The sequence below is a fragment of the Gopherus evgoodei genome, chromosome 13 (genome assembly GCF_007399415.2).
Source record: "Gopherus evgoodei ecotype Sinaloan lineage chromosome 13, rGopEvg1_v1.p, whole genome shotgun sequence".
In the NCBI taxonomy this organism is placed as follows: Eukaryota; Metazoa; Chordata; order Testudines; family Testudinidae; genus Gopherus; species Gopherus evgoodei.
This window is the reverse complement of record NC_044334.1, coordinates 18999225-19143403: the sequence shown is the minus strand read 5'-3', so window position 1 is coordinate 19143403 and position 144179 is coordinate 18999225. Positions and strand designations below refer to the sequence as shown.

Below are 144179 nucleotides of genomic sequence, written 5' to 3'. Positions count from 1 at the left end.
ATGCTGATCAGTCGTGGGTGCAGTGCATCAGCCACAACACGGCTGAGAATCCAGGCCGTGCACAGGGATCTGAGGGCTGCCTTGTCCTTCCGGCAAAGCCCTGTTTCCTGCCAGCCAGGCTCCTTTCTGGAATAACCCAACCAACATTTAGGAAGTGATTCGAATGAAATGTTGAACAGAGAGCTCTGAGAGGAGGGGGAAGCGGATGAGTGAAGTGAAGGGGAACCAACAATCAGCCACGCGGGGTCCGGTGGCCTTCATGTTCTATCACTTTTCCTTCCCTCAGCTTTGAACATGAGCATCACTCACTTGGACTTCCCCAGTCCAACCACTCGTCCTGCTGCAACACTTCATTTCCTGGCCTCTGAGGAACCCACTGGGTTGGAGTCTCAAGGTTTTATTAGTGTTTGGCATGAGGCCACCATCCCATGACAAGCCACAGGCCAGGCAGGGCATGAGGGTGATGCTGCTATGTCATGTTGTTTATGGGCTTTCCTAGCCCTTCACAGACATGCCCGAAATGAACCTCACAACCTCCTGCTTTCTGCCACATGCCTGGCTAACGCTGCCCTTCCAGCTCTACGTAGCTGTTCATAGAGCCAGGGAAGCAGCTTTATATCAGGGGCATCTTCCCAGCTTGAGACATTGCTGTTGCTTGAGACATTTAAAACTAGAAAGGACAAAGCCATAGAAAATACATTGTATAGGGCTAGATGATCTAACAGGAGGGCAGGATGGGTGAAAACTGGTGGGTTTCTTCCATAGGATCCTAGTCTACTTGAAGGTGTGTACAAGTCTGAGTGTTTTAGCTACATAATTAAACCAGAAATCAGCCACATTTCTATTCTATAGAAGTGCTTATCCCATATCCCTCGCCATGGTACCTGAGTGCCTTCCAGCAATGAATTCAGCCATGTGACTGCTATGTGGTCTTACCTGGCTCTTGGTTTCGATGCACCAACCTCTCGCAGCCTCGCTAAGAGTCCTTTGCTGTCTCTGATGCTGTGCTAGCCAGGAGCTTTCTGAGGAGGGAGCCTTGTTGGTACAGAAAGGAACCAGAACAGCACCAGCACATCAAAGGGGCGCTGTGGAGAGAGCCTCAGAACTCATCGATTTCATAGCAGCTCGACTGCTTACTCCCTGGGACGTGCGGGGTGGGGGGAAGGAGAGGAGAACCAGGGGGCTGAAATTCGATGAACAGGTGGCCTTCAAACGCCCTATCCTTCCCTCAGAACGGAACAAGGGAATCACCAGGCCGGTCTCGTCCAAACCAGCTCTGGGCAGCTGCTCCAGCCGGCTGGCCTCCTTCGGGGCCATTAGTTTATCACCCTCGCAGGAGGCACTTTGCTTGGGTTGGGTTTATTTTTCTAGTCTTTTCCCTCCAGTTGCTGCCTGGGGCAGCGGTTGCCAGAACACTTCCCTGCTAGTGTGGCTCCTGTGGAGCTAGACTGTGGCGGGGCGGGGGGCAGGGCTGAGGCTGAAGCACCAGGCCTCTGCATGAGTGACCCTGGTCTCCCATTGATCCCCCAGGATCCACAGTGTGTGGGGCAGGTCCCACAGCCTCCTCCTTGCTGGGGGCAAACCCTGACCCCCAGCAGAAGATTTCCTCCCCGGGAGAGAGCAGTGTGACCCATGGTTTGATCCTCTTACAGCGTTCACTCCTGGGATGCTGGAAAGGGTTTGAAATGTTTCTGCCCCATGAGCTTGCTACAGCCATAAATAATACACCAAGCCCTGAAGGCCTTGCCCAGTCCTTATGGAAACAAAAACCACAGTGACTCCACAAAGAGCTTGGCTGAGGGAAAGCCAAAGGGCTCAGGGCATGGAATAATAATGCTATAATATGCTGCACCCCCAAATAACCCACTGCAGCCAAATATCTCAAAGCACTGCACAACGGAGAGCAACACTTTACAGATGGGGAAACTGAGGCACAGAGGCTGGCGGCCTCCTCCATGTCCCAGCCTCATTCAGGCACTTGTAAGTCATCCAGCTGCATCAGGTGGCTGGGATGAGATGGTGACATGGGGCCCAATTTTAAGTGCTCAGCATCCAATTCTTGGAAATCCAGCCACTTATTTTGATGTGTAAATGAAGCTGGGCTCGTCTGAATCTGGCCTATACAACTGGGTATCATCAATATGCTGAAGGCCCCCAGCCCATCCGGCCTCATATATACATTGAACAGCAAGCGTGACAAGACAGGACCTTGTGGTACCCCAAAGCTGGCAGGGTACCTGAGCAGCTACCAAGTGTTAGCTTCTGGGACCCCTCACAAGGAATGTTTTGCACCTTTGCACAATGGAGGGGACACAGTTTCCTCTCATCTGACTAGAAATAACAGGTGTGTCCACGCAGGGCCAGCTCCAGGCACCAGCTTAGCAAGCAGGTGCTTGGGGCGGCCACTCCAGACCGGGGTGGCACGTTCAGGTATTCGGCGGAGGGTCCCTCACTCCCGCTCGGAGTGAAGGACCTCTGTCACAGAGTGTGGGGAGTCCGGCCCTGCACCCCTCTTCCTGGGACCCACAGTGACTCTTAGCCAGCCAGTAAAGCAGAAGGTTTATTGGACAACAGGAACACAGGTTACAGACGAGCTTGCAGGCACAGTCAGGACCCCTCCACCGAGTCCTTCTGGGCTTTCAGGGTGCTTGGATCCTAGCTAGGATACCCTGAATTCCACTCACACAGCCCCAAGCCCAAACTCAAACTGCTTCCCTCCTGCCACTCCCTTCCTTTGTTCCCCTTCCCGGGCAAAGGTATTGACCTTTCCCCTCCCTTACCTAGCTCAGGTTACAGGCTCCAATATCGTCCATCCCCTAAAGTCCTCCCCTGCTGTCCCATTCCCCACACAGACAGCCCCTACTCCATCACAACCTCCCATTGAATTGCCGCAGATCACAATCGTGGCTTTTTATTTTTTTTTTTTGGTCGGCTTGGGGCAGCAAAACCCTTAGAGCCAGCCCTGTGTCCACGCTCCCTCAGGATCAATGGTTTTGAAGGCAGCTGATGGATCTAAACTAATCCACAGGTCCCTCAACTCTGCAGACTTGGCCCAGAGAGAGTCCTTAATGAGGGCAATGTTGAGCAGTGCTTTGTTAACCGAGTGCAGGAAAGCGCTACAATTCCCCAGTAAGCTAACATGAGGCATTCTAGCTTTTCCCTCTCACGCTTCACCTTCTGCACCATGCTGTTGCTGCTACCTCGTCCTCCCCCCCCAGAAACTGCTTTTATTTCTTTGATTCCTTGTTAATCAAAAGCCAATTCCCCAGCCACATTCAGGAGGCCTAGTGACTACAGCACTTGGCATTCACCTCTGGGGAGTCAGGTTCAGATCCTGAGTGTCAGGAGCTTGATGAATCTCACAGAAATAAAAACCTCGACCACACGCAGCTCAGCACACCTATCAGCCTCGGCCTTGGGAGAGGCACAAAAATTAGCTGATCCGGAGACTAAGGGGCAAATTGAGCCTTGGTGTCAGCAAGTATGGACTTCAGTGTAGCCTCACCCATTTGAACAGGGGCTGAAATTGGCCTTTAGGACTTTTCAGCACTTAGAGAAGTGGGTCCATCAGGTGAGGTTTACACAGCAAAGGGAACCCCCCTGACCTGTGCATGAACAGAAATTACCTCAGTTACAGGGGTAGCTGGACCTGCAGCCTTCCCGGGCACAAGCGAACTCTGTGTTTCCTGAAGGAAGAATGTAAAGAACCAGAGACTAATGAATGAGCCATTCTTTGGCCCCTTCGGCATCTGTCAGGGATTTAATCTCGCTGTAGCCAATGGATTATCTGTCTAGCCAATAGACTGACTGTTGTCTGGGCTCTCTGCTGTCTCCTGGGCCACCTCCTCTTCCTCACCAGCCTGCTGGGATGTTTTGCGCTTTTGCACGAGGGATGGGGCCAGCTGTGTGTGGTGTGGCTGAGCTGAGAGCTGATGTGCCACAGGCAACCTTCCACCCATCAAGAGGAAGAGGCAACATCAGCGAGCAAATCCACAGAGCCCTCCAGGCCCACTGCTGCTTCCATTGAAGCCAATGGGCAATTGGACACTGATTTCAGTGGGATCCCAGTAAGAGCGTGTCTCTCTCTCTCTCTTCTCCTTCTAGCTTCTCCCCTCCCCCTGCTCTCCCTGGCTTCTCCAGCCCCTGCTGCTTCTGATCCTCATCTCGCTCTGGGCAGTGCCTTGTTATTCCACTAACAGGCCAGTGAATGTGGTTACTGATTCATAGTGATGTATCCCTCTGTTAGGCTGCACGTATTTTATTAGAGAGACTCATTTTAATTAGGACTAGGCTGAGACTACAGCGTCTATCTTAATTAACACTCTAGGGGAGCAGTATTACCGGCATAGCTGCAAGTTATCTCTAGCAGCGAGTGACTCAGCAGGAGCCTGCATTCTGGCTGTCAGAGGGGAGACGGGGCCCTGGTGCCTCCCACGCTGCTTGGCTGATGGTCCCTGATGGAACTTTTTCTCCTTGGCCTTTGCCAGCCTCGGGGTCAGAGGAGCGAAGCAGGGTGTCATCAGGATACTGAAGGACTTGTTCACCTGTGAAACAGCCGGGCTGACACCACAGAGCCTTGTGTATTATTCGGTTTCACTGCCTCCTCAATGTTTTCCTCTCCCTTTCAATTCCCCAGGGCTGGAAGCTGCTGGCAACTCACCTGACTTTGCTAACGTGGCAGGGCTGCTCTTCCCAGGCCCCACAACAAAACAAGTGCCACTGGTGTTTCCCAGCCGCCTCTGCCTTCTCCTGTTTCTCTCCGAAGTTTCATCAGCTTCAGTATCTTGGGGCACTGGCCTGGAACCAAGCTCCAGGCAAACACAAACCTGGTGAGAAAGGTAAGAGCTCTGGCCCCTGCACTACTCCCCAATCAATGGCTCTGAGGTAGAAGGTCACACTGCCTCTGCCAAGTTTTTCAGGAGCTCGTAGGAGGAACTTGATAAAAGCCCTTTTAGAGTCATAGGTTTTGACGTCAGTGCTGGCCAGCAATGCAAGGTTATCATTGTATTAGGGTGAAATTCACCCCCTGTGCAGAGAGTCTGCACCACTTAATCCCTCAAAATAGGTTTTAAGTGAGACTTATATGGTGCACAGACCTTTTACTGGCCCTTTGCATAGGGTTGAATTTCCTCCACTACTGAATCTTAGTGATAGCACCATTCCTCTTGCCTGTGAACAATCTGCAAAGAGATTAAACACTGCAGCTGGGGCAGTTCGGCATAGCTCCATCCCAGGCAATGAAACCACACCGATCTGCAGCAGCCGAGGAGCCAGCCCAAGAACTAGGATGACAGAACTTTTAACGGGCACCATAGGAGCATTTCAGCAGCACAAGGTGTCAGAATCATAGCGTAACTGGCAGTCCAGATCCTCTGAGTCTCAGGCCTAACAACTGCTGGAGGAGGACAAGGCATATTCTTCTAGCCCCTCCAAATGAGAGGATAAAACACACAAAAAAAGAAGAAACAAAAGAAATGCTGCTGGCCCATCTGAAGGACCATGTCCAGCTGATGGAAGCAAAGCTCTAACACCATCTGGCATAGTCTAGGGAATCACAATCCGTCTCAAACAGGGGTCATTATTAAAGAAAATAATTGCAAACTATAGATACAAACAAAAAGACCTCCACACAGCTTGAGTTCCAGCTTTGTCTCCCTTCTTCACCAGGTCCACCAAGTCACCTTGTCTGAGGGACCTCTACAGCTTACCTAGTGGCTGAATATATGTTGCAAGTATATATATTGCACTGCCAATGGCTGTGGGAACCTGAGAAAAACTGTTATAATACTGAGTAACAACCTAAGTCCCCTCTCCCACCCTACGACCTGAACAAGTTATTCAAGGGTGCAAAGAAGAAACAACAAGGGCGAACAAACTTGCCACTGTTGCTCCACCATCTAATCACTGCCTGAGCAATCGGCCATTTGACTAGGGAGAAGGGAAGAGAATCTGTTGATCAGAGTCCAGAGAAAATGGGTGTGAGAGTAAAGCACTGATCCTGTCATGGTGGAGAATCCCACTCATGCACCCTCTCTGTACAGAATCCCTCCCTGCTTAAAATGTCTTGCAGATGCTGGTTCACCCTCCAGTCTGGAGACATGCACATGCTGTGGCTGATCCATTGGAAGGATAAGGTCATTAATGGCTGCATGGTGACTTACAAAACAGCATTTCAAAAGCAAGTGACAAATCTGCTGAGCTGGCAGCCCCGTATTGCAAGCGGTCTCCGTGCCGCAGCGTCCCAGGAATCATGGCACCCAGGGAGAAGAGCCCAGCCTGCCATAGTACGTGTGCTGCCTCCTCTCATCCAATCTGCACATTGCTGTGGCTACTTGGGGGCTCTAATTGCTCTGGTAGCTCAGAGAGAATTTGCTATTGCTGGTCAGAGCTGTATAATCAGTCTTTACCTGCTGGATGTTTCCTTCACACTCAGCCAGGGACTGTGGGGAGAAGTGAGAGTCCAATAGGACAGATGAAAAAAAGGGCAGCTCCTTCCTTCTCAGGAGTCTTGCTGACATGGATGTCAAATGCTGCATTTGGGACACAACTCACTGCTCTCCTGTGGCCTGGGAGGGGATGAGCAGACATTCTCCAGCCCCTGTTCAGCATCTGATCTGGAGTCTGGCTCTTGTACTACAGGGGAAACGGGAATTTGAGGCATATTCCCAATGCCAGAGAACTCTAGGGTTACTCTAGGCCTGGAGCGGGGGCTCAATGGTTGGTATTTATTTGTATGGGCTGTGGCAATGCTCAGGCCCTGAGGGAATTCGCCGAGGGACCCTTAATGAACCTGTGGTAGCCGGGCAAGGAGTGAAAACAGCACCAGGGCTCCCAATTAATGGCCCTGCACCTGAAGTGCAAACAACAGATTGAGTGGGTAATAATTTTGTGATCAGTCGCAGCAGGGGCTGTAATTCAGCAGGGCCTTGCTCTGCCCAGGGCCTGGAGAGGTCCCCTCAGGGTCTCCTGGAGCAGTGAGAGTCTGGCTCAGGCCTTTCTGATGGCCTCACATACCAGACTGCTCAGCCCCTGCGAGGAGATTTGGTAGGTTATACAGTGAGCCCTGCAAGTGAAAATGAACTGGGTCATCTCAGCCCAACTTCTCACAGCAGCATCTGTTGCCACCTTGGGGACTTAGGGGGACTGGGGGAGAGGCTGGGACTGGTCTGCATGTGATATCGCCTGGCGTGGAACTGCGAAGCCACCAGCATGGCAGACATCAGGCCCTCAGTGTTGTTTTGCTGATAGCAACCGGCACAAACAAACAAGGGAACCCAATGCAAAGGCAAACAGGAGAACTGCCAGCCACTGCCGTGACCACTCCCCGGCTTCCACACCTCTCCCCACGGGCCGGAAAGCCCACTCCAGCGGCCATAGATGTCAAGTGCAGGCAGGGGAGGTTGCACACAGCGGTGGCTCCAGGCACCAATGCAGCAAGCACGTGCCTGGGGTGGCAAACTGCAGGGGGCGCCCTGCCGGTCCCTGCGAGGGCGGCAGTCAGGCTGCCTTCGGCAGGTTGCCTGTGGGAGGTCCCCAGTCCCATGGATTTAGTGGCCATTCGGTGGCGGTAAGCCAAAGCCACAGGACCGGAGACCTCCCGCAGGCGTGCCACCGAATCTTCGGGACTGGGGACCTCCCGCAGGCGTGCCACCGAATCTGTGGGACTGGGGACCTCCCGCAGGCATGCCGCCAAAGGCTGCCTAACTGCCGTGCTTGGGGCAGCAAAAAAGCAAGAGGCGACCCTGGTTGCACACAAGACTTTAGCCCTGCCAGCTGGCGAGACACTGAGCAGTTTGGCAGGTGGCCCACAATGCCTTTCCCCAGCCCCGCACACAGGGTACCAGAGCAGCACATTCCCGCACCCCAGAGGGGAAATCCCATTGTCCCACTGCCTACCCTCCGCCTGATCCGGGCTGTGTGGATTCAGCACCCTGTGCTGAGGGGATGGGACTGAGCCCCTCCCTCAGGCATTGGCTGATGCCCCTGGGGATCTGGAGGGGCCAGAGAGCACTTCTGCTTAGTTGGAAGAGTCCCTTTGAAAATCAGGCCACCGTTACTCAGATGCCTCATTAAGGACTTCAGTGTCCCACTTTACGAACCATCTGGGCTGAACTTCACTACGTTTATAATTCCCGGACCCAGAATACCTCTCATGTACGGCCAGCACTGCTTTTCCAGGATGGTCTGCACCACAGGTAGCTTCTTCCCAGGAGATCCCATCGTTAGCCCTTTGTACCCAATGTTACTATTTTTTCACTACTGTCGCTGCCATGCGTTCCCTGCTGGAGAGATGTTGGGTTTTGTGCAGAGGATTGCAGCCTAGGGGTGAGGGGGTTATTTCCACTCCCTGTTTCTAAAATCTCGGCTTCCCGTCTGGGTTGGTTGAAAAGCCTAGGCCTAAGAGCGAGGTGAGAAAACAGGAACAGGAATTCCCTGCACCAGCAACTCAGCTGTTCTGTGTTCCTAAGCTGGCAGTTGTTAAGGTTCCACTTACCAGTAGCTATAGCAGTGGTTTTCTGGCACCTTCCCAGTCTCCTCCTTCTCCCTTTGGGATCCCCCAGGTCTCAGCTCAGGGTTAGTCAACACTAACGATCTGCTACACACTCTCAAACACTCAGTCAGCTGTGCACAGGCTGAGCTGCAATTCGGAGGGCCGGAACATGGCCTCCAAACCTAACAAAACTTGGAACAATGTGCGTCTGCTTCATTCCATCACCGATGGCCTGCGGAGGGAGGGGGACCCTGCTTTCTCCTCTGCTCTGAACACGGCATCTGCTCACAACAAAGAGAGGAAGCAGCAGAGGAGAACAAATAATTCAGTGAGCCCAGACACAGGCGAAGCCCAGGGTACTGGAGACGAACGGCAGGAGGAGACCCCTACCCCGCGAGACCACAAGAGAGAGAGCCTAGACGAAGAGCGAATGGCTCAGCTCCGAAGCCAGCTGCGAGCCCAGGTGTCCATCAGGGAGCCGCAAAAGAACCCCAGCCCAGGTAGCCGGGTGATGGAGCTGGTAGAGAAATTCACTCACGGGGAGGCGGATGATGGAGGAGCTCTGTCTCCAAACAGCAGCACAGGCCCAGAGGGCACAACAGACAGCGGCTGTGCAGTGTGTGGGCAGCACAGAGACCCTGCTGGCTACGCCTGGGAGCTCCCTGCAGAGGTGGAGAAGAAGCTGCATAAGGAGCTGGCAGCACTGAGAGGGGAGGTGACTGCCAGCATTGAGGCTGTGAGAAAGGATGTGACCAAGGAGCTGAACAGCCTGCGTGAGACCCTGCAAGCTCATGGCGAGCATCACGCTCCGCTGCCCTCAGAGCTGAGCCCACTGGAAGAGCAGGATGAGGCCACGTTTGACCCACTGAAAGGCACTTACCACAGGGCTGGACAGAGAGAAAAGCCGGGGGGCAGGATCCCATCAACCTTGGAGGAGCAGTTCAAGGCTCGCTCCGTGCCCTCCCTCTGCCCACTGCCAGGCCCCAACAGAAACCAAGTCCTGCTCCGAGCCATGACCCTCGTCACAGCCCAAAAAGCCCTGACTGGTAAACTGGGGCCCCGATCCAACTCAGACCCTGTGGATCCATTGCAGGTGAAAAGCACCTTTCTACCCCCTGCAAACCCCCTGAAACCCACTGGCAAGAAGCAGCCTAAAAAGATAATGGAACCTCCAGCTGCCAGGGGCTACCAGGAGACAGGAAATTATGGCCACAAAATGGCCAGCAGAACGGTGATACCTCACCCACCATATGACAGCACCGTGTGACAGCCCACTGAGTGAGCCAGGCATGGGAGCAGACGGGCAATGGGCTTTTGTTCTGCCTACTGAGCAACGTCCACCTCACCCTCCGCCCCAATCCTATCTGAATGGAGATGGTGGGAGAGGGAACTAACCAAGCACTGTGTAAAATACTGAGTCACCAGCATCGAATTCGTGGGCAGCAGAGATCACTGCAGAGCACGGATCCTGTAGCCGGCCCGATCGCCAGGCAATTTGCACACTGTGGTGCCCTGCAGGGAAGGAACGCACAGAGTCTGGCCACAGCTGCACTCTCTGCATGGAAGCCTAGGTGTCCCCCAGATGGGTGTACCGCAGCTAGCGCAGAAATGCAGTCTCTGATTCCTTCCAGGGCTACTCTCTGTGGAGCGACAGTGAGCAATGACTGGCCATACTGTTGTTCCAAGCCAGAGCAGTGGCTTTTAAGCTCCTCTTTATGGGCAGGCTGATGCATAATCTGTATAGTCTTTAATTCTTTTAATTAGCATCTGGTTGTTAATGTGACAGACACTTAAAAACCCCCAACAACCTTGCAGTAAAGAAAGACTGATGCAATGACAGGTATTTAATGCTAAGTAACAATATAGCACTTTGCTAGGAGGTGTTCCGGTGACAGCACAGAGTTGGTACAGCTGCAAATTGCTAAATTACAACAGTAGCTTTTAGTCTTCTCCTTGAGTGGAGATTCCTGAAAGGTGAGGGCTCCCATGTGTCATTTACGATCTACAGAGCCGATTGCGCTATGTAACTCAACCAAAAGGCTGTGTCAATGATGTGCAACTTACCTAGTAACTCCTCAAGGCTGCAGCAGTTGAAGGGGAAATGTTATGCTGAAATGAGAGATGGTAAACGTAGAAGTATAATCCTTAAATCACAATGCTTATGGTTCACTGGGGATGTGCTATTACTACCTAGTGAAAGGTTTCGGGGGGACAGGGCTTGAGATAACTGAACTGGAGGAATATAGACTACAGGTGGGCTCAGACCAAAACTTTGGAACCTTAACCTATGTTTGAAACCCAGGGCAGGATCCAGACCAAACCCCTAGATTGGTCAAACTCAGTAATGAGCCAAACCAAAATAGTGCTTAGATGATAGGCACCCGAGAAACAGCTAGAAAGACAGTTCTGAATACTCCCCACCTTTGGAATGTTTGAAATCCAGATCTGGGTTCAAATCTCGTGGCCTAGCCCATCCCTAGTATATATTATTATCCGTGTGCATGTGGGGAGGGGTGGGCAGCTCAGCAGTGCTGCTCATGCATTCATAACCTGCCCAGGGAATTGCTTGATTTAAGAGGTGTTGAGTAAGAGCACCACAGAATACAAGGTATTTTGGTAGCTGCAGATCAGGCAGCAGATGCACCGAACGCAGAGTTAGATAGGAGCTCAATAGATTGCTAGTGACATGCCTGAAAATGAAATAGGGGTGAGGACATGTCCATTTCAATAATAGTAGGAGAATCAAACCTTCCTCCTTCCTTAATTCTAAACCACTCCATGTGTCCCTTTTGCCCAGATCCTCCAAGATACGTACGTGCCCAACTCCCATTGATTCAATTGGAGATAAGCGCCTAAATATCTTGGAGGTTCTGGGCCTTTTGAACCAGCATCTACATCATGCTCTGAAACAATATCATTAAGGGGCTTGCATTGGGTGTGATCTGATCCTACACACAGGCCTTCCTCTGTACTTATAGCGTGAGTTGTGACGGTATTTTCCTCTCATTCCTCTCATCGCAGATGTCATTTTAAACCTACTCCCCTCTGCTATTTTAATGAAATGCTGGGATGACTTTTTCAATTACTGGACAACGGGAGCCCTCGTTTGATGCCATGTACAGCTATTGCCCCATAACAAGAGATAAACCCCCTGGCTTGCCTTACCAGTGGCTGAGGGTTACCAGCAGGGATCCTAGTTTTCCGTGATAAAAAAAAAAATTTCTGATTACAAAAATATAAAAATCTATGTTTCTCCACGATTGAAATGAAAGGCTGAACTTTACTTTCCCTAGCCATAAGATATATATATAGGTATTGATTGAACGCAATGTTTTATTGATATACAGTGGGACCCTGTTTATCCAATCTAATTGGAGCCTGGACTATATCAGATAATGACAAATTTGGATAATCCAGAGAATGGGTAAAAGGCATCAGGCTTCAGGATGTCAGCCCTGGTTTGGTTAACATGGAGAGCTGGGTAATGGAGGCTCTGATGAACAGGGTTCTACTGCAGCTAATATCTGGTTTTATTTTTTCCACAAAATGTAAAAATTAAGATTCTCTGTAAAAACACAAACTCTGCATTTTTCTGCATCTTCCCCTGGCAAACCGATTTCTGGGATCCCTGGGTATCAGTCCAACTGCAGGGCAGGGAGAAGTAGCAGCTGCCGGAACATTTCACGTTTTTGCTGGGTCTCTGAGATGCTTTAGCACTGGGCAGTGCAGGTGGAGACCAAGCCAACCTGCTGGCTTAGTAGAGGGGGCATGGTCATGAGGTCATCACTGGGCAGGACCAATCTATGTCCAACCTAGATCCAAGGCAGCGGTTCTCAAACACCATTGCACCATGACCCCCTTCTGACAACAAAAATGCCAACCTGACCCCATGAGGGGAGCCCGAAGCCTGAACCCACCTGAGCCCTGTTGCCCTGGGGGGTGGAGGGGGACCCAACGCCCAAGGTCTTCAATCCTTGGCAGGGGGCCTGTAGCCCGATACCCACCACCCAGGGCTGAAGTCAAAGCCCGAGCCCTGCTACCCAGGGCTGAAGCAGTTCAGGCTTTGACCTCAGGCCCCAGTCCATCTAACACCAGTCCTGGTGACCACTTTAAAACAGGTTCCCGACCCACATTTTGAGAACCGCTGATCTATGGGATCTGGACACCAGCTTCTCAAACAGAAAGGCAGAGAGACTGTATTCAAAGCCCTAAGTGACAGAAGCATGGGGCATCCACAGCTCCCAGCACTTTTATTTGGAATAATGGGTACTTGGCATCTCTGACAGCCAGGTGCCCAGGCCCCACTGTGTGTTATAGCTACTGCCTGTGAACAGGCGAAGGGAGATAAACAAACGCTGAGATGCACAGTAGCGATTCTAAGCAATTTAGAAAAGCTCTATTCAGGCCTGACCCGTCCTGCCACCCTGCAGGGCGCTGAGCCTGCCAGCTCCAGCTGCCACAGGTGATGGCTCTTTTTCTACACACCCACTGGCACTGGTGCCATGTGCAGATTAGCCTTGCCCTGCTGGGCCTGCTATAGAAACAGGGTTTGACCCAAAGCTCACTGAAATCAGGGGGAGGCTGTTCCAGTGGCTTCAGTCAGCTTTGGAGCAGGCACATAGCAAGGAAATCCTGCTGGTGTGCTCTGATTGCAAAACCCTTTCTCTTGAGTCCAGTGATCGTCAGTGTAACTGCTTGAGGAGGACGACCCTACTCAGGTGAAGTAAGAAGGCCAGAATCTGGCCCCTGGGGAACGGCTCTCTTTTCCAGGCGCTGTTCATACATCTCGCGTGTGGCATGAGCTAGGAAATCGACAAGTTGTTTAAATTCTGCAGTCCTTGTACAAAGCATTTAATTATTTTTCTCCGTCAGCGTCAATATGTTGCTATTACATCGGTGAGCGCATATGAGCGCTGTTTGGTGAATAATTGATCACGGGGGAATTTCTGCCATCCTTGATGGAGCACCTTGTGCAGCCCAGTAAATCAGCCCGGCTGTCTAAGCATGGAATCCCATTGGTTCAAACTCTCTTCATGCTGCGCTTCCATTATGTGAACTAATATTTCTATCCGTTCTCTCGCTCACTGGGCTGTGGATCTGGGATGTGTCAGTATCTTGAAAGTACAATTTTCTAAAATGCAATATCCCTCCGTCTACCCATTTCATTATTTCCTAAGCAAAGCAGTGATATTTGAACCAAGATACTTACTGCACCTTTCATTCTCGCTTCCCCTGAGAGGAAGAAGTGCAGCCAGACAAAGGAGAACTGGTTGCAGCTTTGTCACTGGAGTCGGAGGGAAGTTGTATGCGCACCATAAAGATCAGAAATTGGACTTTCATTGAGGCACCCAGTTTAAAAACCCAGACCGCAGTTTTCAAAGTGACCAGTGAATTTGGGCCTCTCCCTCTGCTAGTGTCCAGTTTGAGACCCCATAAAGGGGCCTAACTTCAAGAAAGTGCTCAGCCTGGGAAAATCAGAGCCCTTTGAGGTGTCTCACTCAAAATTACTCGTCACTTTTGAAAGGCTTATGCCCACGGTCCTGCTCAGTTACTCATTTGGTTCCTGTCCCCTTTCTACCCTTTTCCCCGGGGAGGATGGACATTCATACTATTGAATCATACGTGTTAGCCTTGACTGGATGCAACATCCACTTAGGTAATGACTTCAGTGGGGTTCGGATCAGCCTGCTAGAGAGCTGCCACCGTCCTCTGCCAGGTTGAGCAGTGAGAACCCAAATCTGGAACCTGAACCTGATACCAGCAGAGCTGAGCAAATCCAGCAAAAATTGCTCTTTAATGTTCATTCAAATAAAGGTGTTGAATTCTCAGTTACTATATTTACGCTTCTGTGTGTTTTCCCTTTACACTGCTATTCTACTGCATGCTTCCAAAGGCAGACATGCTTGCCGAAAGACGCAAGCATTAAGTGAATACTGGAGAATATTTCCAGAAAGCAAATTTCTAGCTCAGACTTGGGGCATTTGCACTGGAATCCTAAACCTAAGCGTTAAACTCATCCAATCAGGGTAGAGAAATAATATCATGTGTCCTACACATCCAATCAAAATGAGCCAATGCCCCTTGAATTTTGGATATTTGCAATGAATGACTCAAAAACAATCTATGGAACAGAATTCAATGGTTCAGTCCAAAAACTGAACACCACAAGCTGTTTGTGGACACTTTCCAGGAAAAAGGCATGATATCTCCAGTAGATTAGTCATTGCGGATTGATTGCTCTGCTCCAGTAGAATCCAGACTACTGCATAAAATGCTACCCCTAGACACCTAGGCTGGGCCTATGCATCTGTGTTGCAATGATGATTTCAAAGCTGTAACTAACTCTGAAGAGATGCCCTTAACAGCATACACTACATATTTTATGGCATCGTTTGTGGCCAGAAATAAATGATAAAATCAAAAATTATAACAAGAAATACTGAAATACAGTCACAGCAACTTTTATGGCAACAACCACATGAAACTAACCCAGCTTTGGCCGATTCAGCAGGGCACTGACGCATATGCATAACTTTAAGCATATGAATAAGTATAAGCTTGATTTAATGGGACTACTTACAAGTTCCAGATCCTTGCTGATTCAGGGCCTACAAAATTAAATCTTTATATTTACTACGATAAGCCAGTGGTTCTCAACCAGGGGTACACGTACCCCTGGGGTACACAGAGGTCTTCCACAGGGTACAGCAACTCGTCTAGATATTTGTCTAGTTTTACAACAGGCTACAGAAAAAGCAATAGCAAAGTCAGTATAAACTAAAATTTCATACAGACAATGACTTGTTTATACTGCTCTATATACCACAAACTGCAATGTAAGTACAATGTTTATATTCCAATCAATTAATTTTATAATTGCATGGTAAAATGAGAAAGTCAGCAATTTTTCAGTACTAGTGTTCTGTGGCACTTTTGTCTTCTCATGTCTGATTTTGTAAGCAACTAGTTTTAAAGTGAGGTGAAACTTGGGGATACACAAGACAAATCGGACTCCTGAAAGGGTACAGTGGTCTGGAAAGGTTGAGAGCCACTGCCCTAATCCATTGACTGTCGTCTGACGGCTATTTATTTTGAAGTTATTAAATCATAGTTATTGATTTAGCATAGTGCCATAAGTCATATGTCCTACATATGTAGAAGAAGAGTATTTTGCCTTACAGGCTATTGAAATCAGAGTTCTGCTAGAGTATTTATTTACTTTAAATATTATTTCAATTGTTTAAAAATGGGAGAAAAAGAGAAGGTAGAATTTGCTAATGTGCTCATGTCACAGAAGATTTTCCAGATGCCCTTTAACAAACACTATTTTAAAAAATAACCTTTTCTTTTACAATAAAAATCCTGTAGTTATGAGCTAATGGCAGAAGACCAGAGAGCCACAAAGCAAAGGCTCCTGGTGCCAGACAAAAGTCTGTGATCACAACGTTCCACTCCCTCGTACCAAAAGATTTACGATGTGGGTGTAATGGTTCACAGATGGATTCTGGGGAGTGCAGTTGCTCAGTGTTCTCTGCCATTATTGATCTGCTGTGTTTCCCTCATTTACTTATAGAAGAGACTTATTCTGTGTTTTAAACAATCCGAACCAAATGTAGGTCCTGTGCCTGGAGTGGGGGTAGATCCAAGTCCGTACCCAGAATACGACCTGCAGTTCCCAACACAAACTGACATTGGTGCAGACACCTTATAGGTTTAATCCATCTCTGCCCTCACTAACTAAGGTCCTGCTCCTGCAAGATGTCTGGTCCATGCAGAAGAACCCCAGCGCACAGGGCAATGCAGCATTCAGCGGTTCCCATATACGGAGCCACTTGAAGGAGGAGGGCCTGGTTTGTCTCACCGTTCGCTAGATGTAATTGTGACATACTATGCTTCAGGGGAGCACCTTGTAACCCTCCTATTCCACCTCTATATATAATTGTGATATTGCATTTAAAGCAAGCCATTTGAGGTATCAGGGGAAAGGTTATGATCTGCTGAAAGCCATTGTTCTATCTCATCAATGCATATGAAGTTATAAGAATTGTGTTGTATAGTTTTCACTAAAATATGCTGTGGGTTTGGGAAGCACCCAGATCCTAGCTCTCCAGAGACAATGACAAGGGAAGAGGTAACCAGTGCCCAGGTGGGTACTGAACAGACATCACCAGCCATTGTCCAACAAGGGAGTTAAAAGTCAAGGACTCGCCTGCACAAGGCCAGCCCAGGGGAATTGCTTAACCTTTCCTGGGGACTCAGCAATGCCCCCTAGACATGCCTGGACGTGTGTTCTCCAAGCACATGGACTAAAGGTATAAAAAAGAACACAGTGGCCACCTGCTGGGCCTTTCTCCTTCCCCCACCTTTGCTGCAAGCAACAAGGACAATCAGAAGACTGAAGACTCCAAGAGAGGGGACTGGCTCAGGTTTCAAGGATGAAACCTGTGTACTCTGAACTACGGTATCTAGTGGGGTGAGAAAAATTGCTTAATCTAGATGCTACCCAGTCTAATCGGGTTGAGAATTTAGACTGCATGCTTACATTTTATTTTAGTTTGGTAACTACCTCTGACTTTTTGCCTATCACTTATAATCACTTAAAATCTACCTTTTGTTGTCAATAAATGTGTTTAACTGTTTATCTTTACCAGTGAGTTTGCCTGAAGTGTTTGGTAAGGGTGTTTGCTCAGGTTTACAAAGGCTAGGGTATATCCAACTTTCCATCCATGAAGTGGTGAAGCAATTAATAAATTTGCACTGCTTGTCCTTATATTCCTGAGGTACAAGGCTGGGAACTGTGGGAATTTGGCTGGTGCCTTTATGTGTGTGATTCATGAGTGGCTCTGGGAGCATTCCATGCAATCTAGCTGGGTGTGGAGCTCCACATACCATTGTGCTGATAACAGCACCTGGAGGGGCTTGCTGCTTGTCATTAGCAAAGCATTGTGGGAGACAGCCCAGGTTGGGGAGTTAAGGGGGCACAGCAGTCCCACAGTCCCCGGCTGCACCCCGGGGATCCCATCACAGTAATTACTAAGAAGAACTTCCTGGAATGTTGTAGACAATAGTGAATTTCTCCCGCTGTCGCACAATGACCGCTCTTTGAAATGTCACAGCACCCTCACTAAATCTAATCTATGTTTTTCCTAAGACAACTGACACCTTCAGTGACAAAGGCAGGTGGAGGTGCTCAGAAAAAGTTCCTTGGCTATGGCATTTTTATAATTCTTAGTAAACGTCATGTATGTCACAGGAATGTTCAGATATATTTATCAGTCTTTGCACATATGAAACTCAGGGGGGTGGGGAGAGAGGACACCTACTGCAAAATATTCCACTATCAGCCAAATACAGGGTTCTGTCTTTGGTCCCCTTCTCTTATGTCTCTGGGCTTATTTCTGGGTAATTTCATCCTCAAACACAGATTAAACTGCTATCTGTATGCTGAAGACTTATGGATCTTCCTCTCTATTTCAGACCTGTCACCTCCTGTCCAAACTAAAATCTTGGCTGGTCTCTGACATCTCCTTGTACATGTCTAGCCATCAACTCAAGCTCGATATGGCTGAAGAGAACTCTCCATCTCCCTACTCTTCCAAGTCTTCCCTGCTACCTCCTTTCTGAATTGCTAAAGACACCATCACCATCCTGCTTCTCACTCAGGCCTGTAACCTGGGTTCATCTTCGACTTGGACCTCTCTCTAGGTCCAGGCTATGTCCAAACCTTGCTGATTCTCTCTGAACAACATTTATAAGATACAGCCTTTATTATCCATCCAGACAGTCAAAATTCTCATCCAAGCTCTCATCATCTCACATCTCAACTACTGCAACATTCTTCTCTCTGCCTTTGACAAATACAATCATCTTCAAAACAGCATGGCAAAGATCATTTTCATAGCCCATCACTGTGATTGTGTCATCCCTCTCTTTGCATCCCTCCCTAGGTTTCCCCTTCTCTAGCACATGAAACATAAGCGACTTGGCTTCCCTCCTACTTTCAAGCCCTTCACAGTCCCCACCCTCCCCACCAGCTTTCATTCCTTGTCAAGATGTCCCTCACCTCTGATCAGCCCTTGGTGCCATCCTCAATTAGCTACTTGTTACGTTTTCAAACAAGCACCTTTGTGCTTTCTCCCACGCTGCTCCTCACAGTTGGAAGGGGCTCCCCATAAACACCCACCAAGCTGTCACATTATCTTCCATCAACTCCTTCCACAAAACTCTCCTTTGCCACGATGCCTACAAAAAACTTGATAAGCGTTAGGCCACTGGTGTTCAGCGACCACTGCCTATCACGAATATTGTCTCATCATTTCCACGTACCCCCATGTCTATTTCTCTGTCTGTCTTATGCTTAGATCAAGGAGTAAGCAGCCATGGCAAAATGAATTCCTATCTTCACCCTACTTTTACCAAAGCCTGCCTAGGGTAGGGGATCTTTGAAGGGGCAGCCCTCTCATTCTTCTAGATAATCTGATTTTAACCAATGTAGAAACAGTGGTCCCCATTTTGAAAGTTGGGCAACTAACGTTAAGATGCAGAAATCCATATTTAAGCCCCTCAAGAAGGGGCCTGATTTTCAGAAGGACCCAGCAGCTGCTATTGAAGTCCCTGGTGCCATGGGTGCTCAGCACCAATGAAAAATCAAGCAATTTATTACATGTCTTAATATGGATGTAGTTGCCTAACTTTAGTCGTCAGCTTAGGAAATCTCACCCTTTTGATTGTTAATATTTTGCACTTCTCTAGCACCTTCCTTTGGAAGATCTCCAAGCGCTGCATGTATATCCATTAGTTAATAAACCCACACAGCACTGTTGTGACTTTTTTGCAGCTGGCAGATGAGTGTCCACTAAGCTCAGAAGAGACGTCTAGACTCATTCTATCCAGGACCTAAGCCAGGTTTGGAACTCAGACCTTAAAAAGCAAAGAAAGGAAGCTTATCTGGGCTGGACCTATCAGCCTCAGCTCTAGAGGGCTCTAATTTATGCATTCAATCTATGAAGCATCTCTCTGAAAACGGGCATTTTTAGAGCCGACTGCTGCCCCTCCATAAATACCGGAGCTCTCTGAACAGTGAAAACCAATGATGGGCGGGGAGTGAAGGAGAAAGCCCTTTCCCAGGGAAAAGGCTCAATTGAAAGGACTGTGTGGGTGCAGAGGACTGGGTTATATGAACTAAAATTGACTGACCTTTTCCAGAGCTAACTTTAGACTCTATTCATTTTTCTCCAGTTCTAAATTTAAAGCTGCAATTACTGAGAATAAAAGGAAAAGTTCAGGCTCCTGAGATCGGGTTCGCTCTTTGCAAAACAGCCAGGTATCTCAGCCCTCTGTGTGTTAACCCAAGGAGGTCAGGCAATTTTTATCTCAATAGGCTTTTCCTGCACAGGGAGTGCACAGTAAGGGGCTATTAGAGAGACCTGGGGATGCAGATAATCTTATAATAATAACAATAATAATGGAGCTACCCTATCTCCTAGAACTGGAAGGGACCCCAAAGGGTCATTGAGTCCAGCTCCCTGCCTTCACCAGCAGGACCAAATACTGATTTTGCCCCAGATCCCTAAGTGACCACTTAGGGGTCTGGGGCAAAGGATTGAGCCTACAACCCTGGGTTTATCAAGAAAAATGTTTAAACCACTGAGCTATCCCTCCCCCAGGATAGCCCAAATCCCATTGGAAGTCAGTGGGCTCCCTTAGGCTGCTAGGAAAATCCCAGCCATTGTACCTGTCACTCTGAAGGATCCCCCAAACATGTTTGCAAATCTAACATACGAGATTTCCTTCACCACTAAAATACAGCCAGCTCTGGGGTGAAAGCAGCAGCTGCTACGGCCTGACAGTGCTTGTTAGGACAGGAAATTAAAAAATTAACCGAATTTCTATTCGTTCATTCCCACCCATTCTTTCCTCTCTTAGAAGATGATCTGGGTTATTATTTCCGGAATTCAGGAAGGGACAAGACACAAGTCTGAAATTTCAGCACATAAATGATGAACATCCCAATTCCCTTCCCCACAGTGCCCCTAGCCCCTGTCCTCAGCAATGAAGGGCAGCAGGGACCAGAAGAGCAGATCTGGCAGCCAGAGCTATCTTGGCAGGTACATTTTCATTGCATTTCAGTCATTTTAGCCTTAACAGTTTTCTCTAGAGGGTGACCAGCTGTGTTCCCCTGCCAGAGCAGAGGATTCACCATGTGGAGACATCGCTCTTGACTGACATAAAAAACAGGGTGAAGGCTGGTATGGACAATTTGAGTTATACCCTCAGCAGTGCCTTAATGGGAGACTGAAAGGCTGGATTTCCCTCTCACTGACAGTGTGAATCAGGAGTGACCCCAATTAAGTCAATAGATTTGTTGTAAACAAGAGGAGGAATCGGGCCCTTCAACTGAAAGTCTCATGTCTCCACCTGCAGGGAACACTTAGCCAATGGGGAACACCCTGCGGGAGCGTTCAAAAGCTACAAACCATCCATGGATGGTGTCCCCCATGCTTCCTCCTTGATGTATGCGTCTACACCTGAACTCAGCTGCTTTGCAGTTCCATGTCTCCAACGAGAGAATACTCAGACACCATCTAACCCTCTGGCCTGTGCTTTGAAACGAAGGTTAAAAAATCCAGCTCTATTTATGGCAAGGTTGGGGGATGACAAATTCCTAGTGCTCTAGATACCAGGGGCCTAGATAAGGCCACCAAGCCTTCCAGGAAGGGAACCTGAATTTTCATGGGGGAAAAACAAAACAAAAAAAAACATTTTGATAAAAATCTCCCAGGCTTTTTTTATCCATCAAAGGGGGGAGGGGACCATAAGCCCCTGTTAGGTTGAAAGGTGCTAAAGGGCGAGTCTTTGATCTAAAGATTATCCCAGGCCCACGTAAAGTTAATGGATGTCCCATGCACTCTTACAGACTCAAAGGAGGGGGGCAATTAAACCTGTTTATGTAGAAGAGACACCTACAAAAAATGGAGGGACTGCCCAAGGCACATGGCAGGACGGTGCTAAACTGTGTGGGCTGAGGGGTTTCCCTGGTTGCAAACCCAGAGAACAGAATGTTGGTTTGGTTGCCTGTGTATGGTAGAGGCAGGAAGCCTGGTAAAGCAATTCTGAGCCTGACCCTGGGCAGAGACAGGACTTCTTGAGCACAGAGGTCACTGTGAGGAGGGGGAGAGCAGACTTGGGGATTTCTGACTAAGAATTTCTGCTGCTGTTTGTTTCTACTGTGTTCAGGGGGAAAGACTTTGTGCACATTTTTTGTCACTGAAGAAGATCATGCCCAAGAATAAACCTGACTCATATAATTGATTTCGCCTCCTAACGGAAACATCCCCTGCAAGACCTTGAACACTGACTATCCACTAGACCCAAATGGAGCAACTCCCCCTGTGCAGGATGCCGTGGAGATGCACAAAGTTTCAAATGGAAACAAACAAAAAGCCAAGTGATTCCGACCAGAGATGTAAGAACTCTAGATTTATTACAATTGCATTCTGACATCATTTAAAAATTTCTTCTCATTCAACAGAAAGCACTGTGTGTGTGTCACATCATCAGTCACTCCATCATAGCGCAGCTGGCAAAACCAAAGGGGTCACATTTGTAAATATGCCCTTACTGGATGTGAGGGTCCAGTGGTCCAGTCCTGCAACGCCAGTGCTTAACTTTAAGCAGGTGAGGAATGGGAGAGCTCAATAGGAGTTCTCATGTGCTTAAAGTTACATGAAAGTCTTGGCAGAATCAAGGTCTTAGTTATTGATTTTTTAAACTAGCAACGAACACTCCTTTTCCTTTGATCCCTCACCATTGGCTCTTAAGCAAAGTAGCCAGTCATGGGATAAGAGAGAAGGTCCTCTTGTGAATCAGGAACTGGTTAAAAGATAGGAAACAAACAGTAGGAATAAACCATCAGTTTTCACAGTGGAGAAAGGTAAATAGCAGGGTCCCCCCAAGAATCTGTGCCGGGACATGTGCTGTTCAACATATTCATAAATGATCTGGAAAAAGAGGTAAACAGTGACGTGGCAAAATTTGCAGACAATACAAAACTATTCAAGATAGTTAAGCCCATAGCAGACTGTGATGAGTTGTAAAAGCGATCTCACAAAACCCAGTAACTGGGCAACAAAATGGCAGATGACGTTCAATGTTGAGAAATGCAAAGTAATGCACATTGGAAAACATAATCCCGACTATACAGACAAAACAATGGGGTGTAAATTAGTTGTTACCCCTCAAGAAGGAGCTCTTGGCATCATTGTGGATAGTTCTCTGAACGTATCTGCTCAATGTACAGTGGCAGTCAAAAAAAGCTAACAGAATGTTAGGAATCATTAGGAAAGGGATAGATGATAATACAGAAAATATCATAATGCCACTTTATAAATCAATGGTATGTCCACACCTGGAAAACTGCATGCAGATCTGGTCACCTCATCTCAAAAATGATTTATTAGAATTGGAAAAGGTACAGATAACATTCAGGGGTATAGAAAAATCATCAGGGGTATGGAACAGCTTCCATATGAGGAGGTATAAAAAGACAGACTGTTCAGCTTAGAAAAGAGACAACAAAGGCGGGATATGAGAGAGGTCTATAAAATTATGACTTGGTGTGGAGAAAGTGAAGAAGAAATTGTTATTTATCCCTTCACAACACAAGAACCAGGGGTCACCCAATCAAATTAATAGGCAGCCGGTTTAAAACAAACATTAAGTATTTCTTCAAACAACGCATAGTCAACCTGTGGAATTCGTTGACAGGGGATGTTGTGAAGGCCAAAAGGATAACTGGGCTCAAAAAAGAATTAGAGACATTCATGGAGAATAGGTCAATCAATGGTTATAAGTAAAAATGGTCAGGGATGCAACCCCTCTGCTCTGGGTGTCCCTAAGGCTCTGACTGCCAGAACCTGGGACAGGACCACAGGGGATGGGTCACTGGAGAATTGCCATGTTCTGTTCATTCTCTCTGAGGCATCTGGCATTGGCCACTGTCAGAAGACAGGATACTGGGCTAGATGGACCTTTGGTCTGGCCCAGTACCCCCGGCCAATCTGCTTTCATTTCATTCATCGCTTTCAGTCCTGTGGCTAGAAAATGATCACAGTGTGGAATCACTGATATGAAGACATCATAAAATAATCACAAATCATTCATGAAAAAGAAGGGAGGGAGTCAGGGGAGGGGCCTTTAGGAGGGACCTGAGAAGTGGACAATCTGGAAAACCAAGAGCAGAGGAAGGAGAGGGAGGCTGACACTGGGCATGGCACTGCAGCTGATTGTGGCATCTCTGGACGCATAGACTTTTCGGTTCTTGAGAGGCTGTGGCGGTCGAAAGTTGTTGGTCATTTTCGCCAAAGAGGTGCCGATGCCATTGGCCGGGAAGTGAACTGTGTTGACAAATGCGTTCAGCTGCAGATGTGAGAGACAGAGAGAGATTTCAAGCCATTTCATTATGTTCAGGCAAAATACTTTGCAGGCCCCTGATTCAGCAAAGATTTTAAGCACATGCTCATCTTTAAATACATGTTTAAGTACTTTCTTGAACAGGGATGGACTTAAACACATGTTTCATGTTAAACACGTGCTTAACTGCTTTGCTAAACTGGGGCCTAGGCAGACATCAGAATCCATCCCCATGCTTCCCTGTGACTCAGGGTTGCTCACTCTTGGACAAGGCTCCTGATACTAGGCATTTTTCTTAAAGACTCAGCTCCTGGAGTCAAGTGATGCCACGACAATCTCTGCTTTCAATTTAAAAAAAAAAGTTGTATCTAGCTCTCATAGCTATGGAGAAACCCTTGAAAACAGGACTCGAGTGCACCCAGCAGCTTAGAAACCAGCAGGCCAATGCAATGAACCCCAGATTATTATTTTTGGAAAATCTCATGATTTTTGAGGCCCCACGGATGGCTTTGGAATGCACATGGCTGACCAGGCTGCACCTGCCTCAAGGAAGCTGGGTTTGCAGAGCAGCCACTGAGCCAGGAGAGGAGGACGTTCCACCAGTCTGTCTGTTCCTCTTGGAATCAGGAAAAGGAACCAGCATGTTATCTTGGGGCACCACTGCCCATACAGCCTTTGTCCAGCGGTCCTTAGAGGGAACATGCCAGCACAGCAGGGCAACGCACATGGAGCACTGCTGATTGTAACACACTTTTGGGAATTGCCAGCTACCTGATCCCCACTTTATTCGGCAGGGTTTTAGTGGGGAGGTTGCAAAGATGTTTCTGGAGAGTCTGGGGGTGGAGAGCAGCTTTTCTGTTGCTTTGATTTACTGTCTAGCTTAGTTAATTTGTTCCCATTCCTGGTTGCTGATTGCCGCTGGCAGGCAATGTACGCTATCCAGACAGATATGACTTTTTAATGTTGCCTAGGGGTCATGATTAAGTTGCTAGAAAACTAGCTAGTTGTCAGGGCCCTAGAACTTCTTGTGCAAGTAATTTATTATTGTTTCAATCTAAAGAAATAAAAGGAAAAGTGGCTATATAAGTCACATGATATTGCTGCAGTCATCCAATCAAGGAGAAAAAACAACTGTATTCACTTTCCGGCACAAAATAGTGAAAATGACATGTGACCTCCAGAGCTTGAAGCAAGAGTTAAACAATGGAGAGCTGCAACAGGCTGCCATCTTTTGTGGACACAACACGCACACTGACGATTTGGTACACTGGCAACTGCCCAATACTCACTGAAGAATGAATAATATTACATTACTAATTACAGCAGCAGGGACTCCAGGCTTTTATTTTCAAAGATAATGAGACAGTGCGTGGGGGCGGCAGGCGGGTGAGGGGTTGATTCCCCACGGGTTGCCCAGCTCTGACACAGAATAGTGCAGAGTACTGTCCCCAGGAGGAGATGCACCAGGTCAGAACTGCAAAGCCCATGTTGCCTGGATGCATTTCCCTTGGGAGCACATGTACTTGAAATTGCTATTTGTGCCCACCTGGAACGGGTTTCAAGTCCAGCACCTGCAGCAGATGGTCCTGTGTGGCATTTCAGTGGGCAGGGATGGTAAGAGGAGACAACCCGAGCAGGATCTCTGCTCCCTGAACTGCTGCCCACGAGCTGGGATTGGGAAGGACCTCTGCATACTGAAGACCCTCTGCAGGATTCACCAGAGCAGTAGCTACAACAGAGCTGTCAGGGCCGGCTTTAGGCCTATTCCACCAATTCCCCCGAATTCGGCCCCGCGCCTAAGAGGGCCACACGCCCAGTGAGAATCCCTTCTCTGGCTAGAGGCGCCTTTTTAATTTTTACTCACCTGGTGGCGCTTCGGGTCTTCAGCGGCACTTCGGTGATGGGTCCTTCAGTGCCGCTGAAGACCTGGAGCGAGTGAAGGACCCACCGCTGAAGTGCCACCGAAGACTCGGAGCACCACCCGGTGAGTACAAGCCCCACATGTTGTTTTACATGTGTGTGGGTTTTGTTTTTTTTTTAAGTCATCCCTGCCGAGGCCCCGTCGAAACTGTTCGAATTGGGCCCCGCACTTCCTAAAGCCAGCCCTGAGAGCTATGACGCGCTTTTACCTGAGACTGGCTGATAGGGATGGGTTCCTCAAAGAGCGTCCAGACGACAACCTCCGCGCAGTCTGGGGTGGTCAGGGAGCCCTGATAGCGGTAGTACTTGGACAGCTTGGCCATGCTGGGAAGAAGGTTGTTCAAGCAAAATGTGGATGCTAAATCCACCAAATCCCCTTGAGAGAGAGAGAGAGAGAGAATGAAAAGCCAACATCATAAAAGCCCATCCTGGGGATGAATGGCTTGGAAGAGCTGACATTTCTAAAGCTACAGCAGGCACCATTCAACCCTGCCTCACACCTTGCATCCTTCGCCACCGCAGATGCTGCTAGACCACTAGGTGCAACAGCAGCATCTTGGCTCTGCTTGCCAGACCCTGGGGAGGCTGCCCTCATTGCACCTCCACAAGTCAGTCAACAGGTAACACTGTGAGCCCATGGCAGGAGGGCATCAGGCACGGCTGACAGGCTTTGCTCCTCCCCTGGCACAGAATGAGAACCCAACATGGCATCAGCAAGTCATTGGCTCAGACAGCCCCAAACTGGCCCTGGTTTCCAGGCTTTCCACACCATGCATGGGCCCCAGGAAGCCCAGTGCCACTGATTCTCAAAAGGGGCTGTTCACAGCAGAGCGTCCTTGAATTAGACAACAGGCAGGCCATGTAGATTGATGGCAGTGACACACCTGTGCCCACATTGTGTTAACCCACCAGGAACTACCCACTTGCACAGTGGCATGGAAATGAGTCAAGGGTCCTTGAAACCAGTGACTGGTGCCCCTACCTATCCCCTTCCCTCCTGCTTCCGGGTTCCTCTCATCCTCTATTCTGCCTGCTCTGGAGTGGAGACGACAGAGGAGCAGGAGGACTCACCTTGACGGGAAATGTTCTTCAGGCCAGCTACAATCGTGTTGTAATTGGAGTTATCAACATCCGACACCTGCGAAGCATTACAGGGGAAGAATGAACGACCAGCCCAGAGCAGCTCTCGAGGATTCTATTCACAAAGGGGAGTCCAAATGGTTCCAGACAAAAACTGGGTCCCCCAGAGCCCAAGTGCGTTTGCAGCTCTTGTGGAGAGTGATGGGTGCCTGGACACCTATGCTTGTGCTGTGCTTCCCCAGCTTGGACTACGATGGCGATTCGACAGCACCTGCTAATCTCAAAGGATCCAACGTGCTTACAAAGTAACATGAACTACACACTTGGCTCACGTCCACCTTCACTAAAACTCAGCCACCTGCGAGACATGCGCAATCACTACTCAGCAACACGCAGCGACTCTACCCAGCAACGAATAACGGCGTCCTACAGACACTGCAGCAATTCTAAGAAGGCTGATGTCAGTACCAAGGGGGAATTGGGCCCCGGCACTGGAGTTAACACTCACCTCTTATGAAACATGCCGTGGGATCTTTAATGGCATTTCCCACATGAGGATGCTCTGAAACTTCCTTTACAGGCCTATTGTAGATCTCACTGCTGCTCCCTAAGCCATGCCCACAGGGAGCTGCTATTCTGCAAGGGGAAGCGATACAATAGAAAGCTGGGATGTCAACGTCAGTTCTTAAACAGGAGTTTAATGCTGTCTGCTCAAGCTGTCTGTCAAAACTGCCCGTTCTCTGCCCTAATCAACAGCGGAATGTGGGAGGTATTTTTAAATCTCCAAGATTTGGTATGTTTTTGAGCGACAGCTTAACGTGGGAACACTCCAGCGGCCATGCATTGCAGACAAAACTGCAGACGAAGGCTATGATGGGAAAAGGATCCAATTCTGTTCACAAGACAAAACCAGTCTCAGGTTGCTAGATCGTAAGCTCCTCTGCGGGGTAGGCGAGGTCACTGTACCAGACAACATCCTGATCACAATCCTATTCCAGCAAACAGCAAAGTAGGTGGCTAGGGAGGCCCCCCGTAGACATGAAGCTCCCACCCAGGCATGCTGCCTGGATAGCGGGTGGATTAAGCATCTTTATGAGATGTGATGCTGGTTTTCACTCACCGGTACACAACAGGGTCACAGCTACCAGCAGACAGGTACAGAGCACTGTAGGGGACCAAAACACTTCTCTTCCTATGCACCTTATGTACAGCCAAACACCGTGGGCTCAGAACGAAGCCAACATTGCTGAGGTCTCCTGGTTATAGAAGGGGACTGCAAGTCAAAAGCCGTGGGTTCTACTTCTACATTGCTATCTCTGATTCACTAGGTGACCTTGGGCTAATCACATCACTGATCAGGGCCTGGGTTTCCTTGCCTACAAACTAGGAATAATCATCCCCCTTCATCACTAGTGTTTCAAAGCACTTTGAGGTCCGTGGATAGAAAGCACTATAGAAACGCAAAGTTTATTATCATTTAAAAGACTTTTTCCATGCTTTGCGTTCTCCCCGTGGAGAGAACAGAGGCAGCTTTCTAAGTGCAGTCACTGTATGTAAAGATTTGCGCTCCTTTCCTCTTCTGTCTCACTCACACGCTCCTAGCTCCAGAGAAATGGCGCTGCACTGATATAAACCACACCGGCTCGTTCCCACGTCAGCTAACTGAAGTTTTCCCAGAACCCTTAAGCCATTGCATGTGACTTTCTTTCATAAGCACCATAATGGGCAGTCAGGAAAGGTATTTTCAATGGTGTTTGCAGGTGTTTGGAGCCCCAGCTGCTAACACCATTGTCGGGAGAGGGATATCACCTAACTGATTGAAATCAGTCTGATTTAGCTCTCACTATTCACCTGTACTTTGGAGAGCTGGTTACAATGCGACCAACCACCCTGGCTTTGCACAGTTCATATCCAGGGGCGCAGAGGAAGAGAGCACTGCCCCAGCTGCAACAATGGTCTCTCAAGCCTATAAACTCCTAGCTAACCTCCCACTACCTATCTGCTTAACTTTTATTTGTAGTCTTTCAATAGTATTCTTTAAGGTTTATATAATGTTTTGGACAGAGAGAGCAATCCGTCTGACTGATTATCTCTGTTATGGCACATGTGGCAATGTAGAAGGTTTTGTCTTCTGTGCATTGCACCTTTACATTTCTAGAAATCTGCTGGGCTCCATTCAGCTGAAGAAGAGACACCCAACTGTGCTCTCTCCTGGAGACTTTAGTTTGGTTCTTTCTTGTTTTATTGCTGCTTCTTAATCACGAATCAGAAGTAATTTAGACTGTAAGTGTGTCGTTACTCGGTGTATGGAAAACATAACTTATGTAGTTAATGGACCAAAACCTGCAATGATCAAAACTCAGATACAGAAATGCACCTGCAGAGTTCAAGTGCTTTATTGAGCCTGGAACATTACTTGCAACCCAGAAAAGGCTAAATGTATGGTGGGAGAGGCGGGTGAACCAGGCTGTGTTAAAATACACATTTGTCCATTTGCTTTACAAAAACAGGGAACCCCCGCGACTGCCTCAAGATGCCACATTCGGTTTAGCTGCAGTTCAACTCAGTGGTGACTTCTACTCTGTCCAGAGGGTTCGTGTTCTTGGGTTATTCTTCCGTTGGGGTGAACTTCAAACCTTTCCCTGCTGCATTCCGTCGGATGCACCGGGCACAGAGGGCTGCATTTTGCCCTATTCCCCAGCCCTCGATGCAGCAGTTACATGGTAAATTAGAATCTCAAATCAGAGATTAAACCAATAGTTACCGCTGGGGTACAGTGAACACAGTGACTTTGAAGCGAGCCACAGATGTGTTTCTCGGGCCTGGCAGCACACAGCCTGTGACCTGAGGATTTGCAGCACACCTGAGCTGTGGCAATCAGACCCCAGGGCACCGCGGCTGCGCTGCGGGAGTGTTCCCATCCGCATTGGAGGCAAAGTGCCATTTCTGGTGCTGGTTAAAGGGGCTGACTTGACAGAGTCAAGGGTCTTTAGACCCAGAGCAGGTACTCTCCGGGCAATGTCCCACCTGCATGCCCCAGCCTGAGGTTCTCTCTCTAAACTGATCGCAACCTGATGATGTGGCGGCTCACAGTTCAACACAGCACAGAGTGGGAACTCCAGCAAGGGGATTTTTGTTTATTAGAGGGCCTAGAACGCAGGCTACTCTCTGCCACCTCCTCAGGGTAACTCGGAGGAATCTGGCCGTGAACGTGCAAGCCAGGGGCAGGGTGTTTTTGACGTACCTTGTACAAGAAGCCCAGGACGGCCAACCCATTCGGATGCCCTTTGGCCTCGTTGAAGGTTTTGTACTTGGTGTTCATGTGAACAAGATGCAGCTAGAGAGGAAGAGATACAGAAGGAGGGTGAGACCTGTTCCAGGCCGTTGTGGGATTTTACCCCATCAGTCACAGGGACGGCGAACAGACATTCAGCTCACCACTTCCAGAGCCCTTTGTAATCAACGGCGCACACAGCTCCTCAACCCTAGTGGGCATCCATATCCCTGACACTAGGGGCCCTTCACACCACTCTGGAAGTGCAAGGGGGCCTTAGCGTAGGTATCAATGACAGTCACGCTCACTCTGAGGCCTCTTTACGCTGCCAGAGTGCCATAAAGGGCCCTCAGTGCAAAGCAGAATCAGGCCATTGGTGTTTTAAGGCTCCATTAAAATTTCATTCCCTCCGAGAACAGGAAGGTACTGGAGCAATTGCACTCAGGTATTCCCTGGCTACCAGCTCTCCCTGGGCATGCACTCTGCAGAGACACACTCGTGTTCATTCATGCACCCTGTTGTACACAGCCTAATAATCATCTATTAATATGCAGCTCCTTGTACAAGCACCAGCTTCGGGGCTGGAGCTACAGGCGCCAAATTTCCAATGTGCCAAGGGGTGCTCACTGCTCAACCCCTGGCTCTGCCCCCACTCCCCTTCCCGCCCCCTCTGAGCCTGCCATGCCCTCGCTCCTCATCCCCCGCTCCGAACCTCCTGCACACCACAAAACAGCTGATTGGGAAGTGCGGGGAGGGAGGGGAAGGTGCTGATCGGGGAGGCTGCCGGTGGGTGGGAGACTCTGGAAGTAGGGCAGGGGACCTAATGGGGGTCTGCTGACATATTACTGTGGCTCTTTGGCAATGTATATGGGTAAATCCTGGCTCCTTCTCAGGCTCAGGTTATCCACCCCTGTGCTAATGGCTCATTAATGACCAGCAAACAGCCCCATTCCAGTATCCTAAAGCCCTTAGCAGAGTTTGCCCAGTCAGACAGTTTGATGGGTGGGATATTTATCACCTTATAGCTCTGAACAGGATGGGCATCTTGAGTCAAGTGGGAAGGATGGGGAGAAAACACTCGCCCGTCATAAAAAGTCACCATTTTTAAATGAACCATACTGAATGTATTCTGAACATACAGAACAACCACCTCTCTAGCTGCAGGATCACATGCCCCATTCATGGGACGGACTCTGGATTGGAGCAGTTTAGCCTCATGGGAGTTATAGTTCAGGTGCCTCATGTGCCCATTTTCATCTGTGGGCTGGGCTCCTCACCCAAACTACATCTTCCATGATGTGCCATGGCCTGGTGAATGGCCTCCCTTCACTAAGAGGGGAGACTGCAGCGCATCACAGAAGGTGCCGTCTGACAAGGGAACCAGGCCTATAAAAGTGAATGGGTGCATGAGGCACTGCTGTGGCGTTTCAGAAAAGAAATGAATTTTGGTTTATGGTTATTCACTGAAACTTTGAAATTGCCCATACAAAACTTCAATGAAAATGAATATTCTTTCATTTTTTCACTGAAGTTTTCCAGAGGAATAGGGGAGGATATTTTCCAACCAGCTCTGCCAAACACAAAATTCAGAGAGATGTGGGTTCACCTGGGGTTTGGCTGAACCTAAGATATACACATTAATCTGGGGGTCTTGTGCAGCTCGAGTGCACAGTCTTAATCATTATCTTTGACAGCAACAGGTGGACTTCTCAGCAATAAGCTGCTATGAACCCTACTGCTACTATGAACTACAACTCCCATGAGGCATGACCATCTCTCCCCCACTTACCTCCATGGGGAACTGGTGTCCATCAATGGTGTGCTCCGAGCCATTCCCCTCGAGGTTCCCCCAGTGAAAGTGGAACTGCAGGGCTCGGTACTTCTCAAGCAGCACTCCAATGGTGATATTGATATGTTCGCTCGCAGACACACCTTCCAGTCTCATCACCACTGTCAACGGGCCAGAGCGAAGTTACAGAGGGGAAACACATGGCTGCAATCCCACCAGCCTCACCCAGGACATCAACGACCTCTCATGGACACAAAACAGACGGGGTAGAGGTGGCTGGGAGCGTGGGAGTGAATGCATGGGAATGGAGGAGCACCTAAAAAAGAGTCCAATCAGCCAGCTCACACCTCTGTAATTTCCATGCAGCTGGGCAAACCTCAAGGCCATTCTTCTTGGGCACAATGCATTATCAGGTGAATAACAGAGCCAGATGCAAGACCATGAGCTCCTCTGGGCAGGGATCATGTTCTGTGTTTGTCCAACACCTAGCACGCACCATGGGGTCTTGGGCCACGACAGGGCTCCCAGGTGCTACCACAGTAGAAATAATAAGTATATCATACCGAAGGAAATCCTGCGACAAGTCAAGCTCACTGATCCAGCCCTGGATCAGAGAGTTTGAGGGGCCAAGGAGGGAGGGAGAGAGGGAATCTGGCACAAATACCCACCCGTGTGCCCGTTGTTCATGAGCCTCCACTTGCCCGGCGGGGCCTGGTCATAGCCGTCAAAGAGGACGTCTCCTAGATTCCTGTCCCTCTGCACTTTGCGCCTGTCAATGTTAATAGGCGACTGGTTATCTCCTCCACAGCCCTTTGCCAGATCCTTCCAGTACCTGGGGCCTGGAGAGAGAAAGAGAAAGGGGTAAAACATGACCCACATGGGGGCAAGCTACTGCGGAGTGAAGGGTCCTGGTGTCATCACGTGAGAACGCCAGCGAGAGCAGCTTCCTGGGGCGTGTGTTAAAATGGAGCTGGGTTTGCCAAGGGCTCCTGGCTGTCCTGCTTTCAACGAGTGAAATGCTGGTAAACGCAGCACGTCTGCCCGAGAGCATTCTCTGGCCGCAAAGGACACAGCGCACGCCAGCGCTTTCATTAGCCTCTCCCTCCATGGCCCCCCGCCCCATGAGAGACGGCCGCTCGCTTAGCCGACCTTCATGAATAGTAATGAGCCGGGTCTTAGTCAAGCCTCATTCATAATTCAGCAGGATTTCCTCACTGGGCCAGGGCCTATATTTAGCCTGACAGGCGGCCCCTGATCTCTGAGCTAGAGTTACAGTCCCTGAAGAACAGGCTCTGCTTCCACTAGTAGCTTCCTCGCTGGGTTTGGTTTCTTCTTCTTCCTCCCGCTCCTCCCACGTCTCCCCTGGAGAGGTTCTCCATGCCCAGCCGCACCCCTTTCAGCCCCATCCCTCCCCCCTGCTTCAGCTGTCTTTCCCTGCCGCACACGGCCCCCTCAGACACCAAGGCCTCCCCGCCCTATCCGGTCGGGGCTGTTCTCATGGGTCTGTGCACTAGCAACCATTTGGGTTCTCCACAGCTACCACGATGGTCACTTGTAAGCCTGAGGCCTTCGCACTAAGGCAGCACAAACCCTTGCCTCACACCTCTGATAAGCCATCAAGACAGAGACGAAGCCACCCCGTAAGGCCACAAACACAAATGCGTCATTGGGCTACCACAGTCGGCACCGCCTGGCTCTGCTGTCTACAGCTGTAGGCTCCCAAGAAGCTGGGATTGTTTCAGTGGAAACCATGGTGAGTAACATTAATCTGCGAGGTGCGTAACCTTGTAACAAGGAAGAAAGCCAGACAGTCTCCCTGATCAGTAATGTTTTGGATGCTGAAATCCAGCCTCTGCACTTTAGAATGAGCGGCACAATGGAACATCTGCTTTCCTGAAACAGTCCAGAGCCTGGGAGGAGAAGATGCCACAATTAAAGCAGAACACTAAGCCAACTCATCAGCAGTCCTCCCACTCACCATGTCAGCTGGAGCCCAGGAACAATGTCACTGAGATTTGGCTGTCTCTGAACCGAAGGGGGAGAGGGGTCAGGGCCTTACTCCTGTCACTGGACAGTCAGAAAGGCACTTGGATGCCCATGGGGCAAAGCATCTGGGTCCTTCCCTTTTGCACCACACCTGATCAGCGTCAGGCACTGAAACAGCATTCCAGAGGGAGTGGTGCTATTAGGCCCATTTTACAGATGGGTAACAGAGGTTGAAAGCCATCAAGTGACTTGCCCAAAGGCCTGCAAGAAATCTGCAGCAGATCAGGAAACTGAATCGTGGCCTCCCAAATCCTAAACTGGCGCCCAGGGCACTGGGTCATATTACCACTTACGCATAGAAGGATTGTGAGGTGCATGCCAATATGTCTCGGTACAGATGTGCTTCATTGATACAACTAAGAGAAATAGGATGGAGGTCTATAAAATCATGAATGGTGTGGAGAAAGTGAATAAGGAAGTGTTATTAAGGTTTTTAAGGTCAAGTTTGACAAAGTCCTGGCTGGGATGATTTAGTTGGGGATTGGTCCTGCTTTGAGCAGGGGGTTGGACTAGATGACCCCCTGAGGTCCCTTCCAACCCTGATATTCTATGATTCTATTTACCCCTTCACGTAACACAAGAACCAGGGGTCATCCAATGAAATTAACAGGCAGCAGGTTTAAAACAAACCAAATGAAGTATTTCTTCACACAATGCACAGTCAACCTGCGGAACTCATTGCCACAGAATGTTGTGAAGGCCAAAAGGATAACTGGGCTCAAAAAAGAAATAGAGAAGTTCATGGAGGACAGGTCCATCAATGGCTATTAGCCAAGATGGTCAGGGATACAACCCCATGCTCCACGTGTCCCTAATCCTCTGACTGCCAGCTGCTGGGACTGGACCACTCGAGAATTGCCGTGTTCTGTATATTCCCTCTGAAGCACCTATCATTGGCCACTGCTGGAAGAATGGCTACTGGGCTAGATGGACCATTGGTCTGACCCAGCATGGCCACTCTTATAACAACATGTACTAAATGGCAGGCTTCAAAATTCACACTAGTCCTTACAGGGCCTCATATATGTCAGAAATAAAATACCACACAGATACACACAAAAGTCCTCAAAGAAGTCACTCTCCTTTGTAAGTCCAATACTGGCGTATAAAATGTACACTAGTTATGTACCATTCCCATGGAAGTTACCCATTTTGGTTACACTTTATATTATGACTCCATTTTATAAATAGTTTATAAAGAGTTAATAAATGATTCATAGATGTTATAAGTATGTTATAGACATGAACAGTATGTATGATAGATGGTTATCAGCACATCGTTCAGAGGCATTATAAATGGCTATGAGCCATGGTTATAAACAACCTGCTGATCTATTGAACTCTAACCATTGACTAACCATTCATTTAAACATTTATTAAGCTTTTTAACCCTTTATAAACTATTTATAACCGCTCCTTTAATATCAAGCATGACCGACATTTTAAACGTGCAACTATATTTTAGTACGGGTAAAGCAACCAGTTTATTTTCTTGGTGACATAGCGAAGGGCGTTTCTGGCCTCTGAAATGTAACCGTCCACCCCATGCTGTGTTTCCCAGGCTTTTCTGAGCTGGGCGTTGAGCAGACCCATCAGACTGCCAGGCTGACGTTTCACATCGCATCTCTGTTTTCTCTTTAGGGTAGCAGGAGATTGAATAATGTTGCTGATTCCTGACCTCTGCTGAGATCCTGGCACCATTCGCACGGCTCCCTAGCCATTTTCTATCTACAAATCAAATCTTGTCCTCAGGAAAAATGGGGAAGCCGAGTGCAAATGGATCCTTTCCCTCAGCCTGGCCCTGCAGTCCTCTGTACAGGGGGTCCCATTGCAATGCACCCCCCTCCTGTCCAGGGAAGCTCTAACCACACGCTGTGTGTGACACTTAAAACCAAATCCCACTCCTCAGGGAAGTGAAGGACTTCCAAACAAGCGAGCAAGATGTGACAAATGAGCGGGGCCTGGCAGGGCTGCCGGTAGCTCTCCACTCACTGTCATCTCAGAGCAAGGCAATGCAACAGTTGCTCTGAATTTAGAGAGACCCTGAAATCATTTTGGGCCAGGAGCAAAGAGAGCCATGGAGCTAGGCATGACAAAGGGGAAACAGTCACTGGAAAAAACATGCGGTGCTGAGCTTCTCCCGAGAGCCACGTCAGGAGGTGGACAGCACAATACTTCAGCGTTAAAGTGACAGGGAAAACCTCCTGATCCCGGGGGCCAGCACACAGGCCTCACCTCCACAGAAATGCAGAATACAGGCTCCCCTGCTAACTGCCTGTCAAGCTGTCCCTAAGGTCACTGACCACAGCTGAGACAGAGCTGCTTATTTGAAATATTAGCATGTGGGCAATTTAGGCTTCAAAGTGCACTCAAATAATTCACACGTTAGCATCATATGGGTTCACTTCTCCTTCCCTTGGTCAGGTTTCCCACCATAAACTAGATCACACGTTGTCCCAGTGCTCGCTCCGCTGTTCCAGGGCTCTGCCTGGCCCAGAATATTTATGCAAAACAAATTTAAAAACCCCAAATGCCTGACTCTGGGCGGATGTATTCTGCTCCTGCACCAGTGCAAAGGCCCTGACTTCAGAGAAGACAGTCCTGATTTAGCCTGCGGGGAGAGGGAGCTGGATTAGGCTCAATGGGAATAACCACGTAGGTGCTTTGCAAGAAGTAATTTTAAAATCTCTCTGAATTCCAGGGTTGCAAGGGCAGTTTTAGGTACTGCAGCTACCGTGATCTCTGCCCCCAGGACTACGCATGCACATTCACACACCATGCACGTTCACACACCACGCACGTTCACACTGCTTTCAGACACGGATGTGCACACAGACACGCTGCCCCAGCACACTTGCCCTCTGCACACACCCCAACTTGAAACAATTTCTGTACTCACCACATTTGGGATCCTGTGAATCGTAGCACCAGGAAACTGCAAGAGAGAGAAGAATTCAGAATACAGGCTGGTAGGAATGGGAAAAGTTGGCGTTAAAATCCACAGATTTTCGCAGGGGCAAAGAGCTCGCTGCGTTCTCACTTTTCCTGACCCATCATTCTAAGCAGCCATGAAGGGTTTGCAGAACAACATGCGGTTAGATGCACAGGCTTTGATGTGGGCCTGATTCTACAGAGGCAACTTATAGGAGTGAACAGCAATAGCCTCAAAAGCCCCAGGTGACTTAATGGAGTTTCTCCTTAGAAGTCCAGGAATCTAAATGAGAAGGAGCCACATGGAGCCCTCTTGTGGTCACCCTTCAGAATACACCGCAACCAGGAGATATGGAGATACTGCAGCTACCTTGATCTCTGCCCCCTGCACCCAGTGCCAGGCTTCCTGACCTGCCAGTGACTGATGTGTTGGGGGATGGAGGGAGGAGGAGGAAATCACAGGAATTACCCAGCACTGTTTTCACAGCAGATTCTTGCCTGGTTTCAGCAAGTTGTCCCTTCCTGCCTGGGCTGTGCTGTCACTGAAATGTGCCTGTGGTGATTTTGGCAACAGGTTATCGTGGTTCTGGTGACATTTTCTCTTTTTTTCAGACACTGGATTTTGCTAAAACCAGCCATTTTAGAGGTAAATTTGGACCACTAATTAGCTGAATAATTAGCTGAATTATTAAAACCTCTATCATTAAAGCTGTGTGCCCCCGCCCCCCTTAAATAACAGGAACCTGGGTGTAACACTAGCATAGTGAATGTGATCATGTCTCCTTCTCACAGCAGAGCCCAGCCATTATAAAAGTTTGCCACTTAGTGAGCACAAGAGGTGCTCTCCTTCAGCACCAGCAGTAGAGACTAGGGCTGCAGGGTTTGAACTCGGCCAACCAGGGCCAGCTCCAGGCACCAGCAGGTGCTTGGGGCAGCCAATGGTGAGGGGCAACACATCCGGCAATTCGGCAGCGGGTCTCTCAGTCCTTCTCGGAGGGAAGTTCCTGCCACCAAAGTGCCGCCGATCACAACTTTTTCCCCCCACCCCCGCTGCTTGGGGCAGCAAAAACGCTGGAGCCGACCCTGCTGCCAATGACCAGAAGGTGAGTGGTCCCACTGACTTCTAGCGGACTAGTCACTGAAGTGAAACATATGCCCGTTTGCACGATTGGACCTGTATGTGGATACATCTTGTTCTATGAGCACCATATTTTATTGTCGTTATTTCTGTGAATGCCTCAGTGACCTTCTGATTACAAAGGCTTTGGAAATCACCGGTGATAGTAGCCCCCGTTCTCCAGGGCATGGCCGGGCTGTGAGGAGGATGAGCTACACCCCAAGCTCCATCCCATCCCCCCACCATGTTCACACCCAAGTGCCCAAAAGCCAGCATGCAAGAACATACCTGCCCCATTTCTCCTGTGGCCTACGACAGCGGAGCAGGAAAGTGAAGGGGAAGAGGGTTGAAAATCAGCACATGATACACCTAATCCAGCGTCACACCGATGCATTCCACACAGTTCCAATGGAACAGGTCTGTCCTACAGGTCATCATTGCTATAACTAGCATTGGATGAGCTACACTGGCAATCTGGGGTTTACCTTTGTCCAGAAATATTTACCCAAGGGGAAAACTGATGCTAAACCCACAGAGAAGGGGGGGAATCAAAGAACAAACCTACTAGAATCCCTTATTAGTGAGCATTTTATTCTGGCATCCAGTACCAGGCCCATCCTGCTGGCCTTCTGCTTCCTACCATTCAGCATCTTCTGTCTGAGACGCAGCACGAGGAAGGAGTGAGCTATCCAACAGCAAACACCTCTCATGCAGGACACCTGTTGCTTTTGAGCCTCATGGGGCAGCACCAGAGGGTTCAGTCCAAAAGCACTTTGGGCTGTAGCCTGTCTTCCTTCCACAGGCCTAATTTCATTCATCACCAGGGGAGTTTTGCCTCAAAACTACTGACGGGCTTGAGCCCTTCTTGTACTTCATGAAACTGTGAATTTCCTCTTCCCTGCAGCCTACAGCCCAGGTCCTTCACACACACACACACACACACACACACACACACACACACACACACACACACACACACACCAGGAAGATACAGATTAAACTGAATCTCATTTGTATAGATCACAGTCATAGTTCTAGCCTCTCGAGATCCCTTTGTGTTAATTCTCTGTCCTCAGCAGCAATTGCGACACCTCCCAAATATCACCTGTACATTTCAATCTTCCAGATGACTGTAGAAGATGCTAATTAAACTGGATCTACCCTCTATCCCTGCAGTACCCGCACTAGAATCACCTGCCAGGCTGATACGCTGCCATTCATCACTGCTTTGTTTATAGTGCTGCCACGGTTTTGGATCTGTGTCACTAATCCTGGCCAGTCCGGTTGGAATTAATTGTGAGAACAAGATTTCATGAGACCCTATATCAATGTGCTTTAGTGACCGTCAAACGCAGTTGTCTGCATGCCTTTCATCCACTGATACCATTGTCCTGCTATCAAAGGAACACAGTCTAGTTCACCACGCTGGATCTGTTCTTGAATCCATCCTGCTTAGTGCTCATGAACTATGGCTCTCTTATCTCTAGGTGCTTCATGACTCAGTCTCCACTTTATAACAATTGCGCCGTTTTACGAGGAAGATGTGCAGGTTGGCGATTGCCAGGATCACTCCTACTTCGTTTTCTCTGTGCTTTTTCTTCAGTCTTCCACCAACTCTCCAGCATCATCCTCCCTGTCAGTTCTGAACACATCAGGGTTTTGTGATGCAGGGTGAGCAATCTACATACGTTCCAATTCGTCCCCTACTTGTTCTTTAGGGACCATTCATTTTACATGTCGTCCTAAATTAATTATCTGGCAATGACCATCGTCGCTATTATGACAGTAGTGCCTAGATGTCACACCTGATTTCAGGGCACCATTGTGAGAGGTGCTGGGAAAACCCATGGTCAGAAACAATCCCTGCCCTAAAGAGCTCACTGTCAAAGCAGACAAGACAGACAGAAGGCAGCAGACAGGAACTGAGCTCCTCATCCCTGCTCCAGCCCCTGTATGCCAGGTGAAAGGGATGTGGCAGCATCCAAGGGCTCTATATGCCCTGTTTCTGGCTAGTAAAGAATTCACCCATCCCGACAGGGTGGGAGACAGCCAGAGAGCTGCTTTCAAGTAGAGGAGGACAGACTATGGCAGGGGGAAGAGCGGGTGAAGGGGACAGGGGAGGACACACTGGAGGGGGGAGAATAGGGGGCAACAGCTTCCTGTCCAGTTACAAGAAATGCCTTCCTGTCTCAGGCATTTCCCTGTCTTCTTCCCATCCCATAAAGCTAGCAACAAGCTCTCGTAAATCCACCCTCGCCTTAGCACTTCTGTTCAGTTCCCCATCATCATTTTACTGGACCAATTTTCCCTTTTATCTTCTGCCTATTAATAATAGATCTAAGGAGACCTTTCTTAGGAGCAGAGATCTTCACTGCAATCCAGCCTTCAATATTAGCTTTTGCTCCTCTAATTATCCCTGTAACCTGCTTTTGTTTATTTTTATAGCTCTCGCAATCCTCTCCCTGAGCAGATTGATTGTATTTTTAACCTCCTTATAATTGCTTGTCCTATTCTTTACATCTCCACTTAACCAGCCTGGCCTTTGTTGCCCTTTTGTGTGTTTACTCTGGATTTAATCAAGATGAAAAACTCGGCCACAGTCCCCTCCCGGCTCATTTCACATATTTCCACATTACATTTCCAGACACCCTTTTCTCCTTCCCACAACGCTTAGCACTTCTCATCCACAGACAGCAAAATGCCTTCCATGGCGGCACCGAGAGTTAATGGACTTGCTCAAGGTCATAGAGCAAGTCAGTGGCAGAGACAGGAACAAGGCTCAGGAGGGCTGTTTCCCATGCTGGTGCCATGCCAGCTGGGCCATGGGGTCTCTCTAACGTCCCATTATTCTTGATACTCATATATTACAGTAGTCCCCAGAGGCCTCAGTCAGCACCCCATTGCACAAAGTACTGTGAGTACGCACATCAGATTGTGAGCTCTTTGGGGCAGGGACTAAGTACAAAATGAGAGAACAGGTGGGGTAGCACAAGGTAACAAGGACATGATTAAAACTCAGTAAGGAGCAGTCACAGCCCACCAGCCCTTGTATTTCAAATCCAGCAACGACGGGCTCAGATGACCCTCAAGGTTCTACAACCCACCACACCCATCACCCATACATGATTCAATGGCTAACAAGGTGACCACTTTGGCTGCTGCAGCGAACCATGTCCCCCCAGGAGAAAGCTCCCTTGCTGAGCTCTCACAGTCAGTAACTGCATCATTAGAACCTATAGTCCTCATTTCTAGCCCTGGCACTGGGGAATAAACCTCCTGGTCCATTGGCCTGAGGCTCCTACAGCAACAGATAAGTGTCACCCAACCTTCCACTCTGTCCTTTTCTGATGCCGTGTTAAAGCGAACTGTTTCCTTCCTTTCTCTCTGCATGTTTCGTTAGTCTTCTCTTCAAACCTGAGAGCCACCCGTAGCCACTTTCTCTAGTCCTGGGGTCTTTGTCCCAAAACTACCTATGAAATTGGTGATTCTGTTTCTCATTTTGTCCTGGTTATTGGTAGCTTGGCTGTTTTTCTTACCCCCCGTTAACCTCCCCACCACACACACACACACACACACACACACACACACACACATGACTGTCTCCCAGGAAATCCACCTGTTATTTGTTTCTCTTTTCAGAAACTGCCGAGCTGGCAGGCCGGCAGGCAGCCCCGTATTCATCATTTTCTAATTTACTGCAGGTAAACTATCACTCAGTCCCCAAGGCTGCAATGGATCCTGCCCCAGCTTCATCACTTTGGCTGATTTGTTTCTCTCCAAAGCTCTGGGATGACGCACTGAAACTTCTCAGTCATTTTCCTGCTCCCTGGACCTCTGTCCCCCGAGCCAGAGGTGGGGGTGAATTTCAGTTTGGGTGCAAAGAACTGTGCAGGTGGTTTGGGGAAATGTTGATCTCCTGCCTTTGGGGTCTCTGCATCTGTTCGTGGGAGCTTTGAGTCTGATCCTTGTCAAAACAAACATCTCCCAAGCCCTGCTTCCTCCCACCCCTCCCAGACACAGCTGCCCTTGCCCCCAGTGATTTGCCATCTCCTCCCCTCCTCACACACACAGCAGTGGAGTGGCAGCCTGAGCCATCACCATGGTCTTAGGCCTAGGTGATCAGCGACCTGCATAGCACAGTGAAAGAGGCCATGTTGGCTAGTTGTTAGCACATGGTGCTGGGAGTCAGAACTCCTGCGTTCTACTCTCATCTCTGACGCTGCCTTGCTGTGCAGTCACTCAGGGACAAATCTGACCTCAGTTGTCTCCAAAAGCTGAAAGTCATGAACACAGAGCCAGGTCCCCTGTGGCCCTTCCCGGCTGTGTGCCTCAGTTTGCCCATTTGTCAAGCAAGGATAACAATCCTTCCCTACCTCCACAGTGGGTTGTGAGGCTAAACCTGTTAGTCACTTTGATCTCTACGAAGAGAAGGCATTGTACTGCAAAACTGCAAAGGTAATTACCTACAAGAGCCCATCAGAGCTACAGGCTAGCCTGCAGCAGAGGGTGCATGATACTAATACCCCTGTGCTCTGGGTTATGTTCACAGCATATACGCAGAGAAGTTTGCTAAAAACAGAAATACACTTGCCGGAAGGTGCACCATAACACTGTTTAGAATTCGGTACACCACCACACAGGAACCCCAAAACACAGGAAGCTAGAACAGGCTGCTCCCTAAAAACAGAGCCACAACTCACTCCATCTTGCTCTAGAACTGACTCTGATCACACGCTTCCCTACAGAGCCCCCTAACCTGTAAGCAGGACCAGGAAGACTGAGAATTTCAAAGACAGACCATAATTTTAAACTAAATTGCAAAACATCATGCGCTGGGGCACTGACGAAACCCTAAGGCTCACACACATTCTGGAGCAGACTGTACATCAGCCTGCCCCATCGAAGTATTACCATCCAGACCCAGCAAAGGCAAATTACCAGGAAAAGCTTCCTCCAGCTTCTCCCCGCAGAACAGGATGGAGCAGGCTTGTTGCTAAGTGTGCAGGGTGCGATTGCCAGGGCCCACTGGGGTCACTCGCCTCCTGCTGCACACGGCTGGCTGTCACCTCCCTCGCCCTGGCTGCAGCGAGAGCTGTCCCGTCCACAGGATGGATCAGGGCAACCGCCCTGGGCCCCACGCTTCGGGGAGCAGGGCCCAGGGCAGCCTAGGGGTTTAGCGGGGGGCCTGGCACCAGCAGCAATGAGAAACCCGGCCCCAGCCCACCCCCCTTACCCCCCGCTGGTTCTTGGCATCGCTTGGAGGAGGGGGCGGGAGCCAGGAAGAGGCTGGGCAGTGGTTTGAGAGAAGAGGTGGAGTAGGGGCAGGTCCTGAGACAGAGGCGGAGGGTTGTCCCAGGCGCCCTAGGGATGACCCTGCCTACAGCTGATGTTTTCAGGTAAGATTTGTGCTGACCCCCCAACCCCTTCATTTCTCCAGACTCCCCTCTGCCTACGCTACTGCCCCTCCCAAAGATTAAATCAGCTGTTGGACACAAGAGCCAAAGAGTCAAAAACCCCCCTCCAGCACAATTTGTATTGTATTTCCACACCTGAGCACGCAGGGCCGAGACGTGCTCTGAGCCCCGCGAAACAGTCATTTTCCTAGGAGCGCCTGAGCAGAGGGCATTCAGCTGGTGGGCACCTGGGCAAGCAGCACCCGCCTCGCCAACAGCATGGCCCCTGCCTGAAAACCCAGAGCCGCCTGCCTTGACAAGGCCTCTAGATCATTTACGTAACCCTGTCTGGCACATTCTTCATTGCTCAGGTCTCCAGCGAGACACACCAGAGCAATTAACAAGGGTCAGTGCCCCGCTGGCCCCAATCTCTGTGCCGACAGCGCTTGCTTCATTTGCAGCATGGCCTCAGTGCAGCAGGGAAGCGCAGCACTGCACACAGCGGGAATGCAAAATAAGGCAAGTGACTGGAGCAGCACTTCCCCTCCTCCCGCATCCCTGCCAGCAGCCCGTCCGAGCACTGTCCAGTCTGCATCCTGCACTTCCAGGCCATCAATGCTTAGGCAGGGGACTAGGTGGGTTCATTGTGCCCAGGGTGGGAGACGTGTGGGCAGAGACTGTACAGGGTGGAAGCTGGAGGGGAGGTGTCCCAGGCTGGGGGGCAGACAGGGAAGGGTGCATGAGGAGGCGGATGTGGAGGATGGGCAGGGAGAGGCTCCCCAGGGTGGTGAGTACACACAGATGGGACGTGCAAGGAAAGGAGCACCCAGGGAGCCGGGGTTGGGGGGGCAAGGCACGGGGAAGGGCACACGGTGACATGGTCACCATGGTGCATGCAGGAGAAGTTTCTCTCCTCTGAGCGATGATGGCCAAACTCAGCCCTGGCAGATGCTGCGTTAACCCAGCCCAAGTCAAGTGAGGCTGAACTGGCTGCTGAAGGTTCTGCAAACACCCTGAGCAGGGAACTCTTCTCCCTTCTTCCGCTCCCCGCTCTCGCTTTCCCTGTGCTGTGCGCTGTCCCGCCCGAAGGAGCAAAGGGGCTGGCCCAGCTTTCACGAGGGTGACACGGACAGTGCTGCTGCATGGCTGGTTGCTCACAGCCAGACCCAGCGCGGGCTCTGCCCCCTTCTCTACTTTGCCATCGGTTCTGCTCCCCACTCTACCCACCAAGAAAAGCTAATAGCCCTTCATGGTTTTTTCAGGGCCCATTTCCTCAGGCAGGCAAAAGTCCCACTGACATGCCCAGTGATACATCCAGAGTCACCAGCCATCTCAAAGAATGCACTGCACCCTGTCCTGCCACCCCTTCAGCATGGGCCTGGAAGCACAGCAAACTTAGGCTGTGTCGGACCAAAGGGGAGTGAACCCCGCCATTTATCTCGGCATTTTATCCTGCGTCCCCCAGCATGGTACCAGAGAGCTTTGCACGTTTACTCCAGGGTGCACATGAAGTTTTCTGTATCTCTCTGCCCAGCTGTGCAGGGGGTATAAGAAAGCCAGGAGAGAACACCCTTCCTCAGTCCCCAGACATTGTTTAGGTTGTGAGCTCTTTGGGGCAGAGACCCTTTGTTCTGGCAACAGGGTCCTGGAACTACGATAATATAAATAATACATTATATCCTCCAAGGGCTGTGAGCTTGAAATGTTGCATCCTGCTATGGGGCTGACTGTGCCTCTCTCTTCCAGCTGTGCTCAGGCAGAGCAAAGAGTCATAGCTACAGGCCAACTAAACTACTTCTGAGTTATCTACGAATATCAGTCCTGCCCCTACCGCCCAATGCACTCTGAGGGGACATGCCAACCACACAGCAAGCACACGGACATCCGGGAGGATGAGAAGCCCAGGTGAGCCCTGTAAGGAATCTGTCCCAGATCTGGAGGTGATATTTGTAAAGAATACTCTTGTTTTAGGGACAGGCTTTGGCTTTTATTCCTGTCCATCAGCTCAACAGTGACAATGGGGCCAAATGAAGTCTCCCCACCACATTCTGTCTTGTACTAGCTTCACGGTTCGGTTCCTCTTTAAACCTTTTTGTTCTGTGTCATTTTTCACCATATCTATCCAATGCATCCTCAGTCTTGCCCTAGCTTCTTGCACTCTAGTATGTATCGCCATGTACAGTGTACTTTCTGGGTCAATTCAGGCCGTGTGTCCAAACCACCCACTGCCATCTTTCTTCTGTAACAGGCTTATTACTTGCTTAGCTGTTTTCTCCTCACTTCCTGTTTTGTTTTGTGTTCAAGTTCTCACAATCAGTAACTGAGTCATTAGAACCAATTGTCCTCGTTTTCTCATTACCAGGACATGCCTTGAAACTCTCAATGTTCCCCTCAGCCAGTCCATTTCTTCAGTCAACACCTTTCATTCGTTGGCTTTCCTCACACTCCAACCCATACAACAGCGTTGGCAGGACAACTGGCTCATACATGCTGATTTTTGCTTTGATTGAAATATCTTTGGCCTTCCAGATGTTACAGAGTTTTATGAATGCGGTAGCGGCTAATTCAATTCTTTTTTTATGCCATCTTCACAGTTTCCATTCTTCAGTACCTCCAAGGTACACATATTTTTTCCACTTGTTCTAGTTCTTTGTCTCTGGGTTTTATCTTTACCTCTCCCTTGTGTCTTCCAGTTGCCATAATTTTTGTGTTCTCTGTGCTGATCTTCAGTCTGACTTTTTCTGCTTTTCTGATCCACCTTGTCAGCTATTCTCTGTAAATCCTTCTTGGTCAATATCACCTGTGAAAATAAAGTTGTTCACTGTCCTCCCACACAACATGACACCTCCCATTGCATCTCTCAGTGCAATAGCCACTACTGCTTCCAAATCTAGTGATAACGTGCATCCTTGCTTCTAGGTCATCCTGACCCATTCCATCGGATTCTTGTCTATTGCCACCACACTCATCACCTTGCTGTAGATGTTTTTCATCAGCTTGATCCGTTTCTTGAGGACGCCGGACATGCTCAAGACTAGCCATAACCCTCTCTGCCAAATGCTATCAAAAGATAAAGTCCTTCCAATTTAGGGGCAGTAGACAGGTTGTGATACCTTCAATCAGCAAAGTAAGTTCATCACAGTGAATTCAAAGCACTGAACAATACGCACTCCTGCCATTGCTACAAACTCCCATTGTGCAGTTACTCACAATTTCTTAAGAATTCGTTCATTGCGCCCAAGTACTCCCCACACCCCTGCTCACACACACACACACACACACACACACACACACACACACCCGCTCACACACTCACAATGGACGTGATCCAAAACCCATTGAAGTCCATGGAAAGATTCCCATTGACTTTGGCTTTGGATCAGGCCCTCTAGCCCCACCTGTCCTAGCCCGAGCTAGTCTAGAATTCCATCTGATTCTCAATTTCCAGCAGATCCTAGAACAGTGGGATCACAAATTTCCAGCCGGGTCCTCTCTGCACTGCACTCAGATGACCCAGACCTGAAACAACCTCCAGTAATGCACTCAGAGCACTCCCAGGCATCTCCATTTGCATGTGGTGAAACCTGCCCATCTGCATGAAAATGGTCATTTGCAGATCAGGTAATCTGAAGCCTAACTAGCCAATCAATTCACCTGAGGATTCAGCTGGCACATTTATGGGAGGCCATTGTGATCCTTCTGCTGCCCACTGTGGCAGAACATCAATCGCCCTTGCAGGTTCTTCTGTGAACTCCTGCAGTAGTGACTTCAGTTCCCCAACATGATCCCAACAGGGAAACCTCCTGTGCTTTGGAGGGGCTTGAGTTTGCTCTGACAGGAGCAGAGCTGTGCTGAAGGCCAACTTCCCTGTTCGTAGATACCCTGTGACACTGGACATCTGCTGATCCCTTGAACAAGGAGCAATGACCTGGTGGGGTGCTGTGCAAAGAGCCACCGAGCCAGACAGACAGAGGACACATCTAGGTGCTGAATGCACAATTTCAAGGGGCTCTGGAGTTGTCTAATTAGGTGCAAGTCAGGCAAAGCCAGAGTAGCAGCAGTGTTACATCACACACACCCCATTCCCCACCAGTAAGGGACTGTACCTAGGGGCAATGCAGTTTTTACACCCAGTTCAGTTCTTGTCTTTTCTACCGGAAGTGCCAAATGCAACAGACAGACACTTGCCAGGACTGGAGTAAGTGTCAGCCAGGGAGCTGGACTGGAGCTGTCAATCATACATTGCCACAGGCCTCCAGAGCAGTTTCCTGACTCCGGTCACTCATGGACCTCCTGGGATGGCTTGGAACCAGTCACTTGGCAGTGAGAGCCAAGAAATTCAGTGCTGACCCCTTGAGTCCCCCACCCTGCAGTAGGCAGCTTCCCCAGTGCATAGTGATGTGCTGCAAGGTCCCTCATCTTGCAGTCTGAGTGGCTGAGCAAAGGCTCTACAAACTTTGTGGCCTGAGGGCCACCTCTGGGTATGGAAATTGTATGGCAAGCCATGAATGTTCACGAAATTGGGGATTGAGGTGCGGGAGGGGGTGAGGACTTCAGCTGGGGGTGCAGGAGGGTGCTCCAGGCTGGGACCAAGGGGTTTGGAGGGGGATCAGAGCTGGGGCAGGAGGTTGGGGTGCAAGAGGGGTCAGGGGTGCAGGCTCCGGGCTGCGTTTACCTCAAGCAGCTCCCAGAATCAGTGGCATGTCCCCCCTCCTGTCCCTATGCATAGGAGGGACATGCTGCGGCTTCCAGGAGCCGCACAGAGACCTGGCATGCATGGAGCTGGGCAAGCCCCAGACCCCACTCCCCAGCTGGAGATCGAGGGCCAGATTAAAACATCTGAAGGGCCAGATGCACCCCTGCTCTACATCAAGGTTTGTGTGGTTTCAGGCTAGTCTGCCAACCACAGCGGCTGTTCCATTTAAAGTGTCCACGTGTGATGAAGAAAAGTAGGAGTGGATGTTGAACGAAATGGCTCACAGGCTCGGCAATCAGATACGGCTCCTCTCGCCTGGAGCTCACTGGTCCCACAGGTCAGTAGATCCAAAAACAGGAAGTATTAGCAGCTGGGGTCTGATCGGTGCCTTAAGTGAAAGGAGTTGAGAGCCTGGTTGTTCCTAGTGGAGGAAGGTCTGTGTAACCTCAGCATTGAGCAACACATTTATTGGCATCCCCGGCTGAGAAGCCAAAGCTTGGCTGGGCTGTGGAGGCAGCTCTCCCACCACACACCAGACATGGTCCCTGCAGATCAGGTGTGAGGCTCATTGGTGGGACAGTGCTAAAGGCTCACATGGCCCCTGCCTACGTTGTACTTGGGCACAGCAAATCAGCCTGCAGAGCTGCGAAGCCAGCACCTCTCACAAGGACGCCTCAGAGAGCTTCAGGCTCAAACCAGGAGCTGCTGGCAGGACACAGTCCATGCCAGCAGCCTCCTCACCCAGTGAGGCAGGAGTCCTGGTCTCCAGCAATTTGAGAGCCAGAAAACTGAGTCTACATGTTTAGCCGTGGGGTCTACATGGAAGCAGAGATCTTGAGAAGATCTGCCCCTAGCAACTCCCCCAAGGTCACCTGTAGCAGAGACATGCATTGAACCCAGAACTCCTGCATCCCGGTCCAGCATCTTAACCGCTCTTACTGCCAGGCACCCGCTGAGTGTTGTTATTGCCAGTAGCAGAGCTGGGCAGCAAAGGAAAATATCACAAATATTTCCAGGAGATTCAGTTGGTCTTTCATTGAAATTTCATTTGCTGACCTTTTCCAGCCAGCTCTAATGAATAATGAAAATGAGCCAAACCCCTGAACTCCATCACTGGCTTGGATCCTCACTGACATCAGTGGATTTACCGTGAATTTACACCAACGGCAGAGAGAGCAGAATCTGGCCACTGGCTGTGCACTTGATCCAGTCCCGGTAAATCCCTAGACACAGCTGCAGCTTCTCCACAGCTTGGCAGGAAACTGCCTCGCTAAGGCAAGAAACAATCGGGTACACCACTTTATGGAAATGAGCCCCCCTTTCCCATTGAAATTGTCCTGGTGCCAGCAGCCCACTGGCAGCTCAGTGCTGCCCGGGGGAGCCAGCAATTCCAGGGCAAGCCTCCGAGCCGGTTGGTGCTCAGCACCAAAGCCAGGGCAAGCCACTCGTCCCAGCTGCTGCTCTCTGCCCTGCCCCACCAGGGGTTTTATGAGTGGCAGGGATGCTGGGGCACTCAGCAGGGCAGGGCCGTTTGTAGCCCACAGAGAAGCTGGGAATGCCAGGGGCTGAGAGCAGCAGGTGGAAGGCTCCTGCGCCTCCAGTGCTGCTCGCGGGCAGGTCCTAGGACAGGTGATGCCACCTGCCCGCAAAGACAGAGGGGAGCCGAGAGCCAGCCCTGCTCTCCAGTGTCTCCAAACCCTCCCACCCCCAGCCAGGGGGAGGAAAGGGAACAAGCCCCGGCCTCTGGCCCCTCAGGCCTTTCCCAGCTGGAGAAGAGCAGGAAAAGCAGCAGCAGACGGGGACCCAGGCCAGGTAGCTGCCGAGTCTGGAAGAAGCGAGCTGGGCAGGGGCCCCAGCAGAGTCCCGCTCCCCCCGCGGGGCCATTCCCGGGGCGCTGGGGGGGCAGAGCGCCGCAGTCACCAGACAACCCGGCCCGATCCCAAGGGGCTCGCTCGGTCCTGCCCCAGGCAAGTCCCCCGCCCCGCCCCTGGCTGCAGCCGCTCGGCGAGAGCCGGCGCCGGTCCCTGGAGCCTGCCCTGCCCGGGGTGGGGGCTGCTCACCTCCCGGAGCGGCGCGGAGCACCAGCGGCAAAGCGAGGAAAGTTAGCGCCAGGCGCTGCATCCTCCGGCCGGCTGCTGCCCGGGGCCACCCCGCGCTCTGCGGCTCGCGCCCAGCCTCGGCCGTCCGGGGCGCGAGGGGAACCCGGGGCTGCGCTGCCGCCTGCGCGCGGCTCTTAAATATTCAGCGCCGGGAGCCGGGCTGCGCTTAACCCCTCGCTCGCCTCCCGCGACGGGCCCTGCCCACCTGCCCCCGCCGCGGGGCCCGCAGCTCGGGGGGCGCATGGCGCAGGGGGGCCCAGCAAGCCCCGGTCCTGCCCCCGCTCCGGGGGGGGCCGCAGCTCGGGGGGCCCAGCAAGCCCCGGTCCTGCCCCCGCTCCAGGGGGGGCCGCAGCTCGGGGGGCGCATGGCGCAGGGGGGCCCAGCAAACCCCGGTCCTGCCCCCGCTCCGGGGGGGGCGCAGCTCGGGGGGCGCATGGCGCAGGGGGGCCCAGCAAGTCCCAGTCCTGCCCCAGCTCCCGGCGAGGGGCGCAGCTCGGCGGGAACATGGCGCAGGGGAGCCTACCAAGCCCCAGCCTCGCCGCAGGGGCCACTGGAGCATCGGGCTATTGCAGGGCAGACACCTGGCAATGGTGCCCAGTGGTTAGAGCTGCAGCCTGGCCCCCAGGACTCCTGGGTCCCACGTGCCTGCTCTGCCTACACATCGCTGCTGCAGCTCAGCCCTACCCTGAGCCACAGCTTTCCCAGGGGCTTATGCCCTTCCTGAACCCCTGAGCCAGACCCAGAGACCAGCCACGGATCTGCCTTATTCTGAACAGGGGCGCAGCCAGCCCCTCGCTGACTGTGTGTCCCCCACACTGGTGGGAGCTGTTGCTTTGCACAGAGGTGTGGTCTTCTTGGTAAACGGGGACACCACAGGATATCTTAGAGCAGGGGTAGGCAACCCATGGCACGTGTGGCGAAGGCAGCATCTGAGCTGATTTTCAGCCACACTCACACGGCCCAGGTCATGGCCACGGTCTTTACATACCACAATAGTTTAGTTCTATATTATAGATTTATAGAATGAGACCTTCTAAAAACATTAACATGTATAACTGGCCCAAAAAACCTTAAATTATAGCAAATAAATGAAGACTCGGCCCACCACTTCTGAAAGGTTGCCAACCCCTGCCCTAGAGTATCACCCCCTCTCCACCCAGCAAGTACCCTGCCTAAAGGCCAGGCCAGCGCTAAGATAGCCCTTTCTAGGGCCAGCATGTTTCCGTGAGCTTACTGGACTGACACCCCACTTCTGTCCCTTGGCTGGGCGAGTTAAACACAACAAATGTGCCCGAGGAGCAGATGGGCCTAACACACACAAAAATAAGGGGGCCCGTTAAGCTGTTAGGGCTCTAAGCAACTGCTTAGTCTGCTTGTGTCTAGCACTGGCTCTGGCCCTCTAGAAACCTCTAACAAAGGATTTAGACGCCTGTGCAGATGCCCTGGGGCTCTGACTGGATGGTGCAGGCACAGCCATGTAAGTAAAACTCTCACACCTCATTGCTGGGCTGCGAGGGTTATGCCCTGGCCAGGCCTAGCAACAGGGTGCTAAGGAGGGCTGGGGGCAAGGGGGACAGGATGCCATCCCTCCAGGGAACTTGGGGGAGGGGGAGTGTTTTTTTAGCATTTGTTGATTTCAGTGCTAAAGAAACAACCAAGCTGTGCTCATTCCAGTAAACTTGGGGGGGGGAGGGATTCCTAGGAGGGGTCCAGGCACAAGTGGAGCCAAAAATAAAGAGAAAGAGGAGAACAAGAGCAATAAAACAGCAGAGACACTCACTGGGCCTTAGATCAGGGGTGGGAAAATTTCTTGGCCCAAGGGCCACACCGGGGAATAGAAATTGTGCGGTGGGCCATGAATGCTCACAAAATTGGAGTTAGGGTGCAGGAGGAGGTGAGGGCTCTGGGGTGGAGCTGGGATGAAAGGTTTGGGTGCAGGGAGGTGCTCCAGGCTGAGAGCGAGGCGTTTGGAGAGCAAGAGGGGGTCAGGGCTGGGGCAGGGGGTGCAGGCTCCAAGCAGCACTTACCTCAAGCAGCTCCCAGAAGCAGCGGCATGTCCCTACTTCAGCTCTCATGCAGAGGCACAGCCAGGTGGTTCTGCACATTGCCCCATCCGCCAGCACGGCGCCTGCAGCTCCCATTGGAGCACGTAGGAGCCAGAGCGGGGCTATGCTGCGGCTTCCGAGAGCCGTGTGGTGCGGCCCCTAACCCAGTGCCCCAGCCAAAGCATCGGAGTGGGGCCAAGCCCCATGGTGTGGCTCACAAGCCAGCTTAAAACAGCTCGTGGGCCACAATTGCCCACCCCTGCCTTAGTGTGTGCTGGCAGGTGACAGCCATCACTCTGTATCTGACCTACAGGCTGAAAAGAAACCTGCCCAATACCTGAGCTTGTCTGTCTCCCCAGTAAAAGATATTACCTCACTCCCTACCCCATCTCTCTAATATACTGGGACTGAAATGGCTACAACTACCCTGCATAACAGGCCTGGAAGCCAATGAAGCAAGCCCAAGAAAAATCACTGCTCAGTCTTGTGCTTCCTCAGTTGCTCCAAAAATCCGGTCAGAAACCTGGAGGGGGACTGGCCTGGCATGAGAAAAACCTGATCATTGATTGTCTTGTCTCAGCATTTGTCTGCAGCTGAGACACTCATGAGGTAATTGCACATGTGAGTGGTGAGTTAGAGGCTGACCTCTGCTAACCTACCTAATCAACCACACTAGAAATGGAGTAGCCCATCCCTACCCCTGCCAAGCGCTAGTCAGCTGATGGATTTTTGTTGCCGACACCCACACTGACAATCTGCCCCTCCCACCCCGCGTCATCTGGAAACATACCTGGAATTGCATTCCTATCCCTAGCCCATGGACAACACCCCTCATAGGTGCTGGGCCTAGGGGTGCTGCTCTGGGTGGGCAGGAAATGAGGGTGTGCTTGTGCATCTCTCAAGAACTGGTGCTCTCAGCTGGAGCTGAGATTCTAAAGACAGAAGCAACCACACTGCTGGGGAAGTTCTCAGGGGCAGAAGCAAATGAGCCACTGACGGCTACTTAGCGTGACAAGGCGGGTGAGGTAATAGCTTTTATTGGACCAACTTCTATTGATGAGAGAGAGAAGCTGGCCAATGAAGAGCTCAGTGTGGCTCAAAAGCTGGCCTCTCTCGCAAGTAATAAAATCCAGTAAAAGATATTCCCTCACGCACCTCATCTCCTATCCTGGGACTGACACAGCTACACCAGGCAACTCATGGCCACAGACACTTGTGGAATAAACATTCCAGGCTTTGCAGGGAGAGGGAGAGATGTGTGCGCCTGCAGAAGCCATCAAAGCCTGTGAAATTATCCTCAGAGGGGGAGATTTACCCCTCCAGAGAGCCCGTCGTGCATTTATTATTGCTGCTGGATTCTTGGCACTCCTGGGTGGGCTCAGCCTGCAGTGACCAGACAATACTGTTTGGGGCTGGGGACCCAAAGCTGCAATCCATAAAATCCAGCTCAGCGGTTTCAGCCAGACTCATTTAGCCTCGCTCGCTCACTGCCCAGGAGAGTGTACCCAGCCTGTCTGGTGCACGGCTGGTCATGCTGGGCAAGGTTTCCAGTGGTACAGAGGGCTGGACGGTGCCTAACTTTCAATGAGTGTCAGGTGCCTAAATTCCCAAAATCTCCCCTTTTGTCAACTACATGCAGCATGTCCCATCTGAGCAGGTGGCTAACAGCAGCTGCCTCTCAGAGCTAGCAGAGTGTTTCTTTAGCATCCTGCTTTGGGGCCCAACCCTCACATCTCCAGCTGACTTCACCTAGTATTGGGGATACTCAGCCCCTCTGAAAGTCAGGCCCTCAGGACTTCAGGTCCTGCTGCTCCAAGCAGAGAGTGAGGTTGGCTCCTGACTGGGGTTGGCAGTGCACTACCTGGTGCATGCCAGCCCGCAGCCATGATCCCGGGGGAGTTAAACCAACGGGGCTCCCCTCAGAGTCGCCTGTTTGGCAGAGAAAAGAGGCAGGTTTTTTCCTATAAAACTGGTTTATTTGGTTGGAGCTAGAACCACCCAACCTGCTGTTTGAGAGACACAGACTGACCGACCCCTTTCATCAGCATTCAGCCTCCTCTTTGCACCAACCCCATGCCTGGCCCTCTGGGGCTGTGCCACTCCATCGCGCAGCCGTCCTCCACACAGAGGGCAAACGAGATGATTGACATTCATCAGCATCTCACCTCACCCTGTCGATGCCCCCGTGTCCTCCCACGTTCATCATCAGTTCAGGATGCATCTCTGTGAGTTACGCTGACATGAGCTTCCTGTTGGGCTGTTGAGAAGTGATGCCAGCATGGGATGACCTGGGAATGGCGGACGCTGCAGCTAACTTTGAAGGGAGGGGTTTATCAGCTCATCAAGGGCTGCTGGCTATCAAAAAAGAAAAGAGAAAGTTTTATTGTCTCAGCAGCAAGAGATGGTGTAATTGTCTCTTCAATCCCAAATGGGAGATTCTCCCCCTCTGCCACTCACCAGCCAGAGAATTAGCCTCCGGCAAATGCCATTTTTACAGCCACTTTCCCAAGTCCCAGCGCACTTTAAGCCTGCAATTTGGACTCTCTGATGCTGCAGTAACATCACGCAGTTAGCCAACAACTGAGGCTGGTGTGACAAAGTGGGCATTTTCTGTAATAGTTTGTATGAATAGACAGTGTGTGCCTCAGTTTCCCCCATGTGCTGCCTGGTTAACTAGGTGGCGGGAAAAGGTCTTTGCAGAGACCCAGAGATCCAGGATTGACTGGCGCCTAGCTGTCTAGGGCCTGGGCCCCCAATCCATGGAGAGTCTGAGAAGTCAATGGCCACTCCAATTGCCTGGACATTTGGCACCTAGCAACTAATGACCCTGGATGGCCGAGACTCCATGGGAAGCCAGCTGGTTTGACCAGTTGGAGAACAGGGCAGAGGAGGGGCCAGGCACCGGTGTTACACGTGGGCTGCTGGAAGCTGGAGACTCTTGTGAACTAGGACAAGGGAGGGGTCAGAGGGCTCTGAGCTCTGGACTTTCTGTCCTCTGTGCTAACCAAAGACTTTCTCTACTGTGTTCCAGGATGTTATGACACAGGCATCTAATAAACTCCCCCACCCACCTCCTGCTTCTACAACACTGCCTGAGAGTCACTCCCGCTTAAGGGAAGTGGGGGTACATTGCTCCCTTTGGCGGTACAAGCCTCTCTCAGGTGGACTCACTGAAGGGAGCTCCCAGCATGGAGCAGGGCGCTGAAGACGCTGCAGTTCAGTCCAAGGAGGCAGTGAAGCCAAGTGACGTACCCTCGTGGAAGGGGGCAGACACGCCGAGGGGGTCCGCCCTGGACCTATGGATCCGCAACAGTGGGCTGTTCTCCCGTAGCCTCATTCCATGTCAGCCTGCCAGCAGGATGCACCTGCAACAGGGAAGGGGTTTTCAGTCTCTGGTTCTAAACAGATGTTTCACTGGGCAGCTGCTTCTCCAGCTGCACAGTCCCCTATTCAGGACACCCACACCCCAAAAGCGCACGAGCAAGCACTGCCCAGCCTGCATTCAGCCTTCTCTCAACAACCCTAATCCCCACCCCCTCAACAGGGCATTTTGCAACTAAGCTGCTGCTACATAACTCCACTGCTGAGGTCCTGGGGAGCCCCAGAAAAAGCCTCCCCGGCTCCTCAGCTGTTTGCTGGGGGTGGGTTTTTAGGCCCAGTTCCTTGGTGCACCCCAATGGGCCGAGCTGCAGTCTGAGAGCTGCATTCATTCATGCACAGGCATGGCTGAGTCTTGTGCTTGGTGATGCAGCGGAGGAGGTCCTAGACTGGTCCTCCCACCACAGCAGGAGTCAATACCCAGGGATTTCCTTATGGGCACGTGAGCACCAATGCACGTGCCACACAAGACCTGGGTGCTGTCGCTTTAGTGCTCGGCCACCAGTGGGTGTCTGCACATCATCTGAAAGTGGCAGGGCCCTGTCAGCTAATTCAGTTATTCAATCTGAAAAAAACCTCCAGTCTTGACACCATCCCAGTGGAGATGACATGGGCCACTGCAGTGAACAGACATAGCTGCTGTAACTCCACTGAAGTGACTGGGCACATGTGGTCCCTGGAGTTGGCATCATGATCTGCACAGAGATTACCAGAGGCCTGGGCACCGGGGGCAGACACAGATCTATGCATGGCACGTGCTCGAGCTGTCACAGCACAGTCAGATTGCTCTCTGGCTTGACTCCAGAGGGGGTGTTTTGTGGCACTCTTAGCAGAGGGCTTCCCTGTCTGCTCCCATGGTTGCATCACGGCGTTTTCCCGTGGCCAAGGCCCCTGCTGCTGCGGCTCAGTGCTGTGCCTTGCTTGACCACCACAGCGGTCACTGGAGAGCAAGACAGAACATTTTCATTCTCTCCACGGGGGCTGGACCAGATTCTGAGCCCAGTTACCCCCTGCAAACCCACAGACACTCTGCTGAGCTAAACGGAGTCACTCTGCTCATACAGCTTTGAGATCCCAAAAGTCTTACTGCTTCTGGAGCATTTCAGCCTAACCCAGCATAGCTAGAACGTACCCAGCAGCGTGGTGTCTCAAGGTATCACCATCCTTCATACTTCCAGCCCTCAGGTACTGTCCCCACCTACCCACCCACCCTCCATGTCCTTATACCCATGCCAGATGGCTGGCAGTCATTGTCCACTTACCATCCTCCCAATGCTGAGCCCCCTTTGCACCTAGGGTTAGGAGAGTGGTTCCCAAACTGGGGTTCGTGAACCCCTGGGGGGTTGCAAAATGTTACAGGGGGTTCTTGGGGCAGAAATTCCTTAATGGCAGACAGAGCTGTCCATAGGGACCCCGAGCAGCACGGGGTCAGCAGAGCCTCTGGACTTCCAAGAGCTAAGCAGATCAAAACAAACATATCTATCACACATATTAAACTTCAAGACTTAAGAAATGGAAGGGGAGGTGAATTTTTTTGCTTTTTTTAAAATTAAATAGGCAGCTAGTGTTGTTTTTAAAATGATTATGAAGAACAAGTTTAAGCTTTGTTGTAATGTGAGTTATTTGCCTGGACTAAAATGCTTGTATAGGAGGAATGATTTGAGTTGGCTTCTTAAATACCTTCATACTGTTTCACATCTGATACTCCTTGATGAAACATAGGAGCCTGGTCTTATAACAGACTTATTCAAAGAGATACAAGCTACGAAAGTGAGATCTTGGAAGAGTCTTGCCGTTTTCATAATGTAATAAAAATACTGTAACGATAAATTAATAAATAGCGTGTAATAAGCATGTCATAAAGAAATTCTATATTTCCAAGATCACTGCTTTTATCATTTATACTCAGGTAAAGAAGAAAATTTTTAGGAGGATGTTCACGAGACTGGACACTCTAGTGAAAGGGGTTCACAGGTTGTTAACTCAGTTAGAACGAGCTCTCCACTGCAGAGAATCCAGGAGGAGCAGAGAAGGGAAGGAAAAGCTGGGCAGCACCCCTGCCCCCATCTCCCACTACCTTGCTAATTGCAGGAAGTCTCTCTCTTCAGGTGGAAAAAGCTTTTACTGGCAAAAGAAGCTTCCTCTGAGCACTCAGCTGGCATGCATCATGCACAGGACAGGCCTAGAGTGACAGGTGCACACAAGGGGAGGGGGACGGCTGAGTGCCACCCCGGCTTTGAACTCCATCCTCCAGTGCCACACAATGAAAATCAATGAGCCCAGGGAGCAGCCTGAAATATCCCCCCGCCACCCCTCAGGTTGGGGGTGGAGAATGGGAGCCAGAAAGAAGGGACACGTTCAGTCCAAGTTTCCCAGTTGTGGGTGGAGAGGGCTGGATGTAGCGACCTCCTGTTTAGCTTGGCTCCTGTTGCGTGGGATAGCTGGTTGGAGCCCCTTCTGTGCGTTTCCAGAGCCCAGAGTGGGAAGAGAGAAAGGAGCCAAGAACAATTTCCCCTGCAGCGCGGCTCTGCAGTCTTGCTGCAATCGATCAGGAAGCTGGGGTTTTCTGCCTGGTTATTCTTAGTGTCTAAACTAACACGCCCCTCTGTGTTCCTTCAGTAGTGCACGCAGGCAGGCCCCAGCCCTCTCACACCAAGGGCAGCGAACCCAGGGCTGCTAGAGTGAACGAGCCTCCCAGCCTGTCAATAATTCATAGCCGCTGGAGAGCAGCATAAAGCTAAGGGGGAGTTATGAGCCCTGTCTCCTTGCAGGCGGACAAGGCGCTGGGTCCAGACAAACCTCCCCAGCCACGTGAGGATGACAGGCTGGGCCCCGGGAGGGAGGGGACGCTGATGTGGAAACAAGATACAAGGTGCGGGCGGGGAGATGATCACGTCTGCACTGGCTGTCCAGATGCCTTCCTGCCAGGAACGGCCTTTGGCAGGTGTTCGTAAGGGAGCCCCAAAGGAGAGCACCCCGACAGGAAATCCCTGCCTGTCAGTCAAGACCCACTGATCAGGACTCTGTCTTCAGGGGAGAGAAAGGGCTAACCAGCCTTTTAACACACACTGAACCTCCCCCCGGCCTTGTCCACATAGCCCAGGGAGGGACTGGCTGGCTGAGGGCTGCCGGTGGGACTGTACAAACCCAAGCCTGTGCTCCCCTCCTGCTATGCCACCTGAGTAAGAATGCCAGAGGGAGTTCGCTGCTTTGGAGGGATTAGGCTTTGCTAGATGCCATCAGGCCATAATGGGTGGGAAGAGATTTACAACGGCCCTGCAGAACTAGATCAGACCAGGGGACCATCAAGTCAGTAGCTGCTGGAGACATGAATCCAATTTCCTGGCAGTGGAAAAAAGCGAATCCACCCTCCCCTTATCTGGTCTCCTGCTGCCTGTGCAGTGCTGCACCGATTCCAAGGGCAGAAGGGACCCGTCTGGCCTCCCGCATAACCCAGGCCAGGGAACTCCCCCAAAATAATCCCTAGAGCAGATCTTTTAGAAAGACATTCAGTACCAGGGTGGGATCCCTTCCCTTCCCGGCCCTGCTGGTAGCCAGCAGAATGAGACAACGCTTGACAGAAGCTCCCTCTCCAGTCCCTTGATGTCTGGGGGTCTCACCTCATCCCAGAAGCGCCACTCCCCAGACACCGAGGTGCCGTAGTCAGGGAGGCACCACACCCGAAAGGGGTGTGAGAATTGTAGAGAAACCCAATAGGCTCAGGAAGCACTCCCCATCACACTGAGAAAGGGGCCTGGTGGGCCTGGTTAGCCCAGTAACAGGGCACCCCGGGGATGGGGACAGGGACGCAGGTCACTTGTCCAATCCAGCCCAGGTTGGAAATGGATGGAGGTTTGCGCCACTAGTCGGAGGAACGGCGATTCCATGGCTCACTTGGAGTGAGCTGCTGCTCTCAGTTCCAAGTGGCCAGGGGCCTTGCTTTACAGACAACAGCCACAGGCCTAGCGCTCCAGCAGGCAGGCCAAAGACTGAGCAGGCCCTGAACGTAGCTCCACTCTCATGATGAGGGGTGGCTCCCGCCAGATCAGGATTGAGGCACCCTGGCAGGGCTGGAGGAAGAAAGATGTCCTTGCTACAGCCCATATCTCCAGGGCTGTCAATCAGCCACCATGCCTGTGCATTGCATTTACTGAATTCAGAGCAGTGGGTAGATGATCCATTCCCCTCTCTCATTGAGCAGGCGAAGGGCATTAAGCCACTGTGCCCCTGTGTCTGAGGTGATACCACCGACTGTCCTAAGACCTGAGAAGTCCAGACTCAGCAGCTGAAGGCCAGGATTGCGACGCAGGCACAAGAAAAACAAGCTCCAGCCTGCCTCGTCTCCAGGGCGGTTGATTTATACCTAGGCTGCGCATCGTGCCGATATGATTCATTCTCATTTCACTGGGACGTAATGATGTTGCGGTCTCCTGCAGAGAATGTTTCCGGGCCTGTGGAGAACGTGCGCTAACACTGAAGAAAACATTCCCACGGCGGCTGGGAAAAGCAATTGGTCCTCGAGTGGCAATAACCAAGTGCCTGAAAGGACTTGCAGAGTGGTCCTTAGGGAACAGAGTTAGCTCCATTATGCCAGATCCTATGGTGAATACTTGTGGCTACAGGCTATGCTGGGATCTGGAGGCACCCAGGGGCTGGGGTCAGTTTATGAGCTTTAGGATCTGCGTCCTTAGCATTAAAGAAATTGCCGATTAATTTGCACAGGAGGCTAGAGGAGGCTGGGGAAGAGACATCTCATCTACACCCTGGTTCCTGAGATGTGAGCACTGGTGAAACAGCAGCCCTGTTCTGTGCGTCCAAGACAAGACAGCAGGTACCAAGCTCCATCTCTTGCTTCAGCAAACTCAGCTATTCGAGTGAGCCCTGGATGAACTGCTGGGTGCATTTCCTGCAGCGATAGTGCAGGGGAAGAATGGTCTCCAATGATGGAGTAAATCAGCGGGCTCAAATCCAGCTCATGTCACCAAAAGCTGCACAGGTGATGGCTGTTCAGGGCACAGTCTGGGTAAACAGCAGGCAGGCATCCGGTTCACAACAATTCCCACCCCCACTCCCCTTCATTCACTTGTACTCTCTGAGTGCCAACGGGACATGGCAGGTGAACTCCTTGGGGACTTCTACAGCTGGGTCCTCCAGGCAAGGCATGAGGACCACTACAGAAGCAGGCTGGGGTGTGCTTTAGCCTGCTGTGACCCACACTGTGCCTTCTGGGGCTAGAAGACTCCTGTCTCCATGGCTGCCCCAGCATTACCGTCCTGTGGGAAAGGACTGTCCTTGAAAAGCACAGATCGGAAAGGAAGTTCACAAGAGATGTCCTTCTTGCCTTCCTGCCCTGCATTGCTGGACAGTACCAGGCAGTTACTACGCTCCACCCCAGAGCTGGCTGCATTTGCAGGGCAGGCTGATATTTCCTCTCCATGCTCTCTGCAAGTCTCTTCCAGATCTTTCAGAGTGCAAGCTGCATAAATAGGAAGCGGGATCACAGACCCAACCTCACTAGGCTGGAGCCCAAACCATCTCATCAAACCACTTGGTTCCTACCCTGGGAGCTTTGCTGCCATCTGCAGCCCACCTCCCCTGTGTCCTGGGAGGAGGGCTGGGCTGGCCATAGCAGGAAGGGGCCAGCTGAGCTGCAGGGAAGGAGGAAGAACCAGGACACAATAAGCTCTGTTAACTTAATCACAGATGGGAGCACTGCGTGCACACCCCCCAACCTCTGCAGATGGAGTCCAGCTAGGGCCCTGCTCCCCTTCAGCCCCACCCCCAGCAAAAATGGGGCAGACCAGTTTGCAACCCCCAGCAAAGCACTAGCTGAGACAGCTGCCCCATCAGCTCCAGCACGAGAGAGAAGAGGTGGGAAAGGGTTAATTGCCCTCCACAGCAGCCCTTTTGTGCTGCCCTGCAGCTGCAGGCGACTCTCTTCCAAGGGCAGGGCTGAGTACAAAGGGCCTAGGCGGTAGGGGGGAAAAGAATCCAAGAGCAGCTGAGGGTCCTGGCAGCAAATTCCCAGCCTAGGATGGTAACAGGGCATTCATGGCTAGTGATTTCTGGTGGCTCTCTTCCACCCCAGCTAGCCACCGTAAGGCCAGGGCTGCCCCCACGTTCATTAGCAGGGCAGCATGCCTAGACCTAAGGGGCTGCTGGCTCAGCCAGCTCACCCGGGGGATCCCCACGCTGTCAGGCAGGATGTCGGACATGCCCTTGAACAAGGGCATTTTGCACCTCGCAGCAGGTATGGCTACATGGGCCTTCAACACCCTAACAAGCAGCTCTCTGAGGCAATGCAAGCATCACATGCCAGCCTCAAGTCCCATACATCAGCTCGGCATAACAGGACATCACAGAGAGAGCAATTACTGCCAGAGAATGGCCTTTCCCTGCACTGCGCAGGTTGAAACGCACGATAGGGCTATGAGACAGGCAGCCAAACATAGCTCCAGACTGCTGACACTCTCAGTGGCCAGGAAAACCGAGAACGGGGCCCATTACTCTTCCCCAAGTGCTAATAATTTGTGCTGACAACCCTTGGCTTAGATGCCTTTGCAGAGCTATTGCTGGGATAAATATCCCCAGTCTCTGAGCTCAGGGATCCAGCCTGATGGAAGCTTGGCTGCAAACTGCCTCTGACTCAACAGCTCTTTGGCATCAGTTTGTTTCATAGGAAAGAAGTGAAGAGTTGGATTCCCCTTGATAAATACTCAGTGATAGTCTCCCCCGAGCTTTGGGGTGAGTCACTGCTGGGGACCAATCCGAACTGTCAGGCCTGCACTTGGCCTCTGCCCTCTCTTAGTGGTGTAAAGCAGGGGCAACTGCACAGATTTCTGCTGAGTTCATCTGAGCAGAATTCGACCCCGCGTTGTCTGGCCCTGAGACAGGTGTACTTCCACAAACAGGAGATTGCACAATAACTGCACAAGCCACGGAGAGCAGCGGCCATGCAGACAGCCTAGAGCCTCCACAGCAGTGGTGCTCAACCTGTATGGCCCAATCAGCACACAGCTGTGGCCCATGTGACATGCTGAGGGCCATACAGGTAGTATATCGTTACAGTGGGCCACAGCCACACAACAAAGTCGAGCACTCAATGTCGCGGCGCTGCCTGCTGGTCATCCGGGAATTGGCTCATCCCAACCTTGAAGCGCCTCCTGTTGGCCGGTGTCTTTCTGGAGGGCTGGAAAAGTCTTGTACAGCGACAGAGGCTATTCTTCTAAAAAGGCAAAGCCCCTTAGCTCCCTTTGCAGCTTGGCAGGTGTAAACAGGCCTTCGTGAGTCCTACAGGGAACCGAGGAGAGGCTATTTGTGTAGTGTAGACACCTCACAGCCACATTCATGCTCTTCTCAGGAACGGCAGCATCACTGCTTTGACCCCAACGCCCTGTGCTGCGCTTCACCACAGTACAGGATGGAACATGGCTTGGGACACCCACCCCCTGATGACATGTGGCACGGAGTCCCCCTGCTGTTCTTGGAGCCATAGAACTGACAAAACCACAACTGTGTAAAGCAGGTCAGCTATAAAACTTCAGCAGAATCCTGGATTTATGGGCTTTAATAGAAAAACAATTTGAAGAGCAAATATGTGGGGACAATAAGCAACATGAAGTCCGCCAGGAGCTGAGAGTATTGAATTGTCAAAGAACACTTGGTTACTAGCAGAGCCCACTGCCTGGGATTGCTGGTGGCTGCAGGCTGGGCAGCAGTTAACGTAAGAGCAACAGAGCTGGACGGCACTCCAGCTCCAAGCAGAGACAGTGCCTCTGACATCAGAGAGGATAGATGGCTTCTCTATGCAGTATGAAAGCTGCTAGGTCAAAGGGGAATGCTGACACTTTACCCTTCTCTAGATCGCCTTCCAGCCCAGAATCCCAATCAGACAAATGTTACCCCAGCTGGGCGTGGGGATGGACGCACTAATGTCACATCAGAGTCAGCAGTGGCGGAAATAGAAACCATGTGTGCCATGTAGCAGCCCTGGAGCAAGGAATGCTGAGATCTGGATGAAAACTGGAGGATCTGCTCCTGGGCCAGAGAACGGGACTGGACCCACGTTTGCAAAGTGCCCTGCAAGTTTACAGCAGTAGAAAAACAAGTGTTAACAACACACAAAGCCCTGACATGGGGCTGTCTAGCCACTGAAGGCAGAAGTACATTTCTGGAATAACAAAAAAAAGCAAGAATGGGAGACCCGGGTGCTGGGAATCCCTACTGAAGTCTGACCGGCTGCTTTAGATGGATGTGAGGAGGAGCCAGTTCTCAGGGTGCTGGAATAAAAACACAGGAAGAGCCAGTGCTCTTGGAGAGAGGGATTGAGTTCCCTCCAGACACCTGTCCTCTGAGCCTTGCGGAGGGCACAACTGCAGCCTCCTGGCTGCACAGGCAGAATGAGACCAGGGCAGAGAAGCGAAAAGCAAGCTCTGGAGGGCACAGGGCTTTCCCTCTGGGCAGGCGGGAAGCAGCTCGCCTCAGGGCTTGTCTACACTGGCACTATACAGCGCTGCAATTTTCTCGCTCAGGGCTGTGGACAGCTCCCACCCCCCCGAGCACAGCAAGTTGCAGCGTTGTAAAGCTCCAGTGTAGACAGTGCACCAGCCGCTCCCCTTGCAGAGATGGTTTTTTAGAGCACTGGGAGAGCTCTCTGCCATGACTAAACAAGCCACAGTGTAGACAAGCCCTCAGTTTTCTCCCCAGCAGCACAGAGGGGTGACAGCCTGTGAAACGTGCCTATTCCAGGCTGCCGAAGCCATTAAGAAATTGCCGTAAGAGGCCTGAGGGCAGCTGAACAGCAGATGAATGGTGACAGGCGGCGGGATGAGGAAATAGAGGGAGGCAGAGCCTCGGAGGGACTTCACATGGATCCAGTGAAATCTGGGCAGAACTTTCCTTTTACCGACCACCAGTAATACTGGTAGCCCAGTGGCACCGAGACGTCCTGAGCGAGACCAAGGCCTCTCGCACTAGGTACTGTCCAACCAGAGCCAGCCAGCATGCTGCAAAGAGCCACCAATTGAAATCAGCCAGAAATAGGAGAAAGGGAGCGTTCTCGTCCCCATTTTACAGATTAGGCTGTTCCATTTAAAGAGCAACTTAATATGGACCTTTTGTGAAAGGCCACCCGGCAGAGTCATAAAATCCAGAGCTTCTGCCTTCTTGGGATAATCATGAAGCCCCCAGCACCCACGAGAGAGGTCACGTGGTGGGCAAATCGCGCAATTGAATTGTCTCTCCCCGGGCACAGATACTGCACACAACACCATGGAGGGTGAGCAGTTGTCGTTCTCCTGCTGGTTTCATCTGGATACAGCAATAGGGCTATTGCTAGCAGCACTATGTGCTCTCAAGGCACAGGGCCGGTCCCTCTGATTTCAATGGGAGTTGGATCAGGCCCTCAAACAGCTGCTGCGCAGCACTCTAACCCACAGATGCCTGCATTTTAGTGGCAGCTGAGGTGATCCCTCTGTGCATTTCCTCAGGCACGGGTGAGTTGCAGCCCAAATTGCGAAAGCTTTCCCAAGTTCTCCAAGGAGAGGCAGCCCTTTCTTTGCCAGGACTTCAGACTGAGAAGGCAGCCCCATGGGTTCCCCCCAGCCACTAGTGCATGGCAGAGGATTCCAACAACACAATTGTCACGGAGTGTGGGGAGTCCGGCCCTGCACCCCTCTTCCTGGGACCCACAGGACTCTCAGCCAGCCAGTAAAACAGAAGGTTTATTGGACAACAGGAACACCGGTTACAGCAGAGCTTGCAGGCACAGTCAGGACCCCTCCACCGAGTCCTTCTGGGCTTTCAGGGTGCTTGGATTCTAGCTAGGATACCCTGAATTCTGCCCACACAGCCCCAAGCCCAAACTCAAACTGCTTCCCTCCTGCCACTCCCTTCCTTTGTCCCCTTCCCGGGTAAAGGTGTTGACCTTTCCCCTCCCTTACCTAGCTCAGGTTACAGGCCCTGGCATCGTCCATCCCCTAAAGTCCTCCCCTGCTCTCCCACTCCCCACACAGACAGTCCCTACTGCATCACATCTCTCCCCCTTTCGAGACTGAACTGAGCGTGGTCACTCTGCCCAGTGACCTGGGGAAGTTCAGGGCCCCCTCTCCGGGACAACGCATCCGCTGTCAGGTTGGCACTTCCCTTCACATGGACCACGTCCATGTCATAGTCCTGCAGGAGCAGGCTCCACCTCAGGAGCTTGGCGTTGGCTTCTTTTATCTGGTGCAGCCAGGTCAGGGGAGAGTGGTCGGTGTACACGGTGAAGTGTCACCCAAAGAGATATGGCTCTAGCTTCTTAAGGGCCCACACCATGGCCAGGCATTCCTTCTCGACGGCCGCGTAGCTTTGTTCCCGGGGTAGCAGCTTCTTACTCAGGTACACGATGGGGTGTCTCTCCCCCTTTTCATCCTCCTGCATTAACACTGCCCCCAGTCCCGTGTCTGAGGCATCAGTGAACACCATAAAGGGTTTGTCAAAATCTGGGTTTGCCAGAACTGGGCCACTAACCAGAGCCTCCTTCAGCGCCCGGAAAGCCTTCTGGCACAGCTCAGTCCAGATCACCTTGTTTGGCTTCCCCTTTTTGCACAGTTCAGTGATAGGGCCGGCTATGGCACTAAAGTGGGGCACGAACCTTTGATAGTATCCCACCATCCCAATAAAGGCCTGGACCTACTTTTTGGTTTGGGGAGCAGGCCAATCTCTGATCACCTCCACCTTGGCTCGTTCCAGCTTCAGGCAGCCGCTCCCTACCCGATGGCCCAGGTAAGATACTTCAGCCATCCCCACCTTGCACTTCTCAGCCTTTACTGTTAACCCACCCTTTCGGAGTCGGTCTAGGACTTGTTTAACCTGGGACATGTGGTCCTCCCAGGTCTGGCTGAAGACGCAGATGTTGTCAATATACGCCACGGCAAAACTCTCCATCTCCCTCAGTAGCTGATCCACCAGGCGCTGGAAGGTGGCCGGCGCTCCCTTGAGGCCGAAGGGCAGGGTCAGAAACTTAGAGAGCCCCAGAGGGGTGATAAAGGCCGATTTCAGCCTGGCATCTGCGTCCAGCGGCACTTGCCAGTAGCCTTTGGTAAGATCCATAGTGGTGAGGTACCAAGCACCTCCCAGCTTGTCTAGGAGCTCGTCAGGCCTGGGCATAGGGTAGGCATCAGATACGGTGATGGCATTGAGCTTTCGATAGTCCACACAGAACCGGATTGACCCATCCTTCTTGGGGACTAGCACCACTGGCGAGGCCCAAGGGCTGGAAGACGGCTGGATCACCCCCAAAGCCAGCATGTCCCTGACCTCTCTTTCAAGATTCTGGGCAGTTTTACCAGTGACCCGAAAAGGGGAGCATCTTATAGGGGCGTGTGACCCGGTCTCCACCCGGTGGACAGTCAAATTAGTGCGTCCAGGCTGGTTGGAAAACAGCTGTCGGTACAGATGCAGCACCCCTCTGTTTGCATAGCTCCAGCAGGTCACACTTGCGCCGCTTGGCATACATCTTCCTGCTGACCACTCACAGGCCAGGGTGCTCGCCGCTCCCCACGGTTTCCAGGGGGACCCCTAGTGCACCAGCCCTTCGTGAGGTCACCACCTCTCTGCCAGGGTCGAGCTGCCGACTCCTTCGCCCCTGGGACCGCTCGCTGCAATCCCCCGGGGGACCCTGTTACTGCAAAGTCCTTCTCACTGGGCACACACTCCCAGGGGTTAATCACCCCTTCGTTTTACTGCTCCCCAGTCACTTACTGCAGGAAGCGCCATCCACGGGGTGCAGTATATCCCACCTCTGCCACCAGTTGTCACGGAGTGTGGGGAGTCCAGCCCTGCACCCCTCTTCCTGGGACCCACAGTGACTCTCAGCCAGCCAGTAAAACAGAAGGTTTATTGGACAACAGGAACACAGGTTACAGCAGAGCTTGCAGGCACAGTCAGGACCCCTCCATCGAGTCCTTCTGGGCTTTCAGGGTGCTTGGATCCTAGCTAGGATACCCTGAATTCCGCCCACACAGCCCCAAGCCCAAACTCAAACTGCTTCCCTCCTGCCACTCCCTTCCTTTGTTCCCCTTCCCGGGCAAAGGTGTTGACCTTTCCCCTCCCTTACCTAGCTCAGGTTACAGGCCCTGGCATTGTCCATCCCCTAAAGTCCTCCCCTGCTCTCCCACTCCCCACACAGACAGTCCCTACTGCATCACAACAATCAAATCAATACGGACTGATGTCAAGGGCAAGACCAGAAAACATTGCTGAGGGGCAAAACTCAATGGCTTCAGTTGTGAGATATTGATCACAGCCTTTGGGCAACATGCTGCACACCCAGGAGTTCCCTTCTGCCTGCACCATCTGCAGACATTTAGGTGTGCAAGTCTTAGTAACATGAGCCCCAGCACAGAGGGTGTGGGAGGTGCACAAGTATCTTACTCCTGGAAAGCAAATGTTCTTTTCTGGGAGCATTCCCACGAGAACCCCAGTGAGAGAGCTGGAGCAGGTGCAATCCCCTGGGACTTGACCGACCAGTGTTAAGCCCTGCAATTCACATGGTCAAGAGTAATTGGAATTTTTTACAAAAAAGTTGAATAATTGCAATAGCTACAAAAATGGACATTCTGTGAACAGAAAGAGAAGCACATTCCATCAAACTAAGTGACCTGTTGCAGATTTGCTGAGATCTAAGGCAGCTGCAGAACACCCGGGGTGATAGAACAAGACACTTATTACGGGGGATTATCAGTGATCTTGAAAGCATTGCAGTACCAGCTCCATGTGCTAGAAAGTGTTAAAAGAGCCCCTCTCCCAAGCCCCTGATCACTTTTAATAGGGGGTGGCACTGGGAGCCATACACATACACTCATATGCGAACCAGAATAGATGACAATGGAGGCAGTGTCGAGAGCAGATGTATGTGAGCTGAAGGCTGACTTCACAACCCACTCATTCACAGCGCCGCTTCCCTCCACCAGTCGTGAGCAGTGACATCTTTCAATCTCCACAAACAAATCCAGTCTCAACCCTGCACCCGGCCTGTGTGCCGGAGAAAGGGGGAGCTCGCTCGCCGAGGCCTCTTGTGACCCAGGCGCTCAGCCAGAAGGTTTGCTGTCAATGTTCTGCTCCTCAGCCCTGCTGCCGTCTTCCCTCTTCAACCCACAACAGCGCAACAGGCTCCAGCAGTGACAAAGTGCTCTGGAGTGAGTGCCCGAACCCCCTGGTGTTCTCCTCCACCCCAGAATGTTCTAAGCGGGTAACACAAAGTGATATAAAGACACAACAGGAGATGCATTTCCTGGAGCAGCACCTGATTTCCACTCTCCTGTGTGAACCTTGCCTTCCCCCCTGCAAACAGCATAGCAGCTTTCTTACTGACCCGCCCTGAAGAAGCCTGGCCAGTAGCCGTTGTGATATGAATTAGTTATGTGTGCACTCGATCCCTTCATTTAGGCGGAGATCCCGGTCACGGTGTACAGGGCCGGCTTTAAGCTGATTAACGTGATTCCCCAGAATTGGGCCCCACGCCGAAGAGGGCCCCGCTCCGGGAGTGTTCGGTGGCATGTGGGTGGTGGGGGGGTCCACTCTGGGGGTCTTTGGCAGCATTTTGGAGGCGGCAGGGGGGTCCTTCGGTGCCATGGAAAACCTGGAGCAGACGTCCCCCTGCCGAGTATTCTAATCGGGCCCCGTGGGTCATAAAGCCAGCCCTGACAGTGTAAGGTGGTGGTAGGGACATCCCCGCCAGTGAGGCAACCAGGCCATACAGCTTTAGCTTTTAACGTGCTCAGTTATCAGACAGAGATGCTCTGAATCCCTGAATAAAAGAACTCTGACAAGGTGCCCCAGGAGTATCTCTCTGCACAGCAGCTCCTCGGATGGGGATTACATTTCCACTTGAGTTTAAGGCCATCTCCAACTAGTCCAGACCAGGATGAGACCTGTTGGGGGGCAGAGGCAGATTATTTCACAGATCAACCCTTCCTCTGAAACCTCTAGTGCTAGCCGCTGTCAGACACAGACGCTGGACCTGACAGGCCTTGGTTCTGATCCAATCTGACAATTCCTGTACCTTGTACCAGACCACACACAACAGCTTTGTACAGCAGGATTTCCCTTTGTCAGGTGGCTGCCATAAAGAAGGGGCATTTGTACTATAGCAAGTTGCTGAGCCACTAACCAAGTCCTGTGCAGGGTCCAATTTTAGCAGGACAAATTTGCTGTTGTCCAGAGTGATATTGTTTTAGGCTGGAAGAAGCTGAGGCTGAAGTAGCAACATTTTAAAGTGCTAAGGGCCCCTCAGTGCCGACTGGCCTTTGGTTCTGTAACTCCTCCACACCTAGCACACTGCCGTCCCGATATTTATCTGTAAAGAATATTGTGTAAGGTGTCAAATGAAAACTTACCTCGGCCTGGTCACCGCAGATCATCCGCATTACGGATGTTGAATATTTTTTAATTATCTCCCCACCAGACAGGGGGATGTTGATGGATGGGTCTGGCTTGGAATCAGTTGTGAATCAAGTACGGTGAAACCAACACAAAGGACGCTTCATCTGCATTTTAAGTCAACAGAAGAGCAAGTTATCAGGCAGATGAGAACACAGCACGGCACCGGCTCTCAGAGCACAAACCGCAGGGGAGAAGCACTTCATGTGGGAATACTTCTAAAGAACACAGTTCAAAGGGTCACTGGACTGTAAGAGGAAGGGGAGAGAATTCCTTTGTTATCCATGACTTCAGGGTCACAAAGAAGCCAACATGCTCTCTTTGAACAGTGGACCCCCAACCCTGTGGGTTGAGGATGCTGAGACGTAGCTGTAGTTGAGAAAAGTGCCTTAGACAAAGCTTGGAGCCTGCTAAGTTTACATGTAATCACTCAGAAGCGTGCTATACTTTTGTTTTCTTTGTAACCATTTTCTGTTTCTATCATCTCTGCTTGGTATCCCCTCAATCTGCGTTCGAGTAATAGACTTATCCTTGTTTTAGTATAAACTCCCCTGGAGGTTATGCATGTTAAAGCCAGGTGTCCATCCTCAGCAGAACCAGCCGGGTAGGGGGTGTTCTGGGTCTTTGGAGACCGCAGGGTTGGTAACTGCAGTGCATGGACCATGACAGGGGCTGGATACTGCAGAGGAATGCTTGTCCAGGTGGTTCGGGGGCCCATCTGGTCCAATGTCCTGTGTCTGACGGTGGCTAGCACCAGAGGTTTCAGAAGAAGGGATGATCTGTGGAATAATCTGTCCCTGCCCCCGCAACAGGTCTCAGGAAGAGTTCCCTGAAAGGCAAAGCAAGGCAAGGCAAGGCAAGACTGGCAGTGGCCTGAGAAGTTTTCTGGCCTGGCTAACAGACCGGAGCAGCAAGGAGCTGACACACAGCTTAGCAGCAGCAACTCTCTCTCTAAGGCTGAGGGGTAACATGATCACCCACAATTCCGGACGCCTGCAGAAAGCATCACAGTAACTTGATTTAACAGCAGAAAGAACAGGAGTACTTGTGGCGTCTTAGAGACTAGTAAGTCTGTATCCGCAAAAAGAACAGAACAGAAGTACTTGTGACACCTTAGAGACTAGTACTCCTGTTCTTTTTGAGGATACAGACTAACAGGGCAGCTATTCTGAAACCTTGTTTTAACAGCAAGCCTGATTCAGAGACTGCAGACAGAACACATTGTGCCTGCTGCTGCTGCCCTCTGGAGGCAGACAGCGGCATGGCAGGCGCTTTCCATGGTACTCAAATGGACAGAGGGAAGAAATGAGCAGCTGGGTGACACTATTAGACACTGGATGATTCCCCGCAGTTACTGAGAACAGCTCGATGGGAGTGGGAGACCTGGTTCTGGAATGATCCCTGCAAATTAGAATATAGTGCAGGGATGCGGATGCCTGGAAGATAAAATTCATTTCATAGCAGGTGGCTTCCAATGAGTCAATGAAGTGGGCGCAGTATAGTCCAAATACTGCGTTGCTGTAAATCAGCAGAGCTGTGAGGCTTTACACTAGCTGAGAATCTGGCCCATCACACCAAGTCTGAAATCTGGAGGACGATCTGTAACCCTTGAAATGGTTCCACCAAGCTAAAGCACGTTCGAACTCCGCATTGTTCGGCCCCTGAGATGTAAACGAAATGGGAAAGGGAAATTGAAAGCAGGAGTAGTGTGTGTTCACACTAGACACACTAGTGTAATCTGGATTAGTGAGAACTGTCTTTTGGTGGATGCTTTCAGCTCCAGTTTAACTGCTAGGCACCTTTCCCCCTTATCTTTACCCATAAATTATAACATCTATTTATCAACTTCCAGGACATGCTTGATCATTTTCTTGTCACTGCTCACAAATAAAAGAACGGTCTGAAGGACAGAAAGAACGTATCACCAGGAATAGGAGACATAGCTGCATAAATGCAGTTTTTCCATTCGGGGACAGTCTCAGGTTGGATAGGGAAAAGTTTCAGTTTGCTGCAAGGATTGCATTCTCTGGATGGATCCTAGAAAGCAAACCCCACAGCAGCGACCAATGTACAGGAATGAAGAAAGTCAAGATCTGAGGGATAAAACTGACATCTACTGAACTGTATCCATAAAGGTGAGAAAACCAAAATCTGTCATTGGGACCCTCCACCAGAGACCTAGAAAGTCAATAAAATGCAACAAGCTTTACACACACATCAACATAGTAGACAGAGCTTCTCTCATTCCAGGACATCCTAAAAGACTTCACAGAAGGGGGAAGGGGACATACAGGAGCATGTTAAAGTGAAAGAAACTCAATGAAACTGTTAATTAAAAAAAAAGCATCTTAAACTGATAGTCTAGAAAGAGACCTGCTTTCTGAATTCAAGAGACTCTACGATATGCTTCACAATCAGATGGGCAGCTTTTCATGATGGTTTATCCTAGATTTTCAAGCTGTAGTTCACTAGCTCCTTAGGAAATCTCTTGCATGGGTGTAATTCTGAGCTCTGCGTTGGAAAAGCAGGGCTGGTGTGCTTGCTCTTCCAAGGATAACAGAAGAGTGGCAGCCTCCTTAAATATTCCCCAAATGTCTCCCACTTATTTTGATCATTCTAAAGAGGAAGCCCCATTACAAAAAAAAAAAAAGAGGAATTCAGTGTGTCATTGTCATAAACAGATAGCTAAGGGTTAATGTCTCTTTCACCTGTAAAGGGTTAACAAACAGTGACCTGCAACACCTGACCAGAGGACCAATCAGGAGACAAGATACTTTCAAATCTGGGTCGAGGAAAGTTTTGGGTGTGAGTTCTTTGTTCTTGGTCTGTTCTCTTTCTGGGCTCTGAGAGTGACCACACGAATCTCCAGGCTCTTTAATCTTCTGTTTCCAATTTTAAGTACAGCAGTAGAAAGATAATATAGGCTTTTACATTGTTTTTCTGTATTTGCAAATGTGTAGTCTGCTGGAAATAGTTTAAATTGTATTTTTTCTGGATAAGGCTGTTTATCCATTTTCTATAAGCTACAAGACCCTGTAACTGTTTACCATCTAAACTGCAGAGATAAACCTTTTACTTGTTTCTTTCTTTTTTATTAAAAGCTTTGCTTTAAGACCTGTTTGATTTTTTTCTCCTAGTTAAGGCTCAAAGGAACTGAATCTGTGTACACCAGGGAATTGGTGGGGAAAAGGGAAAGAGAGCAGAGGGGAGGAAAGGATAAGTTTCCTCTTTGTGTCACATTCAAGGAGCTTGAATCTGTATATTTCTCCAGGAGCCCAGGGAGGAAACACCTGGAGGGGAGGAGCGGGAAGGGAAATGGTTTATTCCCCTTTGTTGTAAAACTCAGGGAATCTGGATCTTGGGGGCCCCCAGGGAAGGGTTTGGGGAGACCAGAGTCTATCAGGCGCTCTACCTAAGTCCTGATTGGTGGCAGCCTATCAGATCTAAGCTGGTAATTAAGCTTAGGGGAATTCATGCTAGTACCCATATTTTGGACACTAAGGTCCAGATTTGAGAATTATATTATGACAGTCATAGATAAAGGCTACAGAATAGAAAGTCTCCCATGTATCCAAATATCGAAGCCTAGGGAGGCCAAGAGAAATGGTTTGGAAGTATGGGGTCTACTGCCAAGGTGAACATTGCTGGATAGGGACAGATCTGTGTTGCCATCTTCCTATACTGCACTATTGGGAAGCAACTGATACAACAGGCCCACGCTCAGAGCTTTTCAGTAACGTGTGTGGGGAAGCAGTTGTGGCCTGAGAGAACTGCAGCAAAGCCTCTGAGCCACTAAAGTTTGCACTGCCACAGCAAAGACACCATCTAACCCTTCTCTCAGAGCCCCACGGTACCTACCTTAGCTCTGGATTGCCTGGTTCTCCGAAGCTTAAGAACAGGCACACTCAGTCCCCTGGAAGGGCCCGGGGCTCTGCCCATCTCTGCATTAACATTAATTTTGGGGCAGTGATTTAAGTGTTCACAGCACTGCAGGGAGTCAAAGCAAACACACCGGAAACCAACACAGCCAATTAACTGACTTAGAAAAATCCACCATGTGCAGGGGGCATGAACAGTACAGCCTCTCATGGGCTATTTTCAGTCTGGTGGGCTTACAGAGAGCTGCTGTCGCAATGAACCGTATCACACCGGATCAGTGCTAGGCCCCAGCTTTTAGACATGACCTTGGAGGAACCTCTTCAGTTTGCCCAACCCCCAAAGGGTCCCACACTTCCAAGGATTGGCCATGTGGCCTCAAAGCCTCCAAGACCAAGCCAGAGGGCTCCAGCACTCCTGTTTCACACGGGAGGCTCTGCCTGAGTCCAGCGGAGACAGACGCCCATTCAGAGACTTTTTGCCCTTTCAGGGATCAATGCATTGCAGCGTGTATTTGCAGGGACAAAGTAGGATTTACTCATCAGCCGGAGACAGCATTGGGCAGTCCTGAGGTTAGCACAGAGAAGCAACGGTTAAGACAGTTCATGCTGACCAAGCCAGGGTGCTTTTGAGCCATGCTGCTGTAGGAACCATCTTGGTTTGCTCTGTCTCAAACCCTGGTAGGAGCTTATGTTTCTCTGCAGGCTCAGCTCCTAACAGCCCTGTCACACCCTCTCTCTCTGTTCTCCAGCTCAGGACCTTCACTCTGTCTCCCAGCAGGAAGTGATGGAGCTCTCTTTCCCCTCGGCTGTTAGTCACTGGATGGGAATGCCCCTGCCCTGGGGGCTTCCACTGCCTTTCCTGAGCCTCCACTCATAGGAGTGAGTTTCAGCCAGTCCTGAAAGACCCCCTTCACACCACTCTAGACAGCTGGGTGACCCAACACCTCATGCCTCCCGCTCTGCCTCCAAGGCAACTTTTACAATCTGTGCATAGCAGTGCAAAGCACAGAGGGAAACCGAAGCAGTTCGGAATCAAAAATATTACCAAAACTCCCACCCTTGTTCCCACGCCTGCCTCTTACAGACAAAACGGAAGCTTGGGGAGGAGGAGGAGTCAGGCTTCCCGACTCCACGGAGCCCTGCACACCTCAACCATTCAAGTTGTGCTGAAGCTCCATTGTTACAGCCCCTGCTACATAAACCAGCATTGAACTCCACCCACCCAGAATCCAGTTTTGGCTCTAGAGACAGCATGGGAGTGGGAATCAACATCAGGCCCATGCGGCATTCAGCTTCCAGCCAGCAGCTCTGGCTACCCGATCCCAGCTTGGCCTCCCCACAGGGTTCTCCAGATTTTGGCAGGCTACTGAGGTGGGCATCAGGCCCTGCATTTGCAGAAGTGTTTTAATTTCCCAGTTTTTATTAACAAATTACAATAAAGCAAAAAAAACAACAACCCACAATCGATAAAAACTAAAACAAAGGGCAGCAGGGTGAGGGAAGACGGGATCCCCATCATGTGGGAGTTGAAGTTTTCCACTCCCTGCAAGTAGTAGGGCTGTCTTGGCTGCCAGGACTCAGCTCCCTGCCTGTCCCACTCCATCACTGCACAGAGGACGTGGACAGGGCCACGCTGAAGGAAGTGAAAGGTGGCACTGTCCGTACTGGCCCCCCGCTGGACAGAGCCCTCTCCTGACCTTGCCAGCCCTTCAGCATGAGGCCCCTGTGCTTCCCCTGTGAAAAAGTCCTGAAAAAGCTAAAATGTGGGTGGAAACATCTGTAAAACCTAAAGAGTGGGTTTTTCAAAAACTGAGAGGGGTTTTGTTTTTTAGGAGGGGGGAGAAAAATCAACACACAGATAACAAAAGGCCTTAGGTAGGTGAAACTAGGGGCCTCTCCGTCAGCCAAACAAGTCACTCCCTGCCTTTGGTTACCTCAGTGGTACACGGGGCACTAAGCAACTGGCAAGGGGAAGAGAGGGGACCAGCTAATGGTCCAGTAGCTGCTGCTGAGTAGCCCAGAGACCTGCTGAGGTATGTAGAGAAGGGCACAGAATGGATTGAGAGGGCAGCTGATGGATTCAAGAGTTATGCAGCAGGTGCCCACTTTATTTTACCCAGACACCATGCAAAAAAGCTTTACATCTGAATGTCTCCATATTTACTAAGCTCTTGCAGATAGGTTTGGGCAAACATCTGTTAATGTGTCTAGTTTTATCAATAATGGGAAGGGCTAAAAACTGTTTTAATTAAATTTTAAACCTAATTCACTTTCAGTGCAATCTCCTTACTGAACACACTGTGGACGGACTCCACGCAGTTTGTTCGCAGCACCTCTCAGAGAACTGACTGTTCGCCATCTCTTCGCATGAGATCTATAGGACACTTGACACTGGCTCTATGAATCCTATGCCTCACCTCCTGCCCCAAACCATTCTAACAGTGGCAAGATCAGGCATGTAACTGACTCAATGACTTGCTTTAACCCCCAGACTGTAATGGAAGAGTGTTTTACCAAGCCAGGTCAGCAACAATGGGTGGGGCTTTTGCGTCAATTGGGTTAGCTGAGGGACAGAAGCAAGGTCCTTTCTCCAAAGAAATGGTATCAATGGAATTTATTGTGATAGTTAACTGTATATCAATGCTCGTTCAAGGGGACTTCTAGGGAACTACCTGTAGTGTGCAAGTTAAGCATGTGCACAAGACTTTGCAAGATCTGGGTTTAAGACTGATTTGGCCAGCGGATCCTTTACTGTTCAGAACAGAGCCGATTCAAACACCACCATAACATTAACAATCCATTTCTCCTACAGAACACCATTTATTTGGCATTTGGATGAAATGTTTCTCACAGCATCTTGAGGAAAAAAAGGATTTAGTGCCAACCCCAAAGAAGAAATTAAAAACATAAAATGTCACACAGACAGAATTATTACAGTATCAAATTTCATTTCTACATGGTATTTCATGGAATATCAAAGTCTTTTATACACTGCCACGGTTACATTCAGTCACAAATCAACTACACAGGAGGAGTCTGCAAATGCAGCCTTGGCTGAAAGTATTTTTCAAGAGAAGGTAAAACGCTGGGTCTCATTCTCTCTCTCTCGCAGCCCCCCCGGCACACAAAAGTCTGGCATTCAGATCACAATACAGCACGGTGATGAAAGTGGCTTAGAGTGCAGCATGTCTCTTCTAGAACCACCTCCAACACACTGCTCTGCAAGGTGCACAATACTGCAAACAAAATGTTGTCCCTTATGTTGTACCTCAGCAGCTGGTTGATCCAGAATATTGATATGGGAAGCAGACCTTTGTCATTTAATCTATCCATCCAATATTTTATCCAGAGTGGAATCAATGTCAGAACCCACATGCATGGGTTGCTGCTGATTCACCTTCACTATCTTTGCAAGCTGCAATTTAAGGGTCTAGCCTCCAATCATGCACACAGGCTTTAGACGGAAATTTCATATAAAACAGAAGCGTTGAATAACTTTTCTTTCCCCCACCTACTTAAATGGGAAAGCAGATTTTCTAGAGGAAAGACAAGTTATGCTTTGTACAGAAAAAATTAGTGCTTTGAAACTAAGAGCCACCACTAAAGGGAAGAACTCTTAGCTTGCCAAACGCAGTGCGTGTGCAGAAATTCATTCATTCATTCAATAAAAAACTCTCAAAACACCCTTATAGCTTTAGGCGGGGAAGGAGAACAGTTTAAAGTTCATGAAGCTGATTTTTCCAAATGAAGACTGACAAAGTTTAAGAGCGCAATACTGCAATCCTTACACAGGAAAGCTCCCCTTGAAATGGGACTTCAATGAGAAGACTGCCTGAGCAAGGGCCACATGATTAGGCCTTCAGAAATAAGGTTAAATCCATTTCACACTTCTGTTCAATCAAGCCCTGTCACGAAAGGACAAAAAAAAGTCTAATTTTGAACCTCAAACTATTCCAGGACTGAACATTATGCAAACAAATTAACAACTCTTGACACACCTACATGGCCATAATTTTAATCTCTTGTATAGAATTAAAACCATTTAGCTTTCTGAAATTAAAATATGCTATTAACCCACCCAGTAGAACACTAGATGCTGCAGTGAGAATAGGTGGGCATGCACAGTTGATAACATTGATACAAGTGGATATCTAAACAGTTCTTGGAGGAACAGCAAAAACCTTAACAATATGGCACCACATTTTGTTGTAGAGGAGGGAGATCTGAGGAAGAGTATTTTGTACGAAGCCAAAAATGGAGCCCATTAGCCAGCCCTACATGGAACAGCCTTGGAACCTTGCAAAACTAGCTGCAATGAACAATTATACAAACTGGAGAGAAGTGCACATTTGCACTCACTTGCACTGCCAGGAATGATGAAGTAACAGGAATCTTTTCAACCCGCTCCCTCATGCGTGGAGAAAGATACACCACTATTATTTAATAACAGCAACCAGAGGAGTGTGGTGATAAGGAATCAATGTGTAAAATAAATGTGAATTCCAAAGAAAGAATCAATCTATTAAGATGAAGGGTTTCCTAGGCTGAGCACCAGTGTTTTTTGAATTGGTGTTCATAACAGGAGCTTCACAGCAGCCATTTTTCCATTGGCTCGGAAGTTCTGATAAGGAGTCAACTGCTTTCACAGAAACTAACTCTTCCCCAGTTGGTCCTGAAGTCTTGGTAGAAATGACATTTTCAGAGACAACAGATCTTACTCCAAGATGGCGTATTATATATGAAAAATGCTACAGTGAGATAGTAAAAGGGAAATATGACCATTTTATTGCCAAATTAGATGCTCATGGAGAGGTAAACGAGATCTGTACTAAGTGAGCTGCTCTGTCCACAGTGGAGTTTTCCTGTTTACTGTTAATCTCAACAAAAAAACAGGGAAAAGTTGTAGCCTTTACTCCACTGAAGTGGGAATAGGTAAGAAGCTATGAAAAATATTACACAGACATCTACAGAAAAGAGTCTGTATTTAGAGTAATTATAACCATGAGCCATCATGAAATTGAGTTGCAACAAAGCTTATTTTTATATAAATCTACCACTGAGAAACACGTTACAATAAAAACTGACTGAGGTCAGATTCACGCAGTCTTGTGAGACATGTGAGGTAAGTTATCTGTTCACCTCGGCCAGGAAGCTATTAGAAGAGACAAAAACAAGCCTAAAGGCCTTTCATTATTGCGCTAGGGAGCTATGCAGAATGACTATTCATCTGGCTTTAAAGGAACGATAAGAAAGATGTTTGCCATTGGCCAGTGCTAACAAAATCCGTTCTGGAACAGTTCGGAGTAGAGACTTTGTATCCTAACCATGTGAACTATGATATTCTGTCCTATCACATAGTGTAGCCAGTTTTATAGAAGTATTAACTTTGCAGCCTGGGAGACAAACTCATATCCCAGAGCTTTGCTTCACCTAGTTTGATGCAGCACAAAGGGTACCATCTACAGCATGTATTTATTAATCGCCACCCAGAAACACGCACGCACTCGTACATATAAAACTAAAGAAAAATCAGTACATACAATGTATAAAACGTATGAATGTGCTCCAAAAGTGCACAAAACCCGCTTTATTTTCATACTTCAGAAATGCTTGATATAGTCATAAGCTGTATGCATGGCTCTGACTTCTGTTATCCCCTCCACTCTACTGGACCAGGACTCTAATTCAGAGGAGAAACTGGCAATGACTCCATTGGGTGGAGAACTGTGCCACCCATTTTAAAACAGATTATAAAGTTAGACAGTGAATGGTAACAGGCCATGTTTACAAGATTCCTCAAGTGGAGGGGCTTTTCTAATAGTGCTTCCTACTGCACTCACTCCTGCATTAGCAGCACATGTGAGAGCTGTGTTTTACATGCCAAGGGGTTTAAGATTGTTAGCAAGTGCCTGAATTTCAAGAGACACTAAACACAACCTGGGCGATGAAAATCAGGGTTTTTTTTTTTTGTTTTTGTTTTTTGCAAAGAGGTTGAACTATCAAGCCACTCCCCAAGTACAGTAGGGCAGATAGCAAGATACCAAATAGAAAGTAGCAGCATTTACAATGGGGGGGAAAAGTCAGCTACACTGGGAAAGCACATTGCTGGGATAGGATCCCATTAATCCTGTACCATTTGTCTGTAACTAGCAAAATTAACCAAAAACACCACAATATCCTTCCCATGGCGTGCTTTCTTCCTGTCCCTCTAGGCTTGCTACCTTTCATAAGGCAACAGGACAACACTCATGAGAAGTGTTCAGTATAAATTCCTTATATGACTAACCTGATCTGCTCTGATTGTGAGGACTGCTACAGTAAGTCAGGGAGAATCAGATGCAAGAAAGATAGGGTAGAAGAGAAAGGAAATCCCCTGTACATTAAAATCCAACTTCATTTTGAGAACACTAACAAACTAAAAAATATTCAGTATTCATAAAATCCAAGCCAACAGAATCCATCTTCGCCTAATTTGAAAGTTAAGTTTAGTGAGTGATTGACAAGAGCCTCATGTTGTAGTGCACAAATTAGTTTTGTTAATTTAAATGAAGCTAGATTTAATGGAAAGGGATGATTTAAAGGTTTAACACAACAGAACAAATCTCAAATGACTGAAGTATCAATTAGGGAGTTAATCCCTTCCCATCTCTTCCCCAAAGCACTACCTAACATGTGCCGTGCCTCTACTAAAGAGATGCCAGTATTATAGACACATCCTTGCTTATGAATCAGAAGTTAACCTCTCAGTACAAGATTTGCAGCTACAGATAAATAAATAAGTTGTAACTGCAATTCCCAGTTTTGTTTTGCTCAGTACCCATTTCCACAGAAAGCAGAAGAAATCAAACATTATGCTGATTCTTTTCATCCTCCAGTTTTTCATGAGTGTAGCACTGGAGCACAAGAGACAACAACAGGTTACATGGCGACTGCCCCTTCTCCTCTTTTCTTGTCAGAGTCCACTTCCTGGGTCCCATGGTATTCCAATTCAAACATGTTGATTTTTTTTGTTTCTGCTCTGTGATTAAAAAAGACAAAAAAGCTACCCACGCTTTTTCCTCTTTAGAAGTCGTCAAAGAAAATTCTCTGCACCATCTTTCCCATAGCCAGTGGAAAAAAAAGTACAGGTTCCACAATCCATATTTAAAGGACAAACTAATTAGTGAATGAATGACAGCTGAAAATAAGAGGCACGGTGCTATACTAGAACATAAAAGCAGGGTGCTCAAAACCAAAGTGGAGCTTCCTTCTGAAGTTCACCCCATGGATTAGTGTTTGCCAGTACAGCTGTGTGCAAACAGTCGCTCGTATTATTTCTGCCAGCAGTAAGCATTTTATTCCTTTATACAATGGTATTAAGAGAACAATGACTGTGGCGGCTTCCTGCAAGAGTTTCTGCCGGTGTGTTTTCACTGTGGGGCGTGTCAGGAGGTACAAGGAAGGTGCTACTATCTGCAGAGTCTTCCAGTTCCACTGAAGAAGGGCCAACTGAGGGAGGATGAGATTCCTCTGTAAGCTGTGGTGATAAATCACTGTTTTCTACTGATGGTTGACTGCTCTGCACTGTCTGGGAGAGAACGCCATCTGCAAGGGAGAAAGGCAAGAAGAATCAGAAAGCTCTGGCCTATCACTGTTCACTCTGGGTGGTTGTTCTATGAGGAAGTTGCATTTAAGTTTGATTGTCATATGAGGTGCTCCTCACACCTAACCCCAGAAAAACCAAACAAGTAACTGGCACACACTGAAGGGGTTAAATCTAGCTAGTCGGTCCAAATAGACAATTTGGTATAAGCAACAACATGACAGGATGTGACTCATTAGTGAACACGTATATTGGGTGTGCAGCACTTCATGAACGTGCACTTTTTTAAAATAAGGGATTGGTTGCTTAAGTCACTGTAGAAATATAACATACAAATTATTAAAAATGAGAACATTTCGGTCTAGTTTACTCTGCTATTTTTGTAGGCATTCATCCAAGGACATTTGAAACAGACAAGGCAGTTTCATGTTTCTTGTTAGTTTTACTTGCAATGTTCTCAAGCACTGAAAGTGCTGTAAAGCTTTGGCTAGGAATTATTATAAGGAAACGTTTAAAGTTATACTCACTGCTTTCACTGGAATTATTTTTGTTTTGAAGTTTCATAAAAGCTTCTGATAGATAGCGTCTGCAAAACCTAAATTTGAGGTCAGTATCTCTTAAACTATGAACCCTGAACTCCAGCTCGCTCTTCCTTGATGCCAAATATTGGCTTTTATAACTTCAATGGCTCAGAATTCAGGGACTGTTGCTGTATTTCAGTCTCCCCTATTTAGGTAATTTTGTTTGGATATGTTCATTTGTGTGCCATTAACATATGCACACTTCAAGAATTCCAGGATAGCAAGAGTATACTCAAAGGTGATGGTAACTGCATGTATATGTACAGCTCTCAGAGCGTGTTACTGGTTCACATTTTAGTTATCTTTATAAAAATTCAACGCAAAACAAAAACAAAACAATTCCTCAAAAAGCTTATAATATATTGAAGACACTTGTCAATTTTTTTTTTTTGAACTTCAAAATACCTTAAGGTGTCCATCCTGGTATCAAGAGTACTGAAGTGTTAGTGACCTACTGTTTGTTTTATAAAAATTCACGCTTCATCTCAGCTCAGGATGTAATACAACAATTAAATATCAACTTTTAGTTGATCACCTACAACAACTAAAGGACTAAACCTTCAATTAAAGAAAACACAACCTTCATCAGGCAAAGGTCTGTATGAACAGGTGAGCTGAGCACAGAAAGTGTGCTCCGTAAGGCATGGAGGAAACAAATTCCAGCATCAAGAACCCTCCCATTGTGATTACTCCACCAGCATAGACCAAATTTACCCATCAAGAGACTGTTTGCTCTCCTGCCTTCAGCTGCTGTAGTTTAGGTCTCCTCCATCATATTTAATTCATAGACTTTACCTCTTTAAAGTTTTTTAGGAGCTAAAAAAAGTTTGCAGCACTCATACAAATACTGATTTAGAGGCCCAGAGAATTTTAGTATTAAGAGTAAAATTATTATAGAACAAGACTTGCATTAAAACATTTGCCACAAAAAGTCAAAGATTAGATTCTGAAATATATCTTTGCTCTTCTATCATATAATCTCTAAAATAGGTGTACGTTCCAGTTTAGCTCAGATTATCTTCCCTTTCAGCAGAACAAAAGAGGACTGGAGTGTTTCTCGTAAAGATATTTGTTACCAAGCTCGTAAAATCATCAAAACTCCTGCCCACATACCTGGAGCAGAACAAAGGATACTGTCTGGATTGATGGAAGCCTCATAAGGAGGAGGCGGATCATCGGGATGCTGAATATCAGGATATTTGTAAGCTGTATAAGGCGGTGGGGGGTCATGGAAATGAAATGCCCCGCCTTCCCCGTCATCTGAAAGATGCAGCGGAGTAAGGCCTGTTCCAAAACCATCTGGACCATAATCAAAACCAGGCATCCTGCGGCCCAAGTTAAAATGGTGCACTGTTTAAAAGAATAAAATATGAGAAAAATGTGTGGCTTTATCCTATTTCCTTTCCCTCCAGACTAAGGCCCACCTCTGCGCCTTCTTCCATTCTGCCCCTTATTCACAGAATCTCTCCTAAAACCTACATAATGAAGCCATACTTTTGCCTCATTCAAATTCACCCTAAATCCCACAAAGCTACTGCCATGCCTAAACATCATTCATCCAGAAGCATATAAAAACCTTAGCCAATCACGAAACATCGATCATTTCTCTCTCTCCCCACTCGTTTGTCCTCACCCTCACCCATGTCATATCTAAATTCTAAACTTAAAAGCTCCTTCAAGTAGGGATCTTGTCTGTTTGTTCTACAAGGTGCCCAAGCACCCCTTTGGACATGGTACAAATGTTATTACCACTGATACTCCCTCAACGAATGGATAAAGAGAAGAATGCTGGAACACTTGATAACGGTACTAGGTCAAATGAGGACTACATCATGTGAGCAAGCATACTAATCAGGCACATTAACATTCCTACCTATTAGCCTACCAAAACAGGAGAAACAAGACTGGTGTTAGTACAAGATCTTTAGAAAGATGAGGCATGCCCCACAGAATTAAATTTTTTGAAAATCATGACAATTCGAGCCAGTATGCAGAGGTGTTCAGATATAGCCACTGAACAGGTCAGCTCATAGCCAGATTCCCATTTGCTCTCTTTACATGGCAGAGACTTGTGATTCTATTACTAAGGGCTTGTCTACACAGGGAATTCAGGGGAAGTTAGTGTGCAACAGTTAGGCTGCGAATGTAAGGCACAAAAGCTATTCCACACTATCTCCCCATGTGGACACTTGAATTCCACACTGAGATGCCTGTGTGCAGTTGAGGTTAATCTGCTTTGGAAGCACTGAGCTAGAACTGCAATGTGGGTGAGGCAATATCTTTGACTGGACCAACTTCTGGTGGTGAGAGCCAAGCTTACACAGAGCTGCTCTTCAGCCGAAAAGTGTACTCAGTGTCACAGTTAAACACAAGGCGGAACAGATTTTTTATTATAATTAGTTAACAAATATTTCAAGGGACCACTCAAGGTGAAGGGGACAGCTACAAATCAGTGTCTCTATTCAGTCCAGGATTTTTAGCACCTAGCGAAGTTATGAATTTAAGCTCCCAGGCTTATCCAGTGATGAGCAAACGGGGGAGGATCCCAGTGCCCAGGCTCCAGTCCGAGCGCCTACACATTTTTACAGCCCTGCAACCTGAGCCCCACAAGCCCATGTCAGCTGACACAGGCCACCCACGGGTGTTTAACTGCAGTGCAGACACACCCTTTGAGTACTCCCCCCATACCTGAAGAGCTCTGTGCAAGCTCAAAAGCTGGTCTCTCTCACCAACAAAGCGGGTCCAATAGAAGATATTATCTCACCCACATCTGTCACTCTAATATCCTGGGACCAACACAGCTACCACAAAACTGGCTAAAACTGCAGTTACAGAATACTTACAATTTACTCCAATCAAAGACTCAATGCGCTCTCTGCGTCTCTGGCGCAGCCGGTGGACCATGAAGAGCAGCAGAGATAAGATAAGGAAGGAGGAAATGCAGCTTACTATCAGCCGCATTCCACTTGCCATCGAGTCAAATAAACTGTTGCCATCTGTTAGGTGAATTAAATTAAAAACAAAAAACAATTATTACTTTCACCAAGTGTTATTTTTCTTTAAGTTTTCTTTCAATACTGGGGGGAAGTATGAACCTATAGTGAAGATTAATAACTAGGTTTTAAACTCATCTACATTTCATACATGCATTTCATACATTCAAAATTGTATATTAAAAAGTTATTAGGAAATCCATCCATTGTAACGAATCTGGATTCCCTTTAAATTTGTTATCCAGCATAGTGGAACCAAGAGCTTAAGACTACAGATGAAAGTCTTGCATGACACGGAAAGGGGAAAAGCAGAAGTTTAAGAGCATTTCAGATACTGATCTTTGTTTGCACCAGACAGTCAATAGATCTGTGCTCCGAGAGTGTAAAGATCAGTCCTACGGTTAAAGGAAAGGCCTAGGAATTAGGAAATCTGGGTTCTATTCCCAGCTCTACCAGAGCCTTCATGTCTGATCTTGGACAGGTCACTATTCTTTTGAATTTCAATTTATCCATCTGTATGAATGAAAATGTTTTACATATCACCTAGAGGAGATCGTTATACTCTGCATTTATATACTGTAGTGCTTTTCATGTGTCGCTCTCAAAATGCTTCAAAAAGATGGGCCAACATCATTATCCCTATTTAAGTGGTGAGGAAATTGAGGGAGAAAGTAGTAAGAAATTTGCTCAAGGTCACACTGCAAGCCAGTGGCAGATCCAGGAATTGGACCAGATATTTACACTCCCACTTCTACACCATATCCACTAATTCCAGATCCTTGGACCTCCTGTTGAGAAAGTATCCATGCTCCTCAAATGGCATGCACCAGCAGTGTTTATTATTTGTACCATAAATAAGAATCATCATTTTTCAGAGGGTATACATGCAGATACTTTGTATGAAAATATACACAGGTGGCCAAATCCTGGTCCCTCACATAAATCTCATGTTAAAGGCCTTTGAGTAGAGGAACACCACAGGGTTAGGAGGGGATTGAAGCAGGACATGGGCATTTGTCCAGCTTGGGCACTGCAGTTATTGCAGACACAAGCTCTACTAACTAGAAGCCCAAGTGTGCACATCTCTCTCAAATAAACATTCCACAGACGGGTTTGTAGCCACTGAATCAGAGCAGCTCACAGATCCACTAGTCACTACCCAGCCCACCCAACTCAGACTATGTCTCCCACAGGCCTTCTCCTTGTCAGCTGCGTCAGAGCTAGGAGAATCCATTTATAGGAAGAGGATAGTTAAAAAGAAGGCCTGCATGAAAGGCCAAACTGCAAATCTTTGTTGTCACAAGTGCTAACGAATATCGCAAAATACCACCTATAACTAATGCTTTGTTAAATACCATGTTTAGCTGACTAATCACTTATTGTATAAATTATTGCCTCGTTCACTTTTGAATTGCTACCACGTTATGTTAATAAAGATAAAAGTGTTTTTTAAGTACTGAGATGACGTAGAAGCCTGGTAAGAAAGCAGTTTCAAATCCCAAGACAGTGGTAGGTTAGGCTGTTCATCTGAATGTACCATCCCCATATTCTAATTAGACACCACTCCACAGAAAGCCATATGTCATAATACTCTGCCAAATATGACAGGTATAGAAAGTAAAGCCTCTGCGAGCCATAAAATCCTCTCCACTGTTATCACAGAATGGTAGTGCTCACCACAGAGTGCTTGAATGTTCCAGTAGAACTTCCTGAACAGCCTGGAGACTGCCCTTGGTCCTACTTCCAGAACACAGTAACGCTGACACTACAAATGGCATTACCTGGCTCTAATCTACAGCCTTTTTAAAGTACAGGAGGAGTTTTTTAAACTTTAAATTTTTAAGCTAGTTAGACGTACATATTGAAACTTGATATGGTCACAATTCAAATCATGTTCTTATTACAGCTACTTTAACTTCTAAATTAACTCACTGAAGTTGGAAATAAGTTTTGTTTCAAAAACATGCAAGACAAGATGCTGAGATACCAAAGCCGGCAGCAAGTGCTGAATCTGGGCATTTATAAAGCGCGTATCACAGCGGAACGTAGGCGTTTTACATGAACAAATATTAACAAAATAGTGATATATGCCCCAAAGTGGTCATCAATGCTCCATTCCACTTTCACTTCAGCTGTCAGCTTCTATGTTTGAAAGCGCTGCCAGTTTATGCGGTCACTGTGGCTATTTAACAAATGCTTTGGCAAAGAGTCCTGACATGAAACTTCTAGACAGCAAGTGTTGAACTCTTCCTGGTCTCCTTCCCAGAGATCCAAGTCATCTGTTGAGAGGGTTCTGCCTCTAGCTCTCGTGACCCCATGGCTGTGTTAGGTGCAGTGTGCCAGACAACTGAAATGCCAGTGGTGGGCTGCAGAGGGAGATAATTTGGACCTATCCATTAAGGGCTTTGTAGATCAGCATCAGAACCTTGAAGTGAACATGGAGTCAGTGCATTTTGCAGACACACTCTGTTTGGCTTCTTTTACTTCAGGGATGAGCTGCTGCGAACTTTCTGCCTATTCCCACATAGAAGCAATTACAACAGTCCAACCTGAAGATATCCACCAGATAGTCCATAAAAGCTGGATCCACTGTCAGAGGATTCAGCAGTCTTCTTGCTAGCCAAAGATGGAAAGCATTTTTAGTGACTGTTACCTGGATGTTCAGGATCAGAGATGAGTTCTACATGATTCAAAGACTGCATCCTATCTTGATTAGCGGCTAGTCTTGTATCAAATGAAGGCTAGCCGTTACATTTTGCCTGGATTTAGCTTTATCCATGCTTTTTCTCTTTCAGGTACAGCAATGGCTAAGAGACAGGACTGTCTGCACTGGATGAAGAGGACACAGCTATATTTTACTTGCATATTGCTGCTAAATAAAAGCAGTGATTATACTGATCTCAGCAAACTTCTGCACATGAGCTGCTGGAAGGGTTGAAATCTTAAGTATTGTGCTTCTCAAATGAACTTCACTACAAATCCCCAGCACTTTTTATATCATGCACCAAGTTATTTTATAAAATGAGCACAATTCTATATTTGACTTTGAAAACAAATTACTTGATCCAAAGAACAGCCAGAGAACATGGGAACATACACAACTGGGCTAAGGAATACCATTTTAAGATTACTAACTGGGCACTGCCTTCAGTGCTGCTGTCCCTCGGAAGGGCTGCTCTTTTACAGCTGTACATTCCCCAGCTTCCTACGTTGCATTTTATGGATCACTCACAACAGATTAATACATCCACATACAAAATAGTCTGACTTGTGCTAAGATTCTATTAGAGACTTACTACACGGAATTTTTGGAAAAAGGTCTTCTACATTTCACAGTTTGATTCCAAGATTGAACTACTTAACTTTAGATAATAAAAGTAACAAAAAAAATTGCCCTGAATGTACTCCTATTTGTATTCTGTGTTGGTGCTATTATAGTAATAAAACTGTCAGATGAGGTTACAGCGGTGAAATATTTCAAATAGGTTTATCTTCTCTGTGTTTGAGGTTATGAATCCCACCTCTAGTGTTTGTACACACTACTTCTGTTTCTATAAATTACTGTCTCACAGTTAACATACACAATCTTATTTTTAATTCTTAATAGAAGCCCACCCCACGCAATAGACTTTCATTGATATGTGCCCTTAACAAGTTAGCCAGATGTCTCCCACCCAGCTGTCCAAGGACTTCTGTGAACATCCACAATCTCAACTCCCAGTGACAATATTTGTCTCCTCCTTCAGAAGCTTATGCATCCCCAGCCACCATTCCCAGCTTGAACTGCTCTTTAGTTGCTGCCTGATATTTGAAATATAGTAAAATTTACCTTGAAATGGTTTACGTGCCATTTTACAAAGTATGTGTGTGTTTTTTTCTGAAAAGGCAGTGGAAGTGGGGATGTAGGATGAGGCTCTTCCAAGTCTTTTCTTTCGTTTTCTGTTAAATTCAGCAAGTGAGATGTATCCTTTAGGAAATCTTGTATTTTGACCAAATAGCTTTACCAACCCTCTTGACTCGCCATCGTAACCCAGAACTATCTTGGTTCCCTAAGCTTAATCACAAGCAGCAACTAAGCAACCACCCAAATAGCTATCAATCACATGGAGGGATTGCAAATGACTTACATTTTCAATATTTTAGCTAAATGAATCAACAATAAATCTGGATATAAAACCTACCTCACCTGCCATCTGATTTTTCCTTTCTGCTATTCTCCTAGTTTTCTGCGTTTAACAATGTAAATGAAACAGCACTTTCTCTACTTTCGCTGTAAGAGAATAGCTTTAACAAGCTTCTTCAGCCTCCCCCCTTTCCTATCTATCTTCCTCTAAAGTATCCCCTTCTTTAGCTCTTCACTGCTTCCTCCTAATGGCACACAACAAAAAGTTAAGTGAAAATGAGAATTTGATAAATTCACTTATCTAAAGCTGCCCCTTTAACCTCATTTGCTCAGTGTGAACACACTAAAAACAAACAGCCTCCCTCTTTTTGCTCGCAACCATGAGTTTGTGGTCATCCCCAACTCACCCCCTCACCCCTGCCCACAACACAATATACTGCCTACTTCTGCTTCCATGTATTTTCTTGACATCTACCACAGCTGCGGGTCTCAGTCCATTTCTGGTCACAGCCCTCTTTCAAAGTGATCCTTGTCATGGTCCGGAAAGGTGTGTCTAGAAATTCTGCCTGCTTGGCCTAGTAAGGGACTCTATCATAAACCAAAGTGGCAATGGAAGACATTCCACTCTACTTTTATAGAGGTATGGAACATACGTCTCTAGTGTGACACTTTATTCCTAAATTGTTTTCACCAAATGCTGGCAGCTGAGTGTATGACAGCTTTCCGGAACTGGAGACAGCAACAGTATCCTATAACTATGCATCAATTTACATTCACTACAGAGGCTTCTACACACTGAGCTCGCTAATTCATAAAAATATTAAAAAAAACAAAAAATGCACTGAAAGATATGGGTGGATCTGAACAGATGTCACACAAATATATTACTTTGTCACACCCACAGAGAGCAAATAGAACCACATACATACTTCCCCTCAGCTGTGGTATTGTAAATGCAAGGCACTACAATAATTTTTCCTCAACAAGTCAAAAGAATAAAGGGTCTTCTGAAGTACTGCAGATGTGACTGCTCAGCAAATTCCTCGGATTGAAGTGTTTCCTCCCTTCCTAATTCCTTTAAAAAATAGTCATGTGTACTATTACAGTTGCTGCTTCCCCACTCAGACAGTAAGAACTTACAATCTGCCAACTCAGCAGCAAGATTTATTTCCCCATGGTCTCTCTTTGGATGACTACTATCAACAGTACATAAATTAAAAACAGTTTTGTTTCTCCTAAGATGGGGTTTTAGGAAGAGATCCAGTAATATTTGACAAAGACAAATCTAAGCTGATAAAAGAAAGCAACTTACTAGTTTAGTCACCTAATATCTGTAAAACCCCAGAGGGGAAAATTGACATGCTTCATTTCAAAATGTCAGTGTTGACCACTACCAGAGCAGATTTTATTATGAACTAAATTTTACAGCTGCCAATCTCTTCCCCAACAATTCAGTTAGTTAATAAAATAAAAATAGCTTCTCAGACAAGAATACAACACTATTTCTAAGGTGTTGTCACAGTTTCACTAGAGAATGAAGCGTCTTAAGACAGGGAGTACAGAGAGGTAAAATATACTCTTCAAAAATTGCATACATGAAATAGTTAAAATCCACAGCATAAACAAGGATTAAAAGAACACTGCAGCAAGGTTATCCCTGGTCATCTCAATTCTGTCTGTTGGCTGATGTTGCACTAAAATAGTTTAAGATAAGAATTTGGTGCTTGGGTATAGGCAAATCTTAACACTGCTGATAATAGCGGGAGGAAAGCTGTCATTCCCCCCCACCCCTTCCTAGTGCAAGTTTAAGCTTAACTTTCATACTGAACGTGACTAATAAAACAGGAAGACGCTAGCAGTTTTTAATCATGAACATAACTTACAGATCAGTCTTATGACAAGCATGGCTTCCGGACAGATTTGTAGCCGATAAGCACTTGCTTGGTTTCTATTGCCACACACTTAGTAGAAAGGTTTGGGGGTATTTAGGTTATTTACTCCCCCTTTTTTTTGTGGGAGGGAGGGGGGAATCTCCACACATTCCATACGGTAGAGTGTTCTGAAACACAACTACATCTTTTGTAACCTGAAATATAATTAGGTGATTTTATTATGCAAAAAGCACCACACAAATAAAAAAAAATGTTTTTTGAATAAGCCCCTTTTAAAGGGAACCAAGACTTAAATTCACATCCCAGCTTACAAGTAATACAGTGCAGAATGAATTTCAATTTGTACGGCCCAAGAACAAAAAAAAACAAACAGCTTTCAAATATCTGTTTAAGTGACCAGTATGTTACATGGGAACTGAGCAATTACTGAAGCTCTTCTGCACAATTTATAACTAATTCTTGCATTATACCTGTATATAAGTAGCTAGTACCTGGAACCCAAAGCCATAATCATCCAATAACTCCCTTGAGAAAACAGAATCAATAGATGCTTAGACAAATGCAAGCAAGAAAACTTAGATCAATTTCTCCTGGACCATCCTGTAAAATTATAACTCTCAGTCCACAGTATTTTTACCAACACAAAAAGTCTGATGTACCTTATATACCAAGTGAACATTAGTCCTTTCTCCCCCTAAGCAAAAAACCCACAAAACATGGTGGTATGAGTGCTCTAGGGCAAAGGTTTCTCTTGTGCCAGTTAGGTGATGTAGCAGAGAAGATAAGCTTCAGTGAGGTAGGGATTATCAGTGAGAGAAAGGCACCTGTTTCCAAACAATTTTAGAGGAGCAAGTCTCAGGTACTCCATTTATATATTTCCTATCTCTTGCTTTTAGATGGCCAAAGCCCCTTAAAATAATTGAGGCAAAAGGAACTGACCATGCTCGGTTAAACGTTGTAGCTCCACGGAGACTGCACCTTCTCACTTTGGCCGTAACCCTCGTTACAGAGAGTTATGGATCTTAGCCAATCTGTATACCTATTTGCATAGCAGTTAATGCATGAGAGGCCATGGGCACTGCAGCTTCAGTTAGACACTGTGCAAAAGTGCAATACTAGTCTGAAATCAGGAAGTAACTTTAGAAAACCTTTCTAAATGACTTCAAAAAATCCTATGTTGTCAGTCTGCCTAGTCTTTGAGAACTCCAAATACTCTCAGTTACCTAGACCTATTCCACCTAAGGAAGATGAAACAAGTGGGGAATCTGACCTGGCAAGCACCTTACATAGCAGGGGATGTCAAATTGCATAGAGTGCTCTCCCTCCACTTGCTGGTTTGAATCAAGTGTATCCAAATGACTGGGCTGGTACAGAAGAATGAAAAGAACAGTGGGGACATTTGCTTTTTTAAAATAACTGAACCTAATAAAATTATCAGATTATTTGCACCAAATTCTGTTCAGTGATAAACAGCACCATCTACCGGCTAGCACACACTAAAAAACAAATGAGTACTAGTCCAGCCTGTTTTGTTCAAAGCTATTGTTCTGATTGAATTCTGACAAACAGTAGCATCATGCTACTCTCATTGAAAACCAGGGGAAACTTTGAAGAGTGAATAGGTTTGTTAAAAATAAACTCAGATGGTCTTTACTTAACATTACTGGAAAACAAAAAAACAAAACAAAAAACCCACAAACTCAAAAGCTTCTGTTTGCTGTCTGAACCAAGGTATACTGGAATTGCCAGACCAGATCACACTAGTGGTCTATCTGGTCCAACATTCAGGGTCTAGAAGTGGCTAGTACTTAGATGCTTCAGAGGAAAGTGCAAGAATTTCTGTAATGGACAGTTACGAAAACCTGTCCATCGGAGGTGGTTTTCTCCCCTAATCTGCAGCAGTTGCTGGCCAGCTTGAAGAAGAGTTTCTCTTTATAGTTTAGCAACTCCCTTTTATCCACTAGATTAGGACCTCTCAAGGGGTCACGAGGTTATTACGGGGGGGGAGGGTCGCAAGTTGTCAACTTGTGCCCCAAGCCCCACTTTGCTGCAGCATTTATAATGACAAATATATTTTTAAAAAGTGTTTTTAATTTATATGGGGGGGGAGTCACACTCGGAGGCTTGCTACGTGAAAGGGATCACCAGTGAAAAAAAAAGTTTGAGAGCCACTGCACTGGATAATGACATGCTCAGAGTTCTGGACTGGAGATTATTTTTCATTACAGAAACCCTGCTGATTTACTGCATCTAGATCAGTGGCTAAACCTTTCCAGACTACTGTACATCTTTCAGGAGTCTTAAGTTTCACCTCACTTAAAAATTATTTGCTTACAAAATCAGACATAAAAATACAAGCACCATAACACAGTATTACTGAAAAATTGCTTACTTTCCTCATTTTAGCACATTATAAAATAAATCAATTGAAACATTAATATTCAACTTACATTTTAGTATATAGTACAATATAAGCAAGTCATTGTCAGTATGAAATTTTAATTTGTACTGACTTTGCTAGTGCTCTTTATGTAGCCTGTTGTAAAACTAGGCAAATATCTAGATGAGCTGATTGACCTCCTGGAAGACCTCTGCATACCCCTGGCTGAGAACCACTGATCTAGATTTCTAAATTTTCAACCAATTCACTCAGTACTGAAATAAGAATTCACTGGTTTATAATTCCCAGAATCCTTGCAACTCTGATGGCACAGTGCCCTTCCATTGCCAGGCATTCTAGGTCACCTATTTCTGTTTCTAAGCTTTGTGCACTGGTATACAGGCATATATAGGTTTATTTATCAGGTTTAAATTTACCTCATAGTAGACATCATGGGTATTTTGGCCCTGACCTGTACCACTCATTTCAACCTGTCCCTTCTCCATTTCAGTAGCAATTTCTGTCCTATCTTTCACTACCATATACAGATACTCCTTTATGTTTATATGGAGTTCCTAGTGTTCCTAACATTCCTAGTAGATATTACTGGAACCTGAATGCTCCTCAGACCCTGTGGGTCAGTTCTCTATCTTCCCATTTAAAAACAAACATACACTTGCCAATCTTCTGTGCTGTTTTCACTTTGATTCTGGGGGAAACATCTCGTTGCTAGCTTTCCTCTACCCCAAAAGTTCATCAGTGCCATATAAACTTAACCCCTCTTTACATCACCTTTGAATTTCCTCATCTAGTTGATCCTGTGCAGGGAACCAAAAGCATTTGAACCTATAGACTTTCCTAATCTGAATTAAGGTGCTGGGACTTCTCTTCTACCCCCCAAGTCAGTGGTGGTAATACATACCATGATAGGCCCCTGCCCACCACTCACTAGAGCTCTGTATACATATTTGGAGAGACTGACCACATATACACGTGGCAGGCAAGGCACCAAATGATTTCCATTGTCACCACCTTTCTGGGTATCAATATTTTTAAGACCAAGAACTTTCCACCATATGGTAAGAATGACACACACCACTGACACCCCTTTCTATCCTGAAACACCACCCACCACCAAAAAGCCCTTGAAACAAGTCAACTTAAGAATAAAAATAATATAAGTACATGAATAAGATTATACACCCAGACACCAGAGAAAAGGAGACGTACCCAAGATTCCAGCATAACATTAACTATAACAACTCTGAATAGTTGCGTTATCCAACTGTGTATCCAACCCTTTTTTGAAGCTTGCTATGTTTTTACTCTCAGTGAAATCCAGGAGCAATGAATTCAACAACCTAATTACACGTTAAAAGGCATCATATAAAAAATGGAAACTAGGTCAGATTACAAAGGACGAATATAGAAAATAACACAGGAATGCAGAGGCAAGATTAGAAAGGCAAAGGCACAAAATGAGCTCAAACTAGCTATGGGAATAAAGGGAAACAAGAAGACTTTTTATCAATACATTAGAAGCAAGAGGAAGGCCAAGGACAGGGTAGGCCCACTGCTCAGTGAGGAAGGGGAAACAGTAACGGAAGACTTGGAAATGGCAGAGATGCTTAATGACTTTTGTTTCGGTCTTCACTGAGAAGTCTGAAGGAATGTCTAATATAGTGAATGCTTACGGGAAGAGAGTAGGTTTAGAAGATAAAATAAAAAAAGAGCAAATAAAAAATCACTTAGAAAAGTTAGATGCCTGCAAGTCACCAAGGCCTGATGAAATGTATCCTAGAATACTCAAGGAGTTAATAGAGGAGGTATCTTAGCCTCTAGCTATTATCTTTGGGAAATCATGGGAGACAGGGGAGATTCCAGAAGACTGGAAAAGGGCAAATATAGTGCCCATCTATAAAAAGGGAAATAAAAACAACCCAGGAAACAATAGACCAGTTAGTTTAACTTCTGTGCCAGGGAAGATAATGGAGCAAGTAATTAAAGAAATCTGCAAACACTTGGAAGGTGGTAAGGTGATAGGGAATAGCCAGCATGGATTTGTAAAGAACAAATCATGTCAAACTAATCTGATAGCATTCTTTGATAGGATAACGAGCCTTGTGCATAAGGGAGAAGCGGTGGATGTGATATACCTAGACTTTAGTAAGGCATTTGATACGGTCTCGCATGATATTCTTATAGATAAACTAGGAAAGTACAATTTAGATGGGGCTACTATAAGGTGCATAACTGGATGGATAACCGTGCTCAGAGAGTAGTTGTTAATGGCTCCCAATCCTGCTGGAAAGGTATAACAAGTGGGGTTCCGCACGGGTCTGTTTTGGGACCGGCTCTGTTCAATATCTTCATCAACAATTTAGATGTTGGCACAGAAAGTATGCTTATTAAGTTTGCAGACGATACCAAACTGGGAGAGATTGCAACTGCTTTGGAGGACAGGGTCAAAATTCAAAATGATCTGGACAAATTGGAGAAATGGTCTGAGGTAAACAGGATGAAGTTCAATAAAGATAAATGCAAAGTGCTCCACTTAGGAAGAAACAATCAGTTTCACACATACAGAATGGGAAGAGACTGTCTAGGAAGGAGTATGGCAGAAAGAGATCTAGGGGTCATAGTGGACCACAAGCTTAATATGAGTGAACAGTGTGATACTGTTGCAAAAAAAGGAAACGTGATTCTGGGATGCATTAACAGGTGTGTTGTAAACAAGACACGAGAAGTCATTCTTCCGCTTTACTCTGCGCTGGTTAGGCCTCAACTGGAGTATTGTGTCCAGTTCTGGGCACCGCATTTCAAGAAAGATGTGGAGAAATTGGAGAGGGTCCAGAGAAGAGCAACAAGAATGATTAAAGGTCTTGAGAACATGACCTATGAAGGAAGGCTGAAACAATTGGGTTTGTTTAGTTTGGAAAAGAGAAGACTGAGAGGGGACATGATAGCAGTTTTCAGGTATCTAAAAGGGTGTCATCAGGAGGAGGGAGAAAACTTGTTCACCTTAGCCTCCAATGATAGAACAAGAAGCAATGGGTTTAAACTGCAGCAAGAGAGATTTAGGTTGGACATTAGGAAAAAGTTCCTAACTGTCAGGGTAGTTAAACACTGGAATAGATTGCTTAGGGAAGTTGTGGAATCTCCATCTCTGGAGATATTTAAGAGTAGGTTAGATAAATGTCTATTAGGGATGGTCTAGATGGTATTTGGTCCTGCCGTGAGGGCAGGGGACTGGACTCGATGACCTCTCGAGATCCCTTCCAGTCCTAGAGTCTATGAGTCTATGTTATGTCAAAACTTTACAAGTTTTGAATCTGCTGCCTTTTGATTATCCCCAACTCTGGAGAGCTGATGAACGTGTTGTATCAACCAGGCAAGGTACTAAAAACTTCAACACGACTTTATTTTTAAAGTGGAAACCTCTTTACCTAGCTGCTGCTGCATCCTTTAACTGCTCCCCTCTCCTTCCTGTTTCCTGTCCTTTCAGACTCCCAACAGCCAGTGCTCCCAGTTCTAATAATCACAAGCAACATCTAAATACCACGGAACATAGAAAGCGGTGGCCTCTTATGAGCTCATCTCCAGACTGAAATAATTGTCTATACCAAGCAACTTGTCTCTCTAATACCCTGGAATCAACACAGCTCCAACACTGCAAATGCACTGAGCACGAACATTCAAAGTTATAAATACAATTAAGATACATTAAAATACATTCTGGGGATTAGGCACAGCAGCTAATATAGAGAACATGCTCAAAACTGCAGAATGTTTTGCCCTCATTTATCCATAGATAGCCAGCAGGTACCATAAGACACTTGGAAGGGAGGGGGCAGATAGATGGTCCCGCCAGTCCCACCAGCAGCAGGCTTTTAGATACTGTTGGCCTAAGTTTCTGGGTTACACCTCCACACTGAACCTGAAGCTATTCCTGTGGGGTAAACAACGAGAAAGGAGGGCACTCTGTGTCAGCAACATCAGAGCAGATCATCGGAGGCACCTGGAAAGAGGAAAGGGAGCACTGGGTACCACAAGTTTAAAAAAAAGGCTACTTTCTACTAATACAGATTCAGATACTTTTATTAATCCATTCCTGGTAAGATCATCTTAACATTAAATGTTTCTGTCAAGGACATACCAAGATGGAGAGATATCTTGGTTCTCCTCAGTTTTCTGTGTGCCACTCTCACAAGGCCCCTGCAAGTCTCCTCATCCCTTCCTTCATGAAGGAATCCCACACTCTCTCTCCTCATGCAAGGGTCTGCGCTCTCCACCTATCTCCAGATGCCCCCCCCTCCGCACTTCAGGCCCAGCTTCCAATCCTCCCAGCCCCCTTGCCCTTCCTTGAGGGTCCCATATTTGCTGCCCACCAGTCACCAAGTCCACCCCCTTCCATATCCCTGCTTCCCCTAAAGATCCCCACCACTACCACTTCCCTACTTCCTTCCTCCACCACCTGTACTCCCCAATCCACCCTACAAGTCAAGTGGCTGCCTCTGACCTGTACCTGTATGTAGCAGGGGGCCACAGGAGCCATTCCTCTGCCTGCAGCACCAGGCAGAGTGGGAGCCTGCTTTTCCTGCAAGTCAGGCTTTTCCTGTCTTCCAAATTTGCACCAAAATGAGGTTTGTGCCCACTGATACCTAGAACCTTCCCTGGAATGTGGTAATTGATGGGAAATAGCATTCCAAAAAGTTATCATGTTACAAAGAAGCCAGCAAGTTGAGCGTTAGATCTCATGTCACTCAGCCGAAAATATGCAATTTAAAACATTTACCTGGGTCTAAACATGTAAATTTGCAACACTCCTTTGGATCTTTGCGATATTGCTGACAACTCTGGGGCCGTTCACAGAGGGCTGCCACACACATCTCTGGTTCCCCATTGTGACAGGTACAGCTCAAACAGGGGTCATCCCCTTTTGGGGTAAAATAGTAGCCTTCATCAACAATGTTGTCTTTGATATCAACACAGGTCTGGCCTGGAACAGAAATGTGTATCAACACCTCACCAAAAGAAATTGTATGTGCAGTTCTTCCTGCCAGAGTAACAGCCACCCAACTCAACCTGTATGTAAAATTGTGTAAAAATAAGCAAAAGCTGGAAATGAAAAGACAAGTACAAACTGGATTGTTTACATTAAGAGAACTGTGAAAAGCAATCCTCAAGGGTTATGGTAATACCATGGGCTGGCATGACAGAAAGCTGAAAGATTCTAGACATGCAAGGTTGTTTAGGGTTTTGTTTTTTTTAAATAATTGAGGCCAATGTTAATAGGACGTAGTTGTCAGTCTTTTAGACATTTCTTATCTAAGGGTCATTGAAAGAAATAGCAGGGCAAGTAGATTTCTGCTTCTGCCATCTCCTAGGATCCGTAAATGCCACTTTTGAGCCCTTTGCTGTACTGATCCTGAATGATGCCTTCATCAGACCAAGTCAGACAGTATTACCACCTCCACCAGCTTTGGCTAAATTCTGACCACCTAGGATGCAAGTCTTCAATTTCTGCTGTCATTCCTTCCCTAGTGTATTATTTTTCTTCCCCATCTTCTCTCTCTCCCCCCTCTTTCCTGTCTTTCGCCTTCTGTCTATTAACAATCTGCTTAGCTGGACAAGACAACTCCCGCCACTGAAACACTGTGCTTAGAACCAGTGACCAGAAAACCAAGCTAAAAACAGTGCCTTAAAACAGTCAGATGTTAGAAGTTTGACACATCTCAGGAGTAGCAGTCAAGACCATGTGCTGTGTCTGCAATTCCTCAGCACCTAGAGTGCAAGCAATAAAAAGCACCAGAGATAGAAGTTATTTTGCTCCTCCCTTTCTGTGAGAGTTAATCTTATTCTGTTTCCTTTAGAAAAAAGTCAGATTTCAACAACAGCTCAAGATGATCTAACTTTTCTCCCAAAAAGGGCCACTAATACCATCCATCTTCAATACCATCTGAAAAGATTGCAAACCAGGGGCATCCCTCTAAAGAGATGACTTTACATAGCTTAAGAGAGGGAATAAGGGTTACTGTTAGAAGGAAAGTCTTACTTCTTTACATTCAAATGCTTTAATCGTTTTTTCTCTAACTGGCAACTTATGGTTAATTCTTCACTTAAACAGGTAACTAATTCAGAGAACTTTTGCAGATGTTTGAAATTCATTGGTGCAGGACCAGAGGCACAAAGGACAAAACAGACTTCTACTCAGAGCTCTGCGTGTTTATAAGTCATCTGCACAAACATTTGCATTCAATTATCTGCACTGTATTACAACTTACTCCTTTTGCAGAGGAACGAAGATTTCTCATAGCAGTTTTCAGCATACCAGCTGTGTAACCCATGGTGCCGAAGGGTGGGTAAATGGAAACACTGAAGCTGGGCACAAAGAACGTTTTCGTTTTCAGACATTGCCGTACCAAAGATAGGATCTGGGGGCAAGAATACTTCTGAGGAACCTAGGGTGAGAATTTATTATTGGTGTGAGCAGCCTGCAGGTTTATGAGAGCTTTAGAAAAGCTCGCTAGAGTATCATTTACTCCATGCACAGCCAACTTCTAGTACAAGGCTACTACCCTTTAATTTCAGCAATGCTCCTTGAGGTGGAAGGGAGCTGGGAGGAACAGGAAGACGAATTGCTGTCTCCTAGATAAAAGGTGTTTGTTAAGAGGAAAGGCAGCTGTAGCTACACTATAAACCATGTTGTTTAAGGTGCCAAAATGTCATTTTATATACCTATGTAACCTTGTTCTGAACATGGACAGATCCTGATCCTAATGCAGCTGCTTCGTCCCACCCCACCCTGCAGTGCTGGTGTGGTTATCTGAGGATTCCATCCTCATGGAGAAATCCCAAGTGAGAGATCTGACAGCTCTTAAACTGCCCAGAGCGTAGCTTGGGAAATGGCACCATTGTGCTTTCTTGACCATGTCTGGATTGATCTCTCAGTGCTGTAATGGCCCTCTGGAGTCATTAACCGGCATCTCTATTTCTCCCACCTACAGCAACTGTGATGGGTTCCAACAGCCAGGCCTGAAAAACATAGGGTTACACAAGGTAATCTCATTTTCCCACATTAGTGTATGTCTTCGGGCATGAGGGGCAGCTGTGGATTAGTGGATTGAGCACAATGCATGGAGTGAACATTCCTGGACTCTATTTCTCAATGCCACTGACTGCAAGAGACATCATGCACATAATTCAAGGTCTTTGTGCCACAGCTACCCTACCTGTAAAATGGGGATTATACTTATCCATCTATAATAATTCCTTTCAAAAACTATGAAAAAATTGCTGAGAGTGCAGTTTAAATATACTAATTAGGGCTGTCGATTAATTGCAATTAACTCATAATAATTAAATGCAATTAATAAATTTTAGTCGGTATTCCGTTGTTTAACAGTGCGATTAAAACTGATTAAATATATTTGGGATGTTTTTCTACATTTTCATATATATTGTATTCTGCGTTGTAATTGAATTTGAAGTGTATATTTTTTATTACAATTACTTGCACTGTAAAAACAACAAACAGTATTTTTCAATTCATGTCATACAAATACTATAGTGCAATCTCTTTGTCGTGAACGTGCAACTTTAAAGAGGTAGATTTTTTTTGTTACATAACTGCACTCAAAACAACGTAAAACTTCATTGCCTACAAGTCCACTCAGTCCTACCTTCCTAAACTGTTTAACCAACACAGGTAAAAATCAACAAACGAATGGCAGCAAACATGAAGGCAAGGAAAAAAATAAAGTGGTAAAAAAAAAGTAAATTACACAGTAACTACAATTGGGTAAACAAATTCCGTGTTAGAACCCGTCATAATTTGGGCTACTGACACTGCATGCTAATTAAGACAAATGTTGTTCAAAACAATCTTGCTCAGTGTCTGAATACCAATACTAATAGGATCAAAAATTTCAAACTTAAGTGCCTAAAGTTAAGGTGTCTAAATTAATATTTAGACAATCAAGCGTAAGTGGCCTGATATTCAAAAAGTTATTGGGCACTTGGACCCTTCCATTGACTTCCAGGGTCAGCAGCTGTGAAAAAAAAATTAGACCAGTGCATATGGATTTAGGAGGCCAACATTAGGTACCCAGGCTTGAGAATGTTGGTCTTAATGCCCAGACTCCCACACATCATATGGCTAAATGACAAAATGATCCTCCGACAGCCTGCTGAAGTAGTGTTTGACCTGATGGGAGATATTTCATTTATTAAACTAGGATGTCTACTGTTATCTCCAAAGAAGAGAGTCCATCCACCAAACTATACAGAATTATCATGGAGCAAAATTTTCAAAAGTAGCTAAATGATGACTTTTCAAAATGGGACTTAGGTACTTTTGAAACTTTTCCCCATAGTCTAATTTTAATAAACTTTCTTAAAGAAAGTGGCAAAGACATCAAGAAAACATGAACTGATGCCACCATCTGACAAATGAGCAGTTAGAATTGTAACATTAACTATTAAATGGTATACATTATGAAAAAAAATAAAGTTATAACTGCTCTAAATAGTTTCACCAGCAGATGGTAGTGCAGTCAGCTTCTCAGTAAAGAGTAATGACATTCCCTTCATGAGAAATAGAGATCTGTATTTTCCCTAGGTTTTATAGGTTAACTGATAATTTATGATACTTTTGTCCATCAAGATCCATGAATTTAATATAAAAAGAGTTTGCAATTTTTCCCCCTGAAGAAACTCTGAAGTGATGCTCTGTTCTTCTAAAACAACTGTGAAAGTGACACTCCTGGCTTAAACAGAGAAGTGCTCTATGAATATTCAGAGTCAGATCTGCTCACTTTCGTGGCAAAAATAGGTTTAAGTACTTCAATTCCTGATGGCACTGTAAAGTCAATGTTACTGTGGAACAGCTGAGCTCTATGTTACTGAAGCAGGCCAATTGCCTGGTTTTAAGCTGGACTGTCCTGATTTTGTATGGGTTGTCCCCTGCCCAGTTCTATCAGAAAACTGGATGTGGTTTTGTCTGGTATCATGCACAGAGGATGCCATTTTGCAGAACATGCCACCTCACCTTCAAAGGTGTGACGTCAAATGCATGATGTGTATGAGGTCACACCACATGTCAGGTGGCACATATGGTAAAACGGCATCCTCAGTGCAGCATGACCTTGCGTGCACTGTGCAAAATCATGCTGGCAGGGGCAGGGACAACTGAGGGGATGTTCTGTATACTGTGGATGTGTCGGTGGCTATCCCATTGCTACTAATTCTTTCACATCAACTGAACTGTTAACCAAGTTCTGACTGGTCAAATTCTGCTCTAAGTTATGTTTATGTACAATCGGTTTGCACACAATGGAGTTACGCGGGTATGAGTGCACAATTTACCCTGCACATCCTCTATTGCCAAAAGTGATGCCTGAGAAGGAAATAAGGCAGATTGACTTTTAGATTTAAAGGTGACTTTGCAGCACTGCCTATCAGAAAGCTTGTTTTTCCTCATGTCAAGGCACCAGTCCAGTAGAGCATTTAAGCACGTGCTTAATTCTACACAAACAAGTAGACTCATTGACTTTAATGGAACGACTCATGCTGAAATGCTTTGCTGTACTGGACATATTTGATCTGAACATTACTGCAGCAAACATCCAGGGTGGTTTAAAAAACAGAACCAAAAGGCCTACGTTCAGAGTACAGCTGCTTTTGACAGTCAATCAGTGTCATTGGTGACACTGCAGATTTAAAACTCTGAGACTGCTCAAAGTTTAATCTTGGAATTTCCAGGGCTAATAAACTAAACAACTATTCAGTTGTTTACTTTTTTGTTATCATTGAGCCTGCTGCAAACAGCTTCTGATTAACATCTGAGCACTAAAAGAGGTAGAAATACTTTCACAGGTGTCTGGAGAATTGAGTGGCTCTTCCAAAAATGTGGTCAGATTACAAAATGAAAGAAAGCAATACTCATGCATTTCAGTGTTTTTATTCTATTTACACTGAAACCACGAGCTTACCTCATCACAGCTAAACCTACTTATTCTACAAAGTGGTTTCCCACAGACTACAATGTTTTTTATGGAGAGTCTGTAAATAAGATTAACCCCCAGTATATGGAACTATAAAATTCAGCCAAATTTAGTTCTCATCTTTCTCAAAGGAAACTCCCACACAGGATAGAAATCTTTCATTCTATTATATTTTGCAGTCATTTAGTACCAGGAAATTTCTAAAGCCTAAACTAAAGGGTAGTTACCATAGGCATTCTAAATTTATGTTGTTAAGCCGTTCTCACTTTGAATCACAGCAACTTCTCTCCCCTTGAAAGAAACTATCTTTATAGATTACATTCATGCTTGAGGATAGCTGTTTTGAGCAAGGCAGCTGGGGTGAGGGAGAAGCCAGTACAAATTACCGGGTCCCGGCAGTGCAGAAGGGGGCCCAGGGCCCAGCTTCCTCAGCCTTGTTAAGCTGGTCCGCCCTTGCTGGGGGACCAGAAAATTTTTTTTCGCCAGCGCCTGAACCTGCTCTGGGCAGCCCTGGTTTTGAGCTTATGTTTAACTAGCTTTAATTTTAAGTAAGCTGCATGGAAGTTAGCATCTAGTTTCAGAAACTTACCTTTATAAGCCACCTCCCAGTGACCTCCTAGAGAACGATTTCGGTTGGTTATGACATACTGATATCCAACCCAGAACCTAGATAGTTAAAAAATAGGCATTTTTAAACGATTCCCAAAAGCAAGAGGGGAAAAAAACATACTACCATAAAAACAACAAGTAATACAGAACTTTACTACTAAATTTTCTCTTTTTCCATTTTTAAATTGACCTAAAATATTTTAATGCTTTACATTGCTATATTTCAAGTCCATATTTTGGGAATATATTCACCAACAGTATCTTCTTTTTAAAAAGGGATTCATAATATTATATAGATATCAGTATTTATTTTACTGATATATGTTATGTTGTGATTTTAAAACTACACACAAAGATCAAGCTCATAATTTTGTTACTGTGATAGCACTGAAACATCTTGAAGCCACAATTACATGGAAGTACCGCAAATACAACTTACTACATCGCATGTTAATGTCTGTCAAATGCATTTCCTGTCTGATGCTGAAGTAGAATCAGAAGAAGCAACAGTAACAAAAAGAGTACTGGTGACAGGACAACACAGCAATGAACTGATGAAAGATCATGGATAAAAATAATGGTAATTCTATTTTTTAAGTAATTATATTTTGGGGGGAGTAGTCCTCTCTCAAACAGAACAGCTGAGAACATCCTCGCCTCAAACTAAACTAGAGAAGATGTTCAGAGACTTTTCTCAGAATGGCCCTTTCATTCCTATCTCACGCTAGCAACGGTGTCAGTGTTACTGGTCTTTTATTGCCAGTAAACTTGAACGTTCAGTTTAAATGTTTAGAGAAAACTAGAACTCTCCCAGTACTCCACGGAAAACTTCAGCATAATGCACACCGCACCAAAATAATTCATTCTTGCTACAGTTGTTTTCTGTTCAGTGATGCAAAGACATTCAGACTGAAAAAAGTTATTTAATTTGACTGCAAGCAATCATATGAAGTTTGCGGGTTATTCATTAATGCTGGTTAAAATATAAACCTGATGACAATTAGCTGTTAGCATTCTGACTGCTAAGCTACTAAGTTACTTAATTTAAATCAATTTTTATTAAAATTCTAAGCAAAGTGAACTATTCAGTTTGCACAACATTAGCAGTTATTTGTTAATTCACATAAAAATCACTTTAATCCAATATGAAATAGTTATTTTTCCTTTTGACTCACCTACGTTGGTCCTTCCTTCCAAAGGCTCTCTCTTCGAGGTCCCACTCTTGTGCCAGGATGAACCTCAGCTCCTGATCTGTGGTAAAAGTGGCCAGTGATCCATTCACCCTCTGACATGTCTGCACAGCATCCCAGTAGTTCTCCCCATTTAAATACACCCTGTAACAACTGGCTGTGCCCTCATAGTGATGCCATCCTGTTGGGCACTTTCCTAGGAAACATGGAGAATAGAAGGGAAAACCATCCCCCAAAATTAGGATCTTAACTTGAGACAACATATACCTAATAGTTAAATAGGCCAGTATATAAACATTTACAGAACACTACACACACACACACACACACACACACACACACACACACACACACAGTCTAAAATCCACCCCACAACTATGAGATGACATGCATTGAAGAGTATGGTGACATTTCCTGATGAAAAAGTTTCTTGACAAAAACTTGTCTTTCTGGCATTTCATTTAAACATGATTTACTTTTCACCACTTCTCACTTGAACTGTCGTAGCCCTCAAAGGCCCTGATCAGGTTAGTGGCTCTACCATGCAGAACACCAAACATAAATAAAGACCTGATCACACTCCCCATAACTGCCCTGAAGATCTTAGTTTAATTTGAAACAAGCAGCAAGAAGTGTAATAAACAGTAGGAAGAAAAAAAGTGGGGAGCAGGAGGAAAACAATGATATGATCATGCAGTTACACAAGTCAGCAACATCCACAACCTGATTCTTCCAAAGGTTTTTCCTTCTTTTACAATAAAAATGTTAAGCAAATAGTATCCATGTTCTTGTATTGTCACTAAAAACACAGCCACTAGTAACCAGTTACATTTCTTGTAGACGTCACAGCAGAAGTGGGTCTTTAAGAAGGATATGAAGAAGGTATTCTGGATTATTTCAAGGAGGGCAATTTATAAGTAAGGTGAAGTGCAGAAGAAAGCATGGAAATGTTTGTGGAAGAAATGGACATTCACAACTCGCACTACTGGAGTGGATGAGCATCCAGTGGCGGACTTAGATAGAGAGCACAATCAGAGTGAACAGGAAGAAAGATTATTTTAGCTGTTGCATTTGGTATGGACTGGAAGCAAGGCAACAGGAATTCTGCAACACTTGCCATGGCACAGTAACCCCAAAAGTTATTTAACTCTTGCTGGAGCATTTATCTCGTCTCTGTGCATAATAACCAAAAGGACCCCCAAAAAATTCTTTGGAATTACAGTGATATCTATCAAAGCAGTGAAATAATGCAACTATTTACCATACCCAAGTCCTTTCTAAATTTGTTAAAATTCAACAAAGTGGAATATTCATTTTTCACATGCTAGAGAATCAAAGTTTTTACAGCTCTGAAGTCCTTTAGTGATCTTCCAACCCACGTCTCTGGAATTACTTAATGTCTTAAACAAATAAAAATCTGACATCTGTAATCATTCAAATGCTTTGAATGAAAAAATAAATACAAGTTGCATGCAATACCATATTATTGACCCAAGTACAAAAATGAAGTAACCAGCATTTGAGGAGTCACATTTATGCGGAGTTCACTGAGACAGACACATAGGTAGTATAGCGTAACTGAATCCATGACCTGATAAATCATGTTTAAATATTCAAATCTTAGTACACCTCTTCTGCCTGATTTATTTTTAAGAAGTGCATGATTAACAGCTTGCTTTCAAGGAAGAGAGGAAAGTTTTATTCAGTGGGTTAACATATTTACCACTTACTACTTCAACTACAGCTTTTCTATAAAATAAGGTTTCCTTGATGATTATTTGCTGTTACATTTCAGAGACAACATGCTACCACAGCGGTTTGTGTGGTGTAAGAACAGATAGAATGGTCTGCCAACACACTGGATTACATGGCATATTAAGTTATAGACACCAGAACTACTTCCACACCAATTAGTTATAAAAGAATTAAGTAATTTCAAAAATCAATAATTTACCCAAACTAGTTAAGTCCATAACAACTTTTATAAAATATATTTTAAAAATCTGTTCGATTTTCTTTAATCTTAGTGAAATGTTTATTTCAATATTGGCTTGTGTTAGCTGTCTGCCTCTGTGACACAGCTTCTGTTTATAACAATACTATAAAAAATAAAGACCGATCAGAACCATGAAAGAATGGTTGAAAAATTTCACTACTGCTTTCAACACCCGTCCCCTTACCCACTTATCAATGAAATTCCTCATTCTACAGAACATGCATTCTGTGTAAAGTCACCACCACACACGTTACGGACTAGTTCTCCTGCTGGAATCTAGATCTTCAACTCTACTTAACTATTATCCAGAAATTGCATTAACCCCACCCAAAAAGCAGCATTTAAGAAGTTCAACACTAGTCATTTCAGCATAGGGTAGGAGAGTTCTCTACTCTAGTCAAAAGGGATTTTATTTTAAATAGCATATTAAACGGTGAAGCAACATTTTTCTGCATCTTGCTTCCAATAAAAGAAATTCTTAAAGACTTACTTCTTTGAATTTTCCGATTCTACGTATCGGCTTTTAGTTTAGTCTCTGTCACAATAAGAATGCTAGGGATTAAAGACCTAGGCTAAAACAGCCATGCAAAAAGTTTTGGTAAATGGTAAATACAGTATAAGACTGGGTCGTTTTCTAACTGGCAAGTACATCAGCCTAGTTATCATCATCATCATCATCAAGGTTAAGTAAAGAGCACCTGTGCCAAGGTTGGCATATAGTCACGACAGCTGAGAAAAGACAGGTTAAAGTGATCATTAAATTGTTTTTTCTCTCCTTTAGAGGAATGAGAGGTGGAAAATTTCCAAAGTGCTTTATTTCTCAAGAACATTTTTTCTTAAAGGCTAACACTCATACTATCAGACAAACTACTATTATAGTTCAGAGTTTTCTTAAAAATTAAATTACTTCCCTAGGAACTCACTGTTGAAAATTTAAAGTATCAAACGTGAATGACTTAGGTCTAATTTTTACCCCACCATTTTTCTAGAGCAATACTCAAAGTAGTACGGTTTTAGTCTCCACTATAAATGTGAGACCCTGACCTTACCCTGAATGAGGCAATTGAACTACTAGTGTGCTTTACTTAAAGCACGTGCATAAATATTTGTAACACTGGGGCACTGGTTTAAAAAGAATGCTTCTGTGCTGAAACTAGTCTCTCAAGACAAAAAGACGACCAGATTTTCACACCCGCTGAAGACCCATACTTCCAACTGAAGACAAAGTAGCCTAGAAAAATTGAAGCCCATAATTTATAACAGAAAACTGCAACTTTTTTCACAAAACCACTTTTATAAAGTATTATTCTATATTAATATATTAGCAACAATAAAACACAAGTACAACAGATGTATTTTAGGGTTCCATTCTCAATCTACCATGTCATTAGAATTGTTTTAAGAAACAATTCATAATTACCATGTTATATATACCAGTGTTACAAATAACCTTATCAAAATGCTAGCATACAAATATTTAGATCTTTGGCATGTATGTTCTTCAGGGCACTTTAGTTCAAGAAAAGCATGCAATTTAATGACAACTTGAAAAAAAGTTAGAGTCCTTGGACATTTTACTGTCTACTAGCTCTGGAACCACTCTTAATATTTTTAAAAAATCCTGCATCCTGAAGTATAAAGTCTTTGCCTTGAGAGGAAATGGCCTAATTTTTTGAACTGACTTCTAGGAATTTGAACCACGTTCCCCAGTCTGCAACTTACTGCTAAACCGGACAGGCTGTGCCACATTGATAGTGTGAAAGCGGGTTGTGTCTCCTCCTCTTCCTCGATTGTGCCTGGAATCCACGTTTTCTTTCTCATGATAAGATCGTTGGTCCCCTGTCAAGCCTAAAGAGAAAAGAAACACACATGCAAGGCAGTTTTTCATTTAGCCAAAGGTAAACTCTTTCATGAATGTCTCTCCAGGTTTGAATTCAAGACAGACAAAAGAATAAAAAAAAAAAAAAGACAATAGTAATTGTATATTTCATTTGTACTGTAGTTGCCTGTAAGAAGACACAGACAAACTATACAGACGATGCCAATGTGAAACACCTACCATGGAAAAGAGCCAAACTGTTACATGAGTCTTGCTAATAAAGCTAAATATTTGTGGCAGAGTTTCAATAAATGCAGCACAGAGCTTGACATGCAGCCGTTTTAGCTGTTCCAGCAGATGTGTCATTCCCAGATTTTATCTATTCTTCTTTGCATAGAACAGTCCACGCTCCTGCTGCTCAGTTTGTCAGTCACAAGAGTGTGGTTATTCGAGAGCTCTCTGTTCCATAGTTTTGAAAAAGCTTTTGAAAAACGTATTTGACAAAACTAAGATGGTTATCAAGGAAATCTCCAGACAACAGGCTAACACTTTTCCACTTATCGAGGGACTTACTGGTAGCCGCTTTCAGCAGCCCCCATTGGCCTGCCGTGGCAAACTGCGGCAGTGGGAGCCGCGATCAGCTGGACCTGCAGACAGGGCAGGTACAAAATCCGACCTGGCCCACCAGAAGCTTTCCCTACACAAGCGGTGACCCCAGTTTGAGAAACACTGGACAATAGCCTATAGCAGGGGTAGGCAACCTATGGCATGCGTGCCGAAGGCGGCATGCAAGCTGATTTTCAGTGGCACTCACACTGCCTGGGTCCTGGCCACTGGTCCGGGGGGGCTCTGCATTTTAATTTAATTTTAAATGAAGCTTCTTAAACATTTTAAAAACCTTATTTATTTACATACAACAGTTTAGTTACATATCATAGACTTACAGAAAGACCCTCTAAAACGTTAAAATGTATTATTGGCACGCAAAACCTTAAATTAAAGTAAATAAATTAAGATTCAGCACACCGCTTCTGAAAGGTTGCCGATCCCTGGCCTATAGGTATGAATTAAAGCGATAGAGCAAAAGCCTACAGGCCTCAAGTCTGTAAGACAATAGCCTTGATGAATTAACTGAGGGCCAAAGGCCTAAAAATCACTGCACGAGCAACTAACCAGGAGAGAATCTATATCACAAGATAAAATGATGTAAATAAGCAAGTACGGCTAAACTGCTGATAGGTAACTCCAATATTATAATGATAAGTGCTACAGAACAGTTCCTCAAGGAAATTACTAATTATGTTCAGAGCAGGATTTGAACAGTGTGCAATAAAGGAGTCCTCGGACAGCACAATGGAGGATGAAGCTATTTAATAGCTGCTCATTCAGCAAACACCCTCCCTCCGATGTGCTCAATGAGACCGACTTCCTGTGGAAAAAAATAGTAATCATGTAATTAACCATCTCAATGCATACACAAAAGGCAACCTACATTCTGGCATTTCCTAATTTGAGTGCTAGATTTTGTGATTTCTACATTCTTTTAATGTAGATTTCTGTATGCGACTTCCATAAAAGGTTGCTGGTTTCTGTACATGAGCTGCTAATGTGCTCATCTGCGGGGAAATGCAGTAGCTATTGGGGTTTTTTTGGTTATTGTTTTTAAAGCATACACATGCTCACACTCTCCAGCTGTTTTGTCCAACAAGACAGTTTTAACTGCACAGAACAACCTACTGGATAATAAAGTTTCCAATTCTCATTTATTGTGGAGGTGGGAGGGGAACTACATCATCTCAAGATTAACTGCCTTTTGGGCCTAAAATTAAACCACCAATTTTTTTTTTTTTAAATACTTCCAGTTGTAAGTGGTTTTTTACCTGTTTTCTACTTTCATTGTGCAGAAGACATTAAATAAGTTTAGCCCAGACATTACGCAAATAAATTCCTATTGGGTAACATTACTTAACATCATGGGACAACTAATTCAGGTCACATATGGTGCATGTGTATTTTAAGCTTTCATGAGAACCAAGTCAGAAGAATAAATTTCAAAAGGCTTGAGTTCACAGCTATAAGACTACTGCTAAATGATTATGTTTATAAAGATTTAATGCTGGCCATATCTTTGGCTGACTGTATCTAGGAGTTTTTCTGTGAAGAGGGGTGGGTGGGAAGGAGTGCAGGACCACATATGTTCTTCCTATAGACTCACAAAAGGTCATGTTATGAAAAGAAATTGAGTGGATGTTGGATGAGATCAACACAGTTTCCTCTCAAAGATGTTGCTCCTAGATTACTGGGTTCAGCATAGATACCTTGTTACCAGTTGGATTATGGTTCCATTCCTGGGTCTGCAAAGTTCTGTTGGAGAGCATCTTGAAACATTGAGGTCTCCTGACCAAGGGCCCTTGGAAAAAGCCTTATTATAGGGTAATTAGTTCAGGGTGAAGATGAAGTTATACAGAAGGGTTGTGATACAGTGTCTGATCACAAGAGTTTAAATGTTAACAGTCAGAGCACACAAACTGTTAACTCTGCACTGCTTACTCCAGTGATAGGTGCTATAGAAAACAGAAAGAGATGGAGATGATTGTCAACTACAGTTGCTTGAAGCAACTGCTGTTGAGAAGCTTTGGAAAATGTCGGACATCCATTCCCTGTCCACTAACAGATTTTATTTTATTACGTTACATAAAGTATAAGCAGAATGAACTGAAGACGTTCTGCACAATTCTGGCTGCTTATCTGCTCACTCCCACTATTCTCATTACTGAACAAAAAGTTGATCTACAAAGTTGAGCTCTTTTAGTGGCAAAAAAGAAATTGGGGAATCCAAAGAGTAAGAAAAATATCAAAGTTCTCAGCTCTTATTTGTACAATTACAGAGGGTGAAGGTGGAAAAGCACAACTACTGCTATCTCTGAATATATATTGGCATTCTTAGATTCTTATCATTTACATCAAAGTTTAAACTGCCAGTAGCTAGAAGCAGAAACTAGTATTAACAACCAAGAAATTACTACTTGAAACTCACTAAAGTGGTAAAGGCCTTAATAGATATGACCTTATTTACTATAAATTTTACAGCAAATACTGTTTCAGCATGAATTATTTTCAAATCTATTACTCCCGATAAGGATCAGAAAAGAATTATTTAATGTGACTCCAAGGCTAAAGCAGTAAGGAGTTGCAAGCACGTGCTGCGTAAATCCACCCAATAATTTCTAGTATGCAGACAGAATCAGCAGTCAAAGGGCTTTATCCTGCTAGAGCCATGGATCAAGGACAAACAGAGATGCAAAGATTCCACTAATATTTATGCAAGAGTATGGAAGAAAAAGTAAGTATTTCTACATACCAGAGCTTAAAACTAAAGTTTGGAATTGAAAAGAATTCTATCTTAAAAATAAATCTGTATTTTAGGGAAGGAAGATAGAGGGAAAATGGGATGTTATAGACAAAAAGGCTATTCAATTTAACATTGGCTTTTGAAAGACAAATATTACAGCTCAGTAACAAAAATATGCATCCTGTATACTTATCCTGACTGGTTAATGGCTATTAACCATTTATTGACAAAATGGGTTTTGAAGAAAAAAAAAAGATTGGAACTGCTGCTAGCAAAAGGAACTTGCTGCTTGTGAGACAACAGCTAAACTCAGAACATACTGGATTTATTGGGAAAGTTCCATTTCAGGCACGATTCAACTCCTCTTGGGGTGAATGGGAGTTTTGTTGCTAACATGAATAAAACCAAGCCCTAAAAGAAATAGGCAGGCAATGTGATATAGCTCAGGGGTTCTCAAACTAGGGGTCACAAGGTTATTAAATGGGGGGTTATGAGCTATCCGCTCCACCCCAAACCCTGCTTTGACTCCAGCATTTATAGCGGTGTTAAATATATAAAAACATGTTTTTAATTTATAAGGGATGGGGGGGAAGAGTTGCACTTCGAGGCTATGTCAAAGGGGTCACCAGGACAAAAGTTTGAGAACCATTGATATAGCTTTAATGGCCTTTCATTGACCTTTGGAAAGGGAAATATCCCATACTAACAAGTCATCAGTGTGCATTCACACCGAGACAACAAGAATCTAATTACCTTCCATTAACCTTTATTGGTTATGCAATTTATACAGTAATTTCCAGACTCTGGACTGCTAAGGCGGTCCAACAGTCCTCCCATTTCCGTATCTGTAAAGCTTCTTTCCATATTAAAGAGCAATTATGATAGCATGAGTAACCATCTTAAGTTTACGGTGAATAGGAGATATTTACCCCACATTTTCATAAATCCTTCCTTCAATTGAAAGTTGAAATGCTTTCCAGTAAGAACTATTTCACACAGCAAATCTGCTACATATGACAAAATGTTAACCCTAACGAGACTGATTTCCCCATTTAGCCATATGCATAGCATGAATTTTGTTCAACTAAAACCCTGAACACAATATGCAAGATAGCTGCATAGAGGCTAGCTAAGGCACAAGCTCTGGATTTATGGAGGTCAGGCTCATTAAATCCACACAAAGTGTGCTCTATACAGATATGTAAAGGATGTAAGAAATGAGCAAAGTTTGGCAGAGACTGTTCCTATAAAATACTTACTCTATTGCAGGTATTGGAAATACTGTAAAAATAACTCTCAGGCCCAGAATTCAGAATGCAGCTTGGCAGCCCAAAGGAGTTCACTAAATGCTCAACAGTTCTGATTTATTAGTTCAAACAGAGAATGAACTTAAAAACTGCAATACTTCAGTGTAGTTTGTGTCTCTCTAAAGACCCCGACTTAAAAATCTAACCCATGCTGCAATTTAATTCTAGTTGTCATTTCCAGATTTCTACTTGCTATCCCAAAAGAAAGCCTGGGGCATTTCCTGCTGTTTTAAAATTATCTTAAATTGTACTGGCCAGATTTCCAAGAGTGTTTAGTCACAACCGAGGCCAAATATTCAGAGACCAATGCACAGCTGTTCCCACTTAGAATAATGGAGCTGATGGGTGATCAGCTCTTGAAAAATGACCCTATGCAAGTTTGAGGGCAAAAAATAACAGTTTGATTGCTTCCTGGACTGACGTGTTCTGTTTATGTAATTGAACAGCACAGCATAGGCAGCAACAGGGCAACTTCCCCCACACTGTCCAACACTGTGCCTCAATCCAATTTCTTTGTGGTACATTTTTAAGGGCAAGAGACAAGTTTAGAATTCAACTGCCGATAAGGGTATCTGTTTGATTCCATTGTAAAAGGTAGTTTTTCCTGTCCCTGAAGAATTAACACAGTCTAGCAACTCATTTCACATTTAGAATACCTACATATAGGTTGCAAGAATGGAAGTGTAACCTAATCAATGAAAAATTGCTTGTGATGTTACTGTATAAGCTGAAAAGCGAAGCCTAGTCAAGGTTTATCATAAGAAACATCCTCTACCAAATGTATTAGTGTCCTCCCACAGTGACGTCTGTTTGAACCTGGAACTGCTAACTGTCATTTTATAAAAACCAAACCTGAAGCATAACACTGCCACACAAAGTAGCCATACAAACAACAGAATTTTTTTAGTTCTACTTACCTGGACAGTCAACTTCATCACTCTCATCCTCACAGGTGGGCCATCCATCACACTGCCAGTTCAAAGGGATGCACTGGATGGTACCACTGCGACATGCAAACTGCCCTGGGGTACAGCGGAGCTCTATGGAAACAAAAAGGAAGGTTTTTCCCCCTAAAGAGATATATTCTATTCTGAATAAGGCTACGTCAGAAACTAATTGTCCACCACTATGCACACTACAGACAATATTTAAGCAACTTGGCCCTTCAATAAGATCTCTAATTCATACGGTCTCCCTGTTTTAAAGGGGAAGATTAATAGGACTTTCTTTGCCCAGACTACTACTTGAGGAAACACTTTATCAGACAGCTTTATAGCAAGAGCCTTATACTGAAGCTGTCAACATTTTAAAGTCACATGTAAAATTTACAGGCCAGATCCTCAGATGGTCCATGCAGGCATAGGTAGACCCAATGAAAATCAACTTAACTCTCTAATTTAATCCAACTGAAGTTCTAACCCTATATTTTTAATTTCAGTATTCTCAGAGATCAGTATTTTTCTTCATTCTAGGAAGGACATGCAAACTGATTAGAGCAATTCCCCAACCTTCTGTACATCAATTTATGAAAATATGCTGATAACATCAGAACAAAAGCATCATCTGAAATTAAGTGATATTATTCCCCCACACACACCCAAGTGAGATCACAGAGTGCATCCTTATTTCCACTCCTTACAGGTATTCCCAAATAGTTGGTGCTTTGAAAAACAGAGTTAAAAAAAAATTTCAAGTCCACAGATCTTAAATCTATCAGAATGTTTCCAATACCAGTTACAGATTAAGAGAGCCCTTCTAGCTATCTAAGAATGCACATTATCCTAAAGTTTGCTCATTTTTTGAATTACCACTTTTTAGAATACTTATTTGGTTTTTAGAACCAGTGATTAATAAAGAGCTTATTATGGTAATTTTTTTTTTAAGCTAGTTATACCTACCGAGACACTACACATTCCAAACTACTATTACCAAGCTGTATGTACAACAAGATCAATGCATTTACAATTTCCTATCTAATTTGCAGTTCTGAACACGTGGACACACTGTGAACTAGCTTTCATATCCACGTTTGTCTTCATAATTTACTAGGATACCCTTTGTGAAATTTCTACAGAAGTACAGCCTTTAAATGAAACTAACTACATGAGCATATTTACACTATTTCACATCATGGTTTTGCTGCCCTTAAAAATAACTATTATAGAAATAAAAACTTTCAAAGCTCTAATCATTCCCTTCTATCAAATACCACAACATAAGAATTCTGCTGCTCTTTCAATTTTCCTTGAAATATTTTGCAAAGAGATCTATCAATACAAATGACTCAGTCTAAAGCTGAGTTTAGAGCTGTTCATCTGACTGCAAGATGTCATTAACCTCAGTGGACTCACCTTCATATCACCAGAAGTCCATCTGTCACTGCAATTCAAATCTCTCAAAGAAGGCGACTATATGCCTCTCAATCTCCTATGTTATACATAACTTAACATATCTCTTTTCCTATTAGTGAACTAGAATTCTCCCAGTTTATCTAGGTTGGAGAACAGCTGCATTTCCATACTTTCACAATTTCAGGCACAAAAAACCCAAAAACCAAACAAAAACACCTTATCTTAACTCTGAAAGGTGTAGATTTACAAGGACATTTTATGTGACTGTAATTTAAGATATAAAATCCTTATTTTTTTGAACCTTCAATTATCAACATGCATTCTCAACCTGAGCTCCATCTTAATGAAGTTTGTTTTTAAATTAAATAAGGTTTAATATGTTTTTGTTGCTTTCTTACTGAAATGTATACTTCCAAACTAAACACAAATCAAGGCAGACTTACTTTAGATACTTGTGGATAAATCCTACAGCATACCAAAGTTTAATGGTTTCTTTATAAGTATTACTTTACCTTACAGAGCACAGGAATGTTCACATTAGAGCTAGAAAATAAAAATAGGCATATCCTCTTCTTAACACACCACCTACGCAGAATGAACACTCAGGTCACAAAATAGCTAAGAATTCAGACAGACCTGCTAGACTACAACTGACAACAACATATGGTACAAACAGGCAAGACACTTCTGACCCATTTACAGAATTTTATTTAGCGTGAACATACCCAACAATCCAAAAACAATGCATGAACCACTTCCAACACCGTAAGAAATAAGGCAAATAGTGAGAAAAATGAGAATGAAAACTAAGTTTTTCAGAATATAACTATAGTAAGTACCAACTGGTCTCAAAAAAGGAGGAGCTGGGAGGAAAGGTGAAGCTTAGATAATCTCAAAAACCTTCTGGTTTAAAAATCACAATGGCCACATTTGAAAAATCCAGTTAATGTAAGCAGTAGGACAAACTTCCAAATATTCCTATTCATAAGTTTATGGTACTATGTCCACACTTCTCTAAGTTACTGATATTTATTTCATCATTTTAGTGCTGATGCCAGAAATATCTTGTTGCCATTGCAAATGTGGCATTGCATTAGATACAATGGTAATTTTGTGAGTGGAAATGCTGCAGAAATTAAATTTAAAAAAAAATCCTTTACATTCTGGCCAGCCACAAGTTTCTATCACTCTTAATCTGCAGCTCTGGCAGAATTTAATTTGTACTTTATCACATCAGTTTTTATATATATTTATTTCATTCTTGAGTACTTTCGTTTAAATGCAAACCACACGTGCGGGATGTAAATTAAGATATTCTGCCGCACTGTGTAACAAGAGAAATCTCTGTCTGACTTGCAGAAACAACAGAATGAGGGTTATAGGACACCGCATGGGAGCGGTTGTAGAGCCAAAAAGGGATGCAATGACAGGAGTAGAAGGAGCAAAATGACAATACTAACAGCAAACAACCAAAGCGTTACTATTTTATGCACAAATAATTATACACTCAAAGGCCAAGATAAAAGGATATTGTCATTAGTGGCATTAAACTACTTAAGCAATGCTCAAGCAGTTTATGAGGTCAACAGAAATACTCAATGGAATTACAGCCTCATATGGATCGTAAATGCACTAAATAATTAGGTTTATATAATGTTGCCTTGATTATTCATTTGAGCTCTATTTTACATATTCAAGCAAGAAAGGTAAGTGATTGCAAACTACATGCCATCTCTATCTTCCCAGTGTCAATACCTCCCACATTAGACTATTTTTAATCACACATGAGTCTACATTTTAGAAGTCTAAGTAGAGAATTTTTAAAAACAAAGTAAGTTTAGAATAATCAACGGAATGTATCAATGAATATTTTCTCCAAATGCCAAGCACACTACCAAAGCCACATAACAAAATGCTTCAAACGGAAAAGCAGGAATTGTAATATGATTCGATTCCATACAAAGAAATTATATTAAAGGAACACAGACTAAAAAGTGAAGCATTCTCTGGAAATGCCAAAAATTAGGTTCCTGTCAGTCTTAACTCTGAACCCTTGTTTTCCTACATTTTGAAGTTAAAAAAAAAAAGTGATCTTATCATTAAACACACAGAACTGCCTGATTCACTATGCAGTTTGGACAATACTGTCCAAATGAAAGCTTTGAAATATCTGTATCTTCACTTTCTGAAGTGTGCCCATACTTAAAACATTACTATACATAATCCATCCCTGCACTGACAGAGCTCCATCCTCCATAGCGTGTCTTAACTCCTTTACCTATGTGCCTTCACCATATGAAAGAAGGCAAGACTCCATAAAAAGTTTCTTTACATTCACACTTCTGTGCAGGGTGGAAACAATAACTGATAAAAATACAATCAGAGTATGGTCTAAGAAGTGGACTTCTTAAATCCTTACAATAGTGACAAACCACAACCAATCTCCACTAAAGCACTAAGAGATATATCTGTGACCTAGCAGTTAAAGCCATACCAAATTCCAAGTTTCTAGTAAATACCACAGAAATGACAGAGCAAGTGTTCAAAATAAGGGTACTAAATACTGTATATATAGTTTTTAAAATGGGAAAAGGGCATTTCCTTCCAGGAGGCAGTCTCAAACATCTTAACTCTATTTTTCTATAGAAAGTTTGCTTTGGTGCTGAAATCAAATGTGACATTTCTGAACCCAAAGAGGGGAGGGGGGGGGGGGAAAGACTTACGAACATCTACAATCCTCTAGAATTAAAACTTTTGGACAATCTTAGCTGCAGGCATCAATATGTACTCTGTCTATAGTATTATGTAATTTGAAGGACTGTCTCATAACTTATTGGTAAAAATGTTTATTGAATTAAAGAAAATAACCCAAAAAATTACAAGAGAATTTGTTAGCACTGCAGCTTACGTTTCTGCACTTAGGTTGACTTTCTCTCCATTTTTACACACACGCTTTCCAATGTACAGTGCTATATACCATGTTCAATACCAAACCAAGACTCAGACAGAATGAATTGGTTGCACAGACTGAATATTTTCTAAGAAGATACTGAACCAATGGGAAACTGAACACTTGCTCCAAAGTTAGAATTTAAAAGCAAGGCATACATGCAAGGTGTAAGTACTAATTCAAATCAAGAATCCTATCTGACTGACAGCCTATTTCTAGGTCATAACAGCACAAAACTAAATAATGCTTCAGGGAATCCTAGTCCCTCGCTGCAAAGGCCAGGGCAACAATTCACCAGAAATGTAATATAATAAGACTCCCTTGCACCTCTGAAGAATAATTAGCATTAGCAAAGAGAAGTGCAACATCTTTTGACCACCCAGAGCTTCTGTAAAAGGTAATTATGCCTAGCATGTATGGAACACATTGATTCAACTACATTAGGTCATACTAGGAGATTATGCCTACATATCCTACATCACACAGAGGTTCTTCTGAAGACATGGTAGCAGCTGTCACAACATTTGAATTGCTCTAGGTGCACATATTTAATCACTGCACACTTTTAAAACCAGTTATGTTTATGTGATTTCTCAAACAACTGATCCCTCTCATCCCTTACATATTTGCATGCAACCCGATAATGATTACTAAGAACAGTGGGAGGAGGGACACTAGATATTTTACTTGTCTTCAGAAAACAAACAAAACTGTGCTTACCCTGGGGAAACCAAATATAGCAAGACTGAAATACCAAATATGCATATTATTGATACTGTATCTTGGATAATTATGGTAATATTAGAAAAATCTCTTCTGTACTACTTCCCCCTATTCCTCTCAATTCTCCCTCCTTTACAGATCAAGATAGAGTGCTCAGTAAAATGTAAAACTGGTTAAAGACGTTTGCTGGTTTTTAGAAGTAATACTTTCCACCATTCAAGTAGAAAAAATGTATTTATTTTGCATTTTATATCTTGTTGGAGATTACAAACAAAGTCTATATGTAGAAAAAGTGCTTTATCTCAAGAAGCAAGTGCACAGTATCAAGGAATTTCTTCAAGTCCCTTTGTTAACTAAGAAATATGGAGAATGCATTTGTGATGTACAAACACCAGTATAGACAGCACAGAAATACCCAGGCTGTCTGTCTTGTGGATCTCCCCCTTCACACAAGTGGCATTTCTATATACCAACTCTAACCCAATATTTTACACGTTTAAAAACCTCATCTTCCACAAACCTCCAGCCAAAGTGGACCAGATTGGACTTTTAGCTGAAGGAGTCTACTGTTTCCTCTACTTTGGGGCTAAGCCAGAGGTGGGCAAACTCCAGCCTGCAGGGCCATCCTGCTCAGCCCGAGCTCCCGGGCAGCCCCAGCCCCTACCCTGCTGTCCCCCCTCCCCCGCAGCCTCAGCTCACGGGGGGCAGGCGGAGGACTCAGGAGGAGTATTGGAGGCTGCGCAATTGGCCAGAAAGAAATAGCGCTTTGAAGGGGAAACCGCCGTTTCTCTTCCGAGTTCTCCGCCTACAGTTGCAGGGCCACATTCCGAAAGGGACTGGGAGGGGAGGGGGGGAGTGGTGGATGGGGGGGGAGTCCCAGGGGCATGGTTAGGGGCAAGAGGACAGTCAGGGGACAAGGAGGGGTTAGACAGGTCAGGAGTTCTGAGTGGGGCTGAGGCCAGGCTGTTTGGGGGGCACAGCCTTCCCTACCCAGCCCGTCATACCATTTCACAACCCCGATGTGGCCCTCAGACCAAGAAGTTTGCCCACCCCTGGGCTAAGCATTCCTTTAGCAGTGCTGATAGGTCATTAAACCCAGGAAGAGAGCTTGCAGACTTCTTTGGAAGGAGATAAAAACAGTGTCAGGATGAATATAGGAGAGATTTTTGTATGTAGGGCTTGCTGTTTTAGTTTGCTTTGGGAAGATTTAGTTGTTAAAAAAAAAAAAAAAAAACTTAATCTGACAGACATCTTTTGGCTAGGGCTAGGGCTAGGGCATGTGCCAAAATGTTGTGTGACCTCACAAGCATGATTATTGTTCTTGCAGGATCCTTTTTCTTATCAGGGTCAAACACATAATCATTGTGCTATAACATGAAATGTAGGAAGTAGCTTAAATTGTTTTGGATGGATTTCTGATTACATTTGGCCTCAAAAAGACAAAAATAGCATGGAAACAGTTTTAACAGACATTTTTAGTTTGAATTTATAACAACACAGAAGGTTCATGAGTGTTTGGTTTTCCCTTAATTTTGAGGATGTGGAAACAGATTTGAAAAACATGAAGCACAAAAATCACATATACATAAGATGCCTTCAGAACACTGAATAAAGGGACTGTATAAAGACAATACTCTTTAAACATTAAGCCTCAACAACCCTTATTAAGTAGAATATCTTTTACAAGCGGGTAAACTGAAGAAAAGAAAGGTAACATAGGCTAAATATATTGCCCAATCGGCTCTTGGGTCTTAGGGGAACCAAAGTACAATACCCAGCCTGTCTGATTCACAAAAGACGTCCCTCTGCCCCAGCCTCTGCTTGAATCAAAGCCGATCAGAAGAAAAACTTACAAAAAACAATGAAAAGGCAGCAGAAGAGACACTTAAAACCCTCCAGACCAGGGTGACAGAACTAAGGAAACTCCTAGCTTCATTTGCATCGAAGATGGGACATGGAGGCATCTCTATTAGCATACAGAATGGAAAACAGAGATTCCAAGGCAAGAACCGCACTGGACTAGGGGATCAGAAAAGCAGGGAAGCAGTGCATGATGCGGAATCTCTGCTCCAGATGTTATAATCATAGATCATTAGGGTTGGAAGGGACCTCAGGAGATCATCTAGTCCAACCATGAACCCATGCCTGCACACACCCAGCTCAGTAGTTATAAGACCAATTCTAGTAATAAATCCTTTATTGGTATCCAAAATAGTGAAGCTGACTAATTGCATGGTGACCTCCCTTGAAGGAACATCACCCATAGCCAGGAATGAGTAGTTCCTATTATCTAGCCTGAAAAAATCAACTTTGGTATAATCCCTTGAGACATCAGTTTACCCACAAATCTAGTGTTCTCCCTTGAACCACTGTTTTTTTTTCCCCTACAAAAGCCCCCACCCCTGCTAAAGTAAGTGCTCTGATGTCTGGATCCAAAATCTGCATCAGTTCCACTGGGACTTCATCTTCTCCTGACTGATCGTGCTGGGGGCTCCGACTCTCTCCAGCACTCTGAACCCTTATCTACCACCACCACCTGGAAACCCTGATCAATTCAAGATTCACAAAGTGGTGAGAACCCAGCTCTCTCCCTCTCTCTAAGTATAGCCTTCTGACCTGGACTTGTGTGAACAGTTACAGCTGAGTTTTCTAAACCTGACTTTTATAATCAAATTTAAGTTTGATTTAATATTATTTACTATTGTGTTTGTTTGGCTCCCCATGTATTGTTATTAACTGGCAATAAATAACTTTCATGGTTAAGCTGGTTGCTTCTCCCCCACCATCCCTCGTAGGTGTTTTTTGGCTTCCCTGTTCTCTCTGCAGCAACACTCCTCATAACTAAGCTAAAGATCCCTGCAGTGCCCCAAAATCCGGTGGGGTTTGCTCATCAAGTGGGTTACTACCAGATAGGGTGGCTAGACAGCAAAGGTGAAAAATCGGGACAGGAGGTATTGGGGGGGGTAATAGAAGCCTATATAAGTAAAAGACCCAAAAATCGGGACCATCCCTATAAAATCGGGACATCTGGTCACCCTACTACCAGAAGAATTATAATATGAAAGTGGGGATAGGGGTGTGCTGAACCTGGGGCATATGAGGGTGGCCGCTTGGAAGTGCTGCTCGACCCAGCCTGCTGAGTCCAAGGACATATTAGGAGTCAGCTCAGGAGTGCTGATTAACCCGGTCCTCTCAGACACGCTCTGTTAATGTGTGCGTGTGTATTCGTCTGATTCTGTGGCTGGAAGAACCTAGCCCTAGGGAACCGAGGTCCTGCAGGATTGCTCCATTGGGAGGAAACTTGCAGAAGGGAGAAGTAGAGCTCTGTACGAGAACACAAGTGACACAAGCAGTACATTGATAGAATTACAGAAACACCCCCCACCCCAGAAGAGTAACCCTAATAAATGAGCGCACCCCAAAGTAATGGGCAAATCTGGCAACATCAAGGTCAGAGTTCAAGTCAGCAACAGCTGGAAACAGAACCAATGAGTCCTGGCTACCAGTTCCATACTTACTACAAAGCCACATTTCCTCCCTATCAATTACCACTATAGCTTTTCAATTCATCAGCATACTTCTAAATAGAACAAACTCTGTCCTTTAGACAATATCAGTGCTCATCAGCTATGGTAGTACATTTTCTGGAATCGCAACAGCTTGTCAATAGCTGAGAGATGACCAATGGAGTAAGCATGAGGGGTGAGGTAGATCGGAAATGGAAAAAAAAATGAATTTGGAATATTTAGTTTTCAAGTCAGTTATAAAAGGAAAACATGGAACCCAATATTAAACTTCAAAAGCTTAATGAGTCCAAGAAGAGACAGCCTCTTGGGTCAATGCATTAAGTAATGTAATCTGTCCAGACGAGACACTCACCTGAAAGAAGTCTTGCCAGAGCTAGTCGTGAACCTGTAATTTGAAATTTAAAAGAAAAAACTTACAAAACAGTTGGAAACGTAATTGATTAAATACCAGAAATAAAGGATAAAACTGTCAGTAAGTTAACACAATATAATTTACACAAGATGGCAGGAAATTTGTATCTCCCTCAACCAAGTACTACTTTTCAAGTCAATGACACACAGTAGAAAATTTAGGATCCAGTGTATGTAATCCAATCACAAGCACCTCATTTCTCTGAAATCTAGGTCTTTATGTGAGAGGAAAGAACTTGTAGCAGGAACTGGGTCACAGTTTAACATTAGCAAGTTCTTGGAATTCATGGACAATAAAAATGTCATTTTGTTTAATCCAAAAACTGGTACAGTTTCACAAATGTCATACAATAAATGAACACCTTTCCTCAGTTACAAGTACATATTTTGGGCCCCAAGAGGTCTTTGTATCGCCTGATTTGACTCTTCTGCACTATGTAGAACATTTCCCTACGTTATTCTTAGTAGACGGAAGACTGAACATTAAAAGGTCACATCCTTAAGCACAATTCTCAACACCACCACGTTGAGCTAACTAGAATCAGTTACTTTAAATCCCAAAGCAAGTAACTTGTATTTTCCAGTTTAGTTCGTATGTATTTTAAGTTGTTTGAATGGCAGGAGCACTATCTGCTCTTCAGTGAAGAAGTACTTAACTCCAGCTCATCTTCCCCCTTCCATTGTACACAGTCTAGGAAGTGTATACTCTAATATTACATTATTTTACTAATTATAATCACTATCTCTTGCAGAAGAATCCTTCTAGGACTTTCTGCCAAGTTATTCCACCAGTTTACAACAGCACTCTTACTTTTTCAGCTTCAGAAGTATGGATCCCTTGCAGACCAGAAAGCTGTTTATCTACAAGAATGTTTCTCTGAAGTTAATCTCAATTCTCCCTCGCCTACCAGACTGCCTTTTGAGATCAGTTTCATCCAAACTCAACTTGGTATCTAAGTTTGGCCAATGACTTCCTTTTAATCAAGTCATAAATTATGCCTCCACTAAAAAACACCAGAGGCCACATGACTCAAAAAGGTATGTGATAAATACATAGATAATTCAGTTTTCAAAACCTTATAAAAATTATTTTAAAATTGCATCATACTGAAATCTAGCAAAGTTACCAGCTCAGAAAAAAGAGCTTGAAGCACTATCACTTTTAAAAGAGATGCAACATTCACCATACTGGTCTGAAGACTCCAGCTGGCTCTCAATTGAAACAAGGTGTGCAGATGCTTCAGCATAGTACAGCACTTGAGCACATGCTTAACTTCAAGTCTATGATTAGCTCCCATTAACATCAATAGGAACTAAGCATGTGCTTACTCAAATATTATTCTTAGCCAATAATTTGGCTAAGGATTACATATTAATACACACAAAATCACCAACAACTTTTGAAAATCATAGCCATTACATAGTACATACATCTTGTTTATAGAAGTTTAAAAGCAAGTGCCATGCATACATAAGTGGTACTTTGTATTTCTATATGTATTTTGCATATGACCTAACACATACATTTGAAAAGAATGCTAACAATTCTACTGATAACTTGTCACAGTTAAATCTACATGCTCTTCAGTCAACCCTAGCCTCGGTACTGTGGACATACTCCACTGAGTTAATGGTCTTAAGTGGGGACACATACAATCGACAGCATAAAATCGATTTCTAAAAAAATTGACTTCTATAAATTCGACCTAATTTCGTAGTGTAGACATACCCTCAGTGAAGGAAGACAAGAGCACTGGCATCCTCAAGAAGTTGGAAATTTTATCCAATAAGGAATGCTGTTAAAAAGTATGATTTTTTTTCCTGTACAATCCAAATGACAATATAGATGAAACAGCAGGGTGGATAAAAATAGATATTTTTATTTAAGTAGGATTTGATTTAAATAAATTTATAATTTTGAAATTATAAGTTTAGGTCTTTATAAAAGTTACTATAATAATTAGAATTGAAATTTGTGTGTTTAATTTACCATTTAATTTAATGTTAACTGCTGAACTTATAAAGAAAGTCAAACCCTGAACTGGTGGAAGTCACGGCCAAACACTTTGAGCCAGAGTTTGCTGACGTACTACACCAGCTTTTGACAGCAGTAGCCTCTTTCGCAGGTATAGAAAGAGTCTTCTTAATTTCAGTTCATTTAACTAGCTCAGTTCATAGATTCAGACTTTAAGGTCAGAAGCGACCATTACTATCATCTAGTCTGACCTCCTGAACAATGCAGGACACAGAATCTCACCCACCCACTCCTGTAACAAACCCCTACCCTATGTCTGAGTTATTGAAGTCCTCAAATCATGGTTTAAAGATCTCACGACTAGTTCACTTAAAGTTGAAAAATCTACTGGGAAACAAATCAGAAAATCTTCCAATCTATGAATAAAAATGAGATATGAGAGGACGAGTTCTAAGAATCTTGGACATGGTGATCAGAAACAATTAGTTCAATTCATTAACTATGGATTATACTTCCTCTGCTTAAAAAAAAATCACTTTTAAAAACACGAAACATTTTGATAAACTTTTTTTTTAAAATGTAGCCAGCACATTTAAGGTAGATTTTAAAAAACAATTCTAATCTGATGAGTTTTTTGCATTTCTTTTATAGAATTCCAACTCCCATTCGAGTGCAAGTGGTTGACAACTCATGAGTAAAAAAATTAATCTAGCAAATAAGAAATATGTCATTCACCACCGTCTAACATTAAAAAACTTAAGCTATATAACTGCTGAAATGTGTGTATATATAGTATAGCCTCTTGGTTAGCAAACAGTACCAAACTTAGCATAAAGAGTTGGGTTTTTTCCCAAATCATATTTTAATGATTGCCGACCTATGATAATCAACCTCTTTTTAGGAAAATACCTAAAATGTAAGAATGCATAAGATTACAATATATTACTTAAATCATGATTAAAGTCAGTGATTTAAATCAGTCTACCTTTACAGATAGGCTTCAGTATACTCCATTTCAGAAATGCACTAGTAATCAGTAGGCAGAATTGTCTTGCAGCCCTCTGGTAATTTCCCTTTAAAGAATGATACACTATATACATGAGTGCTATAAAGTCTTAGATCAAGGCACACACACTTTTAGATCTTTTTTAATTGTTTCCAGTAGGAAGGGGTCATTCAGAACAGACAGGCAGAGAACAAAAAGTTTTGAGGACAGACTCTCGCCTCTGCCTCTTCAATTTGGGGGAACTACTTACACCTTCTGGAACAAATTAAACACTAGCTCTTCACAAACCCGGTCCCCTCAAGGTTATTCTGGACCCTATGTTGATACCATCAGGCCTCAGCATGACAAACAGGGATTAATTGGACACAGGGACACAAACTTTTCCTCAATTTCTGACAGAGTTTTCCACAGAAGCTGTTTGTTGCAAACACCTCTGAAAGACGGCCAGAGAAAGTAGAGAGCTATAGACTACCCATCAGAGGGCACCAAAACATCCTATTTTACTGATTGTTTGCAGTACGTTCACAACTGGCATATGTACAAGACATGCACTGCAGGAGAGTCCATTTTTTCCCCTAACCACTCAAGTCTATTTTAAGGGTCAATCCAGTGCACTTCAGATGCAGTCAAACTTTTACCTATAACCATCTAGAAGCGAAAGCTGATAGTACTTAGTCATTTTTGCTAGGTAAACAATAATTTCAACAGAAGCATACAGACTCCACAAAAGAATACAATAACTAGTCAGAAAAGAGCACGACTACTGTATAGATCTTTGAGAAATTGCCTCTAAAGAAATGGAAAACTTAATTCCAAAATATTAGATGAATAGCACTTGTGTAAAAATCTGAGATTAAGGAAATATGGAGTACATTCGAATGAAACATGCTTTACAAAATTCCATCATGTGAACTAACAAAGCAGCCCAGGATTACTAAGAGTTATCTGACAATATTAAACAATGCTTTCAGAGTTTATTAGGAATATAGGTGAGCAACCCATTTGTTTCCTCAAGGGAAAGGATGTTTCTAGTCTGGGGGGTACGAAGAAAACAAAAACAAAAATAAAAAAAAATAAAAAAGACAGGAACAAATTAAAAAGCTTTTAGCAAGTATTGGCGCACATGCCCAGACCTGAAGCATATGAGAAGCCCAAATGAATTTAACAGGACTACTCAAGAGTTTAAGGTTAAGCACAAATAAATATCTTCCTGAATCATGGCATGAACTAGCCCAGAAGTCAAATGATAAGTGAAAGCAGGCATTTCAAATCTACTCTATGGAATCATCAGTTTAAACCACTAAAACTATTCCCAACTTCTAAAGCCAAAAGAACATTCTAATACTAAACAGGTATAAATTGTATAAGGTATTCTCTTACAAGATCCCAAACAGTATTAAACCTACACTTAAAACAGTGGTTTTCAATCTGTGGTCTGCAGACCCCTGGGGTTCCACTGACTGTGTCTAAGATTTCCAAAGGGGTCCACACCTCCATTCAACTTTCTTTTATGGGTCCACAAATGAAAAAAGGTTCAAAGCCTCTGATCTAAAGGATGTATACCACAATATAACTGCACATACATATATCAGAAACATTCAAATGCTGGTTACACTAAAGAAAAATCATTTGTTGTTCTAATTTTTCATAATACTTGTTACACACACACACCCCCATAAAAGGCTTAGCAGGAAAGTTCTAGAACACTTGAAAGCCGGGTCCAAAACTAAGTTACACAGAAACATTTTTTTTTGACTCTGTATATATGAAAGCGAGTATTCCTTCCTTTACAAGCTAGCTGATCCAATACATGACAGAAATTGTAGCAAATGGTTCATGCTCTGAATAGCATTCCACTGTTTAAATTAAGCCCTAACATGATAGGAATGTAGTCAATATTAGTTACAACTACATATATCCAGATTATTCAAGCCACTCACTTTATTCTTCCATAGAATAAATGCAGCTAACACAAGTAAGAGTTCCAGATATTAGAATCCTGTGTAGACCTATGAAATATAGTAATAATAAGTTTTAAAGGCTATGTGTTTGAAACCACCAATATAATTGGCTGGTCTTTTAAAGATGCCATATCCATTAAGTTAGGGGATTGACAACCTTTGGCACGTGGCCCAGCTGGGCCAGTTTGTTTACCTGCCACGTCCGCAGGTTCGGCCAATTGTGGCTCCCACTGGCCGTGGTTCGCCATTCCAGGCCAATGGGGGGCAGTGGCCAGCACATCCCTCATCCCGCACCGCTTCCTGCAGCCCCCATTGGCCTAGAGCAGCAAACTGCGGACGGTGGGATCCACAATCGGCCAAACCTGCAGACATGGCAGGTAAACAAACTGGCCTGGCCGGCCAGGGTGCTTACCCTGTCAGGCCACATGCCAAAAGCTGCTGATCCCTGCATTAAGTATATAGAAATCTATACAAAAGTCTACCAGGCCCTATATTATGCAACAATCAACTTAATGCCAAGCTTCTTTGAGGCAAGGCCTATTACTCATTGTGTTTGTGCTAGCCTAATCTTTATGGTTTGTAGGCACTACCTCACTATAAATGTTAAATAATGTTATTACAGTCGTGTTACGCTTCGTGAAAAAAGATACAGAGGGCTGACAATTTATAACAGGGTCTGAAAAAGAAATCCATGTCAATAGCATGCAGAAATTTTGCCCTGGCTTTCTCAGAGATTTAAGCTACCAATTTATTTAGAGCAGACGTTCTCAAACTGTGATCTGCGGACAAGTTCCATCCAGGTGGTCAGCGGATAGTTCCCTCTAAGATGCGTGCCTGGGTGGCCACACATGAAAGAATGAAGGGCCACCCACCTAATTAGTGGAGCCATGCAGGCGTGGCTCCACTAATTAGGTGCCTGGACCCTGGAGAAGAAACACATGTAAGGTGAGGTGGTGGCCTTTGGGAGAATAGGGGGTAAGTGGGAGGGGGTGACAAGAGGGGGAGTGGGAAATTTGGGACGTGCAGGGCTGCGGTGGCCAGAGAAAGAGGTGACTTTCCCCAGCTCCAGAGCTGCCACGGTGAGAGAGAGACTTCCCACCTTCCCAGCCTCAACTCTGTGGCTGCCACGGTGGGGGAGAGACTGCCCTCCTTCCCAGCCTCAACTCAGGGGCTGCTGCGGTGAGGGAGAGAGGGCACATCCATTGCATTAGAAAGGTAAGGCTACGGATATTAAAATATGAGTTGTGTGCTTTTATTTGTAGAACAAAAAAGTTTAATAATTAATCAATTTTTTTATATAGCACTTTTATCCAGAGCACGTTAACAATAGTTAGCTAACAGTACAAACAACATTTGGAAAGATTAAATGGTCCACCAAGATCCTCAGCAATTTCCAATGGTGAAAAAGAAAGTCTGATAAACTCTAAAGCAGTGGTTAAGCCTTCATTCTTCAAAAACAAACAAATACACACAGACTAAAAGCTTTCTTGCTTGTAAGATTGCAAAGAACCAAGAACTGGATGCAGTGTTATCTTCCTGAGTCTGAAGAAAGGTCCAGTACGACTGTTGCTGCGCACAGGTCTATCAAGCAACAGACAAGTGAATTTAAGACTAGTGAGGTTAAGTTCAGAGCCACATGAATAAAAATGAAGCTGTTAGAATCGTGTTAGTGTAGTTCTGCTGATGCTTGGTAACGTTATGAGCACATAAGACATTGGTGTTATTCACAGGGAAGGAAGACTTAAGAGAGACTATGGGAAGGGATAGAATTATGGAAACACAACTCTTAAAGCAACCAGAAGGTTCTGAATTTGGAAAAAGGAGCTGCTTCCTTTAGCAGATTCAAATTAAAACACCTATTATCCAGAGACTGACAAGAGTATAAGCCCCTCAGCCAGGTCTAAGTGGCAGCACAGAAATCCTAGTGTCCTACTCTTTCCCAGATACCACCAGAGACAGGGGACAATGCTTCTTACTGAGTATGCCTACATTGCAATCCCAGGTGTGACTGCAGCATCTGTAGACATATGAGAGCTAGATTCAATCTAGTTAGCTTCAAATGCAATAGCAGTGAAACCACAGCAGCATGGAGTAACTGCTTGAGTACATCCCCAGGGTCCCAAGTAGGCTTGTCTGAGTATTGCTGCAGCAGCACCCCTATCTTTGTCTTCAATAAATTTCCAGCAATATTTTCCAACCTCTGATATTACAGAGAACATTTCTGTTCTGCTACTGTATTTAGTGACTAACTAGTACCTTTGAAATATAGCCCAAATCATTCTCCAAGACCTGCACAGCTAAGCAGATAAATTAATAAGCTAAAGATCACAGAGCCAACGCACTTTGCAACTCTAAATGACAGTGGAAAGGAAAACTCATAAGATATCATTAGGTAAGATGTTCACAGTAGAAAAATAACGGCCTATAACTTAGTTGTGCTAATACCTGTCCTAGAGTATGAAAAAATTATGTGTTAGCTAATATTCCAACCAAAATGTTCTAAAAGTCCTTACACTCAACCAGCTAAGCAGGTGTTAGCAGCAGTGTGATTTATCAACGTTAGACTGTTAGATCATCTTAGCTAGAACATGCTGGCAAACACACACACAGCTTTTATTCTAGCCTAGACAAGACATATGCATCTTAGAGGAGAGGAAATCCAAACCTACAGAACTACACCGACTCAATGCCAACAGAGGCTCATTCTAGCCACCTGCCTAACACCATTCTCAAAACCCTCCAATCCTATAAAAAGTCACAAGAACAGCAGTGTCTTGCACTAAGCTCTGAGAGTCATCAGATCCAGGCTCTGGCAGAACCAGGAGAAGAGGCGAGTTCCAGGGTCAAGTATCCCTTACCATGAACACCCATCTGTAGCTCCTTCTAATTTAAACCAAAGACCCTCTAACTCATGCACCTCAGATGACTGCAACCGTGGGATCACCCAAGGTGGTCTCTACTGGTTTGTCTACACGGCAATCAGAGGACGTGACTACAGATCACCTAGACATACCCAAGCTAGCATTTTAAGCTAATTAGCTCAGGTACCAGTAGCAGTGAAGTTGCAGCCGCACTGACTTCAGAGAAGGCTGTACAAGCCAGCCCAGAAGGCCTGGTAATTACTCAAGAAGCTAAGCACTTACCATAGCTTCTTTGATACCGGTAGTCTGGCATGTTCTATACAAGCCACAATCACTTCAGGGACATACCTTAAGGTTGGTGAAACCCAAAACATTCAGGGCTTTAGAATTCAAAAAGAACACCTTAAACTCCATCCAAAAACCAGTGTCAGCCAGTACAGAACATGGAATAGATGTGCATTCAGAGAGAAACACCACTTAACGTAGATGCCTTTTTCAGTAGCTTTACTTCCCAAATGATTTTAAGGTGTAGCCCAATGTAGAGTGCATACAGTAGTCCTATCTCATGGACAGGAAGGCATGGTTGACCATGGCAAGGAGATAGCGCACATGAGTGTAGATGACAGCTCAGGAGAAGACATACTGTGATTCAGTATACAGAAGGAAAAAAAAAAAAGACACAGCCGTGGACTGAAATCGGGAAGCCAAGGCACAGAAAAGTGAGAGATGTAGTAAATGCAGTCAAATAGCATCTGATGAATAAATTTTGACTAATTCCATCAGTATTGACTAAATATTTTATTAAACACACTTTGCAATGGTCAACCATCTCTACAAATGGTCAAGTACTAAGGAATAAAAGCCAGTAAAATTAACTGAACCCATTCACTGAATATTTTGTTTTGCTGTATGACCAAGCAGTAAGTCAATATTTAAAAAAAAAAATTAGGAAATGGATTAATGTTTCATTTAAGTACCATAAACAATAAACATGACAACTGTGACCTGAATGGAACGGAGGGTGTCAGGGTGACCAGAGTGGAAAAAAAAAATCTATGCTAATGGGCATCAAGTCCTGTATGCTGTCCTGTTCTACAATATTAGCTCCTTTTCTCAAAAGTTCCATACAATTAACAAATATCATTAAAATACTGTTACCCCATAGAGGGTTAGCAGACTGATTTTTTAATTAAGAGACAATAGGTTAAAATGTCACCCTAGACATTGGAGTCTCTGGAAATTGCTGGCTTGGGAGATCACAGAGTGTACCATTTCTAGGTTGCAGGTTAAACTTCAGCCCAGGGTTTTAGCAACAGAGTTATAATCCAGTAGTTACTCCAAGAGACAAATTAGTCAGGGGCTTAGTTCACTTCTCAGTAAATAAGTGTCTATGCTAAAAAAGAACCTACCACCACAATTGGTTCTCTTGTAGACAATCTCAGAGAGCAAAGCATGGTTAGCATTGAATCTCAACAAACCTCACTGGCAGAGGTGGTCTTTCTAGATTAGGAGAGAGGCACGCTCTACTTTAGAGCATTTGATACTTCCTTCTCTGGGGCTGTCAATCTTGCACTTTTCATGAACATTCCAATTCACTTTATAAACACTAATTTTCAGTGAATTATTTAGTCCACAATATACCTGCCACTGAGCTATTTCTATATTCTGTATCCCATAACGAGAAGATAAATGAAACAGACAATTTTCTATTGGATAAGCATACACATAGAAGTTTTGCTATAATTAATAAACGGTAGAAAAAGTCAGCTATAATCATCTCTCAGGATAACAAACTTCTTTGATTAAGTCACAAGATACTATCCAATTCATATTAGAAAGAGCTCAAAAGTTAAGAGGCATTACTCATTAAGACAGATTCTAGAGCTAGTTACAACTCTTGCATTACAAATAAAGATCAAAACCAAGAAAAGGACAAGATTAATTCCAGAGAATCGATTTGCTAATTCAAGTCTTACACTATATACTTTTTCCATACACTGAGCGGGGACCTAGCTAAAGGTTTCTCCATCTTTCATATCAAATTTAGGGCTTGGCTACACTTCCCAGTTACAGAGCAATAAAAGAGGCCTGGCTGCCCTAGCTCACTACCCATCCACACTGGCAAGGCACGTACAGCGCACTGACTCCACGGCTACAGGGCTGCTGGTACTCCACCTCAGAAAGTGGAATAACATTTGCTGAGCCCCCGCTGGAGTGCCACGGTGCCAGTGTGGACAAGGTGTTGCATCACTGCGCTCTGATCAGCCTCCAGGTGGCCAGAGTCCATCCTGGTTGTCAGGATCCTCACCCGGGTCCGCTGGGATACAGGACAGGGATCCCCACATAATACGTGGGGGTGCTGCAGCACCCCTAGTTCCCTGGGGGTATGCTGAACCGGGTAACCAACAGAATTTTAATCAGTTACATGATTGTTTTTACATGTTATTTACATCCCTGGTCGCTGCTCTGTGCGGTGCAGTAGCTGCCTGCGAGAGCCTGGTGGCGGCCAACTCCCTCACCCCTCCCCCAGCTGCTGGAGACTGTGGCCAAGCAGGCCAGAAACATGTCGGTGAAGAGGGACCTCTGGCTTGCTCAACCCCTGTCCTCGGCAGCCGGGCCCAAGCTGGAAGCAGGGTGGACCGCCGTTCCAACTGGGCTCTCTCAGGCAGCTGCTGCACTGCACAGAGCAGTGACCCAGAGCAGCCAATGCGAGAAGCAGCTGGTCCTGCCCCCTCCACGCCCCACCCAGCCCTAGCTGCCAGGGACAGGGGCTGAGCATGCCAAGGGACAAGTACAGGGTGAGGAGGACAGAGCACCTCTCCCTCCCCACAAGCAGGCAAATCGGGGGGGGGGCACTTGACCCCATATATCCCCTCTATGCTGCACCTCTTTCCCATTCCCTCCACGAATATTTTTTGTGATCTCATGACCTCCATACAATAGCCTTGCAATCCCCTTTGGGAACGGGACCCCCAGTTTGAGAAATGCTGCTTTTAGCAATGAGGCCTCCCTAAAACAGAGTAAAACCAAGGAATCCTTCCTCAGGCAGATTTTGTGATTGGCTAGTATCTGAAGAACGTATTTAATTCAACTGGAAAAAAAGAGAGGGTAAAAACCATTCAGCCAAAAAAGTGCACTTTTTCTACACAATACACAAATACGGATGATCATTCATAAACAATTTTAACATGTCTTGTGATTAGCTTTCTTCATCTAAGAAAGATCAATTCTGTATTTCATATCTAACACTAAAATGTCATAGTACATTAAATACAAAAATGTAAAATTATACAAGTGATGTTAAGACCTATAGAACTGTTTGGGATATGGAAGAGGATGACAATTAAACTCTCGGTGATTTAAATGCATGTCATGTGTCAGTATATGCATAAGGCAAACCGTAGCGCAACATTCACCCACCTGCAGTAAGCCTGCATCAAAGTAAATCAAAATTTTAACCTCTCAGCTAACGATAAGACTGAAATCAAATTTTAATTAAAATTACCTGCACTGGCAAGTCTTGTAACTAATGCTAATTAGCTCAGTCACATAAGATTTTAACATTAAATTATTTCTTCTAGATAGTCCACTCATTCTTTCTTCTTGTTCAGCCAATCGCTAAGACAAACAAGTTTGTTTACATTTACAGAAGATAATGCTGCCGGCTCTTATCTATGTCACCTGAAAATTAGAACAGGCATCCGCATGACACTGTTGTAGCTGGCACTGCAAGGTATTTACATATCAGATATGCTAAACATTTGTATGCCCCTTCATGTTTCAGCTTGTAGGCTCTAAAGTTTTACATTGTTTTGTTTTTGAGTGCAGCCATGTAAAAAAATTTTACATTCATCACTTGCACTTCCATGATAAAGAGACTGCACTACAGTACTTGTATAAGGTGAATCAAAAAATACTATTTTATCATTTTTACAGTGTAAATATTTGTAATAAAAATAATGGTGAGTATTGTACACTTTGCATTATGTTGAAATTGAAATCAATATATTTGAAAATGCAGAAAAATATACAAAAATATTTATAATACATTTAAATTGGTATTCTATTACTGTTTAACAGTGCAATTAAAACTGTAATTAATTGTGACTTTTTAAAATCATTTTACAGTCCTAATAAATGTATTATTCTGATATTTTATACTTCAAAGTTCACATCCTTGGCTTTTAAAAATACACAGCCAATAATGCAAGTATTGTCCGGAGCAAAAAAAAGTAATGCCCCTTGAATACTTAATCAGTGCCTTATACCTAATATTTTAGATATTTTTAAATGTACAACAAAATAATTAAGTCTCAAAAGGTACCATTACGTGCCAAACTCCCATGGAATTTTGATGGCAGTTAGGCACCCAACTGCCTTTTGCCTTTGAAAACCTCCCAAGTGTCTAAGTATAGGCCTAATGTCTAGTGCAGGTGTCGGCAACCTTTCTGAACTGGTGTGCAGAGTCTTCATTTATCCACCCTAATTTAAGGTTTCACATGCCAGTAATACATTTTAACATTTTTTAGATGGTCTCTTTCTATAAGTCTATAATATATAACTAAACTATTGTTGTATGTAAAGTAAATAAAGTTTTTTAAATGTTTAAGAAGCTTCATTTAAAACTAAATTAGAATGCAGAGCTCCCTGAACCTGTGGCCAGGACCCGGGCAGTGTGAGTGCCACTGAAAATCAGCTCGCATGGCGCCTTCGGCACCCATGCCATAGGTTGCCTAACCCTGGTCTAGTGCTTTAGAAGTGCCTGATGAAGTCATGGGTGACCACAATAGCCTAAAACAAATTCATAAACAACCCTAGGAAGATAGCATCATTGATGCTTCTTCTAATTGGCGTGGCTCTTAGTACTAACTTGCAAAAACCAAAAACACACCAGATGCAAGATGTAGGTCCCTTCAAACTATTTTCTGTGAGGTTGCTTTAAAAAGATTATGCACTTGTGAGGGCTTGGAGAAAATAAAGAAAGTTTTTAGTCTCTATTTTTTTAAATATTCTATAGCAACAACAGGGGCACAAGGCAAGTCTAGAATTAACACAACAGAATACAGAGCTGCATGATTAGAATGCACTGAGTTATGCAAGCAGCACCTTCTGCCCAAGGTAGGAAATCTCATACTGCTCTGTAACCACCCTTTTGGTTATTTGAGAACAGTCTTACGTAAGCTGCAGCCATCCTTCCTAAATCAATGGGACAGTTGCTGCAACACAGGAGCCTTCAGAAAATGACAGGAGAAGCATTGTTGGGAAGACTGAAATCCTCAGCATTCCAAAGCCTTTCCAGGACTGCCCCCACCACCACCACCACCCTAATAAAGGTGGACCTGGCCCCAAAACATGCATCTCCTAGCCTGTTATTGGTTTCCAATAAAAACACTGTGCCTCCAACACCTTTGATTTTAAGGCAATATGAAGTGAACTTTGTACACACCTTTCACTTAAGTGAGTAAGTCTTTTCCAGTCTGCATCTCTGGGGTCATCAGATCCAATACAAGTGGGATACAGCAAGATTATTTCATTTACATCATTACAGTTTGAGTTTTGTTTGTGTATGGTAATTTAAAAGACTAAGCATAAAGAAAACAACACTGGCAAAAAGTCTGAAGTTCTTGTATATACTGACAGGCTTTGAAGTTGTGAGCTAGAAAAAGATGTGAGAGTCACCATGGACAGCTCAATGAAGATTTCTGCCCACACAGTATTAGCATTCAAAGTAAACAGGGTGCTTGGGTATATTCACAATCAGATTAAGAAATTCAACAAATGGCACATTCCATCTGGAATACTGCATCTGATTTTGATTACCTCAAAACAACAGATCAGAGTACAGAGAGGGGGGAATGGATACGGTTATAGGTTTAGGAGAACCTGCGTGTTATCGCCTTCAAAAGCTAGGATTATTTGACCTGAAGAGGAGACAAGGGAAGTTAAGGTTTGCCTACACTGGGGATGTTTTCACTAGTGTAGTTACACCAGCACAAACTCCCTGAAGTAGACATACTGCACCAATGTAAGAAGAGGCTTGCAACAGTGCAACATATCACAATGAAGGTAGGAACTTCCTAAGAAACATGAGGGATTGGCCACTGAGAGGTGTGATGTCATACTAGATGGCTCAATGGTCTTATCCAATATGGATCACTCTGCTTCATGAATTTCTAAAAGACTACAATGATCAGATGCTCACTCCATCAGTGTTTAGGGTCAAATTTCACAACCTGTAAGAGTATGCAGAAAGTCTGAATCGCTATAGAGTATAAGTAGCAATTCTGCTGACTATTACACTTAGTAAAAAGACGGAACATAAATCAAATCATCTGTCAACTAATTTGTTAGTTTTAAAACAGTATATTCGCCTATATAGAAAACTAAGCTCCTACTGCACTATAAAAACAATTTCATCAGGAGAAGCCAGTTACAACATGGCACTGAACTGTCTTGGTGGGACTGAATACACTATTTGATCCAGCTATGTTTCAACCGTGTTTGGGAAATACTGTCTCATAAGGAGGTCTCCCAACATCACTGTTTCATAAAACAGTTTGTCTGAAAGTCAAAGTTATGATGCAAACAAACAAAACCAAGAAGATTCAAAATTATGACTAGAATGAACTGAATGTACAGGAGGGTCCTGGCTCAACCTATGCCTTGCTACAGCTCCTCTCTAGTGTCAATACTTTTTAAGAGATGAGAGAGCCCTGCCATGACACCCATGAACAAGAATACAAATGGACTGTACTTTTAGACAAACAATAGCTACAAGAGGTAAATTGTAATGACTTTTCAAAATTTCCATATCTTGACTAACATTTTAATGAGTCACTTCTCAGCATATGTGTAACGTGCCTCAGGTGGCACATGACCAGGATTTGTCACTGAATTTGGTCCACTGGTTGGATCATTAGCTTCCCCAGAGGACCAAATTCCATTTAAAAAAGCCACTGACCTAATTTTCAATACAACCACTACCCAAACAACTGGGAAACCAGGGGATGGGGACTGCGGGGTCAAAGACGAGAGAATCCTTTAAGTGATCAAATGGAATTTAGAGACTTTGGTAGGAAAGGAAAGTATGGAAACTGAATCACACTGCAGTAGCACATGGAGATCTTTCAACACTAACAGTTACATATTTTCTACTGAAGTTTTCAAAGGTTACAAAACATTAACTCTCAATCCACATAATGCCAGTCTCATCAAGACAACTGACCAACAAACTGAGTGACTGAAGTTTCCCCTTGTTCAACCACAGCCAACATCATTTTATATTTACTAAAGGAGTTAGCAGTGAAGACGGCTGTATAATCTGCATGCACAATTTAACACAGCAAGGGTTCTCTCATCAAGAACTTTGAATTTCAAATCAGCTCCGAGGCCCCAAGATGGAGGCAAACTGAACTTTTCTCAGTTCTTGGCGACATTAGCAACCCACATACAATACAAAACTAGTTTTGACCCAGATGTATTCCTCTAAAAATACCTCCTCAACAATGTTCAATTTTCTATAAAAGCCTGCTTAGTCTTATTATGCAGCAGATGATTTCCAGCTAGAACTAAATTCTTGCTCATTAAAACAAAATATCACAGTGTGTTTTCCTACAGCTACCTGCAAAGCCCAATTCCTCTGACAAAACAAAATGCAATATACAAACTGATCTATTACTACCCAATTGGGGCTTATAAGTCATCTCTATTTGTAACTACAGTAGGTACAAAATTTTCAGACAACTGAGAACACCACTAACTTGAAGAAAAATCACTTAAACAGTCTCAGAAATATTTACGACGACGACAAACCACTTTGCAAAATAAGGCAATCCAAGTCCCTGCGGCTAACGAAGGGTCCACTACAACATGAAGTTCTGGATGGGACAAGGGAATGAGGGGAGCAAACAGCTCCTGAATGCAGTGAGGGGCAGAAGCAGGTCAGCTACACCGTCCTCCTACCTGGAAACGGCAGGATCAACAAAATGTACTAGCGGAGCCTGCAAACAAACGTTGAGCAACAGAGCCCTCCCCTACGAGACTACAAATAAAGCATCCCTGGGTGCAAAGCTTCTCCTCCCCGCAAGCAGAACATTAAAAGGACCACACGCCCCCATGCAGCCACTGAGAAGGTTGAACCCCACAAACCTCTGCAGGCAGGGCCAGCACACCCCACTGCACAGCCCGCCCCCTGCCCTCCAAGCGGCTTCGCCCCTCCCCGGCCCTCTTCTGCCACTATTGCATCACCGTGATCCTCCCGGCGCCTCGCTCCCTTCTCCCACTGCAAGCCGCTCACGCACCTTTCCCCCGCCAGGCCCCTCGCGGCCCCCGTACCTGGCCGCAGCGGCTCGGTGAAGCTCAGCACCAGGAGGAAGAGGAGGAGGAAGGTGCCGCTGTCCGCTTTGGGCACCATTTATCCTCCGTTCATCCTCCCCCAGCGCAGCACCATAAACCCGGGGGAAGGAGGGGGGAGGAAGCGGAAGGAGGAGCCGCCGTCGGGCCGCTCGGGCCCCGTCCGCACCGAGCCCCCCCGCTGGAAGCCGGCGGCTCTCGCGGCGGCGGCAGCGCCCGCTCGCCCTGACACCCCGGCCGGGAGGAGGCGGGCAGGAACAGGCTCCGCGCGCCAAGGGCCGCTCGCCTGGCTCTCGCTCCGGCTCTGGCTCCACACAAGATGGCGGCCGCAACTCCCCTCCGGCCCCTCCTCCCCACAACAAAGACCGGCAGCCAATCAGCGCCGGGGGCGGGGCTTTCGGTTGTGCTGATCTGCATATGCACCTCCTAACTAAGGTGAGGCGAGTGGCCGCTGAGGGGGCCGGGCGGCTACAACCCCGGGGGGCTGCGGGACTCCGTGTCTGCACTAGCGCGCCAGCCATTGCTACCCCCGGCGGAACGGCCACGGGGGGGGGAGACGCGTACAGCGGCCACAGCCTGGGAAAGTGACCAGCAGCTGCCGCCAGTCTTCGGTATCGGCGTCTGTCAGTTAACACTGCCCACAGCGAGAGGGCTGGGGACAAAACCCTCTTCAGGAGACGTGCTGAGACTTGGTTCCATCGAGGGCACGTATATTGTTATCGGTTCCGTGGCTGCCCTCGTCACACTGAGAACCCAAGAGTTAATCTGCATTGAGTGCAAATCTTTGATTGGCTATCACCAGTACTAGAGACAACCTGGTCCTCCCCACGCTACAGTATTTTAAATCAACGGTCTTTGAAGTGGTGTGCAGACCCCCCCCCCCACACACACGTCTCAAATAGGATGCTTTGTACACAATAAAGTTTAAAAGGACAATGAAATGTAGCTGTCAGTCCCAGGACATTAGAGAGACAGCACCTCATCTCTCTGAGGACAATGAAAGTCCCTCTAAAACTAAACATCTGCTAGTAAGAATTGTAGCTAGTGGCCATGAGGCATTTGCTGGGCTACCTGATTTAAAATCAACTCGGGAGTATGTAGTTTCTTTTTCATTATGATTTTTAATATAGGTTCGAGTAGATCAGTGACTCAGTGAAGTAAGCTTTGAGGTGGTAAACAATCATTTCGTAGTTAATCCATCAGTAAACCTGCTGTAGGTCCAAATCCAGCCCAAGTACATTGGAGTGCTGGGGAACTCCCTGGGCCCCAAAGAGGGAGAAGGACTGATTATTATAATTATTTGTATTGCAGTATCACCTAGTAATCCCGATCAGGGCCCCTTTGTGCTAAGCACTATCCAAACACAACGCCAAGACTTCCTGGAAGAGCTTACGGTCTAACTCATCTCTCCATCTAGGCATTTATATCATGCTCATCACCATGGTATCTGAGTGCACTGCCTACCTTTGTTACTATGTCATAGTACAAGTCATGAATGGCTAGAAAGATCTGTTGTGGTACTGCTAGCAGCAGTTGTTGCCCCTCACATAGCCAGCCCTCATTTCCCTCTGTGCAGCAGCATGCAAGCAATTCCTGCTGATGTGCTAACTCCAGAGGGCATTTACACTCTTTGCAAGGTCTCCCCTGCGCACCAATACCCACAAAAGAGTTAAAGCTGCTGCAATACAGCATGGTGCAGTTTACTGATCATATATCCCCTGAATTACCTTTGTGTTGTAAACACTGACAATCACAAATTGCACTGAAGACAGAGCACAGCCAGCTGCTAGGAAGCCCCCAGTGCTGGGAGATATAACTCGACTGGAAGAATGCACATCTAAAAGCAAGGTCCCACCTTGTATGACTTTTTTCTTGCAAAAGATTGTATTTTAAAAAAATAATTTAATTCACTGAAATGTTAATTCCAGATAGGGGCCAGTTTGTGATACCATCACTCACAGTGAATGCTACCTTACACTACAAGCCATCTGTAGTCCTTATGGAGTAAATAATGAATCACTTTGAGTAAGGGAATCACAATCTGTCCTTATGTTAGTGATGATTAAAGGTACCAACCTGACAATCATTGAGATTTAAGTTCTCTCTAGAGAACAGAAAAGTACAGGCAGCAGCAGTTCATCCTTCCTCGCCAATATATCTCAAGCCAGAGGCCAAGGAATAGGGCACCAGACCAGGAGTCAAGAGATCTGGTTTTTATTCTCCACTCTACCAATGACTAACCATGTGACTTTGGGCAGGTCAACATTACTTCTCTGGGCCTGTTTCTCAGTCAGCAAAATGGAAACAACAATTCCCACTTTTGCCAAGGGCTGGTTTCATGACACAATGTACACGGTAAATATTGTTATGGAAAAGGTTGGTGCTAAGGCATTGGACTAAGGTGCTCCCAGATAGAGCAAGCAAGAGTCTGGTCACAGTAGGGGAATGGAGTGTTCCAGGACAGTTGGAGCAAAATACAGTTTTCCGAGGTGGATCAACAGAGATGGAGGCAGCTGTTGCTGGCTAGTGGGGACTGACCTGAGGTTTGAGGAGTTTCCTGTCCAGTCTTTATGATCACTTATGAATTTGTTGTAAATAAATCAATTACAGGAAAGATACCTGACTCCACAATCCAAATTTCTCTCTCAATGGATACTGACTTGCTGCTACACCCTGAAATCAACTATCACTTGATCAGCTGGCAACAATATTATTACTGTCTAACCTCTCTAGGTATTCCTAAGGAGCCCATTGCCATGCTGTCTGAGCTACAATATGGGAGTGAGTGACTCCATGTTCTTACATGCCTCGGCTGATACTGCCAACTCCCCAAAAGAGTTTTTCAGCATCGCAGAAATCATGCTCACAATTATTACTGCAATCAAGTATCCAACTCTGCCACATAACACATTCGTTTCACAGTATGTGTAGACTCAATAATTACAAAAAGCATTACATTTCAAAGCAAAATAATATAAATCCATTTGTTTTGTCATACCTGTGGTGACAGTTCATCCCAGGTGTCAAAGCCCATCCAGGAGGGAGAAAAGAAGAAAATATACAGGAAACTAATTATGCAATTCAGAGCATCTTGGAAATTAATAAAGCTGATAAGGAGCAGCAATACTTCTTGCAGCACCACAAATTGCAAACCTATAAAGCTGGGAGAGGAGAGTGAGTTTTAATTTCTGCAGGTTATTATGAATTAATTCTTTCCAGTAAGATGTGTGCACACTATAAATGAGTAACCATGTGATCCTGATATAGAGTAGCAATAACCACCCAATACTTAAGCAGAAGCTAGTTTCTCTTTGTAAGCCTAATTATTCAAACAACTGACCCACCCCTCTGCCATAATAAACCATAGTCTTGAAACTTTGCATGCCATGTCTCAGCCCTGCTTCGGGTTTTTCTGAGATGTTTGAAGGGAAAAATCAGAAAAGACATTTTAAAAATTATATCATCTAAACATTGACTTCAAAGTTCACTATCTGGCAGCCTGATGTTTGGGGAGTTTAAAGATGTGGAATGTTTGTAAGGTAAGTAATATTGCTTTGTGGAATATCGCAATCCATGCAAACCCACTTTCAGCCTTAACTTGTTTCTAATGAAGCTTTCTGTGTTTGTTCTCTTTCTTCATTCCATCCTACTCCTTTGGTTTGTTACTGTCACTCATTGCATCACATCTGTAATCAGACTGCATACTCCTTGGGGCAGGAACCCAATCTTTGCCTTCGTTTCATAAAATGCCTCAGACTATGAGTGCTGTCAAAAAAATAAATAAAATAAACTATGCTTTTTATACAACACCTTCCAGAACTCACACTAAGATCATTCCTGAGCTATGCTTCTTCTAGTTTAAATGCCTGAAGGCTTGTGACACCTGTTGGAGAGTAGTCTGTTAATAATTTGTTTAGAGTTTAGGGCCAGTGAGCATAGGACTGTCTCTTTGATTCATAAGAGCAGGTGAAATCCTGGCCCCACTGAAGTCAATAGAAGTTTAGTCATTGATTTTGATGGGGCCAGAATTTCACCTTATGTGCATACCGTTCCAATATATTTGTGTACATCTATTGGGTTATAATACAGCAATCCACTTGCATCTTTTTATTCACCCTCTGACTGATTATGCCTAATTTATAAGCAACATGGGAGAGACTGATCTCACACAGTGACCTGATTTTAATAACATGCTACAATGTGGCAGGTAGATATAAAGTGATCAGGGAGATTACTCGTTTTCCCATAGTAGCTTCTGCCACCTA

General features: G+C 45.6%; 2 protein-coding genes across 5 annotated transcripts; both read right to left on the bottom strand.

The window, feature by feature from the left end:
* Positions 1-23464: 23464 nt before the first annotated feature.
* LOC115661191 (carbonic anhydrase 15-like) lies at positions 23465-50297 on the bottom strand. Its single transcript, XM_030583469.1, has 8 exons — positions 50209-50297; positions 36911-36946; positions 32634-32804; positions 31966-32126; positions 30147-30239; positions 26894-26960; positions 26032-26198; positions 23465-23908 (listed from the first exon to the last, which is right to left on the bottom strand). Exons 1-8 carry the CDS (start codon positions 50267-50269, stop codon positions 23687-23689), a joined length of 978 nt encoding a protein of 325 aa, XP_030439329.1. The 5' UTR covers positions 50270-50297; the 3' UTR covers positions 23465-23686.
* A 26481-nt stretch (positions 50298-76778) lies between these two features.
* On the bottom strand, positions 76779-140070 carry DGCR2 (DiGeorge syndrome critical region gene 2). 4 transcript variants are annotated; one of them, XM_030582357.1, is made up of 11 exons: positions 139897-140070; positions 123701-123733; positions 114715-114837; positions 109042-109167; positions 105309-105519; positions 104114-104190; positions 99805-99981; positions 98316-98519; positions 84976-85128; positions 83246-83482; positions 76779-81553 (listed from the first exon to the last, which is right to left on the bottom strand). In XM_030582357.1, the coding sequence occupies exons 1-11, from the start codon at positions 139973-139975 to the stop codon at positions 81312-81314; spliced, it is 1662 nt and encodes a 553-aa protein (XP_030438217.1). In that variant the 5' UTR covers positions 139976-140070; the 3' UTR covers positions 76779-81311. The 4 variants fall into 4 exon arrangements, with proteins under 4 accessions (XP_030438217.1, XP_030438218.1, XP_030438219.1 ...); XM_030582358.1 differs by lacking the exon at positions 123701-123733; XM_030582359.1 differs by lacking the exons at positions 83246-83482; positions 84976-85128.
* Positions 140071-144179: the final 4109 nt, after the last annotated feature.

Coding starts and splice junctions, on each gene's coding strand:
- LOC115661191 (XM_030583469.1), bottom strand. CDS start 50,269: ATGCAGCGCCTGGCGCTAACTTTCCTCGCTTTGCCGCTGGTGCTCCGC. Junction 36,947..50,208: donor GCTCCGCGCCGCTCCGGGAG/GTGAGCAGCCCC, acceptor TCTCTCTTGCAG/TTTCCTGGTGCTACGATTCA. Junction 32,805..36,910: donor TTCACAGGATCCCAAATGTG/GTGAGTACAGAA, acceptor TTCTCTCTCCAG/GCCCCAGGTACTGGAAGGAT.
- DGCR2 (XM_030582357.1), bottom strand. CDS start 139,975: ATGGTGCCCAAAGCGGACAGCGGCACCTTCCTCCTCCTCTTCCTCCTG. Junction 123,734..139,896: donor CACCGAGCCGCTGCGGCCAG/GTACGGGGGCCG, acceptor TTCAAATTACAG/GTTCACGACTAGCTCTGGCA. Junction 98,520..99,804: donor TTCGTTCCTCTGCAAAAGGA/GTAAGTTGTAAT, acceptor TTTCTGTTCCAG/GCCAGACCTGTGTTGATATC.